Source organism: Capricornis sumatraensis, chromosome 13 (genome assembly GCF_032405125.1).
Source record: "Capricornis sumatraensis isolate serow.1 chromosome 13, serow.2, whole genome shotgun sequence".
Taxonomy (NCBI): Eukaryota; Metazoa; Chordata; class Mammalia; order Artiodactyla; family Bovidae; genus Capricornis; species Capricornis sumatraensis.
Window position 1 is genome coordinate 90365036 of NC_091081.1, and position 121896 is coordinate 90486931.

The 121896-nt window shown below is 49.5% G+C and overlaps 1 protein-coding gene across 1 annotated transcript; it reads right to left on the reverse strand.

Moving 5' to 3' along the window:
* Positions 1-55161: 55161 nt before the first annotated feature.
* On the reverse strand, positions 55162-120949 carry WDR27 (WD repeat domain 27). Its single transcript, XM_068984983.1, is given in 25 exon segments — positions 55162-55227; positions 56329-56427; positions 64702-64804; positions 66357-66454; positions 79153-79274; positions 80550-80647; positions 83791-83924; positions 84855-84976; positions 89997-90086; positions 91397-91491; positions 94258-94329; positions 96199-96277; positions 101989-102071; positions 102173-102294; positions 102504-102571; positions 103364-103464; positions 105508-105601; positions 106693-106801; positions 109695-109765; positions 110284-110335; positions 111395-111508; positions 111800-111819; positions 111822-111923; positions 113475-113616; positions 120761-120949. Coding segments are annotated over 25 exon segments (2445 nt in total).
* Positions 120950-121896: the final 947 nt, after the last annotated feature.

Below are 121896 nucleotides of genomic sequence, written 5' to 3' on the forward strand. Positions count from 1 at the left end.
TGCACCCGGAGCACCACTGCTCTGCGGCACCGCCTCCCAACACAGCCTCGGTGCTGCGCCTGTGTGTCGGGCACAGTGCAGAAACCAACTCCATGGCACACATTTGCACGTGTGGAATACCATCCTGTTTCCAGTGGAATTGCAATTTCTCTGCAAATGTGTGCTATTTCATCTGACCTAAAAACTGAAATGCTACAACTTTACAAGCTGAACCTGGGGGATGCCCAAGCAGTGACTTTTCCATTTTAATCAGGACCCCTTTGCTTGGAGAGGACTGGCACGCGTCAGGATGGGAGCAATCTCCAGGGAGACGACCGTCAGCATGCACATGAGAGCCCTTGTGTTGTCACAGCCCTCTGCCCTACATAACACTGAGCAACTGCAAATTCCAACCGTTCACACGCTGACAGGACTTGGACCAAGTGAGCAGCAAAGAAAGCCCAGGGGCCTCGTTGGTGCCTCGTTGCTGTTCAGTCGCTCAGTCGTGTCTGACTCTCTGCCACCCCATGGACTGCAGCACCCCAGGCTTCCCTGTCCTTCACCATCTCCTGGAGCTGGCTCAAACTCATGTCCATCGAGTCAGTGATGCCATTCAACCATCTCATCCTCTGTCATCCCCTTCTCCTCCTGCCCTCAGTCTTTCCCAGCATCGGGGTCTTTTCAAATGAGTCAGCTCTTCGCATGAGGTGGCCAAAATACTGGAGTTTTAGCTTTAGCATCAGTCCTTCCAATGAACACCCAGGGCTGATCTCCTTCAGAAAGGACTGGTTGAATCTCCTTGCAGTCCAAGGGACTCTCAAGAGTCTTCTCCAACACCACAGTTCAAAAGCATCAATTCTTTGGTGCTCAGCCTTCTTCATAGTCCAACTCTCACATCCATACATGACCACAGGAAAAACCATAGCCTTGACTAGATGGACCTTAGTCGGCAAAGTAATATCTCTGCTTTTTAATATACTGTCTAGGTTTGTCATAGCTTTTCTTCCAAGGAGCAAGTATCTTTTAACTTGGTACCTATCTTAATGGAATTTTAATTTGGAATTAAATGGAATTTTAATTTGGTGCATATTTTAACAGAAAAGAATAAGTTACTTTTCCAAGTGTCTGAATTTACCACCTCTAACTCCTGCCTCCCCTTGTAATTGCCGAAGCCCAAAGACGACAAAACATTGTGCCATATGAAGAGCAAGCCTGCCTGAATGAAGGAGAGATGCAGTGATTCCAAGAATTAAAAGAAGCAACAGGACCAGTGAATTTGCAGAATCATGTTCACAGGACAAGGATGCAACTGGTATAGGTAAAGACAGGCAAAGCAAGTGAAAATACGGTTATTACAGGCTAGCTGTATACCTACAGTTACCATCTTCAAAAAGTACACCTCTTTCATACTGAAGAATCCATCTTCAATCTGGGAGACCTGGGTTCGGTCCCTGGGTTGGGAAGATCCCTTGGGGAAGGGAAAGGGTACCCACTCCAGTATTCTGGCCTAGAGAATTCCACAGACTGTACAGTCCATGGAGTCACAAAGAGTTGTACACGACTGAGCAACTTTCACTTCACTTCACACTAAATCTTGTGGTACCTGCATCACTTGATTGTTCAGAAGTGGAGTGAACACCATGGGCCAGGTGTGTGCCTTCTAAGGGGACACACCAGGAGAGAGCCAGACGCTGGCACACGTGGGATGGCGGGATGAGGAGAGCCGTTAACAAAGCAAGCTACTAGGCCCCACAGAAACGGGCTTGAAGCAGACAAGCTCATGGAAGACTGTTTGGTTTGACTCGAGGGTGTTTATAGGTGAGGACGCTGTGGCCACATCGGCAGGTCCCTAACAGCAAGGAGACCTTCTCTTCGACTCCTCACGTGTCCACAAGTGCCACTGATAACATCTGCTCAAATGTTGTGAGCTAAGAGGTCAGTAATCCAAAGTGACCCAAGAATTAGTAATTCAAAGTGACTAAGGGTTAGTCAGTAGTCGGCCTGAAACAGCTGCAAGTAAGACTATTTCAAAAGAAGCTGAGAAAACACAGATTCGGGACGACCTGAAGTGGAATCCACGAAGTCGTGTCACAGCTGATGGTGGTGAATCGTGTGGAGGGAAAGACAACACCGCTGAGAACGTGCGGTGTGTGAGGCTGGGGGCGCTCTGCCAGCAGGGACCCTGCAGAAGGTGCGGTGAGCTGTGCCATCTCCGCGAAGTGTTGTGATGCTGGGGAACTTACCACCCTGGTTTTCTGACCGTCCACAGGGCGGTGGAGTCTCAGGAGACACAAGCTGAGCACTGACTTAATCCCTGTAACAGCTCAGCAGCTTAGCACCCACGAAGCGCTACTGCAGCTGTTGAGCTCACAATGCAGAGTTTCTAGATGAGAACTGCTTTCCACCATGTCTATCACACCCTGAAGGACTGTGGAATTGGCTTGATACTGTGTCTTAATAAATCTAGCCTGCAATTACAGGGCAAAACAACACTTACAGGCCAAAGTTGTGCTGCGCTGCGTCATTCTGACGACAGCAGACGCTGGCATCGAAAGGGCAGAGTCTGTGTGCTGCCTGTGCTATCAGAGTCCCCGCATGCTGGGTGCAGAGATTTCCTGAGCTCAGCCCACAGCAGCAGCTCCAGCAGCGTTTTTCAGGCCTCAATGCAAGGGCGGGAGAAATTTCCACATTTCAAAGTCCATTCAGCTGCATGTGAAGAGCTCCTACCTAACCTTCAACTGAAGGTGATTAATCTGCTCACTTAATGAAACATTAGCAGACAGATATCAAGAGTAAAAGCTAATGGAGTTCTACGACTACTTGCCAAGTGATGAATATGCTCGATTAAAAGCGAATGCTTGTGGGTTGATATCAGTGTTTGGTAACACCTATCTGGGTGAAAAGACATTTTCAAAGATGAAATACATAGAACTGCATAAGAGATAAGCATTAACAGATGAACATTTGCAATTAAGTTTGAAACAAGGAATGTTAACTCTGAACTCCACATTAAAAAAATATTGTGCCTCCCCCAAATCTGATTTGGTTCTTCTCATCTGCAGATCCGGTATCACAACAGAAACTGAACTCAGTGTTACAATTATATTTTGAAAGTCACTGGTGAAAACACTGCTGAGATCTATTTCCTTTCTTCTTATGTAAGTACATACATAACATCCCCAATTCTCCTCCTGGCTCACGCCTAAAATATTTTCTTTCTGACCCTTTACCAAAAAGAGTTTTCTGACCTTTGCTCTGGATATCACCTTAGTCCCTAAATTATACTTAATGTGCTTAGGTGATGCCTCTGTCATCATCATCACCTGTGTGGATGACTGGACAGATGGATAACTTCCTGTTTTGCAGTCTTAACACAGTGACCCACGGCAGTTAGTCTACTGCTCTCCGTGAAAGGGGCGTGGAGCCGTTCTGAAACGCCAGTGCTGGGAAAGCAGGCCCTGGTCAGGGTTCCCCACACCCACAGGACTACAGGCAGCAGTTTACATTATTTATTACAAGGGCCTTCAATCCAAATTACAGCAAAAATAGCTTTGTTGAGCACATACAAAATATTATGCTATTTCATTCTACATAGCGAAGCAGCAAGCCCAGCGCAGTACACGTCTTAAGCCTGCCCTTCCAGCGGTGGCTCAGATGGCGGAGAGCCTGCCTGCAGTGCAGGAGACCCAGGCTGGACCCCCGGGTCGGGAGGCCCCCTGAGAAGGGCCTGGCAGCCCACTCCAGGGCTCTTGCCTAGAGAGTCCCATGGACAGAGGAACCTGCTGGGCTTCAGCCCCTGGGGCCACGAAGGGTTGGACGCGACTGAGCAACTGGCACTCGCACTTCACTTTCCAAAGGCAAAGCCCACTGTCTTGGGGAACTACAATGTCTTTTCAACAAATGCGGAAAAGCTACACCCGGAACACTTGAAAATGGAGTTAGGTATTGTTACTCCACCCGAATAACGAAGTCCACTTTTTTCTAACCCAATACTTTGCCTTTAGACAACAGAATGCTATTTCAGCTTAAAATGTAACTGAAGTAAATTCCTAAATAAAATTTAACTGTTGTAACGTTTCAAGAGCTCCTTACCCTGAAGTCAGCAGCCCAGCACAATGTCATTACCGCCAGGTCTACACAGGGGACTTTTCTTTAAGAAACTGGTAATAGAAATGCAAGCATGAGTGGATTCTCTCCTCTCAGCTGCTCAAGCTTCCAACGGGAGTTTGAGACAACTTAACAAACAGCCATTTCTGCTGTAATATATCATTGCTGAGTTATCAAAGCAAGACGCTCTGTTGCTTCAGTCATTAAAACTTATGAAATTATCCAACACTAATTCTTCGACTCCTGGCTGCGTATTTTCCCTGACAGAAGACAAGAGCAAACATTAAGTTTTAATCATTAGCAGTTCGCACCCAGGTTTCAACTGTGGCTTAACCACAAAACAACAATAAAACCAGCAGGAAGCTCTCGCTATAAAGGAGTCACCCTCTTTCTGAAACCAGCAAGTCAACGGAATCACTGCCCGAGCGCCAGGCCACTGGCGGCTCTCTCAGTTGCTCTGCCCAAGGCGTCTGTACGAGGTTTCGCTGTTGCTGCTGAGTTGCTCCATCGTGTCCAGCTCTTTGTGACCCCACGGACTGTAGCCCACCAGGCTCCTCTGTCCGTGGGATTCTCCAGGCAAGAGTACTGGAGTGGGCCGCCATTTACTTCTCCAGGGGATCTTCGACCCAGGGATCGAGCCTGCATTTCCTGCATTGGCAGGCGGATTCTTGGCCCGCTGAGCCCCCAGGAGCCCCGGGAGGCTTTATGTGAGGCAGTAGCTTTGTGCCTCACAATCGACTGTTGACATTGTTTTAATATACGGGAGACAGAGAGCCAGAAAAGAGAAAGTCCACAAGACAGAAGCATGATCACAGATCCCGAAGGAACTTCAAGCTGCGTTACCCCTTTCAGCCGCTCTAGCTCAGAGGAAGCTAAAATCAGCAAGGCAAAGAAGTGTGCAGCAGAGTTAACAAGAGGCCACCAGGAAATCACACTGGCTTTCCAGACTACACACAAGCAGATTTTAATTATGTTATTAAGACTCCTTTAAAGGCAGCAAACCAGAGAAGGCCATGGCACCCCACTCCAGTACTCTTGCCTGGACAATCCCATGGGCGGAGGAGCCTGGTGGGCTGCAGTCCACAGGGTCGCTAAGAGTCAGACATGACTGAGCGACTTCCCTTTCACTTTTCACTTTCATGCATTGGAGAAGGAAATGGCAACCCACTCCAGTGTTCTTGCCTGGAGAATCCCAGGGACGGGGGAGCCTGGTGGGCTGCCGTCTGTGGGGTCACAGAGTCGGACACGACTGAAGCGACTCAGCAGCAGCAGCAGCAGCAGCAGCAAAGGCAGCAAACAGGAGCACTGCAACACTGGAATGAAATAGAACCATCCGTCTACTTTTGCCTTTTTATACATTAGATATAATGAATTCCCTTTGATTTTATATTAACAGAAGGTCATCTTGTTTCAAGAGAAACAATGGGAAAATTGTTTTAAGAGAAACTATGGGGAACCAGTGTCTCCCTGGTACAGTCTCTTCCTCTTAAAGCAAAGCACATTAAGAGACAGGAGAGAGACCACGCAAAGAACTAAGAAATGGGAATGCTAAAATATGGACAAAATCACCACCAACTCTGAAGAAAATGGAAAAAGACTGAGAAAATATATCTTCACAAAATAATGTTAAAAAATACAAAAAGATGTTCTGATTGTTTACTTGTATTACAAGCTACCCCCAAACTTAGCTGTTCAAAATCATGCCTGTTCTCTCATATTTCACGGTTCTCAGAATGAGCAGGTGTCCCCACAGGTGGAGCAGGAGCCGGGTGGGCTTCTGCGGGCCTTGGATAGCTTGCGCACTCAGCGCTCATGGTTCATTAGTGGAAACAGCCTGAGAGTCTCCAGATCCATAAGGAAGCAACGGACACGCACCGCCTGAAAGAAGCATCAAACAGCCTGCAGCCATGCTTTACAATAGACTCAGAACCCACTGCTCATTCCCTGATTAGAAGTCGTCCACTTTGACATATTCACATATTCAGACACAGCAACTTTCAGAAAATAACCAGGCTTAAGTAGGAGCAGCCAAGAATAGAATATGATACTTTCATCAGTAAGTTACTTATAAATGAGGTTCTAAAGGACTTCCTTGGTGGCTCAGACAGTAAAGCGTCTGTCTACAATGCGGGAGACCTGGGTTCATTTCCATTCCAAGGTCAATTTTGATTCCAATCCCAAAGAAAGGCAATGCCAAAGAATGCTGAAACTACTGCACAATTGCACTCATCTCTCATGCTAGTAAAGTAATGCTCAAAATTCTCCAAGTGAGACTTTAACAGTATGTGAACCGAGGAATTTCAGATGTTCAAGCTGGATTTAGAAAAGGCAGAGGAACCAGAGATCAAATTGCAAACATACACTGGATCATAGAAAAAGCAAGAGAATTCTATGAAAACATCTATTTCTGTTTCATTGACTACACCAAAGCCTTTGACTGTGTGGATCACAACGAACTGTGAAAAATTCTTCTAGAGATGGAATACCAGACCACTGTACCTGCCTCCTGAGAAATCTGTATGCAGTTTAAGAAGCTACAGTTAGAAATGGACATGGAACAACAAACTGGTTACACACTGGGCTTCAAAATCACTTTACTTTCTTGGGCACTTACTTTCTTTATGCCTTACATAAAACCAAATCACTGTAGATGGTGACTGCAGCCGTGAAATTAAAAGATGCTTGCTCCTTGGAAGAATAGCTATGACAAACCTAGACAGCATATTAAAAAGCAGAGACATTACTTTACCAACAAAAGTCCATCTAGTCAAAGCTATGGTTTTTCCAGCAGTCATGTATGGATGTGAGAGTTGGAATATACAGAAAGCTGAGCACTGAAGAATTGATGCTTTTGGACTGTGGTGCTGGAGAGGACTCTTGAGAGTCCCTTGAACTGCAAGGAGAACAAACCAGTCAATCCTAAAGGAAATCAGTCCTCAATATTCATTGGAAGGACCGATGTTGAAGCTAAAACTCCAATACTTTGGCCACCTGATGCGAAGAACTGACTCATTAGAAAAGACCCTGATGTTGGGAAAGATTGAAGGCGGGAGGAGAAGGGCATGAGAGAGGATGAGATGGTTGGATGGCATCACCAACTCGATGGACGTGAGTTTGAGCAAGCTCCAGGAGTTGGTGATGGACAGGGAGGCCTGGCGTGCAGCAGTCCACGGGGTCGCAAACGGTCGCACACGACTGAGCGGCTGAGCTCTGTTAGAGATGGAGTCAGCCGTTCGCTTGTGGAACTTCTCACCGTACGTCAAGTGTCAGTCCTATCTGCCGGGCCAGTCTAGAAGACACAGATGCAGCAATAAGCACGTCGGGTGTTGTCTCTGACTCAACGCTCTGAGAAATCAGGTGCCCAGGAACACTGGGGCACAGCAGTGCTCCAGCAGACAGTCCTGCCCAGCAGCTTCTGACGGTTTCCTCGGATCTACCCAGCGGACACCTAACAAAGACCTGAAGGCCAGCTGGCAATCCACACACTGACACCTGACAGATTCCAGGTCTAGATAAGACTCATTTATTTCAGGTTGAATGAAGAGAAAAAACAGTAAAATCAACACCTTCAAAAAGAAAAAAAATTAGATACACACCCACTTGTAGACATAAAATTTTAAAATGCAAAATAAAAATATAATCCAAATATATTCCTCAGTGTATTAAAAATGCAATACATTAGGACCAACCTGGTTAAGAAAAAAATGATCATTTCAATAAATCAGAAAGAGCATGTGTTAAAGTTCAGCATCCAGGTCTTCCCTGTAGAGCAGCAGGTAAGAATCTGACTGTCGATGCAGGGAACAGTTTCAGTCCCCGGTCCAGGGAGCTCCCGCACACACGGAGCAGCCGCGCCCGAGGGTCACCACTATGGAGCCCACGCTCCAGAGCCTGCACGCCACAACTGCAGAGTGCACACACCCAGGGCCTGCACTCCACAAGCAGGGAAGCCGCTGCCATGAGCTGCCTGTGTGCTGCAGTGAAGAGCAGCCCCACAGCTAGAGAAAGGCTAAGCGCAGTAGTGCAAACCCAGAGTAGCCAAAATAAAACAGGTATTTATATATTTTAAATTTAGCATCAGCTCAGTTCAGCTCAGTCGCTCAGTCGTGTCCGACTCTTGGCGACCCCATCGACTGCAGCACGCCAGGCCTCCCTGTCTGTCACCAACTCCCGGGTTTACTCAAACTCATGTCCATTGAGTCAGTGATGCCATCCAGCCATCTCATCCTCTGTCATCCCCTTCTCCTCCCGCTTTCAATCTTTCCCAACATCAGAGTCTTTTCTAATAAGTCAGCTCTTTGCGTCAGGTGGCCAAAATACTGGAGTTTCAGCTTCAGCATCAGTCCTTCCAATTAATACCCAGGACTCATTCCTTTAGGATGGACTGATTGGATCTCCTTGCAGTCCAAGGGACTCTCAAGAGTCTTCTCCAACACCACAGTTCAAAAGCATCAATTCTTCAGCACTCAGCTTTCTTTATAGTACAACTCACATCCATACACGACCACTGGAAAAATCGAAGCCTTGACTAGATGGACAAAGTAATGTCTCTGCTTTTTAATATGCTATCTAAGTTGGTCATAACTTTCCTTCCAAGGAATAAGCATCTTTTAATTTCATGGCTGCAATCACCATCTGCAGTGATTCTGGAGCCCAAAAAAATAAAGTCTGACACTGTTTCCCCATCTATTTCCCATGAAGTGATGGGACCAGATGCCATGATCTTTGTTTTCTGAATGTTGAGCTTTAAGCCAACTTTTTCACTCTCCTCTTTCACTTTCATCAAGAGGCTCTTTAGCTCCTCTTCACTTTCTGCCATAAGGGTGGTATCATCTGCATATCTGAGGTTATTGATATTTCTCCCGGCAATCTTGATTTCAGCTTGTGCTTCTTCCAGTCCAGCGTTTCTCATGATGTACTCTGCATAGAAGTTAAATAAGCAGGGTGACAATATATAGCCTTGACGTACTCCTTTTCCTATTTGGAACCAGTCTGTTGTTCCATGTCCAGTACTAACTGTTGCTTCCTGACCTGCATACAGGTTTCTTAAGAGGTGGGTCAGGTGGTGTGGTATTCCCATCTCTTTCAGAATTTTCCACAGTTTATTGTGATCCACACAGTCAAGGCTTTGGCATAGTCCATAAAGCAGAAATAGATGTTTTTCTGGAACTCTCTTCCTTTTTCCATGATGCAGCGGATGTTGGCAATTTGATCTCTGGTTGCTCTGCCTTTTCTAAAACCAGCTTGAACATCTGGAAGTTCACAGTTTATGTATTGCTGAAGCCTGGCTTGGAGAATTTTGACCATTACTTCACTAGCGTGTGAGATGAGTGCAGCTGTGTGGTCGTTTGAGCGTTCTTTGCCATGAAGCGGCGGCTGTGATGGCGCAGGAGTGGCAGAGAGGAGCGACCCCATGTGAAAGTCAGGAGCAGCAGCCGGGAAGAGCTACCCCATGTCCAAGGTAAGGAGCAGCGGCTGTGCTTTGCTGGAGCAGCTGTGAAGAGGTACCCCATGTCCAATGTAAGAGAAACCTAAGTAAGATCGTAGGCGCTGAGAGAGGGCATCAGAGGGCAGACAGACTCGAAATGAGAATCACAGACAACTAGCCAATCTAATCACACGGACCACAGCTTGTCTAACTCAAGGAAACTAAGCCACGCCGTGTGAGGCCACCCAAGACGGGTGGGTCATGGTGGAGAGGTCTGACAGAATGTGGTCCACTGGAGAAGGGAATGGCAAACCACTTCAGTATTCTTGCCTTGAGAACACCATGAACAGTATAATTTAGCATCCATTCTTAGCAAACAAGTAAAAGGGAACTTCATTTGACAAAGGGTAATTTTTTAAAGCAATGATAATTTCGGAAAGCTACAACAAACATCAAACTTGATGAAACGTTGAAAGCTTTCTCTGTAAGACTGGGAAAAAGATCTCACCACTTACATTCAACATTTTACTAGAGAATTTAGCCAGTGTAGTAAAAAACAACATAGATAAATGTAGTGATGAGATTTTAAAGAAAGACATAAAACTGTCATCATTCAAAGATTATGTATAATAAGAAATAAAACTCTTATTAGTCATAGATTATATGATGCTGAAGAACAGAATCTACTAATATATTTTATAATAAAATGTTTAGCATGATTTCTGAATATGAAATCAATGTAGAAAAATCAATTGTATTTCCATATATGAACAAAAATATTAATAATAAACTTTTAAAAACATACTTTGAATAGCATCTGAAATGTCAGGTACCTAAAAGAAAGTTAACAAAAAGTATGTAAGACATTTCACACAGAAATTTATAAAACATTGAGATAAAATCTAAATAAACAGAGAAGAATGGCAGGTCTTGGATCAGAAGAATTAATATTGTCAAGATGTCTCCCCAACTAACCCATTAATTCAATTTCAGTTCAGTTCAATTCAGTCTTTCAGTCGTATCCAACTCTTTGCGACCCCAGGGACTGCAACACATCAGGCTTCCCTGCCCATCACCAACTCCCAGAGCTTGCTCAAACTCATGTGTGTTGAGTTGGTGATGCCATCCAACCATCTCATCCTCTGTCGTCTCCTTCTCCTCCCGCCTTCAATCTTTCACAGCATCAGGGTCTTTTCCAGTGAGTCAGTTGTTCGCATCAGGTGGCCAAAGTATTGGAGCTTCAGCTTCAGCATCAGTCCTTCCAATGAATATTCAGGACTAACTTCCTTTAGGATTGACTAGTTAGATCTCCTTGCAGTTCAAAGGACTCTCAAGAGTCTTCTCCAAGACCACAGTTCAAAAGCATCAATTCTTCAGTGCTCAGCTTTCTTTATGGTCCAACTCCCACATCCAGGCAAATTCCCCATAGGTACCTTTTGTGGAGTTTAATAATATTATTTAAAATTCACGTTAAAATGAAAATGGCAAATCACACCCAAGACAGTTTTGGGACTTCCCTGGCAGTCCAGCGGTTAAGACTCTGCACTTTCACTGCCGGGAGTGAGGGATCAATCCCTGGTCAGAGAACTAAGATCATGAAGCCCCTTATCATGGCCAGAACAGTAAAGAAAAATACAAGCCTATGACCCTTCACTTCCTGCCCTAGTTGCACAAATGCAGAACTCTGTTCACATCAGTAATAAGAGACACGTGGCAAGGCAGCCTCATTTGTAATAACAAAAATGAAGGAAAATACATTGCACATCATGTATGTTCAGAAACAAGGAATATGTATGTTTGGGGCATATGTTTTCAAAACTAAAAATAAATCCAAGGGGGTGATGATCACAGAAGTTAGAATACCAAATATATTTTTGGAGAAAAGGACACAACCTACTGGAACAATGTTCGATGGTGAGTGATTGTACTGTGCACACTTGTTTTATATACATGTCTTCAGCGTATTACACTTCACAATAACAAGAAAAGTGGAAAGAGTAACAAAAAACAACTAAGTCTCTTCGTGAAACAAGATTCTACTTACAGAGAGTGGGGGGAAGTCAAGCCAGTAATGGAAAGCATGCTTGATTCTTATACTGCTAAATTCACAAATAGACCATACCCATGGTTACTCAAACTTCGCCACTGTTAGGAATTTACTGTTTATAGCTTCGCCACATCCCAAATGTCATGCTTTAATTAAACAAGAATGCTTGCTACTGCCACACCGATATGACGGTACTTGGGAATGTTATCTAATAAAATACTGGAATAAAATAGAATAAGGAGCATACATTTGGAAATTAAGTGTCAAAATTATTACTGTTTCCATAAGAGTATTTAGTTAAAAAATCAAGGATGCCACGTGAATAACGAAATTCAGTGAAAGAATCATCTGCAAATTGACACCTTTTTTCATGCTAACAATATATTCTTAGGATTTATAATAGAAAAACAGACTCCATGGACTACTTCAGGATCATAAAATAAACACAAATATGGTTGTATGTTTATTACATACTTATCTCTATCTTTGGCCACCTGATGTGAAGAGTCAACTCACTGGAAAAGACCCTGACGCTGGGGAATATTGAAGGCAGGAGAAGACAGAGGATGAGATGGTTGGATGGCATCACCGACTCAATGCACATGAGTCTGAGTAAACTCAAGATAGGGCAGGACAGGGAAGCCTGACGTGCTGCAGTTCATGGGGTCGCAAAGAGTTGGACATGACTGAGCGACTGAACCACAAAATTATAAACATCTTAAATAAATAAAATAAAAGTAAGTAAAGAATAAACTTAAAATTTGTGAAAGTGTATATATCTTAAATAACTTACAAAGAGACATAAAGCAGAAAGGCATATCAAGTTTTTGAACGAAATCTTCAAAATTAGAAGGTTCTCAGTTCACTGAAAATTGATCTATGAATTGAATGTAATCCAAGCCAAGGCCTAAATATGAATAAATAACTCTGACACTCAGCTGAAGAAATAAATCACAGGAGTGACTCAAAGGAAGATAGCAAAGAGGTAAGAAACTTGAACTTCTGTCCCTCCATAAAGGCAGGGGAAAACTGGCATGAAAGGACAAAATTAGCTTTTTCTTTTTCCCCCAGAAGTCTGAGAATTAATTAGAGGTTGCAGGCACCATAAAAGCATTTACTTGGGAAAACAGCTGAATCCCAATAAGAACCACAAGATTTCTGGTGTTTGACTCGCCTCAGACCCATTCCCCACCCCCTTGCTCAGCAGTGGCAGTGACAGTAACCCCCTGCACTTCCTGTGCTGGATGGAGCAGAGCGGACCTCGTGTGTAAGAATCTGAGTCACTTATTTTGACCTGCGTGATGTCTCCCTGGAAGCCTGGCTCCCAAGCCTTGCCTCTGTTTTACCGGAGACAGTCTGATCCAGGGTGGAAGCATTTGTCCAGAGCTGACACAGGCCAACACATTCGTTGCTTCTGCCTGGGTCACAGGTGATTGGAGCAAACAGTTCACAAACCAAAAGCCTTGGGGGGAAAAGCTGGAAAATGAGATATCGTAGGAGCTGAAGCAGCTCTGCTGTGGTCCTGGGGATTGAGCTGTGTGCTCACATGGGGCCATGCACAGGCTCAGGAAAGGTCCAGAAAGCACCCAGTTCCCACCTGTGGCTGACCGTGAGGCTCAGTGAAGGACTGGTGGGTGAGACAGAGCTGTGACTGCTTGGCTGCATGTGGAAGATGCGCACACACACACACACACACACATGCACACACACGCGCGCACACACACACACACACACACGCCCCTCCTCTTCAAAGGCAGGAAAATCATTTGGTCCCAGACATTTAAGGAAATTCTGTTTAATCATTAGTTGACAACTAGGTCAACTGGCTGGAGCCTTCAATGGCCATAAATGACAAACAACACATACAGAATTTTCACTCAGAAAGTCAGCAAAAGACAGATAAAGATGCCTGCCGTGAGGAGCAGTATAAGATCACCCTGGGAAAGGCAGAGACTCTGGTTTCTAGCAGGATCGCATTATAATGTTCATGGAACCTGTTTTCAACAACAACAGAAGTATGACTCTTTCAAGGAGGCAATGAAGAATGGCCCATTCACGGGAAAAGGAGGCAAAGAGAAACTGTCCCCAAGGAAGCCCACGTGGGAGTTTGTAGACAAAGACTTTTAATGGGTCCAAGAAGCAAAAGAAAAGAAACTATGCCTAAAAAGCTAAAGGAAAGTTTGAGGATAAGGTCTCACCAAGTGGAGAATATCAATAAAGAGTGAGAAATCATAAAGAGAAATTCTGATGTTGAAAAGGACAATAACCAACATGAAAAACCCACCAGAGGGACTCAGTAGCAACTTACATAGGCAGAAGAAGCATCAGCTTTAAGCCAGGACATGACAGACCCAAGGGGGACACAACGCCCAAGGACTGAAGAACAAAAACGAAGAAAAAGGGACAGAGCCCCAGAAACCTGTGGGCCCCGTCAGACACACCAACACACACAGACACTGGGGGCCCCGGAGGAGGGGAAAGAAGAGGCAGAAAGAGTATTTCAGGAAATAATGGCTGGAAAACCCCCAAATCTGATGAAAAGCATTACTCCATGTATTCAGGAAGTCCAACAAACTTCACATGGAATAAACTCACATGTCCACACCTAGACACAGCATGATGGAACTATCCAAAGATAAAGATAAATCGTGAAAGCTGCACGCAAAGACTGGCCACACGAAACTGGGCACCCCATGCGCCGGGACTCGATGCCAGCATCACAGCTGGGCACCAGGAAAGTGAGAGTCACAGGGGCTCACTTTCCTGTGTACACGCGCATGGGTATGTGTTACACACACGCATGTGTGGAAAAGACCCAAAGCGTGCCCACAGCGGTCAGCGCTGGGCGTGAGCCCTGAGCGACTGCGTTTCCGTGTTTTCTTTTTCTTTGCTCACTTTGTTTAGTTCATGTATATTTTCTATTTTCCAAAATAATAGATACTGTTCCTTTAAAAGTGGGAATGTATTAAGAGGTGATGTCAATTCTTAGGTAAAACAAATAATTCCACCAACATAGTATTTCCGTGTATCTGTATGTTAAATGTCTCATAAAATGACTTCATATTCTACAAATTCTGAGAATAGAGGCTTCTATTCATTATGGACAAAACACTCGTTAAACCACAGTAGTGAGCCATCCTTTAATTCCACCTTGGCATGTCCTTCAGTAGGTAAACGGAAGTGGTGAGTTTTGGACAAAGCCTGTTGATATGGGCCCCATCTTAAAAACGCAGGGAGGTTACCACCAGCACACTTTCAAGTCTGCGAGCTTCGAATGTGAAAAATATTATGCCTTGTCCTTTGGCATTCTCTGTTCTTGAATAACCTATCCCTGAATGCAAAAAAAAAAAAAAAAAGTTGCCGTATTTGTGCAGTTCACAGACTCTGTTAGCCCTCTGCCATGACTAGTAATAATAGAATTATGTGTAATAGGAATCCTATGTGTTGAGGACAATTCCAGCAGTGCAGTGATCTGAAGATAGAGTTTTCAAGTCGGGCTTATAAATTATTTACAGAGAAGCTGAGCAGGGCTGAAACTGCCGTCCAATCGGCACATTCCTCAGACGTGAGCGCAGCGTGGGGGCGGGGGCGGCGGCGGAGCGAGCGCAGAGGCCAGACCGTCAGGAGCTGAGCTCGCCCTCGCCAGATATTAGATCAACAACCATTAAACTTAATACGAACCATCTTCCGTGGCCGGGGCTCAACAGCTGCGCGTACAAACAGCTACAAATACGTCCCGGGAGGCTCGGGGCCCAGCCCACCGACGGCCCGCTGCAGGGCGCCTCGCCCCGCGCCTCCGCCGCCGCAGGGCCCTCGTTCCCCGCACCTAGATGCCCTGGCACGTTCGTCCCCCGTGAACTGCACCCACACCGGTCCCCACGGTGGCCTCACGACATACCTGCCCATGTGGCTTCTGGGGGCAAGGAAGTGGCCCAGCGCTGCAGAAACTCAGGACTGGCGCTGGGGCGGAGTCTGCGGCTCGTTTGTCACTCTCGGGGGAACTGGCTCCGGGATGTGTGAGCCTGGGGGTCCCTGCTGGTGAAGGGCAGCTCTGTCCTGAAGGAGGTCAGAGGTCAGTGGCCACGCCTCCCCGTCCCCTTACCACGCCTTCCACCTATTCTGTGGATCTGATAAAAATAATATATCAGTCACTGAAAGGGTGAAGTTTAACACTTTGAGACACGGGTCTAAATTCTATGATTACAGAATTACTTTTCTGAGAAATGTCACAAACCTCCCTAAAACATAGCACACATACACAGACACACACACAGACACACACACACACACACACACACACACACACTTCTGAAGTGCACACCACAGCCCCCTGCTTTCATCGGAGGCCCTGACACCGCCCAGTGTTATCCTGGCATTTTGACACTTGCTGCCTGCGCTCTTCACTAGATTAAGTTTCAGTGACGACAAGGGCCCATCAGCCTGCCCATCACTGTTCTCCATGACACTGGATAACTCTGATTGAAGGAGCGCGTGATTGGGTTACATCCGATACATAAAATTACATCCTCTTTCCTGTTTCAATACAAGGGGGCTTCCTTGGGTCAGTTTCCACGCCCTCATCTTCACATATTTCTGTGAGAGTTAGGGAGCAATGATTTTTTTCTGCAGTTAACAGTGACCTTCAACCTTTGTACATTTCCCTGCTCAAGCCCATTTTGCCGCTTCCCTCCTTGGACCAACAAAGGCCATCCCAACGTTAAAGTTTAGCAGGAAGACAAGCACGTGACACACCACGTCAGGAAGCCCTTGGTTCTACAGGAAGTCTCGGTTCTAACAGAAGCAGAGTAAGATCCCACGTCACCTCCGAGCTGCGGGAGACGCACCAGGGACGCGCTCCCCGTGCAGCCCTGCGCACGTGCACGCGCTCAGCAACGACTCTGCTCTGTCTTCCCTGAAGGACCTGTCATGCTTCCTCGCCGTTAAGCACCGTCTGCAGACCTTCCCCACCTTGGGGAACCCGCCACCTTTCACGTCTAGCATCCCCCCTGAGGCCCCGGAGGCAGGCCCTCAGCGCCCTGCTCAGGGGCTGCAGCCCTGCCCGAGGGTCACAGCCTCAGTGCAGGCGTCACAGGAGATGCCAGCAGCAGCTGGGAGCAGTGCTCATCACCAAGTCTGGGCTATTTTCCTATTTTTATTCCTATTTTCATGAACTGAGGATTTAACTCCGTGGCCAGCCCTTCAGCAGAACACCCACGCTTGCTCAGTAGGTACTCAGTTACCTTTAAATTTCATTAAACTTTCACCATATGAGACTCGCAGCTTTACACGTTTTCAGTTTCTGACGTGATAAATGTGTTTCTGTCGCGGTAGACAAATAGAGTATGTGCTTTTTACAGTTTAACAGAAATAAGAATTTTAGGCGCTTACTTCTGACAATGCCCTCAACCTAGGCCCCCAGGACCAGGAAACACCAGGAAAAACAGATGTCCAGGATGAAGGTTCACCCTGAAGGAGTCATCACTGGATCTGCGTCACCACTGGGCCATCTAACTGTTAATACCAATTCAGTACCTATTTTGAGCATCCATGGTTTCTGCCAAATGGCGTGCTAGAGCCTAGGGCTGCAGAGTTCACAGGAGATGGCAGCATGGGGCAGAACCAGGAGAGGAAGTCCACGGGCCTTGAAGGGTCTGGGAGGCAGGGCCTGATCCCCACCCAGGAGGAGATGGGACCCCAGGGGCGGGCACCGTGGGGAGGGCGGGTCTTGAAGGACAAGTAAGAATCAGAGGAGGGAGACTGGAGAGAACTTTTCCAGAAAGAAGAGCTGGCCCAGGGCAGGGGGCACGGCCGCATGAGAGCACAGCTTGTGGGTGCGGGATTCAGCATGCTGGGGAGACTTTTGGAGGAAAACAGCACACGAGGCCAGAGGAGCAAGTGATAGGCACACGTGAGTGTTAGATCCGCGCCCAGGAGCAGCAGCTGTGGCTGAACTAGCGGAGACTGTGCCTACATCCAGAGAAAGGTGCTTAAGAGAATGATGCCGAGTGGAGTCCAAGGCTTCCGTTAGATCCGCGCCCAGGAGCGGCAGCTGTGGCTGAACTAGCGGAGAATGCGCCTACATCCAGAGAAAGGTCCTTAAGAGTGATGTCAAGCGGAGTCCAAGGTTTCCTACAGACGGCAGACTCCCGTGTTCAGAGACAGAAAAGCCAGAAGCGAATGGTGCGTGCTGAGATTCCACACCTGGGCATCCCAGAGCAGAGAGTGTTCATACAGCCACGTGAGCAGAAGAGACCTCGGGCTCCGTCTGCCACAATGACACGCCTGAAGCGCTGGCAGCGGCCAGCAGCTGGCAATGGTTCTCAGGATGACTGTTCACGTGCCCACGTTTGCGTTTCCTGTCTAACTGCCCAACTGGAACCTCATGGACAGGACATATCCACGTCCTTCAGGACAGACATGGACGCAAGTCGCAGGAGTGGGCAGCCTTGCGTCTTCCCTAATCTTAGGGGGAAAGTGTCCAGTCTTTCAAAACTAACGACGATGTCAGCTGTGAGCTTTTCATAGATGGATTTCCATCATTCTGACGTTCTTCTATTGTTTGAATCATTCATTAATGGCTGTTACATTTTGTCAAATAATTTTTCTGTGCCTACTGAGATGATCATACATTTTCTTTATTGACACAATGTATTATGGTACATTATAAGATGGGAGTACTTACTTTTTTATTAAGCCAACCTTGCATTCCTGGGATAAATCTCAAGTGGTAATGGTGTGTAATCTTTTATATATATTTCTGGATTGATTTGCTAGTAACTTGTTGAGAATTTTTGTGTCTATATTCATAACAGATATTGGTCTTAGTTTTCTGTTCTTTTGATTTTTTTTTTTAAATCAGAGTAATACTGATCTCATTGAATGAGTGATGCTGCATTTCCTGTAATTTCTTGGAAGATTTTGTGAAGAAGTGGTATTAATTCTTCTTTAAATATCTGGTAAGAGTTACCAGTGAAGCCATCTTCTCCTCAATTTGCTTTGTGAAAAGTTTTAAAATTATTATTATAATTTAATCTTGTTATAAATCTACTAAAATTTTCTATTTATTCTTGAGTCAGTTTCACTAATTTGTACTTTTCTAGGAATGTTTCCATTTCAACCAAGGTATATACATTACTGTGATACAGCAGCTCATTGTAAGGCAGGCAGAGATGTCTCCACTTCCACCTCTGATTTCAGTAATTTGAGTCTTCTCTCCTTTTTCTTCATCAGTTTTAGCTCTTATTGTAAGTTCAACCCTTGATAACTCCATGTATTCTAACATCTGGATACATAATTTAAAGTATAATTTTATAAGATGACTCACCTAAAAATTAAGATAGCTAACCCTACACAGGTAGCATTCTAAATTATGCTGAAAGGCTGCCATGCTGTGGGGAAACACCCATCTAGGGCTCTAGAGGCCTCTGCAGCATGTGCTGTGCCGTGAGCTAGCTCTGTAGTTTTCAATAAATTGCCTCTTTTCTTTAGGCTACAAATGGAAAACCACACCCGGCAAGACTGAGCTAATACATTCCCATCAGTGGTGGAGAGCCTGAGGTGAGGCAAATAAACTCTGGTCAGAACTGAAGTCTGAGCCCAGGTCTCCTGCATGCCAAGCATGACGGATGCTACAGTGCCCGTGTGCCCTTCTCATGGGCTTCCCAGGTGGCTCAGCAGTAAAGAACTCACCTGCAATGCAGGAGACCCCAGTTCGATTCCTGGGTTGGGAAGTTCTCCTGGAGAAGGGATAGGCTACCCACTCCAGTATTCTTGGGCTTCCCTAGGGGCTCAGCTGGTAAAGAATCCACCTGCAATGCAGGAGACCTGGTTCAATCCCTGGGTTGGGAAGACCCCCTGGAGAAGGGGAAGGCTACCCACTCCAGTATTCTGGCCTGGAGAATCCCATGGACAGAGGAGTCTGGTGGGCTACAGTCCACAGGGTCGCAAAGAGTCGGACACAACTGAGCGACTAAACCGCCACCGCCATGCTCTTTTCATTATTTTATTTAAAGCTCAAAGACCTTTTTACTTAAAGTTAGATTTCCTTGGGTCTAACAACCAAACGCGTGAGAGTCATACAGGAGACCGTGAACTGTCTCAAATTCTTAAATTCAGCAACTGGGGAAGAAACAGAGGCATCCGTCAGAAGTTCTTTTTTCTTCCTTTCTTTTATAATCTGACATAAATCACAGAGAGCAAAGGCAGAATTTAAAAGCAATAGCATATTTTCCAGTAGTTCACCTTATCCTTGGAAATGAGACTTATTAACTGTTATCCAGATGTGTTTAACATAGCTTAAAACAACTGTGCTCTGGTTGTAAACTGTAGGGTAATAATTCAACAATGTTCTATCTGCCTGAAACAAGACCACCCACACTTGAGAAATTTCCATCTTTCCTGAAGTCTGTATAACACAGAACTTGCCAAGCAAGGAAACAGCAGTAGGGAGACCAAGATGCAGTCCGGAGAAGGCAGCTTTCTATACAGAGTGAATTGCTGCTGATAAATAGAAGCGACTATTGTTCAGTTTTCATGCCCAACATATCCACATCGGCATAGTTGCTTCCAGCAGGAAACAGCAACACAATTCCAGATCTGTCTCCATTTAACCCAACACCTTCCCCACACACTTTCAGCTGAGGAGTCCGGACCAACGACCGCACACAAGGAGGGGTCGCTAGACAGAAGTGCCTCCTGAGGCTGCCAACACGCCTGCGAGCCTTCATCTCTGGGAAACATTAGAGCATCTTTGTGTGCCAGGAACAAAAACAGACTGAAAGGAGTGAAAGTGAAGCCGCACCAACAGTTCAAATGAGGGTGGACGAGGATTCTTCTCCTGGAAGAATCTCTTGAACCCTACCTCAGGACCACACCGGCTGTGTGTCCCGGGGAACACCAGAGCACCAGGCCCCAATCACCCCCTCACGCCTGCGTGTTCGCCGTGACCCTGCTCACACCTGCACGGAAGCCCCTTGGCTGCAGCCATGCTCAGTGCTGATCTGGGGACGTTTCTTCATAGCTGAGTATCCTGCTTAAGTGGGCTCCCCTGGCGGCTCAGACGGTAAAGAATCTGCCTGCAGTGCGGGAGACCTGGGTGTGATCCCCGGGTCAGGAAGACCCCCTGGAGAAGGGAATGGCAACCCACGTCAGTATTCTGGCCTGGAGAATCCCATGGACAGAGGAGCCTGGCGGGCTACAGTCCACGAGGTCACAAAGAGTCAGACACGAATGAGCAACTAACACTATATCCCGTTTTAAGTATGGAATTAATAACACAGGTAACAGAGATTGTTTAAAAATTAAGGAAAATGCTACAGAAAAGACTGTTCTTTCAATTCCAGCTGACCGCCCCAAGATGTCTGACGGCACGCATCAGACAGCAAGGACTCATCATGCTCCCGAGACGAGCCGTACGGGGGGTTCTGGACACCGAGGGGTGGAATCAAGATGCTGATCCCATGTCGAAGCTGCACCCATGAATCGGGGCTCTCCCCCGGGCCCAGGCTTCACTGTGGATGTCAGGGATGCAGCCCTCAGGAGGCGGGAAAGGAGTGGACTTGGGGGCCGAGCCGCCCGACCAGCCCTCCAGCCCCGCCTCCTCTCCCTGGCTCTCGGCAAACTCAGGGTCAGGTCACATAGTGGGGCCCTCAGGAGCAGGAGGGCCTGCCTGTCCAGCCTCGGGGGGCTGTGCAGCCCATGGGCATTTTCCAGGGAGCCGCAGCTCGCAGATCCACAGGGCGCGGATTCGCGGAACACGCAGCCCTCACCCAGCGCCATCTGCTAAGAGCGCCACAGAGGCCACGGCTGCCCCCCGGCAAACAGCGGGAACCTCCGCACCAGGAGGCGGCGGTCCCCTTGGCAACAGAGGCAGTCCAGGTCGCCTGCTTCCTTCTCCCGAGCGGCCCCACATGAAGTCGCTCAGTCGTGTCCCACTCTGTGACCCCATGGGCTATAGCCTGCCAGGCTCCTCCGTCCATGGGATTCTCCAGGCAAGAGTACTGGAGTAGGTTGCCATTTCTTTCTCCAAGGGACCTTCCCTACCCAGGGGTCGAACCCGGGTCTCCTGCATTGCGGGCAGACGCTTTACCGTCTGAGCCACCAGGGAAGTCGGAGAAAAGCAGGGCACAAATCCTGAAGCAGAACAGCTCTGAGCGGAACAGAGGCATCTGGGGAGCGAGATGTGCCTGCAGGGGTGGACCCTGGGCACGGAGGAGGGTCCTGCAGCAAGGCCGCAGGCAGGCGCGGAGCCTCCCAGCAGCTCGCCCCCTCGGGCAGAGGCAGGCACGTCCGGGAAGGGGGGCGGGGCGGGCAGGAGGGTGACACCCACCGGTCTGCTTCAGGGCCGTGTCTGGCCACCAGTGAGAAGGGGCAAAGAGGGGCATGGTCCAGGAGAGAGAACGGGGTCCGCACGAAGGTGGGAGGAGCTCGCGGAGGAGTGGACGGGTCTGGCTGTGGGTCAAGACTGCGGCCCGGGTGTATAATCACACCTCAACAAAGCACGGGGCTGAACTCACAGCCAAGAGTCCTGATTCCTGCGGATATTACTGCGCCGTGAGGTAGTCAAGCTGAGGCACATGCTGCCAGAGGCGTCCTTCATGATAAGTGGAGAGTATGCTGGGGTCGCGGGCTGAAACAAGATGAGTCTAACTGCTGAAAAGGGGAGGATGTGGACATCCTCTATGCATAGGACAGACGCCTGGCCTTCTCCACAGCAAGACATCTGCAAGGGAGAAGCCCAGGGCCGGACAGGCCTGCTGGCCGGGAACTGCTCACCCACAGGCCCCACGGCCTCTCCAAGTGAGCCCTCTCTGCCCAGAACAGCGGGAGACTTCTGAACAAAACGTGCTCTTTTTAAGACACTTTCATGGGTAGAAAGGACCCACTTACTTGGCAGTTTGGAAGTTCTTCGTTACATTGAGCTAAAAATAAATCTGAAACTTCCAACCCTGGGACCTAGTTCAGTAACGTGGGAACCGAGAGGCAAGGGGACTCTTCCTACGTGAAAGCTGTGAAGGCTGAAGGGCAGCTGTCAGCTCAGACTGATCCCTCAAATCGTCCCCTAAAACCGAGAGGCGTTTTCCTCCTAAACAGTCCTTTTCCAGCCCTTCTCCTCTTTCCCCGGGTCCAGGTGCCCTTAGCTTCCCTCTGGGCTTGGTCACTCAGCTGTGTCCAAGTCTTTGAGACCTGAGGACTGCAGCCCACCAGGCTCCTCTGCCCATGGGATTTGCTAAGGCAAGAATCCCTCCTCCAGGGGATCTTCCCAACTCCGGGATCGAACCGGGCCTCCCACACTGCAGGCAGATTCTTTACCTACTGAGCCACCGAGGGAGCTCTTCGAGGACCTTGCAGTTTCGCCTGAAGCCTCTCTTCTCACTGGTTTGTTCACATTGTCCGCACACTGAATAAATCTCCAAATACTCAGTAATAGTTCTCAGTCTGCTTTCAATACACAGTGAACGACATTATTTCTATCATATGATCCCATCAAATTAAAAGCACAAAACCAAGGCTTAGGCTTTTATGTGGGCATGTCCCCACCCACAGGGTAAAGGCCAGGCCTGCACATCACTTGTCCACAGTTAACGGGACTAAAGGACAGCAACTGACCCAATAAGAATACTCCATACGGACAGGAAGTGATAATTCGAAATAAAAGTCCTGTGGTCAGTACCGTCAGTGTTTCGTGCTAAGTGAAGTGCCCCAAATACTGAACTTCTTTCTTGCTCTAAGAATCATGCTAAACGTTTGCCAGAATCCCTTTAACACACACACACACAAATCACATTAGCGTGATGTTCATGGTGACGATGTATAGGATTCAGCGTCTTTGCTCAAATCCACAGCTATTCACCTCAGCTCTCCCCACCCACGAGTGTGTGTGGGGGGTGTGTGACGGGGTGTAGGTGTGTGACAGGGTGTAGGTCTGTGTGTGTGATGGGGGTGTGGGTGTGTGAGGATGAGTGTGTGTTTGCTCTCACCTCTCGAGTCCTTTCCGCCCCCACTTTCTTGATCCCACTCACAACATCAGAGTTAAGCTTTTGGTTAGAAAATAAAAGTTTAACTACCAAAAAAGCTGAACAGATAACTTCTTAAAGTTTAAAATGCTTCTGTTCACTTTATGGGCCGGTACAACTGTCTGCGCAGTATTTTCTGAATGCAATTTTATGTGAAGAAATGAAGTTGACATACAACTTCCTCACGTCAGCATGGGTCCAGGCAGCAGCTCAACCCTGACCTGGTTCTCAGCCCTGCTGGCCTCATTAGAGTTGCCTTAAAGGGCTGCTTCTTGGCAGGAATCCATTTAAACCATGAGTCTGTTTTTTAAGTATCAGCTTAGTTAAGACTCGATACGTCATCAAGCCACTGGGCAGCGAGCTCCTATGCCTGTGCTCATGGCCATGTGCTGGGGGGAGGCACATGGGTGCCAGGCCCTCAGGAGTCGACATGCCCACCCGCTCAGCGGGAGCACTGGTGCTGGTCCACGTGGGCGCCAGGCCCTCACGTGCCCACCTGCTCAGCGGGAGCACTGGTGCTGGTCCACGTGAGCGCCAGGCCCTCATGTGCCCATGCGCCCACCTGCTCAGCGGGAGCACTGGTGCTGGTCCACGTGGGCATCAGGCCCTTACATGCCCAACCGCTCAGTGGGGGCACTGGTGTTGGTCCACATGGGCACCAGGCCCTCACGAGTCCATCCTGCTCAGCAGGGGCACTGGTGTTGGTCTGCACAGGAGCCATCAACAAGCCCTCCTCTGCCATCTTCTAACTGAAGCGTAGCCCAAAGCTCTAGTATTTTCTTCTTCGTGCTCAGCTGTGGCGCCCACAGCACTGGTCGCTTCAGGGAGCAGGGCTGGGAGGCGCAGCCGCCAGTCAGGCGGCAGGTGGAGATGTGGGTCACGGGAGGAAGCGTGTGGGGACGGTGCGCGTCACACCTGTGACTTGGGTATGCTCCCCAGCTGCAGGGCATGGAGGGCGTGTGGACACGGGGGCAGGAAGAGCTGACTAGCACACACATCACTGTGGAAACGCGTCCCATGGACACCAAGAGGAGGAGGCCTCAGGAGGACGGGCAGCAGCAGTGGACATTGAGCCAGGCGCGCGCCTGAGAGCACACACGCCTCTCAGGGACACAGAGGGAGGCGCAGCCACTTCCAGCAGAACTCTAAGCTCGCGGTCAGCCCTGCAAGCCCCATACAATGCTCTTTCTAGAGCACCCACAACTAGTGAGAGTCAGTCCCTAGGCAGGTTGATAAGAAGTCCAGGGTCCCCGAAGAGGGGGAGAAAGGGGTCTGGGTTTCTCGAGGAGGAGGAAAGGACAGACATCTTTTTTTCCCCTCTACATTCCTTAGTCTTAGTCACATAAAACTTTTTTTTAAGTCTGAAACTGATGATTACACAAGAAACAACTCAGTTTAAACTCTGTACTCAGGATTACATAACAACAGTGTGTCCTGCTTGAGGACAGTTTCTCTTTCCTGAAAACCTTCTGACTAACCTGATATCTTAGAATGCACATTATGGGAGAGGGTCTGGTAGGGCCTTCATAGTGCTGAGTTCTGAGACTTTCACCCTAGAATGTGAATTGCGGGAGTGGGTCTGGTAAAATTTTCACAAACTTGAGACATTCTTTTGATTTATTGTAATAATCAATAAAAAGTATGTAACTCCCTTGCTGACACTAGCGAGGGGCCACTCTCCACTCCCCCTCTGACGTCTGGGTCAGAAGCTCTTTCTGCCCCTTTTGGTACTTTAATAAAACTCTGCTACACAAAAGCTCCCAAGTGATCAAGCCTGGTGCCTGGCCCCAAAGCTGAATCCTCCTCGGAGGTCACGAATCCCACACTGCTCACCGTCAGCTATCACCAGCCTCACAGCCAGTACATCACGATGCTTTCACTCTTCCACCAGCCTTCAGAGGACTGAGGCCTTGCTTTATTTACTGATAAGAAATTATCTAACTTCTATGCAGAGTACATCATGAGAAACGCTGAGCTGGAAGAAACACAAGCTGGAATCAAGATAGGTAGAAGTATCAACAACCTCAGATATGCAGATGACACCACCCTCATGGCAGAAAGTGAAGAGAAACTCAAAAGCCCCGTGATGAAAGTGAAAGAGGAGAGTGAAAAGTTCCCTTAAAGTTCAACATTCAGAAAACGAAGATCATGGCATCTGGTCCCATCACTTCATGGGAAATAGATGGGGAAACAGTGGAAACAGTGTCACACTTTATTTTTAGGGGCTCCAAAATCACTGCAGATGGCGACTGCAGCCACAAAATTAAAAGACACTTACTCCTTGGAAGTAAAGTTATGACCAACCTAGACAGCATATTCAAAAACAGAGACATTACTTTGCCAACAAAGGTCTGTCTAGTCAAGGCTATGGTTCTTCCAGTGGTCATGAGTGGATGTGAGAGTTGGACTATAAAGAAAGCTGAGCACCGAAGAATTGATGCTTTAAAACTATGGTATTGGAGAAGACTCTTGAGAGTCCCTTCGACTGCAAGGAGATCCAACCAGTCCATCCTAAAGGAGATCAGTCCTGGGTATTCATTGGAAGGACTGAAGCTGAAGCTCCAATAGTTTGGCCACCTGATGCGAAGAACTGACTCACTGGAAAAGACCCTGATCCTGGGGAAGATTGAAGGCAGGAGGAGAAGGGGACAACAGAGGATCAGATGGCTGGATGGCATCACTGACTCGATGGACATGAGTTTGGTTGAACTCCGGGAGATGGTGATTGACAGGGAGGCCTGGTGTGCTGTGGCTCATGGGGTCACAAAGAGTCGGACACGACTGAGCGACTGAACTGAAGAAAGTGAGGCCTCACTGAAGCTCATGAAAACTTCGTTCCTTCTAGTTCAAACACACCCTACGAAACATGGAGCGGCTCTGGGCCTCCGCGCCCCAGCACCCTCTCTGGCCGGAGCCTCATGGCAGCGGCCCTTTCCCCGTGAGCTGAGCACAGGGCTGAAACCACTGCGTCTCCTCCGCTCCTGAGAAGCTGGAGAAATGTCCAAACTCACACGGACCCCTCCTCTCTGGGGATTTCACTGAGATCCACCAAGTCTTAAAGAGGGGACAGCAGGAGTGCTTTCTCAGGGCAGCGAGCGGAAGGCTTCTCCTTCACTGTTTCACGTGCTGGCGTGCGGCTCATCGCGGCACTGCGGTAGTCTCAGGTGCGCAGCAAGGGCATCGGCATCGCCCAATCCTTCTACCCTCTCTTCCGAGATATGTTCCCTAACTTTCTAAACTGACTGGAGGAGGCTGTTTCGCGAGAGACTGCTCTAGGTGCTCACTGAAGCATCTACAAAAGGCGGGCTTTCAGGAGAGCACAGGGCCGGGTGCCGCCCCACTAGCCGCTGGAGGGAGCAGGGCTCCAGCCAGTCTCTTCACGCTTGCGCCGTCTCCGCTGTTTCTGTGTGGGCACAAGGCACACAGGGCGCACGCTGGGCAATTCCAGGGAAAATAAAGCAGTGGAGGAGATGGGAAATCCCAGCCGCGCCCGGACCAGCATGGCCCGTCACACTGCTGCGGAGGTGCGTGCGGCCCCACCTTACTGCGCGGGGCTGCTGCATCGGGAGCAAGCCACACAGCAACCACGCAGCAAACATCTAAGCCACAGGGGCTCGCGAGGTTCTAATCCTCCCCCTCACTAGTCAGATGGCAGGCACCCTGCCTCCACTGCCTACGTGTGTCTGTGCCCCCACCCCACCTCCACCTCCTGCAGCCGCTCCCCTGCACCTGGCGGGTCTGCACCAGAGCCCACCTCCACCTCCTGGCGGGTCTGTGCCCCCGACCCCACCTCCATCTCCTGTGCCTGCCTCCTCCACCGACAATGTTCTCTCTCCAGCAGACCAAGTAAGCTCTTCCTCTCTTTCTTGTATAAATGTCAGAAGGAAGTGCTGGTGCCAAACTCTCACTGAATCTTTATAATGTGCCTTAGAAGAGAAATCAGAAATTAATCTCATGGCCTGAACTCAGGCTACAGCGGTGTGCATCCGGAAAATATACCACACCCACCAGCTCACACGGTGTTACAGTCACACATCGCAGGCCGGGGACAAGACGCAGAAGGCCCCTCCCTTTCTTGGTGCTAATGAAGCTTACAGTCAACAGAAAACGCTTGCTGTTTTAATAAACCATGAGTATCCAAAAACATGAGCAACGAATAGTCACAAAAGTCTGAGTAAATGTCAGTCGGAAAGGCAGGGAAAGAGGGATCAGCTGGGCGGTCGTGGGGAGCTTCTGGTTGTGGACGCAGGATTCCCTTCAGAACCCTCTCTCAGCAGCTCTGTGACCCTGGGTCCATCTTGTTTGTTTTTCTATAAGAAATGATGACACCTTTTAGGATGACTCTGAAGGCTAAATATTTACTTTATATGAACATGATAACTTGCTTTGGAACCATAAAGATGATTCTCAAGGTCAATCCTCCTAGAAGAAATAGCTCTTAGAGCTATCCCCACAAAGGTGGAGAGAAACCAGGGGGTGTCCCTGCTAGCGTTCTAGGGCTGGGTTAGGACCAGGGGGGAGGGAGCACGGCTGAGCTGCAGCCCAGGTTCCACACCAAGGCTGCTGCACGTTAGCTCTGTGGCCCGACTCCTCTAGATGGGGGCGGGGTGTATTTTATCAGAAATATAAAATAAGGAGAGTGTTCGCTATGATCTTTCCACTTCCTTCTAGCTCTAAAGTGTGACCATTCTAGTTCTGCTAAAATGGACCAAGAGCAAACGGACTAACAAACAAGTCGTAATCATCTGAACCAGCAAAGTAAGAAGCAAACCGCACAGGACGTGCCTTCCAATTTAGGGCAACTGTGGAAACTTGACTCCGAACTGCCTTTCCAAGCTGAGAACTGTAGGCCCACAGTCCCCTCGGCCTCGAGATCTGGAAGAACTTAGTGGCTTGGCAGGACGGCACGGCAGCTGGGCACAGAGGTACACAGCCTCCCGACGGAAAAGCTGACGGCTGCACAGGCCGGGGGTCCAGTAACCCAGGTCCCCCTCTGCTCCAGAGCCGCAGGGAAGAGCCGCGCCCGCTGCGGTGTGCAGAACACCCCCGACCGGCTGAGTCAGAGGCCCTGCTTCACTCGGCTTGTGTTCCTGCGTGTCATTCCTGGGCAAGCGCAGGCTTAGATGCTGCACCAGCACAGGTGTGAGCAAACAAATACCAGCGCAGCGAATTCTTAGACAAAAATGAGCACCTCAGAATCCCAGGTCTCCAACTTCTGAAGCCACAAAACAGCCGTTCCGTGGGCAGCCCCTTTGCCATCTCACTCCGGGGTGGCAGGACCCGTGGCCTCTGATTGCTTCATGGGCGACAGTGGAAGCGGCCCCTTTTTCTAAGCTGGCCTGGGCTTGTCAGAAAATCTGCATTTTACACAGAAACTCACTCTGTTTCTGCCGATTCATCACTTTAAATGCTTGCAGAGCAGACCAGAACACAGCTGCGTGTCCTGGACCCTGGTCTCACGTGTGCGTCTCTGCCCCCATGGGAGGGAAGCGCCCTCCTGGGGCCCAGTGAGCGCAGTAGCCAGCAGTGATGGTGGGACCGTGACACACACACGCACACACATGTGCGCACACACCCACGGTTCGCTCCCCAGAAGAAGCTGAGCCTCTACTCTGCTGGTGATGGGTCTGACTCTCAGCATAAAAATGAAAGTGAAGAAGAAAGACGATCCTCCCGAGGAACACAAATTCCAGCGGAGAAGCCGACACATAAACTGGCAATTTAAGAACGTGGCACTCCGGGTCCCCTTCACTGTTCATCATGTCCGACTCTTTGACCCCGTGGACCCCACCAGGCAAGGGCACCGGAGTGGGCTGCCATGTCCTACTCCAGTGTGGGCTTTACACCAGGATCTAAAACTGTTACCAAAAGGCCAAGAAGCTGACTTTATTTGGGGGGAAGGTCAGAGAAGACAGCGTTGGAAGGAGGCCCCATGCTGAGCAGGGGTCTGACTGAGGACCACATGGAGCGCAGCACTGGTGCAGGGCTGGCCAGGACCCTGGTGAGCGGTGCGGGCGAAAGCCAGGAAATGGGCCGGCTAAGACCTTGTGGGACAACATCCTGGAGGCTGTGCCGAGGACTGGCATTTACAGTTTCATTCATGCTTTTTCACCAAAATCCTACAGGGAGAATTATACAGCAGTTAAGCAAAATGGTGACCGTGAGGTCACATGAGGTCAGTTACAGTGTTATAGTGAGCATTTTCCAGAATAATATTGAGCTCTCAGCTTTATAATGAAGTCACAAGCAGCGAGACATTTCAGACATGTTATCAGGCACGTCCAGAACTTCTGCCATAAGCACCTTCGCCACAAGCGTTTTCAGTGCGTGACTGGTTGGCGTTAAACCAACTACGCAGGAAAGATCAGCGAGCTGGCGGCCGTCTGTCTGGCTCTCTGCTTTGCTTCTCCATCGACACACCACCTGGTTTTCTTAGGACACAAGCCAAGGCCCTCGTAACGGTCTACACCGTGGCAAGCGGACGGGGCAGCCTGAAGACAGCGGCCGATGACTGTGCACGTCAGCCGACGGAAGACGGGAGTAAAATGACCGGAAGTGAGAGTGCAAAGCCGCAGTGCATCCTACACCGGAAAACGACGGCACGTCGGTCTGCAAGGGGCAGAGCTGCCACGCGGATGTGTGGCCAGAGACAGTGAACCACGTGCGCAGCAGGCTCAGGCACAGACACGCCCAGGGCCGGGAAACGGACAGCCGTCTCAGTAAAGAGAACACTAGCAAAAGCAGCAGCGTGCAGTGCTGAGCGGGAAGCGAAGTATGGACCACCACAAAGGAAATACGCGGAGGCAGCCCACAACCTACAGCCGGGCGTTCATGCACGACCGCCATGACTCCAGTGCGTTTTAAATTATTCAGATATTTTATGTCACAATAAAAGCTTTTTATTTTTTGTTATTCATTTCACATTATGTGCTTTTAAATGTAGCTTTTAATTTTTGGTGATTTAACCTTTTATGCCAAAATTGCCTCACAGCCAATTAGGTATGCAAAATACACGCAGCAAAAACGCTGACAGCAGAGATGCTTACGGCAAAAGTCCGTAGAACCATCAACAGGAGACTAGGTGTGGAATGTGCAGATGTCTTTTCAGTGCTCCCAGAAACCTTAATATCGATAAAAACCCCAACTTCATGGTATTTCATGATTCCTTAAAACTGTGAGTACTGGGTAAATTATGTCATCATGTCTCCCCACATGATTCAGTGCTTTCTGGGGTCAAGCTAGCAAGTGTGACCTGCGTTTCATCAGAAATTGGTCTAAATCCAGCATTCCTCTGGACTTTCCATTTCCTACAAACTAGCCATGGCTTCTGGATACAAGACGCCTTCCTCACTGGGGCACTCTGTGTTAGGTCCGCTGATCAGTGGCCTTGGAGCATGCCTGCATTTAGAACTTTCTCTCTGCCTTTTTGATCAGGTCTGTCCACCGCGCCCCACAGCGGCTGGGGCAGCATGCATTTCACGCAGGTGATGACGCCTGTGCTGTCTCCGGCCAGGCTGCAGATGGGGCTGGGGCAGCTAGACTACTGGGCTCAACACCAGCCCTGGGTCCAGGTTCCAGTGGGCTCTTGCTGTTGAGTGATGGATGTGGGCCTTCCCAGAAAGTGGGTAGAAGTCAGGGGCTGAAACCTGGAGCCTGGACAAGCCAAGTGCTGGCAGCCTCCCAGGAGGACAGTGCGTGTGGAGTCAGCCTCTGTGCTGCCATCTAGGTCACTTAACACAGAAGCTCCCAGAAGGGGCTCTGACACGCATCCTGATGTTCCAGTGGGAAATTCAAATGTCCAGCCTCCTGATGGACCTATGGGAACAGCACATGTCGGGGGGACACAAACATCCCTACTTTCTTAGTAACACTCTAGGCTTCCGTGAAAGCACACCCGTGTACTGTGCGTGACTCTCCAAGCCGAGTTCCTGCTGCTCAGCTAAAACAGACTCCACACCTCTCCAGAGCACAAGAGCCCCAAATCTATGGAAAACAGACTTCAGCCGAATGGCGCTGGCAGCTGGAGCCCTGGAATAAACTCTGCTACTGACGGTTCAAACTGGAAATCCTCTGTCTCGTGCTGTGGAACACGACACCCTCTCTATGTGGCTGTTACAGCCTCACCCACTCGGGTGCTTCCAGCACAAACAATAGCTCCTACCAGTTTCAGAGGTTCAGTTTCCTTCCTCTTCTGGTGAAGAAATTCTGTCAGAAACCTTGAGGTCAACGCCTTGTTTCATCTTCGTAAATAATCATCTGGACAGGCTGTGCCTACACTGCAGCGAAAGACTGATTTGCGGTCCTTTTTCTAGCCATCGTAGGAAACTGCTTGGATATTAAAATAAATAACGTGACAGTAGCAGGCTTCCTACTCTCAAGTCGGCACTACATTTAAATTTACGGTTTGGCTGTTGACTTTGCTAAGATCTGCAGAACGTTTTCCAAAAGGGAGATGCTGTAGATTTTTCAGAAGTGAAATTAACTTTTATGATGTGGGCATGATGAGAACGTCAGGAAGTCTCTGGGAGTCAAATACTCTTCAGAACCAGAGCACTGTGTATGAACACACGTTTGAAAGCACTTGACGTCTAAAAACAAAAAGCATTAATGCCACATTCACAGAATATGTATTGCCTCTCATAGAATGGAACCAAGCAGCTCTTCTGCAATCTTGATGTAGAGTTCATCTCTAGTCAGAGAATCTACGATGGAGAACACGCTGCTGGTCCACAGGTCTCTGTGAGTAAGAGGTGGTCTCCCCTCCCATCCTGCACATTTCTCCTGGGAGCCTTCCCACGCTCACAGGGCACTTGGGACCCCTCCCCTGTTCTCACACAACTCCTCGGGTGTGCAGTGTGGGCACAGTGCTCCAGAAGGTGGGACCTGACGTCAGCTTGGTGGAAAACGTAACAGCTCGCCAACCACATGGCTTTGTTCAAGTATGCTAACTTCTTCATGCCTCAGTTTCCCCACCTGTAGTATGAGGATAATCAAGTACCCACTTCTCCAGGATGTGATGATCAAATAAATAAATATTTATTAGTAAATATCACTTCAGTTCAGTTCAGTTCAGTCGCTCAGTCATGTCCGACTCTTTGTGACCCCATGAATCGCAGCATACCAGGCCTCCCTGTCTATCACCATTTCCCAGAGTTCACTCAAACTCATGTCCATCGAGTCAGTGATGCCATTCAGCCATCTCATCCTCTGTTGTCCCCTTCTCCTCCTGCCCCCAATCCCTCCCAGCATCAGAGTCTTTCCCAATGAGTCAGCTCTTCGCATCAAGTGGCCAAACTATTGGAGTTTCAGCTTCAGCATCAGTCCTTCCAATGAATACCCAGGACTGATCTTCTTTAGGATGGACTGGTTGGATCTCCTTGCAGTCCAAGGGACTCTCAAGAGTCTTCGCCAACACACAGTTCAAAAGCATCAATTCTTCGGCACTCAGCTTTCTTTATAGTCCAATTCTCACATCCATACATGACCACAGGAAAAACCATAGCCTTGACTAGATGGACTTTTGCTGGCAAAGTAATATCTCTGCTTTTTAATATGCTATCTAAGTTGGTCATAACTTTCCTTCCAAGGAGTAAGCGTCTTTTAATTTCATGGCTGCAGTCATCATCTGCAGTGATTTTGGAGCCCCTAAAAATAAAGTCTGACACTGTTTCCACTGTTTCCCCATCTATTTCCCATGAAGTGATGGGACCAGATGCCATGATCTTCATTTTCTGAATGTTGAGCTTTAAGCCAACTTTCTCACTCTCCTCTTTCACTTTCATCACAAGGCTTTTTAGTTCCTCTTCACTTTCTGCCATGAGGGTGGTGTCATCTGCATAACTGAGGTTATTGATATTTCTCCTGGCAATCTTGATGCCAGCTTGTGCTTCTTCCAGCCCAGTGTTTCTCACGATGCAAGAAGAATAGTGATATTACATACTACATATTAACATCTAATGAATAAAATAAAATTTCTAAATTGAACTCAAACCATTCTGTCTTTGGCTACAAATAAGAAACTAGGCTTGGGTATGTGGCCAGGAAGAGAAACTCTAAATGGGACTCATTCAACACAGCCCACATAGAGGCTGGCAGCAACTTGACAGAAAACTCAAGGGGCATCAGAGGCAAAATCAACACTGAGAGCTGATGCCTCTTGGGTTTGAATCCAGACAAGGATGGGCTCAGCACTGGCTCTGCCACACTCTGGGTATCAGACCTTGGTCAACAGACCCCTCTACTCCTCAGTGACCTATCCAGTACATACAGTAACCATTAAGATCAGTTTACTATATAATGTATATAATATATATATGGGTGTAATGTAAAGAAAAGCCATGAAATTAAAAGACGCTTACTCCTTGGAAGGAAAGTTATGACCAACCTAGATAGTATATTCAAAAGCAGAGACATTACTTTGCCGACTAAGGTCCGTCTAGTCAAGGCTATGGTTTTTCCTGTGGTCACGTATGGATGTGAGAGTTGGACTGTGAAGAAGGCTGAGCACCAAAGAATTGATGTTTTTGAACTGTGGTGTTGGCAAAGACTCTTGAGAGTCCCTTAGACTGCAAGGAAATCCAACCAGTCCATTCTGAAGGAGATCAGCCCTGGGATTTCTTTGGAAGGAATGATGCTGAAGCTGAAACTGCAGTACTTTGGCCACCTCATGTGAAGAGCTGACTCATTGGAAAAGACTCTGAAGCTGGGAGGGATTGGGGGCAGGAGGAGAAGGGGATGACCGAGGATGAGATGGCTGGATGGCATCACTGACTTGATGGACGTGAGTCTGAGTGAACTCCAGGAGATGGTGATGGACAGGGAGGCCTGGCCTGCTGCGGTTCATGGGGTCGCAAAGAGTCGGACACGACTGAGCGACTGAGCTGGACTGAACTGAGTGTAAAGAAAGGAAAGAACATATATCCGCATAGATACAAAGGAAAAGCACACAGGGAACTCCCTGGTGGTCCAGTGGCTACAACCCCACTGCGGGAGGCATGGGTTCAACCCCTGGTCAGGGAGTGAGACCCCACACGCCATGCAGCAAAGACACCGATAAAAGAAAGCCAACATTTAAAATGCCACACACATGCACACTGCGCACAGAGCTCAATGTTGTAACAGCCCTCTTAGCTGCTCCAGAACCACAGATTATATAATTCAACAACCCAATTTAGTGATAAGAAAATCAAGTCTCAAGAGGCTTAGTGAAGAACTGCATGGCAAATATTTAAGATTTTACTGTTGTTGTTTACATCTGCTTAGGAGATAATGTTTGAACAAAACTGGTAATAATGTAACGTGCATACTGAAAAGTGAAGCACATCATTCTCAGAGATTGAAGGCCTGGAGAGGAGAGTGGAGATGGGCTCACATAATCTACAGGGTTTTTACTACAGATAAAAGGCTTCCCTGGTGGCACAGATGGTAAAGAATTCGCTGGCAATGCATGATCCTCAGGTTCGATTCCTGGGTTGGGAAGATCCCCTGGAAAAGGGAATGTTAACCCACTCCAATATTCCTGCCTGGAGAATCCCATGGACAGAGGAGCCTGGTGGGCTACAGTCCATGCAGTCACAAAGAGTCGGACACGATTGAATGACTGATACTTTCAGTTTTCATAGATAAAGTGGAATAATATAACCTGAAGGTATGTTGGATAAGTTAAAATATACACTTCAAAACTTAAAGCAACTTCAGATCGCTAAAATAGCATGTTATACCTAGAATTCAGAAAAAGTTACAAAATAGAAGTACAAAAAAAATCCAACTGAGCCAAAAGAAGACAGGAAAAGAAAAAGAGCGTATGGACAAATGGAAAATAAATAAACAAAGTGAGAGCCTTAAACATAATCACATCAATAATCACATTAAACGTAAATGGTCTAAATATACCAATTAAACAACAGAGAACACCAGATTGGATAAGACAAAGCTGAATACCACTTATAAGAAACATACTTTCAATATAAAGACCAAGGAGGTTGAAGAAAAAAAATGAAGATATACTATCACTATGCCAATCAAAAAGCTGGAGTGGCCATATTAATATCAAGTATATTTCAAATAAAATAAAGAAAAAGACACCATTTCATAATAGTAAAAGGATCTAACCATCAAAATGACATAACAATCCTAAACCTAATACAGGGGCGTCAAAACACATGAAGCAAAAGCTAACAGAACTACAAGGAAAGAGAGCCTCTTAGTGGAGGGTCCTCAGAGGAGAGTCTCTTACTCAGGATCACAGAGTCTTCAATGCCACTTTCAGTGTTGATAGAACATGTAGACAGTTATTACGGATACAGATGATCTGAAGACTGTTTTTGCCCATTTGTCTTGGTTCATACTTACAGAAGGCCCCAGACTACACATTCTTTTCAAGTGAACATAGAACATGAAACAAAGTTCATTAAATTCAAATCATGCAAAAAATGTTTTGTAACCAAGTGGAATTAAATCAGAAATCAATAAAGATCTGGGGAAAGTCTCCAAGGATTTGCAAACAGAATACAGTTTTAGACAACCCAGGAAAGAGCCAGCAAAGAAACCAGACAGGAAATCTGGAGGCCTTCTGGACCAAGTGAACAAGAAAAGGTGACATCAAAAGCAGGGGGCGTTCAGTTGCTCTCCACCATTTATTGTTTGTAGACTTTTTGATGATGGGCATTCTGACCGATGTGAAAGGGTAACTCATTGTGGTTTTGATTTACATTTCTCTAGTAATGAGTGATGCTGAGCATCTTTACATGTGTTTATTAGCCATCTGTATGTCTTCTTTGGAGAAATGTCTGTTTATCCTCCAATTAAAACAAATAACTGAAAAAATCCAGGGGGTGCTGCTAAGAAGCAGTGCAAGGAGGGGATTTATGGTCCTGAGCTCCTGCCCCGGGGCCCTTCTGAACATGAAGAGCACTGGCCCTTGGGGCAGCGGGCATATGGCACCACCACCGGGGAAACCCGGAGTCTGCACGCCTGTTGTGTCTTGGCACAGGGGCCTCACAGTCCAGGGGGAGAAAGGCTGTGACTAAAGGAGGTTGAGGGTCAGGGGTGGGGGAGTGTGGGGTCTGCTGCAGAATGGAAGACCAGGTGAGGAGAAGGTGGGTAAGAAGTGTCTGTAAAACCTGCTGCATGTGAGCGCGGGCCAGAGGGGACGGCTGGAGGGAAAATCACAAGTGATGCGGTAACTGTTGGGTTATGTTAAACAGCAAGTGGACGAGGTTGGGGTAGAGATCCAGGACACAGGCTGCCAGTGGGTGGCAGTCAGACGGTCCAACAAGGGAGGACCCACCATGCAGGCCCCAGGAACAAGGAACACCCAGCCTAGAGGTGTAACGTGGAGCTGGAAACAGAACCTGGGTCTAAAGGAGAGGAGCTGGGTGTCTGCAGAAGCCCAGACGAGGAGGTTCAAGGTGAGGAAAAGGACGCTGCACTCAGAGGCTATACACAGACTGAGGAAGGATGGACCTACAGCAGCCCCTGAGAACCCCTGCCCAAGAAGGCAGGCTCCGCCCCGAGAGTCTCACACCTCCTGGCCCCCAGCACCCCCAGCACCCCCACAGCACGGACTAGACTTTGACTGAATTGGCTCATTGCTCCTGCAATGAGCGGACATCCAGTGTAGAGAATCACTCACTCAAAGAGGAAAAGGAGCCAATTTTCAAAAAAGAAAAAAGTCGAAAAGTGACAGTGAAACCCTGCGCGAGCAGCTGCGGTGGTCCAGGTCTGACAGGAGTGAGCATTTCTGACGAAAAGCAATCCGGCCTCTCGGGCTCAGTGGCCCTGGACCAGACTAAACTGGCCTCAACAGCCTCTGCTGCGGCTTCTCTGCTGCCTCAGGGCCTCTGCTGCCCTCAGTCCACCTCCAACCACAGGGTGCTTCTACTCAGTGCGGAGCTTCATTTGCTCTAAATGTAGCAATCAAGAGCAAGAGGAGTCTGTGAGGCTGTTTCCTCACAAGAGACAAAGAGACGAGAGAAACGGTTCAAACAGATATGGCAGCAGAAGTCTTTTCTCCACCAACATGGTTTTTAAAGACTAAGGTTAATCAACATAAAATTCTTTCGCTTATTTTAAAAGTTAAAATGCAGGGGCGGTCCTAAGATGGCAGAGGAATAGGATGGGGAGTCCGCTTTCTCCCTCACAAATTCATCAAAAGAACATCTCAACATTGAGTAAATTCCACAAAACAACTTCTGTAGGCTGGCAGAGGACATCAGGCACCCAGAAAAGCAGATCACTGTCTTCAAAAACAGGTAGGAAAAAATATAAAAGACGAAAAAGGAGACAAAGGAAGTAGGGAGGGAGCTCCATCCCGGGAAGGGAGTCTTAAGAGAGAGGTTTCCAAACACCAGGAAACACTCTTGCTGCCGAGTCTGTGGCGAGCCTTGGAAGCACAGAGGGCAGCATAACAGGAAGGAAAACTAAATAATTAAAACCCACAGATTACGAGCCCAACAGTGACTCCTCCAGCGGAGAAGCAGCGCAGATGCCTGCATCCGCCACTAGCAAGTGGGGGCAGGGCAGGGAGGCGCGGGAGCCACGGGCTGCAGTGCTTTGTAAGATTCGGGCCAGAATGCCCCGCGCATAACCAGAGCGAACTAACTTGGGCTAGCAAACCAGACTGTGGGATAGCTACCATGCAAAAAGCTTGAAAGACACTGCCAGGACCGCGCACAGAACAAAGGACGGAACAGAAATAGCCGGCTGCAGACCATCCCCCTCCGGTGACAGGCAGCCAGAGCCGTAAGGGCTGGAAGGGGGCAATCGCAGCCCAAGAGAGACATTACCTTCCAAAATGCAAGCAGGCTTCTTTGCTAACTAAGACTTCTGGGGGTTCTGGACAATCATCAGCTGCCAGAGAAGGGATGCCAGCGATACGCCCAGAAAACTGAGCAGCAGGGATGGGAAAGGCGATAAGTCGCAGCGACAGTGCTCGCCAAACACCTGAGCTACTTGGACCTGGGAAGGGCACAAAACGCAGGCCCAACCAAATCTGCGCCTCTGAGGGCTACCTGAGCGCCAAGCCTGAGCGGTTTAGACCGGGGAGGTGCACGCAGCCTCGGGCCGGCCTCAGACGGTTCCTGGTGGAGCAACGTAGAGCCTGAGCGGTGTGCGCCGCGAGCAGGGGCAGGCCCAGCAGGGGCAGGCCCAGTGTTGCCCGTTTGCAGCATCCCTCCCTCCCCACAGCGCAACTGAACAAGTGAGCCTAAAAAAAAAAAAAAAGTATCCACCACTGCCCCCCTCCCCCCGTGACAGGGCGGAAATCAGACACTGAAGAGACCAGCAAACAGAAGAAGCTAAATAGAGGGAACCGCCTTGGACGGGACCCCACACTGCCCACAACACCAGAGAAAGGGCCAGATAGATCTTTACTATTTTTACGATCATTCTTTTTTTTTTTTTTTTGGCTGATATTGTTGTGTGATTGTTTTTTCTTTTCTTTTCCCTCTTTTTTTTAAACCTTTTAAAATTTATAGGTCCTCTATTTCTCTTTTAATTTTTATTTTTATAACCCACTATTACTTTTCAAAAAAAAAAAGGCCCTATTTTTAAAGCAAACGTCGTATATACTCTTTTTGTGGTGGTGGTGGTTGTTTTTTGATAATTCTCGTGACTTTGTTTTTCTTCTTCTTCTTTTCTTTAATATTGTATTTTTGAAAATCCAACCTCTTCTCTAGATTTTTAATCTTTGCTTTTTGGTATTTGTTGTCAATTTAGTACATTTAAAAACCCAATCTTCAGTACCCAGTTTTACCTGAGAGCGAGATTACTGGCTTGACCATCTCTCCTCCTCTGGACTCTCCTTTTTCTCCACCAGGTGGCCCCTGTCTCCTCCCTCCCCCTTCTCTTCTCTACCCGACCCTGTGAATCTCTGTGTTCCAGACGGTGGAGAACACTCAGGGAACTGGTTACTGGCCGGATCCCTCTCTCTCCCTTTCATTTCCCTCTTTTACCCTCCTGGCCACCTCTGTCTGCTTCCTCCCTCTCCTCTTCCCTGTATAACTCCGTGAACACCTCTGAGTGGTCCAGACTATGGAGCGCACATAAGGAAGTGACTACTGCCTAGCTTGCTCTCTCCTCTTTTGATCTCACCGCATCTCATTCCAGTCACCTCTAACTACCCCCTCCCTCTTCTCTTCTCTGTGTAACTCAGTGAACCTCTCTGAGTGTCCTTCAATGTGGAGAAACTTTTCATCTTTTACCTAGATGTTTTATCATTGGTGCTGTATAGGTGGAGAAGTCCTGAGGCTAGGGTAAAAATAAAACTGAAAACTAGAAACAGGAGGCTTAAGTTCAAATCCTGAGAACATCAGAGAACTCCTGAATTCAGGGAACATTAAGCAATAGGAGCTCATCAAACGCCTCCATTTCTACACTGAAATCAAGCACCACCCAAGGGCCAACAAGTTCCAGAGCAAGACATACCACACAAAATCTCCAGCAACACAGGAACACACCCCTGAGCTTCAATATACAGGCAGCTCAAAGTTACTCCAAAACCATTGACACCTCATAACCAATTACTGGTCACTTCATTGCACTCCAGAGAGAAGAAACCCAGCTCCACCCACCAGAACTCCAAGCCTCCCTAACCAAGAAACCTTGACAAGCCACTGATAGAACCCCACCCACAGTGAGGAAACTCCATAATAAAGAGAACTCCACAAATTCCCAGAATATAGAAAAGCCACCCTAAACGCAGCAATATAACCAAGATGAAGAGACAGAGGAATACCCAGCAGGTAAAGGAACAGGAGAAATGCCCACCAAACCAAACAAAAGAGGAAGAGAAAGGGAATCTACCTGAGAAAGAATTCCGAATATTGATAGTGAAAATGATCCAAAACCTTGAAATCAAAACGGAATCACAGATAAATAGCCTGGAGACAAGGACTGAGAAGATGCAAGAAAGGTTTAAAAAGGACCTAGAAGAAATAAAGAAGAGTCAATATATAATGAATAATGAAATAAATTAGATCAGAAACACTCTGGAGGCAACAAATAGTAGAATAACAGAGGCAGAAGATAGGATTAGTGAAATGGAAGATAGAATGGTAGAAATAAAGGAATCAGAGAGGGGAAAAAATGAATTAAAAGAAATGAGGACAATCTCAGAGACCTCTAGGACAATATGAAATGCTCCAACATTCGAATTATAGGAGTCCCAGAAGAAGAAGACGAAAAGAAAGACCATGAGAAAATACTTGAGGAGATAATAGTTGAAAACTTCCCTAAAATGGGGAAGGAAATAGTCACCAAAGTCCAAGAAACCCAGAGAGTTCCAAATAAGATAAACCCAAGGCGAAGCACCCCAAGACACATATTAATCAAATTAACAAAGATCAAACACAAAGAACAAATATTAAAAGCAGCAAGAGAAAAACAACAAATAACACACAAGGGGATTCCCATAAGGATAACAGCTGATCTTTCAATAGAAACTCTTCAGGCCAGGAGGGAATGGCAAGACATACTTAAAGTGATGAAAGAAAATAACCAACAGCCCAGATTACTGTACCCAGCAAGGATCTCATCAAATATGAAGGAGAAATCAAAAGCTTTACAGACAAGCAAAAGCTGAGAGAATTCAGCACCACCAAACCAGCTCTCCAACAAATTCTAAAGGATCTTCTCTAGACAGGAAACACGAAAAGGGTGTAAAAACCGGAACCCAAAACAATAAAGTAAATGGCAATGGGATCATACTTATCAATAATTACCTTAAACATAAATGGGTTGAACGCCCCAACCAAAAGACAAAGATTGGCCGAATGGATACAAAAACAAGATCCCTATATATGCTGCCTACAAGAGACCCACCTCAAAACAAGGGACACATACAGACTGAAAGTGAAGGGCTGGAAAAAGATATTCCACGCAAATAGAGACCAAAAGAAAGCAGGAGTGGCAATACTCATATCTGATAAAATAGACTTTAAAACAAAGGCTGTGAAAAGAGACAAAGAAGGCTACTACATAATGATCAAAGGATCAATCCAAGAAGAAGATATAACAATTATAAATATATTTGCACCCAATATAGGAGCACCGCAATATGTAAGACAAATGCTAACAAGTATGAAAGGGGAAATCAACAATAACACAATAATAGTGGGAGACTTTAATACCCCACTCACACCTATGGACAGATCAACTAAATAGAAAATTAACAAAGAAACGCAAACTTTAAATGATACATTAGACCAGTTAGACCTAATTGATATCTATAGGACATGTCACCCCAAAACAATGAATTTCACCTTTTTCTTAAGTGCATACAGAACCATCTCCAGGATAGATCACATTCTGGGCCATAATCTAACCTTGATAAATTTAAAAAAAAATCAAAATCATTCCAAGCATCTTTTATGACCATAATGCATTAAGATTAGATCTCAATTACAGGAGAAAAACTATTAAAAATTCCAACATATGGAGGCTGAACAACACACTTCTGAATAACCAACAAATCACAGAAGAAATCAAAAAAGAAATCAAAATATGCATAGAAATGAATGAAAATGAAAACACAACAACCCAAAACCTGTGGGACACTATAAAAGCAGTGCTAAGAGGAAAGTTCACAGCAATACAGGCATACCTCAAGAAACAAGAAAAAAGTCAAATAAATAACCTAACTCTACAACTAAAGCAACTAGAAAAGGAAGAAATGGAGGACTCCAGGGTTAGTAGAAGGAAAGAAATCTTAAAAATTAGGGCAGAAATAAATGCAAAAGAAACAAAAGAGACCATAGCAAAAATCAACAAAGCCAAAAGCTGGTTCTTTGAAAGGACAAATAAAATTGGATAAATAAAATTGAAAAACCATTAGCCAGACTCACCAAGAAACAAAGGGAGAAAAATCAAATCAATAAAATTAGAAAGGGAAATGGAGAGATCACAACAGACAACACAGAAATACAAAGGATCATAAGAGACTACTATCAGCAACTATATGCCAATAAAATGGACAACGTGGAAGAAATGGACAAATTCTTAGAAAAGTACAACTTTCCAAAACTGAACCAGGAAGAAATAGAAAATCTTAACAGACCCATCACAAGCACGGAAACTGAAATTGTAATCAGAAATCTTCCAGCAAACAAAAGCCCAGGTCCAGACGGCTTCACAGCTGAATTCTACCAAAAATTTAGAGAAGAGCTAACACCTAGCCTACTCAAACTCTTCCAGAAAATTGCAGAGGAAGGTAAACTTCCAAACTCATTCTATGAGGCCACCATCACCCTAATACCAAAACCTGACAAAGATGCCACAAAAAAAGAAAATTACAGGCCAATATCACTGATGAACATAGATGCAAAAATCCTCAACAAAATTCTAGCAATCAGAATCCAACAACACATTAAAAAGATCATACACCATGACCAAGTGGGCTTTATCACAGGGATGCAAGGATTCTTCAATATCCGCAAATCAATCAGTGTAATTCACCACATTAACAAATTGAAAAATAAAAGCCATATGATTATCTCAATAGATGCAGAGAAGGCCTTTGATAAAATGCAACATCCATTTATGATAAAAACTCTCCAGAAAGCAGGAATAGAAGGAACACACCTCAACATAGTAAAAGCTATATATGACAAACCCACAGCAAACATTATCCTCAATGGTGAAAAATTGAAAGCATTTCCCCTAAAGTCAGGAACAAGACAAGGGTGCCCACTTTCACCGCTACTATTCAACATAGTTCTGGAAGTTTTGGCCACAGCAATCAGAGCAGAAAAAGAAATAAAAGGAATCCAAATTGGAAAAGAAGAAGTAAAACTCTCACTGTTTGCAGATGACATGATCCCTCCACATAGAAAACCCTAAAGACTCCACCAGAAAATTACTAGAGCTAATCAATGAATATAGTAAAGTTGCAGGATATAAAATCAACACACAGAAATCCCTTGCATTCCTATACACTAATAATGAGAAAGTAGAAAAAGAAATTAAGGAAACAATTCCATTCACCATTGCAACGAAAAGAATAGAATACTTAGGAATATATCTACCTAAAGAAACTAAAGACCTATATATGGAAAACCAGAAAACATTGATGAAAGAAATCAAAGAGGACACTAATAGATGGAGAAATATACCATGTTCATGGATCAGAAGAATCAATATAGTGAAAATGAGTATACTACCCAAAGCAATCTACAGATTCAATGAAATCCCTACCAAGCTGCCAGCGGTATTTTTCACAGAACTAGAACAAATAATTTCAAGATTTGTATGGAAATACAAAAAACCTCGAATAGCCAAAGCAATCTTGAGAAAGAGGAATGGAACTGGAGGAATCAACTTGCCTGACTTCAGGCTCTACTACAAAGCCACAGTCATCAAGACAGTATGGTACTGGCACAAAGACGGAAATATAGATCAATGGAACAAAATAGAAAGCCCAGAGATAAATCCACACACCTATGGACACCTTATCTTCAACAAAGGAGGCAAGAATATACAATGGAGTAAAGACAATCTCTTTAACAAGTGGTGCTGGGAAAACTGGTCAACCACTTGTAAAAGAATGAAACTAGAACACTTTCTAACACCACAGACAAAAATAAACTCAAAATGGATTAAAGATCTAAACATAAGACCAGAAACTATAAAACTCCTAGAGGAGAACATAGGCAAAACACTCTCTGACATAAATCACAGCAGGATCCTCTATGATCCACCTCCCAGAATACTGGAAATAAAAGCAAAAATAAACAAATGGGATCTAGTTAAAATTAAAAGCTTCTGCACAACAAAGGAAACTATATGCAAGGTGAAAAGATGGCCTTCGGAATGGGAGAAAATAATAGCAAATGAAGCAACTGACTAACAACTAATCTCAAAAATATACAAGCAACTTATGCAGCTCAATTCCAGAAAAACAAATGAACCAATCAAAAAATGGGCCAAAGAACTAAATAGACATTTCTCCAAAGAAGACATACGGATGGCTAACAAACACATGAAAAGATGCTCAACATCACTCATTATCAGAGAAATGCAAATCAAGACCACAATGAGGTACCATTTCACACCAGTCAGAATGGCTGCAATCCAAAAGTCTGCAAGCAATAAATGCTGGAGAGGGTGTGGAGAAAAGGGAATCCTCTTACACTGTTGGTGGGAATGCAAACTAGTACAGCCACTATGGAGAACAGTGTGGAGATTCCTTTAAAAATTGCAAATAGAACTGCCTTATGACCCAGCAATCCCCCTGCTGGGCATACACACTGAGGAAACCAGAACTGAAAGAGACACGTGTACCCTAATGTTCATTGCAGCACTGTTTATAATAGCCAGGACATGGAAACAACCTAGATGTCCATCAGCAGATGAATGGATAAGGAAGCTGTGGTACATATACACAATGGAGTACTACTCAGCCATTAAAAAGAATACATTTGAATCAGCTCTAATGAAGTGGATGAAACTGGAGCCAATTCAGAGTGAAATAAGCCAGAAAGAAAAACACCAATACAGTATACTAACACATATACATGGAATTTAGAAAGATGGTAATGATGACCCTGTATGCGAGACAGCAAAAGAGACACAGATGTATAGAATGGACTTTTGGACTCTGAGGGAGAGGGAGAGGGTGGGATGATTTGGGAGAATGGCACTGAAACATGTATACTATCATGTAAGAAACAAATCACCAGTCTATGTTCGATACAGGATACAGGATGCTTGGGGCTGGTGCACCGGGATGATCCAGAGAGATGATATGGGGTGGGAGGTGAGAGGGGGGTTCAGGATTGGGAACTCATGTACACCCGTGGTGGATTCATGTCAATGTATGGCAAAACCAATACAGTATTGTAAAGTAAAATAAAGTAAAAATAAAAATTAAAAAAATAAAATAAAAAAATAAAAGTTAAAATGCAAACCATGAAAATAATGAAACTTATTTCCCAAGTTCACAGGCTGCCTTGACTTTCTGATCCTGACAGCAGGAGGGCTGCTGCTGCTGCTGCTGCTGCTGCTGCTAAGTCACTTCAGTCGTGTCTGACTCTGTGCGACCCCACAGACGACAGCCCACCAGGCTCCTCTGTCCCTGGGATTCTCCAGGCAAGAACACTGGAGTGGGTTGCCATTTCCTTCTCCAATGCCTGAAAGTGAAAAGTGAAAGTGAAGTCGCTCAGTCATGTCTGACTCTTAGCGACCACTTGGACTGCAGCCCACCAGGCTCCTCCATCCATGGGATTCAGGGAGCTTCAAAAGGAAGGGTCAGCATTTCCAGGGCTTCTCAGAAGAGCCAGATGGGCACCCAAAGTGCATCTACAGGACACGAGCTAACCTTCCCGGCTGGAGGGCAGCGTCCCTCGTGAGGACTGTGCTTTCAGCCCCAGGAGGCCCTTCCGGCCTCCCTGCATCAACCGTTGGGGGTGACGTGCCCCCTGTCCTGTGAAGCCTGCGGGCTCCACAGCAGGTGCCCGACACCCACATGGCAGCCGGCGGCCACCTGTCCAGCTCAGGCCACGCCACCCACAGCAATGGCACAGCTGTCAGATGCAGTCCAGGCAGCTGCAGGCCTGAGCTCCCATCTGACTGCAGCACGAGGGCTTGGCTGGAGCCCACCTGGCTGGTGCAAGGCCCTGACCAGACTCTCTCAGCTTCTGGAAAGTTCTCTGGCCCTTGCCTCCAGCCTGTTGTCACCTGGCTTTGGCCAGTGTGCTAGCCTGGCTTGGGCACTGCCGCTATCCTGTGAACTCTTGAAATAGTTCCAATAAATGAATTGATCCACCTGGGGTCGCTTAAGTCAGCAGCACGAGACCGCTGCTCAGAGCCGAGGCTGCGGACACCGAGGCACCCGACAGGCGGGAGGACACGCACTGTCCACCGCTGTCCATGCCCACGGACGAACTCAGAGCCTCTCGAGTCACAGCAAAGTCCCCACTCCCCACGTTGAACCTGGCAGGTCTGGGTACTTCCTGACTAAAGTCAGACACAAGAAGCGGCTGTCGAAATCCACACTCAAAAAAACCAACCAGAAAGAGAGCCATTCTCTGGGACGCTGCTTTGCCGGAGGCACGATCCTGCAGAGTCACTACAATTAGAAAAATTACAGCCATGTGTCAGCCGGGTTCACTGTGCCCTCTGAGGTTTCAGAAGACTGAGGTCTGGGAGACGGACCCTCACGTTACTTCCGTTGCTACTTTTGGACTTACACACCTTGCCCGCCGGCAGCTGGGAACTGACAGCGAAACGCAGGGCGCGGCGTTAGTTCCATTTTACATGGCTTTGCTTGGACTGTCAGCCCAACTGCTAAATGCAGAGCCTAACTTTCTTTGGTAAAATTTTAAAACAAGATGAAGTTTTATCCTAAATCAATAGTCGGAAGACTGACTGTTAATACTGATTCCCCACAATATTCAAAATTAGAGACACCCTGGGAAACTGACTCTCTATTTCAGGTAAGACAGAATGTTGCCTGCCCTGACCTATGACTTGGTTGATATTTTAAGAGGATCATGAAGTCCCACCTACCAAACACACCTTCCCCCAGACGTCAAGCACCCGTATGCACGTGGGGACTGCCTTCCTCCCTTACCCCTGCTGCTTCGGAGGCGGACCTGCCCACCACGTGGATGCCAGCAGGCCTGGGAGCACCCCGAGGCCCACTCTCCGCCTGGGATCAGCCTAGGAGTTTTGTACACCAGGCAGCAGTTTGTCATTAACTGACTTTGTAAGTCCAATTCTTACTTTTCATTACCAAGTTTCTTCAATGCCTCAGGTTTTGTCTGTGAACCATTACGTATCGGAAGGAAGCCTTTCGTCAGTTACAGAACAAAGAAAGAAGCATTTGTGGTGAATGCACAATAGCAGCACTCACCAAAGCCCTGTTCCTGATTTCTGGAAACCCTCGGGTTAATTCCAAGAGACAGCGGTGAGGCCCTCAACCATTTTCTCCGGGGGCCCCAGAGGAGGACAGGGGTCAAGTCACCCGCAGGCCAGCAGCCCTGGCACCCCCCAAAGCCACGGAGAGCGGGTGTGTGTCCACACGGACCCAGACCAGACCTTTGCGGTGCTCTTGCCGCCAAAACATGTTGCTGAGTTCGAACAAAAAGCAGAGAACTATTCTGATGGTGACCACTGACAACTTTTCCCCGAGGCTGCTGTGACGTTTGAACCACCAGGAGAGGGACCTCCTGCGCCCGCCACGCGCCTGCCACGCGCCCACCACACACACGCCACGCGCCCGCCACGCGCCGCGCACGCGCCACGCACGCGTCACGCACGTGCCACGCACGCGTCACGTCCTGGGGGCGGAGCTCCGCCTGGGGGCCCCCTCCCCCTCAGGCGACAAGACAGGTACACCCGGCCCAGAGAGTGAGCACGCTGTGATGAGGCCCCGACGGCAAGCCCCAGCCTAGCAGAGTTTACCTCAAACAGCTGTACTGTACCGTGATTATCACACAAGGCACGTGATGTCTGTGCCCAAGGTCCTCACAGAGAAAAGCAGAAACCCACGCACTGTCCTGGGACCTTAGACGCCCTCCTGGAGCCAACCAAGTGCCCAGCACAGAGCCTGGTGCTTAACAAGCAGTTGAGGCCGGAGGGCAAATCAGGAGCTTGGGATGAACAAACACACACGACCTGATGTAAGGTGGATAACTAACAAGGACCTGCTGTACTGCACGGGAACTCTGCTCAACACTCTATGCTCACCTATATGAGAGAAGAATCTGAAAAAGAATGAAAATATATATCTGTATAACTGAAGGGATCAGGAACTAAACAGCCTATTGCTGAGGGTGAAAGAGGAGGCTTTAAAAGCTGGCTTGAAACTCAACATTCAAAAACTAAGATCATGGCATCCAGTCCCATCACTTCATGACATACAGATGGGGGAAAAGTGGAAACAATGACAGATTTTATTTTCTAGGGCTCCAAAATCATTGCAGACAGTGACTGCAGCCATGAAATTAAAAGATGCTTCCTCCTTGGAAGAAAAACTACAACAAACCTAGACAGCATGTTAAAAAGCACAGACATTACTTTGCAGGCAAAGGTCCATATGGTCTTTCCAGGAGGCATGTATGGATGTGAGAGTTGGACCATAAAGAAGACTAAGCACTGAATAATTGACGCTTTTGAACTGTGGTGCTGGAGAAGGCTCTTGAGAGTCCCTTGGACTGCAAGGAGATCAAACCAGGCAATCCTAAGGGAACTCAACCCTGAATATTCATTGGAAGGACTGATTCTGAAGCTCCAATACTTTGGCCACCTGATGAGAAGAACTGACTCGTTGGAAAAGACCCTGATGCTAAGAAAAATTGAAGGTGGAAGGAGAAGGGGATGACAGAGGATGAGATGGTTGGATGGCATCACTGACTCAATGGACATGAGTTTGAGCAAACTCCAAGAGATAGTGAAGGACAAGGAAGCCTGGCGTACTACAGTCTCAGTTCAGTTCAGTCGCTCAGTTGTGTCTGACTGTTTGTAACCCCATGGACTCTAGCCTGTCAGGCACCTCTGTCCATGGGGATTCTCCAGACAAGAATACTGGAGTGGGTTGCCATGCCCTCCTCCAGGGGATCTTCCCAACCCAGGGATTGAACCCAGGTCCTGCGCATTGCAGGAGGATTTTTTACTGTCTGAGCCACAAGGGAAACCCAAGAATACTGGAGCGGGTAGCCTATCCCTTTCTCCAGGGGATCTTCTTGACCCAGGAATCAAACCAGGGTCTCCTGCATTGCAGGCGGATTCCTCACCAGCTGAGCTACCAGGGAAGTCCCAAATCAACTATACTTCATCATTTTTTTAAAAACAGTTGATAAATATCACTGTTACAAGATTTACCAGCTGCCTTGTCCTAACATCTTCCTCCCGCCTCTATCCTCTTTAGAGAGTGGCATCTAAGAAGCAAAATGAAAATGGAGGAATGCTTTCTTTAAAAAAAGCTCATCAGATACTCCATTTGGTGAGTTCAGGAGAAACATCTCAGCCACAGTCTGTGTGTTAACACAGTGTGGACACTCAAAACTGGGAGCTCCAATGACAAAATAATATTGAATATGCTTGGTTTTACTGTAAATCTTTAAAAAAGGCCCACAGTGGCCCAGGCGGAGGGGAGGCAGTTGGCATGGACATGAGGCAATTGCTGGGCTCCTTCCCGAGCCCTGGACAGAGCAGGAACCAGGGGAACTGGGAGAGGCTGGGACAGGGCTTCACATGGGCGGGTTCGGATCTGGCCGCTCTGCAGCCCAGGGGCATCTGGAAACATCAGCACCACTGGGGGCTCCCAGCATCAGTGGGAGGGGACCGGGGATGGCTGCGAGTGGACAGCTGTGCACGTTTTGGGACAGTGACCTGAGGAACTGTTCGAATGCATTTTCCTACAGAAACAAGAAGTCCTGGGCAGGAGCTACGGCCCGGCACCCTGACAAGACCGTCTGTGGGAGGACAGGGCAGGTCTGTATCCCACGGGAGGACAGCTCAGGTTTCTATCTCGGTACCAAGAGCATATGAACCTTAGAGTAACAATTAGGAATGAGGAGATGTGTCAGGCTCTCCAGAGAAACAGAACCAGCAGGACAGACAAGGGCTTGTTGTGATGAGACTTATTCCAGGAAGTGGCCCACATGGGGATGGAGGCTGAGAGGGCTGCGATGGCTGGAGGGGCCACTCAGTCCAGCCTGAGGGCCAGGGAGGCTGATGTGCAAGGCAGGAGGAGACGGACACCCCGCTCAAGCGAAGGGAGGAATGCACCCTTCCTTCCACCGTGTGCGGTTCCAGGCCCTCGGCAGGGTGGTGAGGCCCCCACGGTGGGAGGGCAGCCCTTCAGCTCCCCAGTGCGGATGGCCCTCTCCTTGGAGACCCTCCCAGACACGCATAGAAACAGTGCTTCACCAGGCGTCCGGCCTCCCTCACCAGTCATGAGGACATAAAATCAATTATCACAGGAGCTGTCCTTAAGCTCTTCCTAAATATATAGTTTTACTTCTATCATGACTTCTGGAAGTCAGCACAGAAATAAAAATGGAATAAAATGGAATCAGCTCAGAATCCCAAATGCCCCCCCCCAACACTCTCCATCCAAAAATGAAAATTACAACATCACAAACAAGCACCAGCCACAGACATCCGACTGCAAAAATCTGGAAGATGTTTTCCTGTAACCACAAGACTAAAGGATATAGATTGAGAAACAAATGGCGTAAACACGCACCACCCTCTGAAACAACGTGATTGTATGGGGCAGGACGAGGTCCCGGGCAGCCTGCAGCCCAGTGAGCCGCACAGGTGCCCCAGCTTGGAAACGCAGGACACAGGGCAGCCGCCGGATCCTCGGGGCCATCTCCCCACCAGGACCTCGCTTCCCACGTCAGTGTAGGGCTGCAACTCCATCAGTAAACGGGTAGCTTGACAAGGACAAGAGAAGCAAATGGGCCCGGCTGATCCAGGAGACATCAACATACAAATTACGGGGGGGAGGGGAGGGCGGCGCAGAGAACAAGGCAGCCGTGCAGAGACCGGAAGCACAAGTGACCCCAGCCCGCGGAAATCAGTGGGCCCGAGGCCATGGAAAACCCATCCTCAGGACGCGGAGCAGAGAACAGAGGACCGGAGAAGACTCCTTTCTCTTTTCCAGGAAAACAAGGTCAAGACGGCTGAGAGAGGGAGACGACTGGACTTCTCCATAGTGCACGTTCCTGAGGAGAAACAGGGCGGGATGATTTCAGGATTCCCTGTGAACTGATGATCTGCGGTAGCTGCCGGGGAATGAACTGTGCTGTTCAATATTCACGCTTTGATGCTTCATTTAGGATTTCGAGTCTTAACAAAAAGTGAAGCTGAGAGAAAACAAAGTTGTTTCATGTCAGGTCCCACATATGCAAACATGTCTGTGTGGGACATGGCCCCACACTGTGCTCAGCCACTCAGCCGTGTCCCATCTCTTTGCGACCCCATGGACTGCAGCCCACCAGGCTTCTCTGTCCATGGGGATTCTCCAGGCAAGAATACTGGAGTGGGTTGCCATGCCCTCCTCCAGAGGATCTTCCCAACCCAGGAATCGAGCTGGGGTCTCCTGCATTGCAGGCGGATTCTTTACCAGCTGAACCACTAGGGAAGCCCACGGCCCCGGGACTTGGGTGTAAATCCAGGCTGGAGGCAGGCAGGATGCCCCTGCCCAGGGCTGCGGATGCTCACGTAGCAAAGCCTTTTTCCGGCTGGGGAGCAGAAGCTCCGTCACACTGAGGCCTCTTCCACCGGTGCAGACACAGTGAATCTCGGTCCCTCAGAGGAGACACTGACGCAGAAGGACGAGCAACGCAAACGGGCGGTTGGTGCTGGAAGCCACGGCAACAGGGGTCTCGATGCACCATGGCGATTTCGTGCAGAAGAAACTGACCTGGGGCTCATTTTCATTTGTACATGTTCATCCATCCTATTAATGTTTAAATTGTAAGACCTAGTTTCCTTGAGCCTTTCAATATCTTATTTATCACATGTAGAACTCTAGTAGATTCTGACCATCACATGCAGAGTGGCCTTCAATTTGTGTTGACTCCGCTCATGATGAACAGATTGAAATCCCTTAGGCAATGATTTAATATAATTTAAGTTCTCTTAAAATTATTGATTCATTTCAAATGTAATATATTACATTTCTTTAAATGACAAAAAAAAACCCAAAATGCTCCCAAGTTCTTAATTCTCAAAAATCTAATAAACTAAACTATATCGATATGATGACTCTCAGTTCAGTTCAGCTGCTCAGTTGTGTCTAACTCTTTACGACCTCATGGACTGCAGCACGCCAGGCCTCCCTGTCCATCACCAACTCCCGGGGTTTACTCAAACTCCTGTTCATCGAGTCGGTGATGCCATCCAACCATCTCATCCTCTTTCATCCCCTTCTCCTCCTGCCTTCAATCTTTCTCAGCATGAGGGTCTTTTCAAATGAGTCAGTTCTTTGCATCAGGTGGCCAAAGTATTGGAGTTTCAGCTTCCGCATCAGTCCTACCAATGAATATTCAAAGTTGATTTCCTTTAGGATGGACTGGTTTGATCTCCTTGCAGTCCAAGGGACTCTCAAGAGTCTTCTCCAACACCACAGTTCAAAAGCATCAATTCTTTGGTGCTCAGCTTTCTTTATAGTCCAACTCTCACACCCACACATGACTACTGGAAAAACCATAGCTTTGACTAGATGGACCTTTGTTGGCAAAGTAATGTCTCTGCTTTTTATTATGCTATCTAGGTTGGTCATAACTTTTCTTCCAAGGAGCAAGCGTCTTTTAATTTTATGGCTTCAGTCACCATCTGCAGTAATTTTGGAGCCCCCCAAAATAAAATCTGTCACTGTTTCCATTGTTTTCCCATCTATTTGCCATGAAGTGATGGGACCGGATGCCGTGATCTTAGTTTTCTGAATGTTGAGTTTTAAGTCAACTTTTTGACACTCCTCTTTCACTTTCATCAAGAGGCTCTTTAGTTCTTCTTCACTTTCTGCCATAAGGGTGCTGTCATCTGCATGTCTGAGATTATTGATATTTCTTCCCACAGTCTTGATTCCAGCTTGTGCTTTATCCAGCCCACCATTTCTCATGTTAACTCTGCATATGAGTTAAATAAGCAGGATGACAATATACAGCTTTGATGTATTCCTTTCCCTATTTGGAACCAGTCTGTTGTTCCATATCCAGTTCTAACTGTTCCTTCTTGACCTGCATACAGGTTTCTCAGAAGGCAGGTAAGGTGGTTTGGTATTCCCATCTCTTGAAGAATTTTCCACAGTTTGTTATGATGATGACTCTCAAGTCCTCTTAAAAATGAAAATGCTGCTCAAAACCTTAGTGAAATTTTCTTATTTTTCTCAGCTAAAAAGTCACAAGTCAAAAGTCAGTTCACATTTCAAATCAGAATCAGATACTTTAGTATAACAAAGTCCTTAAAACATTTACAAACACCTTAGAAAGTGAAGTCACTCAGTCATGTCCAACTCTTTGCGACACCATGGGTTGTAGCCTACCAGGCTCCTTTGTCCATGGGATTTTCCAGGCAATAGTCCTGGAGTGGATTGCCATTTCCTTCTCCAGGGGATCTTCCCAACCCAGGGATCAAACCCGGGTCTCCCACATTGTAGACAGACGCTTTACCATCTGAGCCACCGGGGAAGTACACAGCAAACACCTTAGATACCACTTATCTTCTGATTATTCCTAAATCTTTGAAAGTCTATTTAGAGTGCAGGCGTATGTACTTATCTCTATATTTAACTGTAATCACTGAAGAAACACTTTCTAATCTATAGTAAGTTGGAGCTGCGTTCCAGGGGAGCCAGCACACGTGTTATCACAGTCAATTTTAAATTAAAAGTTGGAACAGTCAGTAAGCAAAGAGACAAAGGTATGAAGGACAAAAACAAGCAATTTACAAATGAGAATAAAAAACCTGAATGTGTGACAGCATATGAAATAATGGGGAGCCTAATATTCAAAGAAATTCAAATCAAAATAATGGGACACTATTTCTTGATAATGAATTTGACAAGATAATCAAAGTGTTAACAACTGACGCTGGTGGGGAAGCCAGCAGCACTCTGGAAAGGGTTTTCCTGTGTTTATCAGAATCCTGCCAGAGTTTTGCTGCCTCACTCAGCACCACTGCTCCTGACAAACCTAGTCACGGAAAACGCTGTGTACACGGAGACGCACGTCAACACGACAACATCGAGAACAGTTCAAGTGTCCATGATGAAAGTGTCACTGTCTTGGAGCAAAACTAGAATTTTCCAGATTCCCATCCCTTTACTCCCCCCTCCCCCAGACGCCAGCTGGCCCGAGGCAGGGAGGACAGCGGCCACGGCCCCGCGCACACGTCCCGTAACTGCTCCCGGTTCTTCCGCCGCCGGGTCTAAGCCACGCCTGGAGCTGGACTCCACCTGCGTCGTGTCTTTTTGCATGAACAGTCTGAGGTCTCCTGTCTTCCTACTCTATTTCTTGGGTAATGCTAGTGACGTAGTTAAGTGCAACCCAGTAAAGGTGGAAAGAGCGAAGCAGGATTTTCCATAATAAACCCCACATGGCACAGAAATGGAAAACGGAAAATAAATACCTACTTAATACCCTAAATAGCCACTGTCACTAAGAAAGGGCTTTTATGTTACCTTTCATCTATGCTGCATTTCATCATTTTATAACTGACATCAGGTAACATGGACGCTGTGATATCAGCGTAAGACACCTTTGAAGACATGAAGTAAAGCTGTATTTGCGACTGCCGTGCATTTCAACAAACGCCCCCCACCTCTGTCTTCACGTGCAGCGGCTCTCTGCGGCCCCCTGGCACGTTTCCTCACCTTCCTCCCTGTGGGGCCACAGACCCACTCCCTGCAGCCCGCACGCTCACTCTCCTGTCCCCTTTTGATCTCTGGTTTGAATACCCTGCATTGTTTTCCTAGAAATCACACTCTCGCTTGGCTGCCATCGCAGCCGGGACAGATGAACTGTGAAGTTCGTCTCCAGCTCAACACTGAAGTATCTTAAGACAAACACACCACCTTCTATAGACCCAAAGCTGACCACCTGCCCTCCGGACCACATTGGACCTGGCCACCCGGCTCAGCCGCGCATCCTGGCAGAACCGTACGGGGCAGCGTCCTCACAGCCCCTCAGGTCTTGGCCACCCTGTGGAGGCCCTGCTCCCCATGAGCTGGTAGGAACCCCGTCACTGTCAGAGCCCTTTTCCCTGAGCCACACGCACTGTTGGAATCATTTCATCAGTACAAGTATAAGCTTCTTCCAAAAGACTCACAAGTCTTACTTTGACACCTGAGCAACATCAATAATGAAAAAGTCTACTCTGAGACGATATCTAGCAACTTATTCCAAGGGACTCAAAACTTGAATTTTTGAAAGGGGATAATATATCTCTCAATTAAAATTAATTTACAAAGAAAAAAGCTAGCCATGGGATCTGTCTCCTGACTTCCCCCAAAGCTATGCAGCGTCCCTGGAACAAAGCTGTCACCACCCCAGGAGTCCTCGTCTCCTTCCTGACCAGGAGATGCGGAGGCTAGCGCCCACTTTGCTAATCCTTGTGAATGCACCCTTAAACGAGGTCTGCACCACAGGAACACGGCCAGCAGGTCTGCAGAGCCCACCAGCCACCCCCTAAGTCCAGCACGGTCTTGGGCCTGAGCAATGCCAGGGCCACCACGGAGCAGCCAGTGTTGACCAGACAACCAGAGACACAAGCAGAGGGGGGTCTGGAGCGAAAGACGGAAGCCGCATTGAACACCAATGAGAACTGAGCATTTGGGAATTCTGAGCTCCCTCTGTGCTGTAACAACAAAATCATTCACTTTTCTGGGTTGATTTGCAACCGATGTTACTTTATCTTAATCCTTCCTCCTAATTAAGATTCTTTAAATTTTGAGGCTCTCCTTCTCCCTCCAAACTCTTTTCTGGGGAATTTCAAAATCCATTTCTTACTTGCACTTTCCTTCTTTCCTCCTTCCATCTTCCTGTCCACAAAGATCTCCTTATTTTTCTACATTTCCGTTGGAGCAAATGTCCATTGGCACAGAATGACAAATACTTTCATTGTAAAATGAAAAACTCTCCATTTCTCTTCCTCCCCAGTAAAGGTCGATTTTCGAAGTTCATCTCCCTTCACTCAATGAGAACTAGCATCTAAACTTAAATAGGATAAAATTCGACCCAAACACAGTCTGACAGAGGCAACAGCTATGTCATGAGACTTGTGTGAAGCAGAGGAAACCGTACCTGAGTGGCAACTGGGCTGAAGGCCACCGCAGTTACCGTGCTGGTGTGTCCTGCGAGTCTGCGGGAGAAAGTGCTGGAGCTGGTTTCGTACACGTGCGCCTGGAAGACAGAATGCACAGATGCTGTGTTGCAGATGCAAATAGTCTGCAAGGAATCGTGCAAGCAGAAGCACGTTCCCCCCAGCTGATCAGAGCCGCATCTGGGGCAGCTGACGACACACTGCGTAAGCCACGGAAGTACTGTCATGAAGCATGCGTTTCTCTTTCCCCTTTGAGACAGTTTGTCATCTTCACGAATGTACATCATTCTTTCTATTTTCTGCCATGAGCCTCCACAAAACCCTGTGAACAGTTTTAAATATATGCTCATGTGTGAGGATTAATTTTAAATAAAAGGCTTTCTATTTCAACCTTCTCTGGAAGTCCCAAATTGAGTGGGAAAATCTGTTTTATTGCCCTTTTCCATAAACTTGAGAGAGAAATGTCTATACTTTGCTTCATACTAATCAGCTTGGAGTTGGAGCAATTCAAATATTTAGAATTTTCTCCAAGCAGTTGATGAAATGAAAACTGAAAACATACATTCCGCTCTAATTGTATTACTATATTAAAAGATATGTGTCTGGAGTCCCCACTGAATGCTTCATCTCAGGGATAAACTCTGGTTCCCGGGGGTGGGAGGACAATTTCAATTACTGAGCAGCAAAATGTGCCGACAAGTGTTATCTGAGCTCCACTGATAATCAAGACGAGTGCCATGTTGCGGGAGAAAGACCTCAAATTTGATTCCTTTTCTCCAAAAAAATCAACTTTAATGTACCAATGAGTCCTTCACATTTAGACTTTCCAAGTGATTCTGTCATTGGCTAAACAGTGGAAGGACTGATGCTGAAGCTGAAGCTGATGCAAAGAAGTGACTCACTGGAAAAGACCCTGATGCTGGGAAAGATTGAAAGCAGGAGGAGAAGGGGTCGGTAGAGGATGAAATGGTTGGATGGCATCACCGACTCGATGAACCTGAGTTTGAACAAACTCTGGGAATTGGTGATGGGACAGGGAAGCCTGGCATGCTGCAGTCCATGAGGTTGCAAAGAGTCAGACACGACTGAACTACTGAACTGAACTGGACTGAAACAGTATTGTTGCAATAAAGTCTGCTGCTGCTGCTGCTGCTGCTAAGTCGCTTCAGTCGTGTCCAACTCTGTGCGACCCCATAGATGGCAGCCCACCAGGCTCCCCTGTCCCTGGGACTCTCCAGGCAAAAACACTGGAGGGGGTTGCCATTTCCTTCTCCAATGCAGGAAAGTGAAAAGTGAAAATGAAGTCGCTCAGTCATGTCCGGCTCTGTGTGACCCTACGGACTGCAGCCTACCAGGCTCCTCCATCCATGGGATTTTCTAGGCAAGAGGACTGGAGTGGGGGTGCCATTGCCTTCTCCACATAGATATTTTATATATTCCAAACTAAAGTGGAGAAGTAAAATGTCTGACTTTTCCTCCTGGCCCAAAGATGCATTTATTTGTAATGAATATGTTTACTTAACTCTAAGACTTCTCATGTAGCTACTGGGGGTGAGACCCGAAGACAACTGGAGAATCTGTGTTTCTAACAGTTCCCAGGGGAGACCCCACTCTGAGAACCCAGGGCTAGAGGAGCCATGACACCTGTACCGTGTCTCTCTGGCTGCAAAACCCTTCACGGCTCTCCCGTCAGCCACCGCAGGCCAGGGTGTGTGTATGTGAAATGGTTGACACTTCAAACGCTACTGAGGAAGCCAAGTCATGAAGCGAGCAAGCCACTAGCACAGCTAGTGTCCACACTGAGATTTTCGACTGCTTTTCTGACAACACCCTTTCTAAAGGGCACGGGCCTCCAGAGTCCCTCTAGACCACAGATGCTTCAAAACCATCCGTGATGTTTCTTGCCCACATGGTGAGGGGTGCTCTCATTAATTCTGCAGGCTTCTTGGAATCAGAGCTCTCCTCTTGTCTGCCATTCAGACTGAGTGGATAAGAGAAACGACAATGACCACACCTCTGCCACATCTATTATTTCCAACTATAAGATACCAAGATTAATGATGAAAGCAAACACTCAATGAACCTAACTTGGGTATCAAATTCCTCATGCAATCCTCTCTAGAGTCTTACAGAAAAATACAACTATTGTCCCAATTCTACAGGCAAGGAAACAGGAGTTGGAGGTGGGCACTCTCCCCAGATCTTGCAGCTGCAGGAGCTGAAACCAGGTTGGACACCACAGCTGCCTCACTCCAGCATCATCTGGGCTCCTCGCCAATCAACTGTGTGGGTCTTCTGGAGCCTCCACCTCCTTCTGCATGTTCCATATCACGTGTCATCTTTGATGTATCATTTGTCACCCTAACTGGAGGTTGTGTGCACGTGTGTGCATGTGTGTGAACATGTGTTTATATCTGTGTGCACATCTGTGCATGTGCTGTGTGTGTGCATGTGTACGTGTGTGCACATGTGTCACCATGTGTGTATATTTGTGTACATACACGTGTGTGCATCAGTGTGTACACCTGTGTGCACGTGTGTGTGTGCCTAGGTGCATGTGTGTGGACATTTGTGTGCGTGTGTATGTCTCTGTGTGTGTATGTACACATGGGTTTGAGTGTGTGCATGTGTGTGTACATCTGGGTGCACGTGTCTACATCTGTGTGCACGTGTGTATATCTGGGTGCATGTGTGTATGTCTGGGTGCAAATGTCTGCATCTGTGTGCACATGTGTGTGCACGTGTACATCTATGTGCACGTGTGCGTGTGTCTGGAGGGGTGTGTGTGTGCATCTGGGTCCACATGTGTGTACATCTGGGTGCACATATGTACGTGTGCACATGTGTGTGCACGTGTGTGTATGTCTGGGTACGTGTGTGTGTACATCTAGGTGCGTGTGTATGGGTGCAAATGTCTGCATCTGTGTGCACATGTGTGTGTGTATGTCTGGGTGTGTGTGTGTGTGTGTGCATCTGGGTCCACATGTGTGTACATCTGGGTGCACATATGTATGTGTGCACATGTGTGTGCACATAGGTGTACCTCTGTGCACATGTGTGTGTGTATGTCTGGGTGCGTGTGTGTGTGTGCATCTGGGTGCATGTGTGTGCATGTGTGTGCATGTCTATATATTCTGTGTGCTCATGTGCTTGTATGTATGCACATGTGTGCATGTGTGTGTGTGTGTGTACATCTGGGTGCATGTGTGTGTGTCTGGATGCCTGTGTGAGCGTGTGTGTGTGTGTATGCATGCGTGTGCATCTAGATGCATTTGTGTGCATGTTTGTGCACATCTGGGTGCACATATGTGCGTATATGTGTATGCCTGGGTGTGGATGTGTGTGTGCATCTGGGTGCATTGTGTGTTCGTGTGTGTGCACGTGTGTGTGTGCATGTGTGTATGTATGGGTGTGTGTGTGCATGCCAAACATTTGGTGCTCGATTGTTCGAATGGTATAGCTGCCTTGGAAGCTTCCAACAAAATTAAACCTACACCAGCCTTCTGATCCAGCAATCTCACGGCTCTGTACACACCCAAAAGAAATGAAAACAGATGTCCATAACTGCTGTTAGCAACTTGCTTCAGAAAAGTTAACCATACAACTGCTTTATGACCTGGCTATAAATATGTCAATAAAACTATAATTTTTGGAGGAATATACACCACGTCCCCTACATATGAATGAGTTCCATTCCAAGAGTGCATTCATAAGTTCAATTTGCTTGTAAGCCCAACAGTCAGCCAAGGTACCCAAATAACACAGTCAGCTATACAGTACTGTACTGTAATATGTTTATAATACTTTTTACACAAATAATACACAAAACCAAACGCAAATAAAGAAAACATTTTTAATCTTACGGCATAGTACTTGAGAAAGTACAGCAGTACCAGCTACATTGCCGCTGCTTTCACACTTGCTTCTAGAAATTCTGGACTTGAAATAAAGATAACGGACTACTGTATTCTATCCAGTAAAGCACACACAAGCACAGCCACTTGTAGAAGATGCACGCACACGGCAGTGTACACCTGACATGTGAACCAGTCTGTGTGCCTGGACGTGCCGACACACATTCGCATCTTTGAAAGTTCACAACCTGAAAGTTTGCATATAAGGCATTTGCTGTACGGCCCATTACTGCACGTATGCTGGGCACGAACACACACACACACACACACACACACACACACACACCCTCTAGATTCCAGGCTCTGGAGGAGGGAGAAGCAGCTTCCTGGTCACCACGGACATCTCCATGGTGCAGCTGGAAGGGCTGGAAGCCACTGGGACCAAAACTGAAGTGAGGCTGCTGCTTTGAGCAGCAGGTGTCCCAGGGAAGCCAGTCACTGTGTGTAAGTCTCTAAGGTTAAGACAGCCAGGTCTTCAGGTGACGCCATGCAGCTGCCACACTCAGGAAGCAGGAAGAGGCTGGCATCAGAGAGTGACATGTGTTCAACTTGTGATGCGTGAACAGCTCAAATCAAGGTTGAGTTTACAACAGAAGATGCGAGCAGAAGAAGAGTCGGAGAACAGCTAGACAAGTGTCTGAAGAGAAGCGACCAGAGCAACGGGTTTCAAGAGATAAGAAAAGGGTGGGAAGGAGGCCTGGGTAGCGGGGCTGATGTTAGGAGTCTCAGTGTGGTGTGTGACAGCCACGAGTACAAAGGCAAGCTAAGTGCAAGCTTATGGCTTACGCTAGTGTTTCAAAGGCCCAGAGAACTCACCTGTGGGCTAGTGGAAAACAGGTCAAAGAAGAGACTGACAGATCTCTGACATAACAGTGCCTGGAAGGTCAAGAGTGGATGCGCCCAGGCAGCTGCAGCACCAGCCAGCAGAGAAAGAGACAGCTTCTGCGTGCTCCCTGCCCTGACGGACCACGGACAAGGGTGAGCACAGACACAGGGCTGGAGGGCTGACGGCAGAGGGCAGCTCCGAGAACGCGCAGGCAGGGCTCGAGGCTCGAGTTCCTGTGTTAGTCAGCTTCTGTCACAGGTTATCTCGTGTCCAAAAGTCCTTCCTGAGACTCCTCATGTTCACCTAAATCCAAATGGGAACTAACACTGGCTTGTGTCGGCCTGGAATCTCAAAATGCACGTAAGACGACACTGAAGTATTCATTGTGAAGCAGATTCCAGGCGTCATCTAAGAAACAGGTTCCCATGTTCCACACGAAAATGGTGTTAAATGAAGCACATCTTTTAGGACCTTCCTGTGGATAAAAACCCACCTGCCGACGCAGGGCACACGGGCTCGATCCCTGGTGTGGGCGGGTTCCGCGTGCCGCCCGTGTACCACAGCCACCACAGGCTGTGCGCCCAGAGCCCTGCTCTGCGACAAGAAGCCGCCGCAGTGAGACGCCCGTGCAGCAGGAGGAAGAGCAGCCCCCACTCCCCGCAACCAGAGGAAGCCCGCGTGCATCAGAAAATAAGCAAACTTGAAAAACAAAAACAAAGAATGAAGAGGAAAAAAAAAATTAATAAATAAATGAAACATATCTTTTCGCCCAGAAGGTTTCTGAGTCAACAAAAACAGCAGTTTGCAGCTCCCAATATCAGAAATATTTTATTAGATACGTACTTATCACGAGCTGTACTTCCACACAGTGGCAACCGACCAGTCCAAAAGGACAAAGTGTACTTTATGTAAAGAGTGGAAAAGTAACAAGGAATTCCGCAACTGACTCAGTTTTATTAGAGCCCATGGCAAGAGCAAAATGTTTTAACTGGAGGTAATAACAGTTATTGATTCATGAAGCAACTTCTCCCCATCAAAGAGAAATAAGCTAAAATGTGCTAAGAAAATACAAGCAACTCAGATAAAACCTGGATAGAGTATGCGTTACTCTGAAACTAAATCCATCTCTGGGAAGACGGGTGAGGAAAAATGAAGCAACATTTTTCAGGCAAAAAGATGAGGATGTGGCAGGAGCTACAGGGGTGCTGGAATAATACTGCTCAAAAATATTTTCACAAAAAGCATAAGGGACTGAATGTACTACTGAAAAAGATCAGCGTTTTGCAAACAGGACCAGACCAGCTCATTACAACTGTTTTGTAACTCTGCTGAACCGTATCCGCGAAGATGAAGTGTCTTTCATTTTTTCATCCCACAGGATTCTAACATGTGTCCTTCATTTTCCCTTTTCCCGAATTAACCCCACAGAAGAAAAAAAGAACTGCAAACAGAAGTGAATTCTGTATTTCTGAAGCTTCATAATAATTATATGGGCTATGGGGGAATCAACTGTCAAACTATGGACACTTACTTTGCTTTTTAAAATATTTCCAAAAGTGATATTTCTCAGAACTGTCCACATTTCTTCAGATCACTGAATTTTTATTAAAAAAAAATCTTTTCTCAGAAGACCAAAATAGTCAAGGTTTAATACAAAGCCTTATTTAAAATCTCACTGAGGCAGAAACACAGCCTGCATCCAGAAAGAAGTGGAGAGTTTGTTAGAAAATGCTGGTGATGCCGCTCGGGGCTCTCTCATCAGGCCCGAGGCAGACACACAGCCTCCTTCTCCACTCATGGATCCCCACCAAGCCCGGACAACAACTGTCACAAACAAGGTGACAAGCTCCTCTCAGGATACAGAGCACGCAGATCACTGGACGGCCCTGACCGCGGGTCTGACTGTCGGTGTTACCCACCCAAGGGAGAAGCAGCCCCATTAGTCTGGAAGCTAATCCTGATCAACCTGGTTTCCAATCACTGCTCGGTCTTTCTCAGCATCTGTGGACCTGTGATCAAATATGCAGCTGATTATCGGCAGGTGTCCATCAGTTCGTGCCTTCATTCTGATTTCCCTGAAAAGGTGACCCTACAATGAAATAGCGGGACCAGAGTGTCGGTGTGATCCCGAGGGAGTCGTCACGGTGCGGTCACAGCTTTCTGCACAGTAAGATTCAAGCGGCGTTTCTGAAACACAACCACGCACACATACTGCCTCCTCTTCCCTTGGCAGGCACCACCGTGCGCTGCAACAGATGGAAACACCACGGGTCAGAGAACCGGCGGTTCCCTTTGCTAAGAACAGCACACAGATGCAGGCTCCCCGCAGCCGAGCACCCTCTTCAGTGCCCGGCTGTCGAGGAAGTCGCAAAGGGGCTCCTGCCAAGGTGAAGTCAAGCCCGTCCACATCAATGACCGCTCCCAAGGCCCGTGTGTGGCCTTGCACTTGGAAGTTTTTCAAATATGTGCAAAAGTACAGAGAATTATACAAGCAGCTACACACATACACGGCCGAAACGCATTATCAAGACTTGCTATACTTGCTCCAAGTATCGTATCCTTTTTTCCTTTTCTTTCTAGTTTTTGGGGTTAAAAGGTATGTAGTATTTTGAAGCAAATTGCAAAAATGAGTCCTATGTATTTTGTAAGCATTTAAAAACATGGGCATTTTATACTAACTGTACTGCCATTTTTACATCTAAAAGAATAACAATTTGTCGATATTTACTACCCAGTAAGTATCAGTACCTTCCCCAGGCATTCACAAATGTCTTTTAACAGTTATGTGGGGTCAACAGGGATCCAGTCGAGATCTGTACATTGCTCTTACGTCTCCCTATTTTGGAGCAATCCTTCCCCTGCCTGCCTCTTTTTCACGCCACATTCTTGCTGAAGGAACTGGCCAGTGTCCTCAAGGATGCTCCGTATCCAGGATCTGTCTGTCTGCTTCTTTGTGTGCCCTTTCGATTTGTTCCATTATCCTGTATATTTTCTCTTAAGCCAGAAGTTACCTACAAACACTCGGTTAGCTTCGGGCTCCCCTGTTATCACAGGACTACCTCCTGGTGCAGACTAGCGAGGCAGATACCTTAAACAGCATTAGTGACACAGACTGACATCTCAAAGGTTCCATACTCAGTGGCGTCCATGGTGGCCCCTGGGAGAATTTCCCATGAGCCTTGTTTTTAATCATACTGATGACGTTCAGCAAACGGTCGCCTTCTTCACAAGGCTCATGGACGCAGTGTGGTGCTGCAGACCTCAGGCGCCACGTTTACAGCAGAGTCCAGTCTTGCTCGTCCTGTGTGACCAACCCCTGTGCCCCCTGCCCAGAATCTCCCACCCCCATCCGAGCTCCTGGCGTCCACTGTCCGCCTCTGTGAGTCTGCGTCAGGTTCCTCACGTGAGTAGGATCACACAGCACCCGTCCTTCCACGGCTGGCCTGCCACACCTTGTGTGTGACTGCTATTTAATACCATTTCGATGTGGCAGCCTCAGAGCACTGGCCCATAGCCAAGATTCTGTCCTAAGAGGCAGCAGTATTAACTGTCTCCCCAAGAACGAGCGCAGAGCCTTCGCCTGAAGACCAGCACACTGCCACAGCAGCACGTACGTGTCTGTCTTCAGCACCACAAGCCACAAACTGGCCACAAGGGCCGAAAGCGATTCCACACGGGTAGCCGCGGCTTGGATGGCCTTCAAAACGGCGCTCACACCTGCAAGGCAGGAGAAACAGCAAGAGAACAAAGGATTTCTCAATTTTTAACATAAATTAGGAGGAAGATACTGACTTGTCTTCACAAAAATGAGCAAACCCACAGTGAAACAACATCTTTATTGTGAGGATGTTTAATAATAAGTGGTGAGGCAGGTGATTCTGAAGACCTTTTAAAAATAATGAGCGTGCTTTTAACACCATAAACGCACAAAAATAACAAAACTAGCATTAAACAAACTTTCTATATGTGAGAAGGATACAAAAATCACACAGGATAGAAACAGAGGGTTTACACTTGTTTAATGAATGAAGAAGAAAACACGAATATGTATGTATACATCACACACACAGACACAGAAGCAAATGTAAGCAGTTATTCTATTTCGTCAGACACATTCTATGCTCAATGTCTGTCTGCCATAACTATCAGAGCATTTTAAGGAATAGAATTATGTGTGTGTGCATAAATATATATGTGTGTGTGTCTATCACTGTGTGTCTATATATTTGTGTACATATATAAATATATGTATACATCTCACTGTTACATGTATGCACCCCGTGTGTATATTTATACATATATACACACATCTGACTGCAACATGTATGTAACACTGTGTGTATATATATTTATACACATTTCTATGTACATCTCACTGTTACATGGTCGTATCACTGTGTGCGTGTGTATATATTTGTATACATATATACACATCTTACTGTTAGATGTATGTAACCCTGTGTGTATATATATATTTATGTACAAATATATGTACACCTCACTGTTACATGTACATTTCACTGTGTGTGTACATGCTTCAGTTCAGTTCAGTCGCTCAGTCATGTCCAACTCTTTGCAGTCCCATGAACTGCAGCACGCCAGGCCTCCCTGTCCATCACCAACACCCAGAGTTCACTCAGACTCATGTCCATCGAGTCAGTGATGCCATCCAGCCATCTCATCCTCTGTCATCCCCTTCTCCTCCTGCCCCCAATCCCTCCCAGTACATGCTTGCATACATACATATACATCTCACTGTTACATGTATGTACCCGTGTGTGTACATATACATATACACATACTTTGCATACATATATATACGCACATCTAACTATAATATGTACGTATCACTGTGAGTATATATATGCTTATATACAAATATATGTGCGTCTCACTGTTACACGTGCCTCTTACAGCGTGTGTGCATGCTTGCACACATACATATGCATCTCACTCACACACACGTACACTCCAGTCTAACAGTGAAGTGATCAGTTAACTTCCTGTTCATTTCCAGCAGTCAGAGTCCACAAGTCACATGTAGCAGAGGAAAGACCGTATCTGCCTCTCCATCATTCCAAAACGTGTGACCCTTTCTGTGCATAAATCAGACTCTTCTTAGTCAGTGTGAACAGATTCACCACAACCTTGTCATACTTGGAAAAACAAGCTCAAGTGGAGTTTACCACGAGCTTTAATGAAAATACACTCTCTGTGGTCTGTCCAGCCTCACCCCCAACCGCACCCCGGAAAGCAGAGGGAGCTGCACCTCAGGGTCCTCAGGTCCCAGAGCTTTATCCCATCACCAGTGGCCGCGGTCGCAAAGAGATTATAAGCCTGGGACTGCTGGGTTGCAAATGATGACCCCTGTAATTAGAAGGGGAAAATCAGGCATATTTTTTACAGGTTTAATTAATAAACATCCTAATCATATCCAACAACACTGAATCTAAAGAAAGAAACTGACAAATAGCTTTTTTCTTATAAAATTTTAGAACTGGCCTCCAAAAACTTCCTATGAATCACTGCTCATGGAACATTTGGACCTTAAGAACTACCAGCATATGTTTTCTCTATATATGATGCCACGGAAAGTTTCAGAGCTGCAGATGGCAAAAGATCAAAAGACTGATAAAGTGTGGGTCATAAGCCATATTCAATAAATCATCTGAAAGATGGTCTTAATAAGGCAGTTAAAGCTTGAGGTCAGTTATTAGTTTCCTGATTATCAAACCCTGAGACCCCCTGAGCAGGTGCCTGTGACGCTGACTTGGGTGAAATGTGTCCAGCAGACGCTGACCCTTCCGAGGACCTGCATCTGGCCTGGTCACTGGGCCCTCACCTTCTCCAAGCTGCTGTCAGAAGAACTGTTGCCAAGATTTTCAGTGTCTAGTGGACTGAGACTGAACTCCATCTGGCCCCAAACACTACTTAAATATAACGTGGTTTATAATAATTTCCATCTTCCTACTATGTCAAGAATATCCAAACATCACTGTTAAGACAAATCTAATAAAGTGTGCCCACAAGCATTTATGCTTAAGATGCCTACAAGTGAGTCTTCATTTACAACCAGGAAACAGAGGCTTATACAAATTCGGTGACTGGAAAAGCAAACAAATCTGCGTTGAGTCTTAACTCTGCGCCACAGCAGTCTGAGCACTTCATAGTCCCTCCTCCTCGCAAACCTGTGGAGGGTCAGCTATTTCACTCCCTTTTTCATATGAGAAGCCTGACACACAGAGGGGCCCACTCACTGCCACCAGTTACTAAGATCAACACAGTGATCCACAAGCTGGAACTGGGTTAAGACGGCTCAATAACTCATAACAGAGAAACAACAGACACCCAGCGAACACTTAGCGGTCACCTACTGAAAGCTGGGTGCTCTGCAACAGCCTGAACATAGAAAGAGCAAAACAAAGGCCCGGTTTAACAGAGAGATGAGTGTGCAGTTATGAGAGCTTACAACATTTCTAGTTTCCTGAAACTGGACAGCAAAACATGGGGGGGAAAAACAGAAATAATAGACAGAGGTCAAACCTTTCAAGGGGGAAAAAGAATTGAGAAAAATATCTCATCAATCCAGTAGAGACTGAAGGAAACAAATGAAGCTAAGAATTCACGATAAATAGAAAGTGACGCGTTCTTTTTAAAGATTGAAGAGGAAAACAAAGTAAGATCAAGCGATGAATCATCAGAGTAACTCCTAACAGAGTGAGCTCCGCAAATGAACGAAAGATCCCTAGCTGGATTTCAGTAAAAACACTTAAAATATCCTAATTTTAATGGTTGACAGTAAAGGGTGGGGAAAAATAGCATATGCTATTTAAAAGGAGGAAAGATTGATTGTATAAATATTAAGAAAAAATTGAAGTAAGGCAAAGTACACCTTACTAGACTAGAGATCTCTTCAAGAAAAGAAAAGACTAGAGATCTCTTCAAGAAAATTAGAGACACCAAGGGAACATTTCATGCAAAGATGGGCTCAGTAAAGGACAGAAATGGTCTGGACCTAACAGAAGCAGAAGATAGTAAGAAGAGGTGGCAAGAATACACAGATCTATGCAAAAAAGATCTTCACAACCCAGATAATCATGATGGTATGATCGCCTACCTAGAGCCAGACATCCTGGAATGTGAAGTCAAGTAGGCCTTAGGAAGCATCACTATGAACAAAGCTAGTGGAGGTGATGGAATTCCAATTGAGCTGTTTCAAATCCTAAAAGATGATGCTGAAAGTGAAAGTGCTGCAGTCAACATGCCAGCAAATCTGGAAAACTCAGCAATGGCCACAGGACTGGAAAAGGTCAGTTTTCATTCCAATCCCAAAGAAAGGCAATGCCAAAGAATGCTCAAACTACTGCACAATTGCACTCATCTCACACACTAGCAAAGCAATGCTCAAAATTCTCCAAGCCAGGCTTCAACAGTATGTGAACCATGAAATTCCAGATATTCAAGCTGGATTTTAAAAAGGCAGAGGAACCAGAGATCAAATTGCCAACATCTGCTGGATCATGGAAAAAGCAAGAGAGTTCCAGAAAAACAGCTACTGCTGCTTTATTGACTATGCCAAAGCCTTTCACTGTGTGGATCACAATAAACTGTGGAAAATTCTGAACAAGATGTGAATACCAGACCACCTGACCTGCCTCCTGAGAAATCTGTATGCAGGTCAGAAGCAACAGTTAGAACTGGACATGGAACAACAGACTGGTTCCAAATAGGAAAAGGAGTAAGTCAAGGCTGTATATTGTCACCCTGCTTATTTAACTTCTATGCAGAGTACATCATGAGAAATGCTGGACTGGAGGAAACACAGGCTGGAATCAAGATTGCCGGGAGAAATATCAATCACCTCAGATATGCAGATGACACCACCCTTATGGCAGAAAGTGAAGAGGAGCTAAAAAGCCTCTTGATGAAAGTGAAAGAGGAGAGTGAAAAAGTTGGCTGAAAGCTCACCATTCAGAAAACTAAGATCATAGGAAAACAATGGAAACAGTGACAGATTTTATTTTGGGGGGGCTCCAAAATCACTGCAGATGAGGACTGCAGCCATGAAATTAAAAGACACTTGCTCCTTGGAAGAAAAGTTATGACCAACCTAGACAGCATATTAAAAAGCAGAGACATTACTTTGCCATCAAAGGTCCATCTAGTCAAGGCTATGGTTTTTCCAGTGGTCATGCATGGATGTGTGATTTGGACTATAAAGAAAGCTGAGCACCATAGAATTGATGCTTTTGAACCGTGGTGTTGGACAAGACTCTTGGGGGTCCCTTGGACTGCAAGGAGATCCAACCAGTCCATCTTAAAGGAGATCAGTCCTGAATATTCATTGGCAGGACTGAGGCTGAAGCTGAAACTCCAATACTTTGGCCACCTGATGAGAAGAACTGACCCATTGGAAAAGAACCTGATGCTGGGAAGATTGAAGGCAGGAGGAGAAGGGGACGACAGAGGATGAGATGGTTGGATGGCACCACTGACTTGACGGACATGAGTTTGAGTGAGCTTGGAGAGTTGGTGATGGACAGGGAGGCCTGGCGTGCTGCAGTCCATGCTGTTTCAAAGAGTTGGACACGACTGAGCAACGGAACTGAACTGAACTGAAAGTACACCTAACTAGTAATCGTCTTTGAAAGTGATAAAAACAACTACATCTGAAAATATAAGATCTTGTTGTTCAGTCACCCAGTCACTCGCGACTCTTTGCGACCCCATGGACTGCAGCATGCCGGGCCTCCCTGCCCCTCACTATCTCCTGAGGTTTGCCCAAGTTCACGTCCATTGCGTCAGTGATGCCATCCAGCCATCTCATCCTCCGACGCCCTCTTCTCCTTCTGCCCTCAATCTTTGCATCAGATGACCAAAATACTGGAGCTTCAGCTTCAGCATCAGTCCTCCCATGAACACTCAGGGTTGATCTCCCTTAAGATTGATTGGTTTCATCTCCTTGCAGTACAAGGGACTTTTGGGAGTGTTCTCCAGCACCACAGTTCAAAGGTACCAATTCTCAGGTGTTCTGCCGAATTTACAGTCCAGGTCTCACAACCATTGTCAGCAGAGTAACGTCTCTGCTTTTCCACACCTCTCTAGGCTTGTCATCGCTTTCCTGCCAAGAAGCAGCCGTCTTTTGATTTCATGCCTGCAGTCAGCACCTGCAGTGACTTTGGGGCCGAGAAGAGGGGCTCTGTCACCACCCCACCTTTTCTCATTCTGTTTGCCATGCAGTCCCGGGGCCGAATGCCATGACCTTCGCTTTTTTAATATTAATCTTAAGCTGCCTCTTTCACTCTCCTTCACCCTCATCAAAAGGCTGTTTATTTCTTTTCGCTTTCTGCCATTAGAGTGGTATCATCTGCATATCTGAGGTTGTTGATGTTTCTCCCGCCTATCTTAATTCCAGTTTGTAACTCATACAGCCCAGCATTTCTCTAGATGTACTCAGCATATAGGTTTAACCAACAGGGTGACACCACCCTTAGGGCAGAAAGCAAAGAGGAACTAAAGAGCCTCTTGATGAAGGTGAGAGAGGAGAGTGAAAAACTTGGCTTAAAACTAAACATTCAAAAAACTGACATCATGGCACCTTGTCCCATCACTTCATGGCAAATAAATGGGGAAACAATGGAAACAGTGACAGACTTTATTTTCTTGGGCTCCAAACCACTGCAGATTGTGACTGCATTCATGAAATTAAAAGACACTTGCCCCTTGGAACAAAAGCTATGACAAACCTAAACAGCATATTGAAAAGCAGAAACATAACTTTACTAACAAAGGTCTGTATAGTCAAAACTTATGGGTTTTCCAGTAGTCATGTATGGATGTGAGAGTTGGACTCTAAAGAAAGCTGAGCACCGAAGAATTAATGCTTTTCAACTGTGGAGAAGATTCTTGAGAGTCTTGGGCTGTAAGGAGGTCAAACCAGTCAATCCTAAAGGAAATCAACCCTGAATATTCATTGGAAGGACTGATGCTGAAGCTGAAACTCCAATACTTTGACCACCTGATGAGAAGAACTGACTCATTGGAAAAGACCCTGATGCTGGGAAAGATTAAGGGCAGGAGGAGAAGGGGATGACAGAGGGTGAGATGGTTGGATGGCATCACCGACTCAGTGGACATGAGTTTGAGAAAGTTCCGGGAGATGGTGAAGGACAGGGAAGCCTGGTGTGTTGTAGTCCATGGGGTCACAAATAGTTGGATACAAGTGAGTGGCCAAACAACAAATTAGTTTATGTATGTGGAAAACTGAAAGCTCATATTTAAATAAAGACTAGGTTGAAAAAAGTCAGAAAATATTTACTGCTAAATCAAAAGGCCACTTGCTAAACTGGCAAATTACAACCACAGCGGCATTCAGAGAGAAATTTATAGGCTTAAACACATGTAAGAAATGCATGAAATGGGTAAAATCCCTGCGCATGGTGCAGTGAAGCTGAGGTGCCGGGGACACACAGGGCTCAGCGCTGCTGCAGGAAGGAGCCCACTTGCTGCAGGAGGCGCTGTGTGCTCTGAACGCACACTGGCGGCAAGCCACAGGGAACTCGGCAGCGGCCAGCGAACAGGAATGCCTTCCTGTAGCAAAAATCGCTGCATTTCTTTAAGAAAGAGAAGAAAGTAAGAGCTGGAGCTAATGAAGCATCTATTTTAAAGCAAATTATATCAATTTGGGTGACTATTATTTCTGAAAATCTAAAGTTCTGGTGCGACAAGATAGTTTCATTAAACTATTTAAAATTTTACATATTTAAAGCTTTTCAATTCAAATTAGCTGTCTAGTATTACACATCTGGGCTGCCCCGATGACTCAGCAGTAAGTAATCTGCCTGCAATGCAGGAGACCTGGGTTCAGTCCCTGGGTTGGGAAGATCCCCTGGATGAGGGAAAGGCTCCCCACTCCAGTAGTCTTGCCTGGAGAAACCCATGGACAGAGAAGCCTGGCAGACTGCAATCCATGGGGTCGCAAAGAGGTGGATACAATTGAAGTGACTTCGCACACGCACTCCAGTATTCTCAGCTAGGGAATCCCATGGACACAGGAGCCTGGCAGGCTACAGGCCATGGGGTCGCAGAGTTGGACACGACGGAAGAGGCTGAGCATGCGTGCACATTACAGATGTACATCACAAAAAAATGCAAGTCGCTCATTCAGACAAGAAAGAGTGATAGCCAATAAGATTTTTGTTTAATATATAAAGAAAAGGCATCTGCTGTGATTCTTAAAGCTATCAATAAATCATAAAAAATATGTATGCACTTTCATCCTAAAAATCAGCCATCTAATGGCATAAAATAGACTTCAGAAACAGGCACACGAGGCCCTCATTTTTGTGACTGGCGGGAAAATGAGTTAAATTCTGCTTGTGCAACACGAGGCCGCTGCAGGTGATCCTCAGAGGAGGTCACCACACGAACCCAGACGCTCACAAAGAGCTGCAGCAGCACCTGTGGATGCGGCTGCCCCTGTCACCGAGCCGAAAAGAAATCAGAAACGACATATTTTTAATCCGAGTGGAAATGGGACTTCTGCGCCAACTGTGACTTCCGCTTCCCCTGAACTAGGACTTGTAGGAAGGCAGTTCCTGCGGCTCTGGTAAGTCCGAACACTTTGACGCCCACTGTGTAACCAAACAGAAATGTCGGGGAAGTTTAAGAAAACTATTAAGCCATGGGGTAAACCTCTAACCTTATACCCTCATCTTTTCACCCATCATATACCGTTCAGATGTTTACTTTCAGGAAGCAAAACCAGTCCTTCCCCATCAAATCCCTCGGAACTCCCGTCCCAACCTAATGCCTCTCATCTGACCACACAGCGCAGGCTGCTGTGCCTGCTTCCCCCGCCCCACCATGACACGGTGGACGGCTCAGGACTGGCCGTCTCCCAGGCCCCCGGGGAGGAAATCTCGTGTGGCCTGGCCTGGGAGCCACAGAGCCCTCTGCTTCACTGAGGCCTGGGGTACAGCAACTGGGAAAAACGACCCCTCAGGCACAAGAGCCAGAGGAACCTGCCCCTGGGACCACAGACACTGAGGACTGTGAACCTACACACACCTGCCCTGGGACCACGTACACTGAGGACCAGGAACCCGCACACACCTGCCCCTGGGATCACGTACACTGAGGACTGGGAACCTACACACACCTGCCCTGGGACCACGTACACTGAGGACCAGGAACCTGCACACACCTGCCCCTGGGACCATGTACACTGAGGACCAGGAACCTGCACACACCTGCCCTGGGACCATGTACACTGAGGACCAGGAACCTGCACACACCTGCCCTGGGACCACACACACTGAGTACCAGGAACCCGCACACACCTGCCCCTGGGACCACGTACACTGAGGCCTGGGAACCTACACACACCTGCCCTGGGACCACGTACACTGAGCACTGGGAACCTACACACACCTGCCCTGGGACCACGTACACTGAGGACCAGGAACCCGCACACACCTGCCCCTGGGACCACGTACACTGAGGCCTGGGAACCTACACACACCTGCCCCTGGGACTGCCGGGAGCCCGCGTGAGGAACTCCGCCCGTGGCAAAGGTCATGAGGAAGGAGGCTCGGCATACGCAAAGGCGGGATCGAGCCTCAGGAGACCCCCTTTCTCGAGCATCGACCCCACACCAGAGTCTGCCTGCTTTACTGTGTTATGCTTTCCACCTACTTTTCTGACATTAACAGGGGACTGTCCCCCCACCACCTTTTTCTGGAAAAAGTTAATTTAGAGCTTTTAGATAATAAATCTCCTGGGCATAATACAGGTGTTTCAATCAAAAAACCCTCTGATGGCTTTCTAGCCTGCCTGCCAGACTCTTACAGCTGTGCATATGATTGTTTGTGGCCTCCCGACTGCGAGAGGCACAGGAAGCTTAAAACATCCTAGGAATGTAGGGGCTTCCAAGGAGTCAAAATCATTAGAATAGGACTGATTAAGGGTTTCATTTGTTGAGCCAATACTTGCTGCCAAATTTTCATATCTTTTATTTGTTGATATAGTTAGTGAAGTGAAGTCGCTCAGTCGTGTCCGACTCTTTGTGACCCCGTGAACTATAGCCTACCAAGCTCCTCTGTCCGTGGGATTCTCCAGGCAAGAGTACTGGAGTGGGTTGCCATTTCCTCCTCCAGGGGATCTTCCCGACCCAGGGATCAAACCCAGGTCTCCTGCATTGCAGGCAGACGCTTTAACCTCTGAGCCACCAGGGATAGTTGGTATGTAGAAAAAACAGGTAGTAGCCCTGGCATTAGCAACATTAGATCTTAGAGTTAAGTATTTTCTTTCTTATAACCCACTGCACCTTTGTTCTACAGGAATGTAACTTTATTTAGTACGTTGAGGGTGATGCAGCTTAAAGAAAAAACACATCAAGGGAAAAAGTTTTCTGGTTGATAGACATTTATCTAGGAAAAGAGCCATAAATATGTTAACAGGCCCCCTGGCCAGATGATGATGTAAAACCACCTGAGACCTTTTGTTTATGGGAAGGTATGCAAAAAGAAAGCCTGGTCTCAATAAGAGTCAGGACTGCGGCCCCTGCATAACTCTGCATGTTCCATGATTTCTTTATGTGCAACTTGGGGCATATGAGCGCTTTTGAAAATAAAGGTGTGGGTCTGCACCGATGCTCGGCTCCCCTGTGTCGTTCTTTTCTTATTCTCCCTTGTCAGGCTGAATTCCCATCTGGAGCACAGAGGCTCTCCGAGTCTACTTATTTGCCCTGGCTTCTAAGACCCATGCGAGAGGGAGCCCAAGGCGGGGCACCCTCCGCTGTCCAAGTAGGTGCCGGTGGCCTACACAGACGGTGCAGGTTCCTTCTCTTGGAACTTAATTGGTTTTCCGCAAAAACCAAGTTATTCAGCCTCTTTCCTCCACTTATTTTCCTACTACCCTATTTCTTTCTAATCTCCCTCCATATCTTTAATTAAACAATTAATTTCTTAGATGCCGACCCTGTCCCTGCTTCACATTCCCTGGATTCACTGGGGCTGGACCCCGGTATGTGACCACACACACTGAGGACTAGAAACCTGCACACACCTGCCCTGGGACCACATACACTAAGGACCGGGAACCTGCACACACCTGCCCCTGAGACCACGTACACTGAGGACTGGGAACCTGCACACACCTGCCCTGGGACCACGGACACTGAGGACCGGGAACCTGCACACACCTGCCCCTGGGACCACGTACACTGAGGACTGGGAACCTGCACACACCTGCCCCTGGGACCACGGACACTGAGGACCGGGAACCTGCACACACCTGCCCCTGGGACCACGTACACTGAGGATCAGGAACCTGAACACACCTGCCCCTGGGACCATGTACACTGAGGACCAGGAACCCCCACACACCTGCCCCTGAGACCATGTACACTGAGGATGAGGAACCTGCACACACCTGCCCTGGGACCACGGACACTGAGGACCGGGAACCTGCACACACCTGCCCCTGGGACCACGTACACTGAGGACTGGGAACCTGCACACACCTGGCCCTGGGACCACGTACACTGAGGACCGGGAACCTGCACACACCTGCCCCTGGGGACCACGCACACTGAGGATGAGGAACCTACACACACCTGCCCCTGGGACCACATACACTGAGGATCAGGAACCTGCACACACCTGCCCCTGGGGACCACGCACACTGAGGATGAGGAACCTGCCGAACTTCCCCCTGGTGATAGCAGGTGAGCCCCCTGCTGGAAGTGACCCCAGGTCTGTGCCGCCTGGAGCGGGGCATCCCGCAGCAGTGCCGCCGTGCAGGAAAGCGGCCCCGGCCACACGGATGCCCCGCCCCTCACCCAAGACCAGAGGGTCCACACCCACCCTGAGGACAGCAGGCAGAGATGAGCAGCAGCCAGAGGCTGCCTGCAAAGCTGACCCCACCTAGGAAGCAGCAGGGCCCCTGAGGTCCCAAAGGCTGGACACTGAGTCAGGGCGTGTGTCAGGGGGGCCCCCGAGGAACCGAAGGCTGGACATGGAGTCGGGGGTTAGTGTCAGCGGGGCCCCCGAGGAACCGAAGGCCGGGCGTGGAGTTGGGGGTGCATGTTTTAGCAGCAGGCTGGGTGGGCAGGGTGTCTGGAGAGGCAGGAGTAGCCCAGGGCCAAGGCTGACCAGGAGCTGGACTCACACCTACATCCTCTGGAGGTTTGAGTTCGTGGTGTTAAGCCCCTTCTGGGATTTTATATTTGAGTCAGTCTGGGAACAGAGGAACCTGAGACCCAGGGACCCGTCCAGACCCTCCAGCAGGAGTCAGGTCGACCTGCTTCTCTCTTTCCCGCACCTTCAAAGGCCCCATAAAGTTAAGTTCTGTTTGACCACGTGGAAGGATGTGCAACTGCAGCTGAAGGCCGTCTGATCCGACCTTCCAGAACAGCACAAGCATCCTGTTCTCATCACTGGGCTGGGGGGGCACTCTCTTCTCTCAGCTTACAGAGCTTAAGTGGTGGCTTAGATGGTAAAGAATCGCCTGCAATGCAGAAGACCCTGGTTCGATCCCTGGGTTGGGCAGACCCCCTGGAGAATGGAATGGCAACCCACTCCAGTATTCTTGCATGGAGAATCCCAGGGACAGAGGATCCTGCTGGGCTACAGTCCATGGGGTCACAAGAGTCAGACACGACTGAGCCACTGCCACACTTTATGGAGCTTCAAGAGTCAGATTTGCATGAGTGAGGGTGACTCACTCCCACATCTCCCACCTTCCAGGCCACAGTTTCTTTGAAAGCAGACATCATTTCTGCAATAATTCAGCCTGACTTTCAACTGCAGAAAGCACAATTCTATAGGTTTCTCCTTAACACTCATGGGAACAAAGGAATTGTGTGAAATTAGTTGCATATGAAGATTAAGAGTTTTCTAAGGTAATGTCCACCAGCCCTCATAAATATATATTTTTAAAAATAGCTTCCATTTAGTGAATTTAGCATATGATAAGAAATCAATATACATTATATTATTTAATCCTTATAACAGAGAAAAGCATTATATGCAAAAGGTTAAAATATCTTATTTTATGAAATGTAAACAGAGAGGAAGATATCAGTCAAAATAGCCACATATTACTTTTCAAAATGAAATAACTTCTCTTAAAATATGACAGAATCTGATTAGCTAAGTTTAAAAGAATTGTTTTTACCACTGTTTTAAAGCCAAGGCTTTATCCTTACGTTATAAGTAAAACAGTATCAAAACACCAAAATTATACTTTTCATTTTCAACTTGAACAGTTTTGGGAACCAAACTGAAGAAAAATCTTATACTGATCTCTAACATACCAACTTTTCAACCAAGTTTTTATGGCTGTATGATAAACTCCAGAAAGAAATTAAGGTTAGAACATGCAAAAAAGAAAATAGGATTTATAATGGATTTACAATGGAAAATATATATGAGTCTATTATCAAATTCACTGAAAAGTCCAGAACTCTACCAGGTCTAATAATCAATCTGGAATGCCACCTTGGCAGATCTTACTCTGAAATGAGCAGCGTGAGATCACGGTTCCCAAATGCAAACCGCATTCTGGCCGTAAAAGACACACACACACACACCCACACACACACACCCACAGCCCTCCCGGGGCCGCCCCGGCAGGGAGCATCATCTCGCCACGTGGCCTGACACCTCCACTGGGTCCGAGGCTGCTACGTCAGCAGTGCCACGACATCACTGCGTTCTTCAGAGGGTGCCTCCATTCGTCTGTGGGACCACAGTGTTTAAAATATTTTTGCTGTTTTTATGCAGCTAAGAGTCTGTTCCCAAAAAAAGACGCAAAAAAATAATCTTTGCTTCAATAACTCAGCAAGCTGAAAACATCATACAAACCAGAAAAGCCTCCTCTTAATTGGAAATGTCCTCCTTACCGAGCCCCAAAGGGTAAACTGGGGGAAAGGTCCAGGTAGGACCCAGTCTGAGCCTTAAGGCGCCCGTCCAAGACCAGATGTCCCCCGGGAGGGGCGGACGCTCATCTCCCCTCCTCAGCCCCCAGCCACTGCCCGCCAAGGCCAGGAGCCCGGACTCTGGCCGCTGCCACGTGGACGGGCCATCCAGACGGACCTCCCAGGGCTCAGACGCGGGGCCTCAGGACACTGCCCTCACGTCAGGGGTCTCCACTGCCCCAACACAGTCTGACTCTGGGCCCAGCACCCCCAGCCTCCACTCCCCCAGGACAACACCAAACAAAGTCCGTTGGAGAGAATTCAGCTCCACGGCCCTGGATCTGCACTCTCCTCCCACTCAGCCACTTACAGAACCTCACCGACTATCAGACCACACACGCCGTCCACACACACCATCACATGGACACTTAAACCCGAATAACATCCTGAAACTGTGGATAGGAGAGTCTTCTTTGAGCAATATAGTAAGACTTCACTTAAAACAGGAGAATATCCTTGAACCATAATGCATATTTCTGCAGGCATTATAAAGTAAACCCTTAATTTGGAAAGTGATTACAAATCTATCAAAAATCAAAGCTGTAGTCCTGAAAACAAACGTTCTGTTCACAAGTCTCTTTGTTGTTCTTTTGAGTAACAAAGCATCTTTTGAACTAAACTGTGAGACAATGAACTCATCAGAATGGCCACCTCCTCAGTCCCTGGCCTCCAACGCCCACTCGTGTGTTATTTTTAACTCTTCCTCCGTTGAGACAGACCAGCTGCACCGGACAGTGAGACCCGTGAATCCACAAAGGCTGCTTCACATCCCTGCAGAATCTACCCAGCACTGCAAGCGCCCAAAACCACCACCAAGTGGTAAATGAAAATGGTCCCATGTTCATTTGAAAGTGGTAAAATCAAAAACTGGGACCATAAAATCATCAAAGACAAAGGTACAAACATCCATATTCGACACAGCATCCAAACGCCTTCTGACATCGAACATCAAGGCTTGCAATAGCTTCACAGCCGATAAAAACCACTGTTGCTTTGGCAGCAAAATGCTATAAGAGTGCATCATAAGTTTGTTAAACACTTAAACGCAAAGTTTACAAAGGCTGCGGGCAGTCAGGTCACTCACTTTATTTTGACAGATCTGGTGGACGGGCCGAGAATGGGCTCCCGTGATGATGGCCGCACTGCAGCCCATGTTGAGGTCGAAAACCTCTAAGGTCCGGTTCCGCCCGGCAGTAAGCACGAGGTCTGGGGCTCGGTTAGGCAACTTCTCTCAGCAGAAGGTTGCATGGACAGTGACCAGCGACGATACCCTGAGGCTCCACAGGACGGTCCTGACCACAGCCCGCTCCCCACCTGAGCCCGGGCGCCTGGCCAGAGCTGCTGGGAGGACGGGGAGGCCAGGCGTGCAGATTTCCACACTGCAGGCCCAGGTCCACTGAGAGTTAAGCAAGGCTTGAGATGTCAGGAAACACCCAAATCAAGAGGCAGCATGGCCGTCCCGCATGTAGGCACCGAGCTTGAAGACGGGTCTGAGCCAGAGATTAGACAGGGAGGCTGTGGAAGTGAACAGCGCCCCCTCCCACCAGGTCAGGCTGCCTGCATGGAGGACAAGCCGTGTACGCAGCACACGGCAAGGACACTTCATCCACGGGGACCAGGAGGGACAGTGGCTAAGCTGGCCGCCCAGTGGTTAAGACTCCACGCTTCACCGCAGGGGTAATGGGTTCAATCCCAGATCAGGGGACTGAGCTCTCACCTGCCACGTGGTGTGGCCAAAACACAAAATGTATACGCGCTAGAGAAGTACAGAATTGAAAAAGTACTAGATCTAATAACAAACCCAGTGCTAAAGCCAAATACTCAGGGTCCTCACTCAAGGACAGAGAATAATCAGAACAACACGTTTCTGCTAAGTGTTTTTGCGTTTTTAGCCAAAGGTTCTAGCATAAAAAAATTACCTTTCTAATTAAAATATACTAGAACCTCTAATACCCTGTATCAGTCCTTCTGAAATTTCAAGAATAAAACTTTTCAAAAGAATCTTGTACCTTTGAATTAAAGTTTATAAGATATCTCCCTAAAGATCAGAGCTTTGTTTCTAAATAAAGTCAATGCTCTTTAATTTAAAATGATGATGGAACCACAAAAACTCACTGCTGTAACTTTGCCATCTTCCACATGAGATGGGGTACGCCATTCAGTTCATCAAAGGATGCATGTGGTAAGTGTAGCTGTGTCCTGTTTAAATGCATTAAACTACTGTTACTCAAGACGCGAGCAGACCAGAAACCTCAGGTCCCGTCACTCTGCTCTACCTCACAGGCAACCCACGTCCAGCTTCCCTTTCCCTCTGGGGCTCTTTTCATTATTGAGATGAAGCCGTTACACAAAGGCCCCTGAGCTCCATGAGGCCCGAGTGCTCAGCCCAAGCCTGGAGCCTGGACCCTCAGCACAAGCCTTTGCCGGAAGGATGACGGTCAGGATGTGGAAACATCGGACGCAGAGCAGGAGAAAGGATACAGGAGTGGAAGACATTCACTGCGGACAAGCTGGTGACCTCCGTGGCGTCGGTCGTGAGGAGCCTGCACGCCGGCACGCACCAGCTCTTCTGTCTGTACCTGCGAGAGGGTGGAGGGCGCTCTATCCCCTGGCTCCCCTTTCGCCACAACCCGAGAGTCTACCTTCAAGAACTTTAAAATAAAAGCTTTCATGTCAATATTAGCAATCATATTTAATTAATAAATATTAATAATAAAAAAATTTTATTAGATAGCAAGCTGACTACCTAAGTTACCCTTTAGGTAATTCTAGCTTTTCCTTTAGTAAAACTTTGTGAAAAGTATTACTATATACACAGCCAAGTGGGATTCTTCCCCATCTACGAGAAAACAAACTTTTCTCTTAATTTTAAAATAATTGTATGTACTTAGCAAGACTCCCAGGGAAGGCAATGGCACCCCACTCCAGTACTCTTGCCTGGAAAATCCCATGGATGGAGGAGCCTGGTGGGCTGCAGTCCATGGACTCCCAAGGAGTCGGACACGACTGAGCGACTTCACTTTCCTTTTCACTTTCATGCGCTGGAGATGGAAATGGCAGCCCACTCTAGCGTTCTTGCCTGGAGAATCCCAGGGACGGGGGACCTGGTGGGCTGCCATCTACGGGGTCGCAGAGTTGGACACGACTGAAGTGACTCAGCAGAGCAAGTCTCCACAGATCAAACCTGGGTCTCTTCCTGCATTACAGGCAGATTCTTTACCATCTGAGCCCCTGGGGAAGCTCTACACGCTTAAGGCACCCAGTGGCTGTAAGTTATCTGCTGCTGTTGCTCAGCTGCCCAGTCAGCTCTGACTCTGAGTGAGCCCAGGGACTGCAGCACCCCAGGCCTCCCTGTCCATCACCAACTCGTGAAGTTTGCCCAAATTCATGTCCATTGCATTGGTGATGCCATCCAACCACCTCATCCTCTGATGCCCTCTTCTCCTTCTGCCCTCAATCTTTCCCAGCATCAGAGACTTTTCCAATGAGTTGGCTCTTCACATCAGATGGCCGAGATACTGGAGCTTCAGCTTCAGCATCATTCCTTCCAACGAATATTCAGGGTTGATCTTCCCTAAGACTGACTGGTTGGATCTCCCTGCAGTCCAAGGGACTCTCCGGAGTCTTCTCCAGCACCACAGTTCGAAGCATCGGCTCTTTGGCACTCTGCCCTCTTCACAGCCCACTCTCACATCCATACATGACGACTGGGAAAACCATGACTGGGACTAGACGGACCTCTGCCGGCAAAGTGATGCACAGGTGGGCAATGGCCAAGCCGTCAGGGCTCAGAGTCCAAACCTCTCAGACACTGGAGGTGTGGATGGGACTGGCTGTCAGCCCACCCCGTCCACAGGGAGGCAGCTGCGGGGCAGGGGTCTGGTGCAGAGCCAGCCACAGAATGGTGCCAGGAGGGGTGACTTGGGGGGCAGGGACAGGCCTCACGTCCCGGGAGAAAAGGCCACATGCAGACCCAGGCCATGCCTCAGGGGAAGTCTGGGAATGAAGCTTAATGATCAGCAGAGATTTCATAAACCCCCGTGCGTCCTGCTGAGAGACTGTCCAAAGCCACACAGCAGGACGGCTGAAGAGGTGACAGCAGCAACTTACTGTGGACAGGACGGCCCAGGAAGGGTCTCAGAGAGAAGAGTCGTATGAGCAGAGGGGGTGCAGACAGCCCTGCGGTGGGGGAGGCCCGGGAGTGCCTCCCAGATAAAGTGCAGGTGTTCCCGACCCAACCCCACACCTGCCCGGGGTGCAGGAGTCCCCAGTGCTGGAGGCTGGCATGTGCCCATCAAGGCGAGGCTGTCAGCACCAGGGGGACTCTGGGTCAGAGGTGAGGGAAGTGGGAGGGGGCCAAGACGAGAGGCAAACAGCTTGTCCGTGAGACCAGCCCCACCCAACACCCAGGGTGTTCCTGGGGCCCTGAGGCATGCAGGCCTAAACAACTCTCCCTTTCATCTTGCCGTGAGAAACACAGATGTGATGTCTGGAGCTACAGCAGCCACCTTGTTCTGCAGAGTGACAAGCGTGGGACAGAGCCACCCAGGAAAGGTTGGGGGGCAGGACCTGACGGAAACACCAACATCACGGTGTGAACACAGTGAGCAGCTGGTCAGCTACAGGCAGGGAACTGGCTGATGGGCCCCCACTCTGCAGGACGCAGGACAGGGGAGCCTGCGGGCACCGCCTTCAGAGCAGTGCGAGCCCACCACCACGCTGCTGGGTGCCACCATGCTGCTGGGCACCACCACGCTGCCGGGCGCCACATGCGCCCCCTGAGGAGAGACCGGAGCAGGGAGTCCAGAAATGCCCACCCGGCCCACCAGGCCCACCGCCAGATGCGTGCAGGGAAGCTCAGGGCAGCCCCACTGGAACAAATGAGGTGTCTGTATATGGGAACCAGGAAGAGCTGTGGCAGCCTCCTGTCACCCAACACATCCCAACAGGTAAACCCACAGGGAGCAGCCATGCTCGTGAGCATGGTGGTGATCAAAGGTGTGTCACACATGAACCGCCCACCAAGCTGCACAGACACCTGGGTGGGCAGCAGCTAGAGACCAGGGTGGGCGCGGGCACGTGAGTCTCGGGAGGTGGCAGAGGGGTGGGGCTCAGAGGGGAGGCCTCTGGTCCTCTCTGCAGGCTTCATTTTCTTAAACGCTTTGAAAACAAAGACAGCCAAGCATTAGTGTCTGCCAAGTCAGGTGTGCCCCGGCACGCGTCTAGCAGGCCACACACACGTACATCTGTGGATGTGTATGCAACGCTCCACGTACGTGTGCTCACTCAGTCATATCAGCCCCTTTCCAACCCCATGGACTGTAGCCCACCAGGCTCCTCTGTCCATGGAATTTTTCAGGCAAGAATACTGGAGTAGGTAGCTATGTCCTTCTCCAGGGAATCTTCCCAACCCATGGATGGAATTCCTATCTCCTGCCTTGGCAGGTTGATTCTTGACCATTGCAACCACCTCAACTTACTATAAACGGTAATAATCTCACATACAAAACGTGTTAATCTTGTTGCTGAACCAGGGCAGTGGCCCCCTTTCCTGAGTCCTGGACACTGGGGAGTTCCCCGAGGGCCAGGCCTGGCCCCCAGGGAAGCTCCAAATCAGAGAAGGGACTTCCGATCACAGGAGGGTGTGATGACACCTTGGACCCCGTCACTTCACACCCGACGCACGGTTGAGACATAGCACCCCAACCACAGGCGGCGCTACCTTCGTAAGTCGTCCTTGCTGGTGTCGACGTGATGCTTGAGCAGCTGGACCTCGGGGCCCTAGGAGGACAAGATAAACGCGTCAATGTAATAAAACTGTGCAGGCTGGACAGGCTTAGGGAACGTGTCTTTGCCCTGCAGTAAGAATCAGTCATCATCACTAATAAATAAGTGTCAGTAAAAACTCTACTGCTATAAATATGAGACCCTCTCATCCTAACACAAACATCCACTTATTCTAAACGTGCAGAATGCCTCCTGGTAGAACCAAAGTACAACCTTCGGTGCTTCTTCCTGACTCTGTAAACGATGCTACATAATTAAAATTCTACTGTAGTGACTGTTGGGAATTCCGGCCATTTAAAAACTCTAAAAGGAAAGAACACTGAAACCCAACAGGACACATATTGAAGCCAGAGTTCTCCACGTTTTAAACCTGGTTCTGAGGCGTCTGCTCCTCCGATGACACGGCCCAGCCCATGCAGGGTGCAGAAGTCAATAGGACTCTGGGCCCCAAAGCCAACCCCCTCTCCCCTCGGCCTTGCCTGCCGTCCTGGGTGTGACCAGCCTTCCTCGAGCAGCGCCCAGGACTCAAGTCTCCTTTCATGAGACTCACAGGATGGGTGCGAGCAGCGTCCTCGAACCCGCTTCCTGCCAGCGAGGAGCCTGGTGACTTAGAGCCGCGTCACCTGTCCCCTACCCATCTTCCTGACTCCCTTCCCTTCTTTCCAAACAGTCTCCTATGAAATCACTAAAATAAGGCATTCTTCTCCCCAAAACACATCTCCCCCACATAGTGTCCTGTGAGCATTGTTATCGCCTCTACTATAGAATCACATTTATTTTTGTATTTAAATTATTCCCATATTTTACTACTGTTCCGCCATTTTCAGACCATGCAAATGTCAGGCGTATGCAACTGTATGTGCATATGTGTGCACGCGCGTGTGCTGCGTGTGCTTGCGTGTCACGTGTCCGTGTGAACACACCATGCTGCCCACCTGCCCCCGCCCCCCGGGTGGGGCCGGAGACCGCACAGGAGAAGCTGGGCAGGGCCCCCGTCACCAGACGCAGCGCCAGCTCCGGGCCGCGCACCGACCACACCCGCAGCCTCCCGTCCTGGGAGGCGGACAGCACCCAGCGGCCGTCGTGGCTCCAGCACACGCTGCCCACCGCCCCGTCGTGACCTGAGGGCAGAAAGGAAGAGCACGCCTTGAGCCCCCCAGGGCAGCAGGCCTTGAGCCCCCCAGGGCAGCAGAGCCGCCGCGTCCAGAGGGGAGTGACCCCGGCGGCGTCTCCCAGCCAAGCGCCCCAGCAAGCCAACGCCCAAGGCAGTGGCCCTTGCTTCGTCTAGAGGCCAAACACAGTTTGTGGAGAAGGTGTTAGCCGATGATGCTGGCCGACGGTTACAGTGTCTGAGCAATTAGACCTGCAGATAACGGACCGCTTATCACTTGGCCCGTCCCCTCCCTTCCCGGGGAATAAGCGGGTGCTCAGGAAGGGAGAGGAAACGCTGCCCAGATCAGGAGGTTACACCAGGGGCAAGACCACAGCCGCTCGGGCGGGGTCCCCGGCCCCTGCTGACCCGGCACCTGCTGCCTGGCTGGTCCGCTCGGTCCCAATGAAGCGTCAGGACCCGCTGCGGATTCTGTCTTGGCCCCTCCGACTCCCCCACCCACCGGCCAGCCCTGCCCTCTCCGCTTGGCGTCAGCCACCTCCGCCTCTGAACCCACACACGACCTAATTTTTGGACCCGCTTTGCCCTCACAACTCCTTGGAAAGGCCATCACGGCCGGGAAGCAACCTTGGAATCACCCAGGACCACCCCCACGGCCACTGGGAAGCAGAGGAGCCCCTGCCGGGAAGGGTTCTCGGAGGCGGATACTTGGAGCTTGGGAAGAGAAAACTGCGGTCCTGCAAGAGGAGATTCAGAACCCAGAGGGCCGGGCCGGGCTGTCACGGGCCACAGTGTGCGCACGCAGGCGGGAAAACCAGCGACGCCTCCCGCTGAGCCCTGCGCTGCCCTGGGGCGGGCTCCACACGCCACCCCTGGGCCCGCGATCCAGCGTCTCGGACTTTCCATGTCGGACACTTTGTGACAAACTGCAGAGAAAGAGCAGCCGACGAGGGGACAGTTTTGTCTCGGCGAGCTCACCCCAGACGTCCGCGCGCACCCTGGGCTCAGCGTGTGAACCACACTCGGGAACCTGAGATTGGACAGAGAGGTGTAGCATCACCGCATCGCCCCGGTCAGAGAGCCCACAGGGAGGAGGGGCACCATCCTGGGAGGATGGACAAGTGTAAGCACGACCCTGAGGAAACGGAGAGCCAGGACCGACCGAGTGGAGAAACACCAGAAAGGGCTTTGCTGCCCTCTGCTGCAGGCTCCCGGGAGCTCCCGCGGAGCCAGAGCCGGGCCCGCGTGGGTGGGCGGGAGCTGGACACACCGAGCTCCAGACGCACCAGCTCAAGCCTCAAAGGAGGCTGCTCGGGCCACCACCTCCCCAACGAGGCCAGAGGCCTCGAGGCCACACGAGGCAGATTCAGCGGGGCTCCCTTGCCTGGCCCACGGCCGAGCGGACCCGTGCCTCCAGTCCCCGCGCACCCTCACCGCTAACGAGCACCGCCCCTCTCTGGTAGCAGATGGGTCAGGAGGCTGCTCGCTCCCGCCCGAGGGTCAGGACAGACCGCGACTCCCAGTGACCACAGGACCCCAACGGGACCTTCTCCTCCAAGCTCCGCCCTGGACACCGGAAGCTCCAGGACCCCGAGGCCTGTGCAGACACTGGCCTCAGGGTGAGCACAGAGACCCCAGGCCCTGCTGAGCCACGTGCCCCCAGGGACCCCGCCAGGCCCCGCTTTCCTCAGTGTCCTCTCCCCACAGCCACGGTGGATGGCTCCCACCACTGATGACTAATGCCCGGGAGTGGGCAGCAGGGATGCGCTCGAGAGCAGAGCGGCAGGACACACCTCCGACCCAGTGCCCCAGGACCACAACCCTGATCCAGCCCCCTAGGACACACCCCCCTGACCCAGCGCCCCAGGACACACACCCCTGACCCAGCGCCCCAGGACACACACCCCCAACCCAGCGCCCCAGGACCACAACCCTGACCCAGCCCCCGAGGACACACCCCCCTGACCCAGCGCCCCAGGACACACCCCCCTGACCCAGCGCCCCAGGACACACACCCCCAACCCAGCGCCCCAGGACCACAACCCTGATCCAGCCCCCTAGGACACACCCCCCTGACCCAGCACCCCAGGACACACCCCCCTGACCCAGCCCCCTAGGACACACCCCCCTGACCCAGCGCCCCAGGACCACAACCCTGACCCAGCCCCCTAGGACACACCCCCCTGACCCAGCGCCCCAGGACCACAACCCCTGACCCAGCGCCCCAGGACACACACCCCTGACCCAGCGCCCCAGGACACACACCCCCGACCCAGCGCCCCAGGACCACAACCCTGACCCAGCCCCCTAGGACACAACCCCTGACCCAGCGCCCCAGGACACACACCCCCGACCCAGCGCCCCAGGACCACAACCCTGACCCAGCCCCCTAGGACACACCCCCCTGACCCAGCGCCCCAGGACACACACCCCCGACCCAGCGCCCCAGGACCACAACCCTGACCCAGCGCCCCAGGACACACCCCCCTGACCCAGCGCCCCAGGACACACCCCCCTGACCCAGCCCCCTAGGACACACCCCCCTGACCCAGCGCCCCAGGACCACAACCCTGACCCAGCGCCCCAGGACACACACCCCTGACCCAGCCCCCTAGGACACACCCCCCTGACCCAGCGCCCCAGGACCACAACCCTGACCCAGCGCCCCAGGACCACAACCCTGACCCAGCCCCCTAGGACACACCCCCCTGACCCAGCGCCCCAGGACACACCCCCCTGACCCAGCGCCCCAGGACACACACCCCCGACCCAGCGCCCCAGGACCACAACCCTGACCCAGCCCCCTAGGACACACCCCTGACCCAGCGCCCCAGGACCACAACCCTGACCCAGCCCCCTAGGACACACCCCCCTGACCCAGCGCCCCAGGACACACCCCCCTGACCCAGCGCCCCAGGACACACACCCCCGACCCAGCGCCCCAGGACCACAACCCTGACCCAGCCCCCTAGGACACACCCCCCTGACCCAGCGCCCCAGGACACACCCCCAACCCAGCGCCCCAGGACCACAACCCTGACCCAGCCCCCTAGGACACACCCCCCTGACCCAGCGCCCCAGGACACACCCCCGACCCAGCGCCCCAGGACCACAACCCTGACCCAGTGGCCTAGGACCACAGGGACAGGAAACAACCCTGACCCAGAGCCCCAGAGGACACACACCCCCCGACCCAGCGCCCCAGGACATACAACCCCAACCCCAGGCCCCCAGGACACACAACCCCAACCCCAGCACCCCCCCAGGACACACAACCCTGACCCCAGCCCCCCAGAGGACACACAACCCCGACCCCAGCCCCCACCAGGACACACAACCCCGACCCCAGCCACTGCCAGCACTCACAACCCTGACCCAGCCCTCCCCAGGACACTCAACCCTGACCCCAGCCCCCCCGCAGGTCACACGACCCTGACCCAGCCCTCCCCCCCACAGGACACACAACCCTGACCCAGCCCTCCCCCCAGGACACACAACCCAGACCCTAGCCCCGCCCCAGGACCATAGGGGCAGTGATGGGGGTCGGGAGCCAGGCTGCAGGCGCCTACCAACAGGAAGGACCCCGGAGGGGGGCCAGTGGGCAGCCCTCAGACAGACGCAGAACTCGAGAGACAGCAGCAGGGGTTCCAGGCTCAGTGCCATCCCGTCACAGGACTGCGTGTGTCCACAGCTCCACCGTACTCCATGAAATCTTAATCAGTCTGACCTTCTGAAGTCACTGACCCCAGGGTTTAGCTGTTACACCCCTTGCCCTCCACCCGGCATGAGGGAGTGGTCCTCCCGGGCCGCACTCACACCCGTCCAACCGCCCCCAGCAGCCCGCCCGGAGCCAGGTGCGCCCTCCCGGGAGCGTCGTCACCGGGCCCCCGGCGTCCCTGGACTAGACAGCCACGTTGCGTGGGAAACACTCTCAGGTCTAAAGCGTGAGCACAGACGCTGCCAGCGAATGACACCCCACTGGGCGGTCACATGGGGATGGTCACCCCTGGCTGGTCACCCCGTGGTCATCACACCGGGATGGTCACCCCTGGGTGGGCACCCCGTGGTCATCACACCGGGATGGTCACCCCTGGCTGGTCACCCCGTGGTCATCACACTGGGGTGCACCACCGGCTTGTGCTCTCAGAAGCAGAGACCTCCCAGATGGGTTTTACCCGAGCACCGCGGGGCCCCTTCCACGAACGCGCCTCCAGGTCTGGCCCCACAAGTGCCGCTGCCCCTGCTCGGCGCAGCAGGGGTCGGCACAATCTGGTCATTCTGTTCCCCAGGCCAGCCAGAGCGCTACTCTGTTCTTGTTTGAAGGGAACAAGCGTGGCGCTTGCAGATTAACAACGGGGCCACAGCGAGGCTGAACCTGTGCCCCAGAGGGTTGAAAAGGCCCGCCTGAAGCCACACCCACAGGGCAAACAGGAACCGTGAGCTCATCCAACGGAGCAGCAGGCGAGGGAGGCGCATCAGAAACCCTCCCCCGGTCACCACCCTCACTGAGCAGGCTCACCCTGTAAGCACCCGACAGATAATGCCTCTGACGTATGGGTCGCTATAGTTACAGGAATGTGGAATCAGCTGTGTGTAGCCAGCCAAGCCTGTTGGGACCACTGACCCTAAAACAAGGCCTGTGCAGGTGTCCAACAGTTGACCTCCCGACATCAGGGGGCCCAGAACGCCACCATCGCTTCATGGCTTTTGAACGTACACCCCACAAAGCAGCATGCAACCCCGAGTTGTCTGTGCAGCAGACAACTGCCCCACCCTGTCCCCACCTCCCATCCTGTCCCCTGCACCGAAGACCACCCTGCTCCTGGGCCCCGCAAGTGCCCGGCCGCGCCTCGGGGAGCAGGCCTGAGCTCTGCGTTCCCAGCTCCTCGCTGGGCTGCCTTGTGTAAACCCTTCCTCTGCTGCAAACCTCGGCATCTCAGCGTTTGCCTCAGTGTCTGGCCAAAGGACCTGACCTGGCAGCAAGAGAGAAACACTCACGAACCCACATTACCCGAAATTCTCCGTCTTACCTGACAAAACAGCAGGCGTCCCAGTAAGATCAGCATCGCAGACCAGGAACAAGTGGTTGGCTGAGCCACAGGCCAGCCGCTGTCCATCTCCTGCTCGAAACAGTGAGAGAAGGCCTCATAGAGCATAGCTCAGAGGCGCCACGCTCGCAACAGGTGAAAGCACAGAATTTTTCAGTTAGCCTGACGCTCGTTTTCTCAGGCAGTGAGGAAACCTGAAACAGGAACTGCGTTTCCTCAGCCCCCAGTCGCTGGGCGTGCGGGGCCCACTGGGGGCTCACGTCACACCCAGCTTCTTCTACGGACAGGAGCCAAGGGCTAGGGCTGAGGGGCCTGCCCAGGACGTGGGGCTGGTCAGAGGCAGCACCAGGATCTGAGCCTGAACCTGCTGGGAAGCCCCGAACAGCCGGCCCCCAGCCTCCCACGCCTCCTCCTAGGGACACGTTTGCCTCAGCCATTCCGTCTAAACACCGCCCTAAAGTAAGGCATAGTAAGTTACACATTTCCCCCGTGATATTCAACCTTGAGGGCCCTACGTTTGTGGTCACATGCTTGGTAAGCACATCACGTATCACACAAATATTTACTGATAATACTACATATCCAATTTCCCAAAATTATTCAAAAAATTCTTTGGCAGGCTGGAATTCTATGAGAAAAAAACACAAAAGGAAGTCAGTAACCTTTCGGATTTGGGCAGGCGGCTGCTTTGGGCAGACGGCTGGTCAAACACTCAAGGAGGTGGGCGTGGAGGGTGGTGCACAGACAGAGCCTGGACTTGGGCAAAGGCATATTCCCACCTGTAAGCAAACCTGGAAACCAGAAATGGTGTTTACCTCTGAAAAGAGCTTAAATGGTGGAGCTACCTGGATGAGAGCGGTCTCCTGACTTCTTTGAGTTCCCAGAAAGGAAGTAACAGTGTTTGGATGCCCTTGAGAGGGAGTGGTTGCCAGGAGCCGAGTGTGCCTGGGGGGAGGCTCCACCCACTGAAGACCAGGTCTTCAGCTGAACACCAGCTCCACCCACTGAAGAAGGAGGCCAGGTCTCCAGGGGGCAGTGGAGGCTCTTCTGTAGCCTCTCTTTTGATGAACCAGCCTCTGTATGCAGGCCTCCTGCCAGGCTCCCTTGGGGCTCATGGAGGAGATGGCCACGTACTCAGAGCACAGACCTGGAACAGCTTATAACCAAACCACAGCTCCTGCTGCCAGAAGCTTCAGGGCATGCGTGGACGCCCTGGGCTAATCCTAGGGACAGTCCAGGGGAAGCAAGCTTTGATTTTAATCTAGACTCAAACAATGTCATGGGACTTCAAATAACCAAGATTTTTAAAATCTGTTTTAAATGGAACAACGGGCAAAACAAGAAGCTTGCAGTGGAGCAGAGCTCTCGCTGGGGCTGCATACCTGAATACTGAACACAGAGCAGGGCCTAGCCGCGGGCCACGGCCAGCTGCCGGCTCAGCTCGCTGGGCGCAGGACTCTCCAAAGGGCGCTCCTTGCTTCAGGGAAGACCAGAGGAAACAGCTGAGGCAGTCCAAAGCAACATTAGAGATAAAAATACACTAGAAACAAGGAGAGAGTCTCCCTGTCTACATGTACAGTTTCATTCCATAACATTTATAGATGTATATGTGTCTATGCATATGTGTATATACACACACATATAAACGCTTACATCCAGAACCATGAAATAGTACGTATATGCTGCCTACAGGAGACTCGCTTCAGAGCTAAAGACATACACAGACTGAAAATGAGGGGATAGAAAAACATATTTCATGAAAATGGAAATAAGACAGTTAGCAGCAATACTCAAATCAGACAAAACAGACTTCAAAGCTATTAAAAAATAAACAATGGCATTATATAATGATAAAGGCATCAATACAAGAAGCTATTATACTCAGTAACATATATGAACTCTATAAAATAGCACCTGAGTATATAAAGCAAATATCAACAGACATAAAGGGAGAAATTAACGACACGATAGCAGTAGGGGTCTCTACCACCTCACTGACATCAAAGGACAAAGCATCCAGACAGAAAATCAATAAGGAAACATGTTTCAAATGACACAATAGACCAACTGGACTTAACAGATACCTATAGGACATTCCTCATCCAAAAACAGCAGAATACACATCCTTTTCAAGTACACATGGAACATTCTCCAGGACAGATCATACGCTGGGCTACGGAACAAGTCTCGACAAGACACAGAGGACAGCAATTACATCAAGCACTTTTTCTAAACAAAATATTCTGAAACTGGAAATCGATCACAGGAAGAAAAATGTGAAAAGAACAAACACATGGAGACTGAACAAGCGACTAAAACCAAATGGGTCAAAGAATAAAGCGAAGAAAAGAGCAGAAAACACCTCGAGACAAAGCAAAACGGAAACACCACTTTCCAAAACCTTATGGGGCGCAGCAAAATGAGTTATAAAGGGGAGTTTTAGAGCGCCACAGGCCTTCCTCAAGAAACAAGAAGAACCTCAAGCAACAATCTAAGCCTCCACCTAAAGGAACCAGAAACAGAAGGATAAACAGACCCCAAGTCAGCAAAAGAAAGGAAGCAACACAGATCAGAGAGGAGAGAACAGAGAGACCAAAGGGCAACAGGAAAGATCAGCAAAACAAGAGCTGCTTTCTGAAAAGGCAAACGACCCTGACAAATCTCTAGCCAGGCTATCGAGAAGAGAAGAGAGAGGCCCAAATAAACAAGACGTGAAAGGGGAGAGCTGAGAGCCAGTCCCACAGAGGCAGAAAACGTCGCTAGAGAACACCGTGAGCAGTTACACGCCAATGACCGCGACCACCTGGAAGAGACGGGTGGACTTCTGCAATCACGCAGCCTTCCAAAACTAAATCAGGAAGATATCACAACCTGAACAGATGGATCACCAGTAGCGAAATTTTATTAGTGATTTAAAAACTCCTAGCAAACAAAAAGTCCAGAACTGAACAACTTCATGGAGGAATTCTACCAAACACATAAAGAAGAGGTAATTCCTGTCCTTCTCAAGCTATTACAAAAACTTGACGAGATGAAACACTCCCAAATTTACCTATAACACCACCTTTACCCTGATACCCAAACCAGACAAAGATGCTACAAAAAAATTATAGGCCAATATCATTGATGAATATAGATGCAAAAGTCCTCAACAAAATATTACAAATTTGAATTTAACAATGTATATAAAGGATCATACATGATAAACTGGGATTCATTCCAGAGATGCAAAGATGGTTCAATACTCACAAATCAATATGATACACCACATTTTAAAAAGAGATGATAAAAACAACAGTCATCTCAACAGATGCATAAGAAGCATCTGACAAAATTCAACATCCTTTATGATAAAGAAAAAAAAAATTTTAACTCCCTGGAAAAACCATCACAGGAAATCCAAGCCCTGCAGAGCCCAGGGCTGCATTCCATACTCGACCATGGATGCTTGAGAGGGCACGAGGGCATCTTCTGGAGACGCCTACTCAGTAGCAATGACCTGCTGACGTGGGAACAGCAGACGGGGCAGGAAGAGGACCAGAAATGCGACTGAACATGGCAAGTCAGGCCCAGCAGCGACTTGCGAGCCAGCGATACCAGGCGCAGCTGTGACGCTCACGGGAATGAGCAGCCGCGCGAGTGCCACAGCCCACCGTCTCTGCGTAGATGGCGTCACCTCTGACAGCAGAAACGGGGGCCCTGCAGGCCCCCAAACACCTTCCTGTCCAGAGAAATGGACCCAGGGAATCTGCAGAACTCGTCCAGCATCATGGGACACAGGGACAGGTGTGGACGCAGAGCCGGGCAGCTAGCCCTGGGCTGAGGGCCACTGGGTAAAGGAAGCCTTTCCGAGCCAACGAGCCCATCGCAGGCCACCCAGAATGGCACCAAGCACCATGCCTACTCAGACTTCCTGCCCAATGATGACCTCAGACGTTTAGAATAACTGCTAGCTATGATGCTCTCTGAAATGACACTTAAAACAAAAATTAAATGTTTCTAAATAATTAAGGAGGTAAAAACAGCAGCAGGTCTGAAAAATGATTAATATGATTTAAATTTATCTAAAAGAACAGACAGATACAAAAATAATATATACATATGTGTGTGTGTATATGTACATATTTACACATAGGTACTTAGAAGGTCTTATCTCTGCTTGAAAAAAATCAATTAAACTGTCTAAAGAGTTCCTCCAAATTATTTCAAATTTACTTGGGATACAAACTAGGTTACATACCACCTGTAACTGCTCTTGCACCTTGAAGCTCTTTTACCATTTTTGAAGCCAGTCTTTGGTGAAAACATAGTTGCGCTGTGGAAAGAAGAGCTCCATGTCATTCAAAGGTTAAAAATTCTAAGCTTAAGAGACCTACTTTGCAGTGAAAAAATAAACATAAATTCATAAATGCTTCCCATATCCCAAGTTAGTAATAAACTGAACATTTAATCACTTTAATTTTGACAGCTATTCCTCTAATTCTATAACCATATCAGCTATTTCACTAATGGGGACATAAGCGTATTTGTGTTTTAAAATTCTGGAGAACACTGTGCTATTTTCCTACAAATTTTTGGTTCCTAGACAAAAACTAAGATAATCACTTTGCAGCCAGGCATGCAGGGCAACTCCACATCTCAGCTCCAGGTCTGGAGCCCTGGGAGAGGCAAGGCGGGGCAGGGGGGCTACGCTTGCTGCAGACTCTGCAAGTCCACTGGGAGTGACCGGGAGCAGGCCTGGATGAGCGGGTGAGGACATGCACACCAGCCTGTGAGGACCGGACTGGGCCGGGGGCTCACCCCACCCGGAGCACAGGGCTCAGGGAGGCTGCGTGAGGGCGGTGGGGGCTGGGTGAGGCCCAGGAGGAGGAAGCACCCAGGCGGGGAGGCGGGGAGGCAGGCAGCCCGTCAGCCTCGCCACCTCCCCGCCTGTCCTCACTGCCTCGAGGACGTCACAGCAAAACACATCCTCACCTGCTGACCCCACCTAGAATATCCCTGTACTTTTTCTAGAAAGTTCAAACCCTGGGGCTAGTACTTAGGACTGACCACAGCCTGCTCCCTCCCCCGCGGACTCCCTCACAGGCCCCACATGCAAGACCCACGCAAGTAAAGTGAACCCAAGGAGTCCACACTTAGCAGATGGCATCACCACTGAGCCAGCACACAGGCTCGGGGCCTGGACTAGTGTGCAGGTGTACTGAGGCATGAATCTAGGATCTATCTATCCACCACCCACTCATTCAACACCCATCCATCCCTCCACCCAGCCACCCAGCCACCCAGCCACCCAGTCACCCAGCCACCCAGCCACCCATCCACCCAGCACCCAGTCACCCAGCCACCATTGATCCATACACCCACTGATCCATCCATCCATCCACCCAACCATCTGTCCATCTATCCACACATCCAACCATCCACGCACCCATCCAACCACCTACCCACCCATCCACCCACCCAACCATCCACCCACCCACTCATCCACCAATCTATCCACCCACCCAGCCACCCATCCATCCACACATCCAACCATCCACGCACCCATCTACCCACCCATCCATATCCACCCACACATCCATCCACCCACCCACTCATCCACCAATCTATCCACCCACCCAGCCACCCATCCATCCACACATCCAACCATCCACCCATCCATCTACCCACCCGTCCATATCCACCCACACATCCATCCACCCATCCACCCACCCATCCATCCCTCCACCCAGCCACCCAGTCACCCAGCCACCATTGAGCCATACACCCACTGATCCATCCATCCATCCACCCAACTATCTGTCCATCTGCCCACCCACCCATCCACCCATCCACCCATCCACCCATCCACCCATCCATCCATCCATCCACACATCCAACCATCTACCCACCCATCCAACCATCCACCCATCCATATCCACCCACCCAGCCACCCACCCATCCATCCATCAACCACCCACTCACCCAGCCAGCCAGCCACCCATTCACCTCCTGCGTTGCAGGCGGCTTCTTTACCAACTGAGCTATCAGGGAAGCCCCAAAGTACATAGTAAGCACTCAATAAACGCTTGCTACTGCCGCCTCTGTTCTGCGATGGGGTCATGCTGGGGTCCACACACTGACCTCCATCCACACCAGCACCTGCGTCCAGAGGCCATGGTCTGTCTCTGGGCGGTCCACTCACCACGGGGCAGCCGTGTAGCCCGACGACCGTATTTTGCTGTGGAAAACCAGCGGGTGGTCCTTCACGACGCTCCGAGCAGCTGCGGGAAGCACGGTTACAGAAGAAGCGAGTCACTAACATGGCTGCCTCATAGTGGACGAGGACACAGCTCTGCAGAGACAGCCAAGTCCACTCAAGAGGAGTTAGTGCACGCCCTGCAGACGGGAGAGGCTGCGTCCCTGAAGGCGAACCTCCACCCCAGCAACCGGGGCGTTAAAAGCACCGGAAAACAGCAGAAACGTGATTCCCCTCCTTACATGACCCGAACCGCAGTGTTTAACACTGTGTATTGCAGATACTCGAGGGCTAACACGTCAGCCCTTCCCACAGCGCTGGCCCCTCCTGGCATGTCTGGAAGAGGCTGTCTGCTCTGGGGTGAGACAGGTCACACGGAACCCGGCCAGTGGGATTCTGTCCATGGGACCCTGATACCCGCAGCGTGGAGCAGGTGCCTCTGTGCCGGTGCCAGGCACAGCCCCGCTACGACAGGAATGTAATTCTCTGAAGCCAACCAAGTGTCTCTCTTATCCCTGTGTTTATCACGACACAAAAGTAAGAAAGACCAGCCATCAGAGCATTTTAATGGCAAGGAAACACCATACCCCATTCTTAACACACTGTAAGCTTCCACGGCCCAGCTGGCTGGTTAGAGCTCTGACACCTCAGGAACTTACCACCCACACAGACATGTCCCAAGGGTGCTTCCAGACAGAATAAAGTCCTGCCAGAATTACTCATTTTTATGTATATTTGATACTTGCTATTCAATATGAATATTCTGTACAATACTATAAAACAGCTTTAGAAAATGGATAATTACATAATATTGAATACTCCTAAAAACAGTTCTCTTTTTTTTTAAACAAAGAAATTCAGCTCTGCTTTTGGAACTATTTCAAACGTGATAAACCAAGACACATTCCCATCAAAAGCTCAGGGAACCCCACTGGGCACGGGGGCCCCGAGGAGGGAGCTGGGCCCCCAGAGGCCCTTGGGAGGGACCGGAAATCCCAGGGGAACCAGGAAATCTGGCTATTTCTATTATGCTATTGTAAGAGGAGGGATGCAAATTTGGAGATTACAGAATCACTATAAATCAGTCATCTTCTGTAATATTCCATATGAATATTTTCTGAACAACACATAAAGCTATCATAAAAAGTCAAAGCTTTAAATTTCACCAGTCCCTGGATACAGAGAAATTATAATCTCTGTAATAAACCGTACTGTTCATACGATTGTTCTCACTAAAGTTTTGTTTCACAATCTACATATTACTTAGCATAGCACAGCATGTACAGTCATCTGGGACAAAATGATACGTCCTAACAGGGCATGCCCCGCCAGTCCAGCGGTGACTTCCAGTACCCAGGTTCAAACCCTGGTCGGGGAACTAAGATCCTGCAAGACTCCTGCCATGCAACCAAAAAAATAAAAAAAACCTGGACAAAACTACCGTCCAACAAGATGCACGCACCCGTATGTTCACAGTAGCACTGCTTACACAGGCAAGACATGGAGACAACCTGACCGTCCCTGGACAGATGAACGGATAAAGAAAACGCGGTGCACTGATACAGTGGGATATCGCTTGGCCGTAAAAAGAATGAAATGACACCATTTGCAGCAACACAGAGGGACCTGGAGACGATGCTGAACGGCGTCAGTCAGACAGAGACGACACCACACGGCAGCACACACACACGTGCACGACACAAAGGAGCCTGTGCTCACCGCAGACACACGCGCACTGACACGGAGACCAGCGTGGCAGGTGCCAAGGGGGCCGAGGCGGGGAGGGGCACCTGAGAATTCGGGATTAGCAGAAGGGGTGTCACACTTAGGGGGCTTCCCTGAGAGATCAAACAGTAAAGAGTTCAGTTCAGTTCAGTTCAGTCGCTCAGTCATGTCCAACGCTTTGCGACCCCATGAACTGCAGCACGCCAGGCCTCCCTGTCCATCACCAACTCCCAGAGTCCACCCAAACCCATGTCCATTGAGTTGGTGATGCCATCCAGCCATCTCATCCTCTGTCGTCCCCTTTTCCTCCTGCCCTCAATCTTTCCCAGCATCAGGGTCTTTTCGAATGAGTCGGCTCTTCACATCAAGTAGCCGAAGTATTGGAGCTTCAGCTTTAGCATCATTCCTTCCAATGAACACCCAGGGCTGATCTCCTTCAGGATGGACTGGTTGGATCTCCTTGCAGTCCAAGGGACTCTCAAGAGTCTTCTCCAACACCACAGTTCAAAAGCATCAATTCTTCAGCGCTCAGCTTTTTTCACAGTCCAACTCTCACATCTATATATGACCACTGGAAAAACCATACCTTGACTAGATGGACCTTAGTCGGCAAAGTAATATCTCTGCTTTTTAATATGCTATCTAGGTTGGTCATAACTTTCCTTCCAAGGAGTAAGCGTCTTTTAATTTCATGGCTGCAGTCACCATCTGCAGTGATTTGGGAGCCCAGAAAAATAAAGTCAGCCACTGTTCCCACTGTTTCCCATCTATTTCCCATGAGGTGATGGGACCAGATGCCATGATCTTCATTTTCTGAATGTTGAGCTTTAAGCCAACTTTTTCACTCTCCTGTTTGACTTTCATCAAGAGGCTTTTTAGTTCCTCTTCACTTTCTGCCATAAGGGTGGTGTCATCTGCATATCTGAGGTTATTGATATTTCTCCCGGCAATCTTGATTCCAGCTTGTGTTTCTTCCAGTCCAGCGTTTTTCATGATGTACTCTGCATAGAAGTTAAATAAGCAGGGTGACAATATACAGCCTTGACGTACTCCTTTTCCTATTTGGAACCAGTCTGTTGTTCCATGTCCAGTTCTCACTGTTGCTTCCTGACCTGCATACAGATTTCTCAAGAGGCAGGTTAGGTGGTCTGGTATTCCCATCTCTCTCAGAATTTTCCACAGTTTATTGTGATCCACACAGTCAAAGGCTTTGGCATAGTCAGTAAAGCAGAAATAAATGTTTTTCTGGAACTCTCTTGCTTTTTCCATGATCCAGCGGATGTTGGCAATTTGATCTCTGGTTCCTCTGCCTTTTCTAAAACCAGCTTGAACATCAGGAAGTTCACGGTTCACGTATTGCTGAAGCCTGGCTTGGAGAATTTTAAGCATTACTTTGCTAGCGTGTGAGATGAGTGCAATTGTGTGGTAGTTTGAGCATTATTTGACATTGCCTTTCTTTGGGATTGGAATGAAAACTGACCTTTTCCAGTCCTGTGGCCACTGCTGAGTTTTCCAAATTTGCTGGCATATTGAGCGCAGCACTTTCACAGCATCATCTTTCAGGATTTGAAACAGCTCCACTGGAATGCCATCACCTCCACTAGCTTTGTTCATAGTGATGCTTCCTAAGGTCCACTTGACTTCACATTCCAACATGTCTGGCTCTAGGTGAGTGATCACACTATCATGATTATCTTGGTCATGAAGATCTTTTTTGTACAGTTCTTCTGAGTATTCTTGCCACCTCTTCTTAATATCTTCTGCTTCTGTTAGGTCCATACCATTTCTGTCCTTTATCGAGCCCATCTTTGCATGAAATGTTCCCTTGGTATCTCTTATTTTCTTGAAGACATCTCTAGTCTTTCCCATTCTATTGTTTTCCTCTATTTCTTTGAACTGATTACTGAAGAAGGCTTTCTTATCTCTCTTTGATATTCTTTGGAAATCTGCATTCAAATGGGTATATCTTTCCTTTTCTGCTTTGCTTTTTGCTTCCCTTCTTTTCACAGCTATTTGTAAGGCCTCCCCAGACAGCCATTTTGCTTTCCTGCATTTCTTTTCCATGGGGATGGTCTTGATTCCTGTCTCCTGTACAATGTCACGAACCTCCATCCATAGCTCATCAGGCACTCTGTCTATCAGATCTAGACCCTTAGATCTATTTAAACAGGAAAGATACTGTCTGTAATTCAGGAGACTTGGGTTTGATCCCGAAGTTGGAAAGGTTCCCTGAAGAAGGGAATGACAACCCACTGTGGTATTCTTGCCTGGAGAATTCCACGAACAGAGGAGCCTGGTGGGCTGCAATCCATGTGACAGCAAAGACCCGGACGCAGCTGAGTGAGTCGCACACACACTCACGGGACATTTAGAACGGATAAACAGCAAGGCCCTACTGTACCTCACAAGGAACAACCAGACCCAGTCTCCTGGGATAAACCGTAATAGAAAAGAATATTCTGCTAAAGAAACATATATGCGTATCTGTGTGAAACTGAGTCACCCTGCTGCATGGCAGGGGTTGGCACATCATAAATCAACTGATGCTTCAACTAAAAATAAATTTAAAATAATAAAATAAAACTCTTAAATTCCATTTTAAGGGGCGATCTAAGTAAAACATGTCTAAGAACAAACTGTAATGAATTCGGTTAAAAAAAGAAAGATAAGCCCAGGTCTCGCTTCACAGCAGGTCTCCACACAGAGATCTGCTATCAGCTCACACTGCGGAACGCGGTCCTCCGTGCGGCTGACAAAACAAGCTGGCCTCAGGTGTAAGGGGCGGCACTGCTGGTAACAGAGCTCACCCTGCAAGGAATCTGCTTCCAGTGAGAACATAGTTAGGATTCTGGAATACTCTCTGAACAACCTAGTATTATTCCAACTCTTAGGAATTTTAATTAATATTTGTTAATCCACAAGTTTTCCCAAAAAATGTTAAAGGAAATCTATACATAACATAACATTATTGGGGGTATTATTGAAGAAAATGATTCAAAAAGACTTTTTATGTTGCCCAAAGTTATAGAGTTGCTTACTGCCACTGAACTGTAGACACAAGTATGATTAAGATGGTAAATTTTGTGTAATTTATATTTTACTACAGTAAAAAGTATGCACAAGAAGTAAGTGAAGAGATGCACACTGCCAAATATAAAATAGATAAGAAGGGAAAGTGTCAGTCGCTCAGGCGTGTCCGACTCTTTGTGACCCCATGGACTGTAGCCCACCAGGCTCCTCTGTCCATGGAACTCTCCAGACAAGAACACTGGAGTGGGTAGCCATTCCCTTCTCCAGGGGATCTTCCTGACCCAGGAATTGAACCCGGGTCACCTGCATTGCAGGTGGACTCTTTACCATCTAAGCCGCCAGGGAAGCCCCTCAAATAGGTAAACACCAGCATTTACTGAATAGCACAGTGGCAGACTTTGTTTTCTTGGGCTCCAAAATCACTGCAGATGGTGACTGCAGCCATGAAATTATAAGGTGCCTGCTCCTTGGAACAAAAGCTATGACCAACCTAGACAGCATATTAAAAAGCAGAGACATTACTTTGCCAACAAAGGTCTGCCTAGTCAAAGTTATGGTTTTTCTAGTGGTCATGTATGGATTTGCAAGTTGGACTGTAAAGAAAGCTGAGTGCCAAAGAACTGATGCTTTTGAACTGTGGTGCTGGAGAAGACTCTTGAGAGTCCCTCGGACTTCAAAGAGATTAAACTAGTCAACATAAAGGAAATCAACCCAGAGAAACCACTGCCAGTATTTCTCATGTTTTGAATTCCTATGAGTTACACCCAAGTCATGAAGAAACGCCCAACACATTCCCCGCCACAAAAACTGTGTCAGAACACGGGAGAGGCAGAGAAAGGGAGGCGCAAAGGAAGAGGCAAGCACGAGCTTTCACCTCGATGAACGCGAACCCGCAGAGCGACAGAGGGAAGCTGAACAAACGAACGCGACTCAGACGCGGAGCCGCCCTCCACTCTGCGTTTCAGACGACGTTATACGCACCAGAGTGCTTCTGAGCAGCCGGCTTGGTTCTTTTTTCCTTAACAAGTCCCAAGTACAGCGGAGAGGTCGGTGAGACACAGGAGCTGAAATTAAAACACAGCCCTGGTCTGTGAGAGCAAACTTGCCTGATGGAGCTGTTTCAGGGAGATGAGCATCTTAAAGACAGTTTCGCACGACTCCGCACCTGGGCAGCACCGACAGGTCCGACCCCCGGCGGGGGCGCTGCTGGGACCTCAGCAGAGCGGCAGGGTCCACCTCCACCAGCGCGGTCTCGTTCCCGAACATGGACGTGAGCAAACAGAGGGCCTGCACAGACGGGTCCAGAGAATCGGTCGTGGTTGTGGGCACTTTAGTTGTGCTAATGGGTGCCCTGTGCACATGTGTGTGACCCCTGAACCTTCACACACAGCCTCACACGGTGAGCAGCCAGGAGAGCATGTCAGAAGAAGGGAAGATAAACCACAGCGGGAGGGCGCAGCGCTGCGGCCTCGTTCAGGGCATGGCTCACGACTCACCTCATCACTGCCGGTTCTGCTCGCCACGGCGCACGATCCAGCAACCTGAATGCTGAGGCTCCGGAAGTCTTCATTCCAGGCAAAGAGAAAACAGGCCACACATAAGGCCATGAGGTGCCGCCTGCACACAGGCTGGGGCCCGGGCCGTGAGTACAGAGCGCACAGCCCACTGCCCCTGCAGAGCCGCCCCCGCGCGAGCCCGCAGACCAAGCTCCACACGCTGCTGCGAGAGTGCGGTGGGCACGGCGTCCCCCTGAGGACACCGAGCCAGGCCGGGCACGTGGCATGCGACCTCAACGGACAGAAAACCAACCGGGAGGAGGCAGGTACAGGTGCCGGGGCCAGCGGAGGCCACGTGCGCAGACAGACGACAGGGAGGTGGCTCCCCAGGAGGAGGGCCCGGACCAGGGTGTCAGAGCCCTCGGGGAGCATGGCGCGGGCCAGGCCATGTGCACACGGGGCAGCAGGCAGCAGTCCGTCATGTCCCCGCAGCTCAGGGCCCAGTGGGGACCGAGCCTGCAGGTGTGTGGAGGCCAGGATGGGTGAGGAGTCTGTCACTCAGCCCTACAGCTATGATGGTGACCAGGCGCCGCAGCAAGGCTGTGGCGAGGACACAGGGCCCACTTCAGGTCCCGGACGTGGCTGGGCCCCAGGAGGAGGAGGAGACAGAGGACCAGGGGTGACGGGCTGCAGGAGGGGCTGGGGGGCTCCAGGACAGCCAGCGTGCTGCAGGTGACCCGGGAGCCCGGTCCCTGGGGGTCAGTGACGGGCACCCACCGTGACCCTCCGAACGTCAGACAAAGGAAAACGTTCAAGTTACATGCTGTCTGTATCAAAGATTCTCTGAAGGTAGATCTTACCCTTGTAATGTAAAACGGCCTCCAGTTCAAAGCTTGCCAAGTTAAATATGAGCAAACCGGCAGAGCTTCCAATCCACAAGCAGCGGGCAGTCTCAGAGAGGCTGATTTCAAAAGGAAGAGAGAAAAGCGTGTGCTGACTGTCCCCCCTCAGCCAGGGCGGCAGGGACCCGCCTCAGGGAACCTCAGGGCCCCCTGCTCTCCGAGGCCCTACCGTTGAGAGGGTAACAGGCAGGAAGGCCAGGAGTCTCCAGACAGAGGAAACAGGCTGCAAGTGTGAGACATTGTTCTCTCTCTTAAGCGGAAGGAGGAAACAAGCTGGCTGCAGCTCCTCCTTCTCTCTTCCAAGTTAAAGGAGGTTTTTCCCTTAAGACACTGTGCTGCCATAATGCCACCCGGCCCCACCTGAAGGTGACTATTCTCAGACCTTGAGATAACCAACGCATTTTTCTTATGGACATGTTTGTCTTAAGCTATGTAATGTACTATGCATTTGCCCCAGACTATGTCTTCAAGTCGGTTCCGCCCAATGGCTCAGAACCTGCTTGACAAACCAGTATGTCATACTCAGATATTGTTCACGGGGTCGCAAAGAGTCGGACAGGACTGAGCGACTGAACTGAACTGAATCTATGTAAACGAAACTATTTGTATGGTGATCTGCCCTTCTCCAAGATTCAAGTCAATTGTTTTATGGCCCGGGATGAATCATCTGGTGCCAAGATTATCCCAAAATGCATCTTATGGGTGAGGGGCCTGGTGCCCTTCTGAGTTTTAACATATTCCTTTCTTTCATTGACAGACTGCTGGTGACTATACAACATCCGGCTGAAGACTAGCAGTCGGGCACTTTCTGCCCCCTTCTGATGCCTGTGTCAGAAGCTTTCTCTATCTCCTTCATACTTTAATAAAACTTTATTACACAAAAGCTCTGAGCGATCAAGCCTCATCTCTGGCCCCGGATTGAATTCTTCTCCTCCGGAGGCCAAGAATCCTGGTGTCTTTTCGTTCAGCAACAACCTTTCACCGTCCAGGGAAGGTAGAACTCAGAGGGCCACAAGCTGGGCCCGACTCAACTGTCCTCTAAGGTCACCAGAGGGAGGCACCTGCGGCCTCCGCGAGACCCCCGCACAGGTGGGCATCCCTGCCAGAGCCCCACACCTGCGCCACGGCTGTGCCTGAAGACGCTGACGAGCAGAGCTGACAAGGTAGAGGCTGACCGACAGCGGCGTCCGGGCCGGGGCGGACGGATCTGCCGCTGCGTCTCTGTTTTCCGATTTACAGACGAGACCCAGGCTGTAAACTGACTGGCCAGCCTCCCCTGGCTTCGCAGACCTGGACTCAGAGCAGCTTCTCCAGGCACCTCCCTCCCACGCACACCTCGGCCAGCGGGCCTCCAACAGCCCCCACTGCCTGGGCTGCTCATGGGTCCTCAGCCTCCAACACCAGCCCCAGGGAGACCATGTGAGCCTGGGCAGAAATAGGGTCACTCTTCCTGAGCAAAGGTGGGGACCCAAGGCCTCAGACTCCCTAGTCAGCTCAAGTCCAGGCCAGGCAGGGGCCCTGTGCAGACACGGCTGCCTGATGGGTGAGCACAGCAGGGCTGCAACTGCGCCAGCCGCCTCCTCAGGGCCCCCACCCCAGTGGGACCCAAGACAGGTCTCGGTCATCACCAGAGCTCTCCGCAGTCTGTGGAGCCAAGGGGAATGAAATCATGATGTATTTGCTTAGTCAGAGTAAAACAGTGGCTCCCTGATGTTGCCAAATATTTAAAATATTTCTATAAAACAAGAAATAACTAAAACTCATTTGGGGTCAAATCGAAAGGTATGAAATATGGCACAGATGGCAGAAGTTTAGGATGAGTGACGATAATGTCACCCTTTCCCCTATTACAGAAATCAAGATCAGCCTCAATGGGTGAAGTAAATTAAAGTAATCTCATTTCCTTTATTAAATAGACTTAAAAATAACTGATCAAGATTATCAACCTTAAGGCTTAAAATATGCAACTCTAAGAACACTTACAGTTATTATTACTCATACAGACAAAAATAGTTTGGTTTCATTTTAATTGTTCTAGAAAAAAATGAACCTAATCTAGGAGGCTTTCTCCGTAAGGGCCTGGCGGAACTCACAGTACTCACAATCCACAGTCGCAGGCTGCCAGGCTCAGGACAGGAAGGGCCACCTCAGTCTCTTCTGTTTCTGGGGCCTTCGTGGACGGAGGCTGACCACCTTCTATGACAGAATTACTGACAATCTGAGATGCGACGATAAAATGACTGGTCGTGGTGAAGGCTAACAGCTGACCCCATGGGGCACGGTGGGAGAGGCGTGTGGCTGGAGTAACTCAGACCACAGATCAAGAAGAACCCTTGGTCTTGGACATTATAAAGCACAGAGCTGGAAATACAGCTCAGACCCTGTGTCATGAGCCTGCAAGGGAGGGAGACGGAGTTCCAAGGACAGACCCGCAGAAAGGGGGCGGGAGGAAACGGCTCAAAACTAACTGCGGGTTCCGAAGGCGGGCTCAAGATCCGCCGTGCGTGCTGCCCGCTCAGTCGTGTCTGACTGTGCTCGACCCCGTGGACTGCAGCCCACCAGGCTCCTCTGTCCATGGGGTTCTCCAGGCAAGAATACTGGAGTGGGCTGCCATTCCCTTCTCCAGGGGATCTTCCCAACCCAGAAATCGAACCCGGGTCTCCTGCCTTGCAGGCAGATTCTTCATCATCTGAGCCACCAGGGGGAGCCTGAGATCCACCAGATAAGGGCGGTTTCTGACCCACTTTAAGAAGAAATGGCTTAAAGCCATTTACTAAGATACACGTTGTAAGTGCCCCACACGCCAACAGAAAGAACACAGCAATGGCATGCATGAAGGAGAGCAAAGCAGAGACACGCCTGGTGCAACAAGGAAGTGCACGGATGGGTGCACGGATGGGTGCCCGTGATAGCCTGCAGCCCAGTTAAACGGTGAGAACAGTAAGAACGTCGGCTCCTCCTGGGGTGGCGGCAGATATCCAAGCACCTGACCACGGGGACGGGTGGAGGGTGACAAGCAGAAGGAGGGGCCGGGCCAGCCAAGCAGACTCAGCTGAGAAGCCCCGGACTCCTGGGTGGCCCTGCTGTGATACCACCCCTGGAAGCCAGCAAGTGCTGGGTGGGGGAGGGCCAGGAACCCTCCAGGCAGCAAGACAAGCCCCCACCGCCCCCGCCCCATGTGATCCCCACGCCCTGCCTGGTTCCAGGTCCCCAGCTTCCCCTCCCCCACCCGTCCATGGGGGCCATGACCTCCAGGCAGGGTCTGCAGGGCATCACCGGCCACGTACCTGGCTCGGACTCCGCCCTCCTAGTGGAGAAACTCTCTCTCTTTCTCCTCAGGTCAACGGGCGTCACACAGCGGTAACGGTGCCCTTCGACCAAACTGAAGATCCAGAGCTGGAAGACCAAAATACGCCTAGCCAGGCTGGAACACGCCTAGACACGCGAGAACACGTCTCGATGCACAGGACAGGTCTAGGCAGGCAGGAACACGTCTAGACACGCGAGAACACGTCTCGATGCACAGGACAGGCCTAGCCAGGCTGGAACACGTCTAGACACGCAGAAACACGTCTAGACATGCGAGAACACGTCTCGGTGCACAGGACAGGTCTAGACAAGCAGGAACACATCTAGACACGCGGAAACACGTCTAGACAGGCAGGAACACGTCTAGACACGCGAGAACACGTCTCGATGCACAGGACAGGTCTAGGCAGGCTGGAACACGTCTAGACACGCGGAAACACGTCTAGACATGGGACTCTCGCCAGATATCACCATGAAGAGCAGTCAGTCAGTGAGAAGAGCGAGCAGGGAGCCGACAGGACGAGAGATGGCCCTTCAGAGGCCCCTAGCTCTTCCTTTCTGAGCGCTAATATCCTCCCCATCCCCTGAGCTGGGAGGCACCCTCCTAAGGGCCCAGAAGTGGGCGGCGTGACCCTGAGGCCACACGTCTCACGCGCAGCATGGACCGAGAGCAGGCGTGCTCCTGCGCCCAGCACTGCTCGCCCGGCCCCTCCAGACACCGCGCTGCGAGCTCAGCCGACACGGCCCTGCAGACAGCTCAGACAGGCGATGGCGGCTGTCCTGCTGTATCTCACTGTTCACTCAGCCCAGGGCAGGCAAGGTGCGAGCTCTCTGGAAGAATCCTCAAGGCGTCACAGGAACTGTAAACTCGTTTGTTCTCTCTGGGCTGGTGCGGCGGCCATAACTCAGCGTCAAGGGCTTTCCAGACGGAGCTTACACGTGCTTGCATGACAGAAGTGGCCCACGGCCGAGCAGGTACTTGGTGACATGCATGCACGGTGCTGCAAGTGAGCCTGGCTGTTAAATAATCACTGTTTACGACACGTGGGGTGAGGGACCCTGACCACCACCATCTGGGCTAATTTTGCCTTTCCCTTTAGCGGTCAGCTTTGCCAAAAAGGAAGCAACTACCTCAGCTGATGCAGTAACGTAACAAGAAGAGACATCTGGTCTGGGACCCGGCCCGGCCCAGGCGCAGAGCTCCTAAAACCCTGGGGGTTTCCTGATCACGCAGGGACCACGGTACCGCTGTTAGGTTGATGACGTGACCTTTGGAAAGCCCTCAGTTTGCTTAAGGATGGGGGCTGGTTGCCAGGGAAACAACCCCTGACAGCTGGAGAGGGGGCCTAGATGGGCTTCCACAGCCAAGAATCAAATCAGCGGAGCCTGAGCGACGAGGCCTCCATAGAAATACCCGAAATGAGCTCCAGGATCAAATCAGTGGAGCCTGAGCGATGAGGCCTCCATAGAAATACCCGAAATGAGCTCCAGGATCAAATCAGCGGAGCCTGAGCGAGGAGGCCTCCATAGAAATACCCAAAATAAGCTCCAGGATCAAATCAGTGGAGCCTGAGCGATGAGGCCTCTATAAAAATACCCGATATGAGCTCCAGGATCACATCAGCGGAGCCTGAGTGAGGAGGCCTCTATAAAAATAACCGATATGAGCTCCAGGCTCAAATCAGCCGAGCCTGAGCGACGAGGCCTCCATGGAAATACCCGATATGAGCTCCAGGCAGGGGAAAACACCTCCCTGGGGAACAGAGCCCCCTCTCACGTCCTGAGAACAGAAGCTGCTGGGCTGAGGCTCTCCCGACCTCACCCCTACAGCTCTTCATCTGGCTGCTCACCTGTGTTAACAGATCGAGGGAGGAAGGGGTCGTGGGAACCTCCAACTTGCAGCTAGGTCAGATGGAAGAGGTGGGTGACCTAGAGACCCGCTCCCTGGGACTGCGCAGGGTGGAGAGGATGCGAGCTCATGGGCTGAGCCCCTACCCGCCTCCAGGCAGACGGTGCCAGACCAGGTCAAGGCAGGACCCTGCTGGGGTCATGGTAACACGTTCCTGGGGGAGAGACCCCACATCTGGGGATGGAGCACCAGTAGAACTCAGGGCGAAAGCAGAGGCACACGGGCGGGAGGCCCCCCGAGTCACGCCAGCACCCACGGAAGGCTAGGGGAGGGCCCCGCACAGCGCCCCCCCCCCGAGTCGCGCCAGCATCCTCTCTCTCTACACGTCATCTGCAGAGGCACACGGGCGGGAGGCCCCCCGAGTCACGCCATAACCCACGGAAGGCTGGGGGAGGGCCCCGCACAGTGCCCCCTGAGTCACGCCAGCATCCTCTCTCTTTGCACACCATCTGCTGTGGCCGCGCTGGGCTTTCAGTGCCGCGTGGCTTTTCTCCAGCTGCAGGGAACAGGGGCTGCTCTCCAGCTGTGGTGCGTGGGGTCCTCACTGCAGCAGCTTCTGTTCTGAAGCACAGTCTCAAGGGCGCACAGGCTCAGCAGCTACCCCCGCGGGCCCAGCACTTGCCAATCCCGAGCTCTAGCGCACAGGCTCAGCAGCTGTGACTCTCAGGCTTAGTCGCTCCGTGGCCTGTGGGATCTTCCCAGGTCAGGGGTCAAACCCACGTCCCCTGCACTGGCAGGCAGACTCTTTACCACTGCGCCACCAGGGAAGTCCAACAGCCACTTTTAAAAAGAAAACGGTATCCATAGCTTGCAAAGCAAATTTCAATTGCTCACCTAAAAACTAAGTTTTAAAAAAGACCAAATACCTTCAAGCCTCTCGAAAGGTATGAAGCTGGCAGGAAGCGCTGTACTGGCCTTTACAGAAGGTCACGCTTGCTGCAGGCAGGCCACCAGACACCAGCAGGTCTGGCCTCAGCCACAGATAAAAGCAGCCTTGAAACAGACGCCTCTGCGCACATGTTCACCCGTCACAATAACGTCTGAAAGCTGGAGTTGCACAGTGGCTCTCACCTGGCCGTCGGTGCAGCCAGCCACCAGCTGCTGACTCCGCGGGTCCACGAGGAGACTCAGGAGGGGTGCGGCTGCGGGAGGGAGCACAGGGCCCTTAGCTTGGACGCCTGCCGGTCCTGCTCAGCACCAAGCCCACCCATGTGATCACACTCTGGGGTCACTGGCACCAGGAAAGCGCACGGCCACCCAAAAGGGCTCAGGAGCAGTACACGGCCCACCCAGGCCGGCCCCTCACCCCTAGCCGCGTCCACTGGCTCTGTCGGCAGAGGCCGCAGCGCTGGGCCTTGCTTCCAGGTGACAGCGGAGGCAGACAGCACCCTCCTTAGGGCCACCAACATGATCTCCCAATTTTCTGAGACACAAGAGGCTCTGACTCCAAGCATATGCTTAATTTTAAGTTAAGAGTTTCAGAAGGACTAACTGTTATGTGACTTCTTTCAACATGTGGATAGACAGTAGATGAGGAGGAAACCCCTCCACGAGTGACGCTGAGACCCGACGGACGGTGCAGCTCTGGCTTAAAGATTAACATGAGAACTAGGATGAGCTGTGCGCACAGCCTACACACAGGAATCACGTCCCAGGTTACCTGTGAACACTGATGAGCTGTATATCAGTGATCCCATACGATGGTCCCAAACCTTTGGATAGACACACATTTCTTTAGAAGAAGCACAATCATTGCCATTGTTGCTACAGCTTGAACAAATATTCTACCCAGCCACCAATTAATTTACGCAAATGGTTATCTAAAGCAGAAAATAATAAGGACATAGGTAACAAAACTATAGAAACACAATAGAAGGCATCAGAATCATACAGGAAATAGACACTTCCAGAAGCATCAGCCCATGAGCTTGGGAGATGCAGACAAGACAAGGTTGGGAACATTTCCAGCACTTCAGCAATATCTCGAGACGAGGTGGGAAGACTGGAAAGGACCAGTTATGCAGAGACGGGCTCACACTCCTCTTCTGCAAACAGCAGCTCCAACCCTCACACACCCTGCAGGCGAGGACGCCAGCGCCTCACCCCACGGAGAAGCGAGGCTCAGCACAGCCAGCCCTCCCCAGCGGGGAGCCGGGGCCCCCCTGCTGAGCGGGGAGCCGGGGTCCCCCTGCTGAGTGGGGAGGTGGCATTCCAGCCCCGACTGTGCCTCAGAGCGGGGAGGGAACCTTTGTCAAGTCGGTGGCAGGAACTTCAAGGCGATGAGGGAAGGATTTACAGTCTCCCTCCTCTCCCGGTCTGCAGACGCCTGCTACCTACCCTCCACTTCCTTCAGTTACAACATGCGACATCCTCACGTCTCAGCCAGGTAATGGCCGTGATGGACTGACTGCGAGGTGGGTGGGGCCTGAGGTTGCATTTTCAGCTACTCTCCTCTCAAGCCCAGTTGAGCTCTGACTGAATCTTCTGCTATTGGAAAGCGGCCCCAGGGAACACCATGCAGGTGAGTTAAGGCGCCAGTCCCTGCAAGGCCCCAGTTCCAGGAGGAGGGTCCTGCACCAGACTCTGCCCCCTGGAGTCAGCAGATGGTGCTGTGGGCCCTGGCTCCCCACACTCGCCTGGTGACAAGCCAAAACATCAGACTCAGGTTGAGGGCAATGGTCCCTCGGACATTTCACGTTTGGCAGTGGCCGGGAACCAGAACACAGCGCAAAGCATTCGCACGCCCCAACGCTCTGACGCCCACCCCATACCTTGAAGCTTCTGTCCTCGGACGCCGAGATGAGGATGTGTGATTGCCAAGCACAAAACTCAGCCGCAGTCACTGGGCCGTGGTGGCCATCCAGCTCAGCCAGCGGGGACCGGCTCTGGGGATTGGTGAAGAAAGGCCAGGCACTGACTGTTCTGGTCATTATTGTTATTAATAAGTTATATTAAGCTCACAGAAAACAGTTTCTACATAATCCCCTCGCCCAGATGCGAAACTTCCTGTGTATAAACCTGGAAGGTAAAACTCAGACGCCCAGCCAACAGCGAGTCCTGGGCAGTCCCGGGCAGTCCCGGGCCAACACCCTCACAGAAGCAGGCCCAGTGAGATGCTCTGCCGAGAAGAGGTGGCAGGGGCCCACGTCTGGGGCCCGTGGCCCAGGGGATCTCACCTCAAGGTCCAGCATGAGCATTTGTTCTTCACACACACCGCCACCACTCGGTCATCGGGGCTAAGCCTCAGACACAGCACCCTTCCCAAGAGGGTGCCGAGAGCGGTCCCCCGCGGAAGTCGCCCTGCAGGGAGTTCGGTCATCAGCATCGGCCTGTCGAGGCCACTCAGCAACACCCGCAGTGACCTCTGGGACACGTTGACAGCAAAACCCTCTGCTCTAGGACTATGTAGAGAAGAGCATGAGCTTCGGTCCGGTTTTGGCTCTCCAAGAGAATTAAACCATTGGAAAGTTCTTCTGGAAATACATGGGACCCAGGGACTGGCCACAGAAAGGGACTGCACGTCAGGAAGGAGAATGTGTCTTGGGGAACCGCCCACGCACACACCCTGGGCGAGTCATGGGTCCCAACCCTCCCTCCTCCCTGTGCCACCCGGGCTCCAGACCCAGCCACTGACCAGCCGTGGCCTGTGTCAAGCAGGCAGAAGGGAAGCTGTGCCCACCTGAGCCTCAGTTCCAGTCCAGAGCCTCTCCACCGCCAGGAGGAGGAGGTGTCAGGCCGGACTGCAAGCCCCACAGTGATGCTGCAAGGCAGCCTGCGGCCTCACCTTCGAGTGAGGTCACTGGGCCAGCCTGCCACCAGGCAGCAAAGGCTCCGTGCCCACCACGGTCTGGGCAGAGGCTGAAGCCGCCTGTCAAGACGAGAGCCCACAGGAAGGAGAATGTGCACCCACCCCGCTGCGGTTCCGTCCTGGGGGCCACCACACGGACCTGCCACAACGTGCTCAGCAAGTGCTCGTCAGGCACCCTCAGGCCTAGGACACACCCAGGAACGAGACAGAGAAACCCCGCCTCCAAGGAAATCTTACAGGGTGGGCAGGCAGGGGGCGTTTAGATGCCAGTAAGCAAAACAAATAAGCCAGCCCCCCGTTCATTCCACTGAGCGCGGCATCCGCTTCAGCGCTAGCGCCATGCTGCTTGGAAGACTAGCTCTGCAGTGTGGTCTGAAGTCAGGGAGCCCGATTCCTCCAGCTCCATCTGTATTTCTCAGGGTTTTCTCTGTATCTCTCATGTTTCCATACAAATTTTTCAAATATTTGCTCTAGTTCTGTGACCCACCCGACTCTCTGACTTCACCCGATAAAACTCTCCTAACGCCACTGAGCTCCAACCACACGGGCTGGTTCTCAGCTCTTCAAGCAGCGGCTCCTGCCGTGACCCTCGTCCTCCGGCCCAAAGCCCGCCCTTGCAGAACCCGCAGCACTGAGCGGGTCCTGCCGCACTCCCTGCCCGCACTGAGGTTCCCTTCCCTACTCACTGCCCACAGCTGTCTGCTGGTTCACACGTTCCAGTCTGTCTCCCACACTAAGCTGCAGATTCACGACTGTCTCAGTAAGGGAAGGATATTTCAACTTGCCAAGCTGCTTTCAGAGTTCCACAAAAATCACCAATTTCAGAAACGGACAGTCTTAAGATGAAACTTAATGAGCCTATGGTGTCAGCCAAGGTCAGCAGTTCTGAGTGGCCCGGTCTACCTCCCACACAGAACATCCAGCTTAGACACCAAGTTTCAAGGTTAAAGGCATCAAAAATGACCCCAAACACCTTGGTCACCAAGTGCATCTAAAGCAGTCATTCCCTTCGTGCTTTTCAAATGTGCTTAAAGCCCCGCCACCTTGAAGCTCTTCCCGCCTGCACTCGTCCAGGCCCCACATCATGACACAGTCTAGCGACGCAGAGCAGACCAGAAGCGGGCTCTCTCTGCTCCCAAATGTCATGGCAGTGATGGGCTGACGGTGTCCTTTTAGGATCATCAGCTGGAGAGGAAGAAAAAAAGAGATGATAGATTATAGAAAACATTTTTAATAAAAAAGAATGTAGCATGAACCTCAGCCCTAAGATATTAAATGGATTGTGTTCTTCAAACATGTATTTCATATACTCCTCTCTACTTCCATCTACTAAAATTACTGTTCATGTTCCATTAAATTACTCTCTTGGGTTAAGTATTTCACTGTTACTTGGTACCACTAATGGCACACAAATCAAATGATTGCCTCTTCCTTCTGTTTCTTCCCTCTTGATTAACAATGCATGTGGCATCCCTACTCCATGCCAGAGGGGTGACAGCTGTGTTAAATACTGAAGGGTAAGGACAGTGGCAAGGATCCGGCGGGAGGAGCTGAGAAAGCAAAGCGTGTTTACAGAACAGCTGGTATGAACGAAGCAAGAGGACGAAGCTGGAGGGGGTCTAGCCCACGTGTAACGCCTGACAACCACGTCGGGAGCTAGGACGGAGCTGCAGAAAAGCACAGGCCAGCACTGTGCGCGCAGAAGCGTGCCGCGGCCAGGGCTGGCTTTTCAGGGCACACATTCCTGAAGGTTCAGAAGAGAGACAGGGTGGGGCACAGAGGAAGCAAAACACGGCAGAGGAGACAGAATGGAGGCCTGAGCCAAGGAGGAGGGAGGGTGACCCGTGGCCTGAAGGGAGGAAGAAAGACAGGAGGAGACAGTCAGCAGTAAGGCTGAGAGCCTGTGTGAACACAGCGCACGGAGGAGAGGCACACCGGGGGAGCGTGGGGAGTTGGTGTGAATAGAACAAGGAAGAGAGACACACCAGGGGAGCGTGGGGAGTCGGTGTGAACAGAACAGGGAGGAGAGGCACACCGGGGGAGCGTGGGGAGTCGGTGTGAATAGAACAGGGAAGAGAGGCCACACCGGAGAGAGTGGGGAGTCGGTGTGAACAGAACAGGGAAGAGAGGCCACACCGGAGAGAGTGGGGAGTCGGTGTGAACAGAACAGGGAAGAGAGGCCACACCGGAGAGAGTGGGGAGTCGGTGTGAACAGAACAGGGAAGAGAGGCCACACCGGAGAGAGTGGGGAGTCGGTGTGAACAGAACAGGGAGGAGAGGCCACACCGGAGAGAGTGGGGGGTCGGTGTGAACAGAACAGGGAGGAGAGGCACACCGGGGCAGCGTGGGGAGTCGGTGTGAACAGAACAGGGAAGAGAGGCCACACCGGGGCAGCGTGGGGACCGGCCGCAATTGCCCCAGGAGGCAGCGGTGCTCTCACGCCAACCTCATGCAGACAGCATGCTTTCTGCTGCGGGAGCTCTGCCTCCGGTGCGAGGCCCAGCAGAGTCCCTCCTACGCCCATGGCAGCTGGGTTCATCCGTACCTATCTTCCCATGAGAAGGACAAGATAAAAGAGACACACTTTGCCAAAAAAACCAAACATTTTCTCAGACATCAGAGAGTATTGAAGGCGACGAAGAATTCAGACCAGAGAAGAAGGCTGAGAGGAAGGGTTCCAGCATCAAGGCTGCCTCTCCAGTGAAGACAGCTATGCTCCTGACCAAGCACTTGAGAAGCAAGGTGCTTATGGGGCTGGGGCACAGAAATGGTGCAACTAAATGCATTACTGTCTGGGCGTAAGCGGAACAATCTTAATGAGAGATGAGCAAAGAATTCCATCCCGCTACAAAGTACTTCTGAGAACAGACTCAAAAGTCATGAGGTTGACTCTGCACTTCTTCCCTTTAAAAAGCAATGGGTGGATTTTAACAAATTTCTGCTTAAAAAAGAAATACAGCCTCCCAAGGTGGGAGGGAGGGGCATGCTGCCAACTCTACCAGATATCTTTCAGAAAACAGAAGAAAAATTAGAGGAAACACTTCTTTTCAGAAGAAACAGAAGGACCACTTCCTTGCTCATTCTCTGAAGTCAGCATTACCTGGATACCAAAGCCACACAGTCATGACGAGAGAAGAAAATCACAAGTCAGTTTCCCTCACGAACAGAGATGCAAAAATCCTCACCAAACATTTAAAATATTACCAAATCCAACCAAACCATTCATGAAAAGAATCATAACCGTGACCAAGCGGTGTTACTCCACGTACACAAGGTTGGAAAATTATAAGATCAAAGGAGAGATAGTCCATGTTCACAGACACGGAGACTCAAGATTATTAACATGTCAGTTCTTCCCAGCTTGATCTATAGATTCAGTATAATCCAAATGAAATCAACAAACTGACTCTGAAGTTTATTTTGGCGGGGGCAAAAGACACAACAGTCACATAATATTGTAAATAATATTTACATAATATTGTAACACAGGCAGAGGACTGACCTACCTGAGTTCAAGGCTTATTCTAAAGCTCCACTGATCAAGACTGTGTGACGTTGGAAAAGAAAGGACAAACAGATCACTGGGAGAGAAGAGAGAGCCAGAAACAGTCAGCAGACCACTCATAAAGAAACAAAGGCAATACGGTGGGAAAAGCTATATAGTTCCGAAAGGCAACACAGACAAACTCCAGATGCCTTGAGCTTGGCAACGACTTTTCAGATGAGGCATGAAAGACATGACCCATGAAGGTAAGAACTGATAAGCTGGACTTCCTCAACATTAAAATTTTCTGCTCCATGAAAGACACTATCAAGAGAACAAAAACAAAAACCATAGGCTGGGAGAAAATATTTGTAAAAGACATATCTGATGAAGGACTGTTATCCAGAATATACAAAGACTTCTTAAGACACAAGAAAATAAACCACTCAATTAAAAATGCACAAAGGACCTTAACAGACACCTCACCAAAGAAGATACGCAGGTGGCAAGCATGAAACGCAGTCACCAGGGAAGTTCAGATTAAACAGCAATAAGATACTACTGCACACTTGTCAAAATGGCTAAAATCCAGAGTAGACAATTCCAAATGCCGACAAGGACGTGGAGCAAGAGGAACTCTCATCCTTTGCTAGGGCCACTTTCTTACAGAGTGAAACATACTCCTCATACAACTCAGCAATCCTGCTCCTTCTCATTTTCCAAAGGAGTGGGCTTCCCTCATAGCTCAGCTGGTAAAGAATCTGCCTGCAATGCAGGAGACCCCAGATCGATTCCTGGGTCAGGAAGATCTGCTGGAGAAGGGGAAGGCTACCTGTTCCAGTACTCTGGCCTGGAGAATCCATGAACTATACAGTCCGTGGGGTCACAAACAGTCAGACATGACTGAGTGACTTTTACTTCACTTCACTTTGAAAATTTATGTCTGCTCAAAAATTGATGTTTACCACAGCTTTATTCATAATTGCAAAAACTTGAAAGCAACTTCAGTAGGTGAATGAATAAACAAACTCTGGCCCATCCAGACAAGAAAATACAATTCCACACTGGAAAAAAATCAGCTATCAAGCCAAGGAAAGACATGGAGAAAGCTTCAGTGAAAATTACTAGTGAAAGAAGTAAATCTGAACAGGCTACACACTGCATGATTCCAACACACAGCATTCTGGAGAAGACAAAACTGTGGAGACGGTGAGAGATCAGTGGCTGCCAGGGTGAGGGGGTCGGGGGAGGAAGGGGCGGGCAGAGCCCAGGGGACTTTCAGCAGGGGAAGCACACTGCGTGATGCTATCATGTCACTGGACACCTGTCCAAACCCATAGAGCGCACACGTCAACTCTAAGGCAAACTGTGGGCTTCAGGTAAAAACAACATCGATGCAGGCTCATCAACTGTAACGGATGTGCCATGTAGGGGCTGGCCTGACGGAGGAAATGCATGTTTGGGGGCAAAGAGATAAAGGAAATCTCTACTTTCCCCTCAATTTTGCGGCAAACTTAAAACTGCTCTTAAAAAATAAGAGCCTTAAAATCCAAAAAAAAAAAAGTACAAAGTAGACTCCAAAAAGAAGAGAATCGCAGAGTAAGAAATGCCAGCAGGGACAGCGCACGGCCCGCCGCGCGATGGGGCCAGGCAGCGCACGGCCCGCCGCGTGATGGGATCAGGACAAGGCATGGCCTGCCGCGTGATGGAATCAGGACAACACACGTCCCGCCGAGTGATGGAATCAGGCAAAACACGTCCCGCCACGTGATGGAATCAGGCAAAACATGTCCCGCCGCGTGATGGAATCAGGCAAAACACGTCCTGCCACGTGATGCAATCAGGCAAAACACGTCCCGCCACGTGATGGAATCAGGCAAAACACGTCCTGCCACGTGATGGAATCAGGCAAAACACGTCCCGCCGTGTGATGGAATCAGGACAATGCATGGCCTGCCGCGTGATGGAATCAGGACAACACACGTCCCGCCGAGTGATGGAATCAGGCAAAACACGTCCCGCCGCGTGATGGAATCAGGCAAAACACGTCCCGCCGTGTGATGGAATCAGGCAAAACACGTCCCGCCGTGTGATGGAATCAGGACAATGCATGGCCTGCCGCGTGATGGAATCAGGACAACACATGTCCCGCCGCGTGATGGAATCAGGACAACACACGTCCCGCCGCGTGATGGAATCACTTCATCAAGAAGATCAAGACGCCGAGCACTTACTGCCTCATGACGCTTCAGGACACACGGAGCAGGACGGGCAGGAGAGAAGCAGGGAGCCCGCGCTTGGTCACGGGCTTCAGGACGCCTCAGCGACTGAAGGAACAAGTGCTCATAAAGAGAGAGCCGAGAGAACACAGCGTCAACCAACCTGACCCAACGGACACCTAACTGACACGTGTGAGACAAGACGCACAGATGCTCACAGCAACTCCCTTTATAACAGACAAGAAGAAGAGCCTCAGTGTGCGTCAGCAGGAGAATGGATAAAGACCAATCACAGTGCATCCACAGGGTGGGACCCTACTCAATAACACAAAAGAACAAGCTGTGGACACTTGCAGTGATGAGGATGAATCTCGGAACAATTACTCTGAGCGAAAGAAGTCAACGGAAAGAGTTAGAACTGCCTGATTCCACTTACGTAAAACTCTAGAAAATGCAACGCAATATAAAGCTCATATTTAGAATACCTAAAAAACTCTCTCAAGTCAAGAAAACACATGACTGAGTAGGGAACAATGGCAAGAGACTGAACACGTACGTCACAGAAGAGAACGGCCAGACGAGCACACCCATAGTAGACGTGCTCAAAGGCGTTAGAGCTCGCTAATCGTCAGGGAACTTCAAATCACAATCAAATACCAGTACACCCACAAGGAGGGACAAAGCTAAAACAGCAAACTGGGGGTGAGGACGTGGATCAGCTGGAAGTCTCACCCACCACGTGAAGGACAACAGGTCGGAACAATCACTTCAGAAATCCTGGCTTAACTTTTAGACTAAATATATGCTCTCCTGAAGACTCAGAAATTGTATACACATGTGTATCAAAAGATATATAAAAAAAATGTTTGTAGCAATCAAATACGGAAGCAAACCAAATACGGAAGCAAACCAAATCTCCAATAACAGCAGAACACTAAAGTGTGGTCTAGCCACAAAACAATGCTGCACAAGAAGGGACTGAGCACGGGTGAATCTCGGGGACAGGAACTCGGGAATCTCGGGAACTGGAACTCGCTGAATCTCAGGAACAGGAACTCACTGAATCTCGGGAACAAGAACTCGCTGAATCTCAGGAACAGGAACTCGCTGAATCTCGGGAACAAGAACTCGCTGAATCTCAGGAACAGGAACTCGCTGAATCTCGGGAACAGGAACTCGCTGAATCTCAGGAACAAGAACTCGCTGAATCTCGGGAACAGGAACACGCTGAATCTCAGGAACTGGAACTCGCTGAATCTCGGGAACAAGAACTCGCTGAATCTCAGGAACAGGAACTCGCTGAATCTCGGGAACATGAACTCGCTGAATCTCAGGAACAGGAACTCGCTGAATCTCGGGAACAAGAACTCGCTGAATCTCAGGAACAGGAACTCACTGAATCTCAGGAACATGAACTCGGGAATCTCGGGAACAAGAACTCGGGAATCTCAGGAACATGAACTCGCTGAATCTCAGGAACAGGAACTCGCTGAATCTCAGGAACAGGAACTCGCTGAATCTCAGGAACAGGAACTCGCTGAATCTCAGGAACAAGAACTCGCTGAATCTCAGGAACATGAACTCGGGAATCAAAGAAAGCAGCAAAAAAGAACGCGCAATGCATCACCCCGCTTATACTGCTGCTGCTGCTGCTGCTAAGTCACTTCAGTCGTGTCCGACTCTGTGCGACCCCATAGACGGCAGCCCAACAGGCTCCCCTGTCCCTGGGATTCTCCAGGCAAGAACACTGGAGGGGGTTGCCATTTCCTTCTCCAATGCATGAAAGTGAAAAGTGAAAGGGAAGTCGCTCAGTCGTGTCCAACTCTTCGCGACCCCATGGACTGCAGCCCACCAGGCTCCTCCATCCGTGTGATTTTCCAGGCAAGAGTACTGGAGTAGGGTGCCATCGCCTTCTCCGCCGCTTATATTAAGCTCAAACATTAGCAAAACGCACCTGATGTCTTTACAGCTCTATCAGTTTGATGTTAAAAACTCTGCAACAAACACAATAAACTCCCTTAAATGCAGTATTAAAAATATGCAAAATAAAAATTAAAAAATGAAGTGAAGTCACTCAGTCTTTGTGACCCCATGGACTGTAGCCCGCCAGGCTCCTCTGTCCATGGAATTCTCCAGGCAAGAATGCTGGAGTGGGTTGCCATTTCCTTCTCCAGGGGATCTTCCCAACCCAGGGATCGAACCCAGGTCTCCCTCACTGCAGGCAGACTCCTTACCCTCTGAGCCACCAGGGAAGTGGCTCAAGAACTGGAGCCCCAAGAACATATGAATGACCATGGGCATTTTTTTATTTAAGAAAATTAAAAAATGTTAAAAAATCTAAAAATCCAAAAGTTCGACTTGTCTTGATAGTGTTAAGATGAACTTTTCCTTACTTATACTCTTATTCAAGAAGAAATTATAACTAATTTAAAATTGTTTTTAAATAAAGTGATTCCAGACAGTTTAATTCCTAAAAATCAAACCTTAGTATGTTTCGTTTTGTTAGCATTTTCCTCCCAGAGCTGGCAGCTGAATCCACAAAGGGCAAAACCATGCCAGCAGCGTCAGAGGGACAGAGCAGTGATGGCAAGTCTCTGACGGAACACGGCACACGTGTAACTCACACCTGGTGAGGAGGGTCCTTGGTGTCCCATATGCACAGCTCGTTTCCATCTGAGGGGAAAGCACAGCACCGCCCACTGCAGGCGAGCTGAACGTGGAATGCAGGCTTCACGGAATCCACCAGGAACTTTTCCACCACGCTATCACCCGCACGGCCATCATTCCTGGAGAAAGCCTCTCGTGGCTCTTCCATCTTCCACCTGGAGCCCCAAGAACATATGAACGACCATGGGCATGATGCTTAATACAGACCAGTCTGTTGTTTATGCCCAATTACCAGTACGATCACACACGCACGTCACACCTCCTGACTCATCTCTCCACTTCTCCCTCGAGAAAGAGAAACCAGAAGCCCTGCCCGCTCCAGAGGTTCCCTGCCATGACTGCTCACTGCTCCCACAGGCTTTCAAGTCATGCAGGCCTGGGCTCCCACTGAGCAGACCCACAGAGACGTGGGGCATCTGCAGCCCCCGCTGGTGACAGAGGGAATGCCACCCTTGCAGAGGCCTGGTGATCACCAGCCCCGAGCCGCACCTCCAGATCACGGCCAGAGTCGACAGCTGTCACCAGTGAGGATACAAAGCCACCTCCTATGCTGGTCGGCGGAAAACCGCACAATACGTTGCCATCTGCTGCTCATCTGGGGTCCAGTCGACTATCCTACACCATCCTGTCATCTGGGTTGACTGTCTTGGATAACATGACCACTGGTTCACGGACCGTGTCTTATGAAGCATAAATCAATGAGACACGGACAGAAATAAAGCTTCAGACCCTGTCCCCAGCTTACACACAAGGCAGCGGCTCTGGGTTACCTGCTTCCGCTCTGCCCCACAGCCCATCAGAGCCTCCCAGTGCACCTGAAACCCAGGGGCACGACCACCAACAAAGGCAAGAGCAAGGGCCTGACCGCCCAGCACCAGACTGGTCGTGTGGACTCGGTGAACCCAGGCCTGACCACCCGGCACCAGGCTGTCGTGCGGACTCGGAGAGCCCAGGCCTGACCGCCCGGCACCAGGCTGTCGTGCGGACTCGGAGAGCCCAGGCCTGACCGCCCGGCACCAGGCTGTTGTGTGGACTCGGAGAGCCCAGGCCTGACCGCCCGGCACCAGGCTGGTCGGATGGACTCAGAGAACCCAG